Below are 124,740 nucleotides of genomic sequence, written 5' to 3'. Positions count from 1 at the left end.
AGCGCGGGAGGGTGAGAGAATTCACCAGAGCCAGAGCGGGGAGCAGAGCAGGCAGAAGGACCGAAGTACACTGCTGAGAGGACCGAAGTACACTGCTGAGGGCGGCAGGAGAGGTCTGCGCACCATGTGGGACCCTCCTCCAGTGGCCGGGGAGCAGCCAGGGATCGAACCGGCACCGCAGAGGCTGCGGGCAGCTTTGCAACCCAGCACTCAACCGCTGTGCCACCGGGGAGGCCCGATATTGAAATTTTTATGGAATAGAAAGCTTAAATTTAACTTGATCACAAAAGGACGGCATGCACAAAGGCAGAGGGGAAGGTGAGGAACAATGGATGGAGAGGGGAGGGCGTGAGAGGGAGGGGACAGCATAGCAGGCTGCCTGCAGTGTGGATGTGTGTTCTGTGGGGATGACTTGACCATGAGGGTTGGAAAGAAGCATCTGTGGCTCCTGCAGTCCTTCACCTCTCCTTGCTGCCCATTGATTATCAACATTTCCCTTCTAGGCTGGGGGGGTTTAGGCATGTCTGTGAGTTCTTTGTCACTTCTCCAGCCAAAGATGGCATCTAAGCACTTGATCTGGAATGCGAGCAGACCTGGGGTCAGGAGCAGCAGGACTGGATATGTGTAACTCAAAGGCCAGGCCAGAAGGATTTCAGCCACAACTGAGGCCCCAGCTGACCACCAGCATTAACCACTTCTGAAGACTGTCAACTGTTTATTTTATTTTTTTTTTAGATAGCTGCCTGAACTCAATTTGCAAATTTTCTCTTTCCTGCAATGGTAAATAACTTGTCCAACTGTGTAGCTAATAGGTCACTAACTTTCCATGACTTAAGAGTGAAAAGTACCCCAGTTCTTGTATGCATAAATAAATAAATTTTTTTAAAAAAAGAGTGAAAATAAACTTGGATGGGGGAATACTTGCTCCTCTAAGTTTCATCTACATTTCAAAATTTTACCATAACAGCTGCTCCCTTAGCTCCCAGTTGGTTCCCTTTGATAGGAAGCCTGAACTTACAGTCTAGAATGTGATGATGGTATTTGCTATCACGTCTCTGTGCTCGCTCAGGCTCATCATACCTGACAGAGTCACAGAGTGAGTGCATCATCCAGCTGGAAGCACAGCTGTCCTCCACCTCCAGGGTAGTCTTTACCTGGATCCTCAGATAGATGGGGCAGCCCTAGGTTGCCAGAAAAAACATAGGTGGTCCAGTTAAATTTTACTATCAGATAAAACTTAATTTTTAGTGCAAATCGTTAGAGACATACTTATTGTATAAATATTGAAAACCAACCAAACAAGACCAGCAAAGCCATTGTATTCAGAACGTCTTCTAGCCAGGCAACAGCTACAGACACTTGCTTTTTACAGAGTCTGTCTCTAAATAGGCAGAGAAGTGGGGCAGCTTTATGGTAGAAAAGGGAGGGATCCAAGTGAGCCCTGATTGCAGGCTGTGGGCCTGGGGAGGCCGGAGGAGGCTGACCAGAAGCCAGGTAGAAGCAGGACACCCTCTGTGGTTAGCTGGGAGGAGATATATGGCTTTCTCTGGTTACTCCTAAGCTGGAAGCAGTGACAAAAATGAGGGAAACTCAGTTATTAATCAATAACTGAGTTATTTGGGCTGATTGTTACAGAGGTTGCTGTCTGGCGTCATCTGCATGTGACGAGCAGCAAGCTGCCTTCCCAGGCTGTGACTGCCGATGAGGGTGGGTTGTGGGATAGGCTGTTTCCATATGTGGTGTGGCCACTGTCCAGTTATATTTAGTCCCTCGTACCGTTTGGGACAGACACTAAGATATTATCTGTTGTTCATCTGAAATCCAAATTTAACTGGGTACCCTCTCTTTGCTAAATCTGGAAACCCTTTTAGTTAGAGTCAAACTAGAGCCTAACACAGGATCACATGGGCTGCTGTGTCTGACCAATTCCTCACAGAGAAAATATTCACTCCATACAATGGGTAAAGGACTGATTACAAAGATCTACAAAGAGCTCACATGACTCAGCAAAAACAAAGTAAACAATCCAGTCAAAAAATGGGCAGAAGAGCTAAGAAGACACCTGTCCAAAGAGGAAATGCAAATGGTCAAAGGTATATGAAAAAATGCTCAATATCACTTACAATCAGGGAAATGCAAATCAAAACCATAATGAGGTATCACCTCACTCTGGTGAGAATGGCCCATGGTGAAAAAAAAAACAAAACAACTGGCAACAACAAATGCTGGTGAGGATGTGGAGAAAAAGAACCTTCTTACACTGCTGGTGGGAGTACAAGCTGGTCCAGCCACTATGGAAAGCTGTGTGGAGCCTCCTCAGTCTACTAAAAATGGAGCTACCATGTTACCCAGCATTTCCACAACTAGGGATCTACCCAAAGGACACAGAATCATTAATTCAAAAGGGCACCTGCACCCCTATGTTTATAGCAGCACTATTTACAATAGGTAAGCTATGGAAACAACCCAAATGCCCCAAAACAGATGACTGGATCAAGAGGATGTGGTATATATGCACAATGGATTACTACTCAGCCATTAAAAAAGATAAACTCATGTCACTTGCAAAAACATGGATGGAGCTAGAAGGGATTATATTCAGTGAAATAAGTCAGAAAGAAAAAGAAAAATATCAGATGGTTTCATGTGAGTCTGCTAAACTTAAGCGGCCTGTTCTGCTGCTGTTATGGCTACCTGCAGTTCTGCATTCCTATCCAAGGTCAGAACTGCCCTTCAGAATCGGCCGATCAGCCATAGGAGCCAAACCTTACAAGGCGCCTTTCACAGCAATCAAGAGCAGAGAGCCTGATCACCCTGGGAAGGGTGTGCATCACAAGGTATGACCGGGAACACCCCAGGGGCTGAGGACCGATGTATGACAAGGGACCCCAGAAGCTGATCAGTGAAATGCCTTGTTGATAAGATTAAGACCATGGCCCGGGGTTTGGGGTCCAGTTTCTATGACAACACTTGGTCATCAAGCTGATAACATGGTCAGCAGACTCGTGTCCCCCAAGCCCTAGATGACTTTCCTGAGTGTCACCATCCTTTCTCCTTGTCCTCCTAATGCACGGAGCTGATGCTCTATGATTGTTCTATCAATAAAAACAGCCAGGATCTTGCCCTCAGCAGCATCCTGCCTTGTGCAGCCTGCTCCATGACACCTGTGTCTTCGTCAGTGTGGTGTTGCCCAATGCAACAGTTTCACTTATAGGAGGAATATAGGGGAACTGAACAAAAGGTCAGAGGGAAAAAAAGGACAAAACTAGCAGGCAAATTATAGGTCTGAGACATAGAGCTGGGAAGGGGGAGGGAGGGGGTCAAGCAGGACTGTGTTGATGGTTCACAGGTGAGGTGGTGAAAGGAGATTTATGGGGATGTTAATGGGTTTCTCACCTGAGGGGAGAAATCAAAATGTGCAAAATGTAAATTTTGTACAAAATGTACAAAAATGAACAATGATGTAATTTAAAAAAACAAAAACAAAAACCAAGAATTCTTCACAGAAACTGACAGACATGGGGTACACGTAGTAACTCTCCATGGGGCCTCTAATGCTCTGTGCCGTGTTCTGTGCCAGGAGCCCAGGGGTGTGGGGGGACTGTGCTGTAGGGCCCCTGCCTGTGGCCATGAGGCATCTCCACTCTCCTCTGTCACCTTCCCAGTAATCCCTCACACACAAACGCCCTCCCACCTCCTTCAGATCCCAACCAACATCCTCACACAGATACACTCGAAATCTTTGCTTCCTCTTGGGCCTACCTGGCCACTTGCGGATCGCGAGCCCCCCGTTTGGGCTGAAGTGCTCGTCCAACAGGCTGAGTGGTTAAGAGCTTCTAAATACCTGTACCTGGAGGCCCCACAGCCCACCCCACTTCCCTGGGTCATACTCAAGAGGCTCCAATATACCAGTTTTTTTTCTATTTCTTGAACAGGCATGTTCAAGGGCCTCTCATGCTCTGGAACTCACCTGAAGGAAGGTGGCGGCTCTCCGAGCACTGGGACATCAGCTCAAAGGTGGGGTGCAGAACCCAGAGGGGCCGTGGCCAGGCTGGGCTGGTTCTAGAGCCCTGCTGGTCTGTGGCCAGTGGAGCAGCCCCCCTGGTGCCCCACCGCATCCTGCATCAGCCCCTCACACCAATAGTTCCTCAGGCCCCGGAGTACTCTCTGATCTTTGGAGCTGGTTTTGCCCCACAGGCCAGAAGAGCTGAGGAAATAATGCCCCAGAGGCTGCCCCTCAGGTGCTGGATGGGAGGTCCCCTTGTGTGCTCCACACCGTTGCCCATGGAGGGAGCCCCAGCTGGCCGCTGAGGCTGCCTGCTCCTAGAGCACCCCCCATCCCAGTGCTTCCTGGAATTCCTCCCAAATACTTCCCGTGTACTTAAATCTTCGTCTCAGAGTTCATTTCTCAGGAATCCAAATTAATAAAACAGGTGGAGATGAGCTGACCCAAACTGGCCTCTCCAGGAGTCTTACATGTGGAATATACCAGAGAAGGCCGGGGCTGTGGGGTCGTCAAGGCATGAAGCAGCAGGTGGCGAAAATGATGCATTAAAGGGGGAGGGAGAAGAACCCCTGCTTCTGATAGGATCCCAGGACAGGGCTCCCCGGGGTCTCAACTAGGCCCTAGCCTCAGTTAGCTCTCTCAGCCCCCAGTGGTATACGTGGCCTCAACAGGTCTCAATAAACTTACCAGGCCTCAACTAGTGACCCCTGACCTCAACTAGTCTCTCAGCTGCAGCTGGAGCTCCTTGACTAAAATAGCTCCCCTAGCTTCAATCAGTCCTCCTGGCCTCAACTAGCCCATTTGGAGTGAACTAGTGCCCCCAGCCTCAACTAGCACCCCTGGCCTCAACCAGGCCAACTGGCCTTCACCGCTGCTCCTGGCCTCAACTGGTCCTCCTGTGCTGAACAGCTTCTGCCTTCAAGGATTTCCCAGGCTCACCGCCCCCTTGATTTCCTACCTTGTTTGTTTAGTCTTATTCTTGGCCACCCCTGGGAGGCCTTTCCCCACCTCCTTCTAGGACATTCCTCTAGCACCCAAGCACCAAGATCGGCTACCTCCCTCATTGCTGCGTGGGCCTTCTTCTCCCACCTGCTTCCTTGTGGAGCGTCTTCCGGGGCCTTCCCACGTGCTGTCTGCCAGGGAGGAGTTGGAGCCTCCTCCAGCATGCCAGCCTCTCAGCCTCTGCAGAGGAGAGCCCCCTGAATCCTCATGACTGTAAACAGAAGCACCTTCTGCCCAGGTCCTCGACAAGGAGGAAACTAAGGGGCACACAAGCTTATGGACCCCCATACAAGACCACATTTTTAGGCAATGAAAAGCAGGATATTTAAACTCCATTCGCCCTGACCACCAGCTCTCCCATCGTGGTCTCCCTAAAAAACTTGCTGACCCCAGGCCAAGGCCTCGCCCTCAGTGTGGCTGAGTGCTTGGTGGAGACCACCAGCCGGCCACATCTGACAGAAGTGAGTCACAGGCAAACCCCGTGGTCTAGTTGGCAGGGCCCTGGGGGAACCGACCAGCACGTGCCAGTAACCCCAACAGGATATGACGAGACAGCGGAAGGTCTGCGCCTGGCCACTACCTGCCCAGGCTGTTCCCTGAGCAGTGCAGGACTCTGGGAGGGATGGCACTCCTGGGCTGTGGGTGGGGGTGAGATCATGTATTTGCATTATAAAGGGCCTCTGTGCTGAAGGGAAGGCTGGAGCTGGGCTTACTGCCTTGCGGGAAGCTTCTAGGCCTTCAGAGAGAGACCTGATCTCCATGGAAATTAGTTTGTCAAGAGAAAGGAGCTATTTTAAGGACCCGAGGAGCCGAGAACCTGTAGGCTGGGGTTAGGGAAGGTAGCTGTGGGAGAGAGCTTTTCTGAATGACTCACTAATTTCCTTCCTATGGGGTGGAAGAACTGGCACGGAAAAAGACCAAAACCAGGAAGGAGGAGCAGCTGGGCAGGGCTGACCCCAGACCCAGTGGTCACCGCACTGGGGTGGCGATGCTGGGGTCTGGTCACTGTTGGAGAGCGCCCATCGTAACAACACCTTCTGTTGGCATAGAATCTGCAGGCTTCCGCCAGCTCTCACAGAATCATACAAAGAAGGAAATATTGGCTTAAAAAAAGAGTGACGGGAGCAGCTTTGCAAAGTCAGGGGGCAGTGGGCTTCATCCTAAGGGCTCAGGGACACTTGGGTGAGGAAAGCTTGTCAATGAATCTGTCTTCTCGGTCAGGAGCTTGGTGAACAGCTGGCGTGGAGCAGAGGTGAAGACTAGGTGATAAAGACGCAGGGATTTCTGGGCTCCCTCTCATCCTGCTGTAGGCGGGAGTAGCAGGTATTGGGGAGACCTCAGATCAGAGCAGAGCAGAAAGGAAAGCTATTTGGCTAAAGGGACCCCCAAGAGATGGGCCAACCACCAGAAGAAAGGTGGGCAGGGGCTCAGGGGTCTGGGCTGAGGCATCAGTTGAAGGGCCAGGATGAAAAATCTTGAATGTCGCGATGTCTCTGCTTTGGCCTGGAGGTGGTCCTGCTCCCGTCAATGGACAGCCAAGACCCAGTGGGTGCTCACACGGCCGGTGTGGGAGTTGGGAGAGGCACTCGGGGTCCCCTGCTTGTGCGGGTGACTAGAACTCAGAGCAAAGAGTGATGGGAAGTCTAAGGTTCACCCCCTGCTGCTGCTCTACTTGCTTCTCCTGGGTACCTTCAGAAATGGTGGGGAGGGGAGGCCTGGAGTCCACTCTGGGTGGGCATGGGAGCTCCCCTTTTTGCTCTCCCTGCATGTGAGCAGCTCCAGGCACCTTGCAGAGCATCAGCCCGCCCCTGAAACCGTGGGCTCCCAGGTGCCACGGCCATGCCTGTCCTGGTCCTGGGTGGTGGGTGATGGGTGTCGGGGCCATTGGCCTAAAGCTGGTGTCTCTATCTGTCCTGCCACCCTAGCCCTTGGCCATCAAGCCAGAAAGCTGGTGCTGGAGGACTGGGTTCAGGTTCCATGTGGGGACCAGACTGCGGGTCGGCAGTGTCAGGGGATTCCAGAGGGGGGTGAGCAGCCATCTATTGCAGTTGCCCTTCAAACCCGGCCTCGTCAGCCTGCACGGCTTGCCGACAGGCAGGGGTTTGCTCTGGGGCCTCCAGCTCTGCTGGGGTCCAGCCTGGCCAGCGGGTAGCACAAGTGGTGGAGAGCAGTGTAGGCTTAAGCACCCTGGAAACAGACCCCCGGGTTAGCAACTGCTCCCTGACCCCCGCAGTTCCGGGTCCCCTGCAGGTGGGCAGTTGGAGGCCCTTGACTTGGGCATTTTGGAGCGTGTTTAGTGACTCTGGGACTAGCAACAGACACTTAAAGCCAGGTGCAACTTGGGGCAGTGGTGGTGGATGATGCCGGCGGGTTGATGGGGTGATGCTGGTGACCACTGGGCCCCACAAGGAGTGGCGTTGATGGGCCACGCCCGACTCCAAACTAGTTCACTGAGTCCCCTCTGGCCAGAGCGATGACCTCTCCTCACCACTCCTCTCCCCAGTGGCTGCTCTGCGCCCCGACGGCCTAGAGACCTGTCTGGTTCTAGATGTCAGGAAAAGACACCAGGCAGCGCAGCTCAGTGGGAAAGACATGGTTTATTGGTCATGCAGACGGACAAGTGGGGAAGTAAGGTTCGTACCTATTCACCTGCACACACATATTTGGTTCAAATTCCTTTCTAAATTGCCATGTCAAAAAGCCACGTATGAATAAAGATATGACTAATCTACTCTCCTAGCAACCAAGGAAGCAGGGTGGGCGCCCTGGAGGCAGCACTGTCCTAGGGCCTTTTGGTAGTTCATCCTGCCTGGCGGCCAGTCTGGACCACAAAAGCAACAGCCAAGACTTGTGTTAGCATGAGGAGACCGTTGCTGGGGCTCGAGTGACACATGGCCTGAAGGTGGAGGTCCACCTTGAGAAAGGTGCAAGGGTGTGGCACAGGCCGGGGCTCTAGCTGGGTTGACGCAGATCTCTTCGCTGCTGGTAAGGAGTCTTCTCCATCCTACTGAACAATCTGGAGGAGCCAGAGGGGCCCCTGCTCTGTGTCAGTCCTGCTGGAACCTCCGGAGCATTGGCTAAAGCACTTGGCATCTCTGACATTCGACAGAGTCGGGTTGTTCTGTGAACCACTCACCTTCTGCTCCCGAGAGGCCCAGCCCATCTCACTCCGGGGCTGACCTTATTAATGCTTTGCCCAAACCGCTCAGGACATACAATTGAACTGGGGTCTGGGGACGTGGTTTTGGTTGACTGAAGAAGATTCAAGCCTCCATTGTTCCTTTGAGCACTCAGCACGGTGGCTAGCACGTGATCAGGGCGCCACACATGTAGCCATTATTATTATTAATAGTATTATTATTTATGTTGCTCCACCCCCAATCGGTGCTTTAGTTGCCTTCTTCAAAACGCAACCAGAACAGGCTCTTGGGTCCCGAGTACCAAGATCAAGCTGGGGCTCAGGTATGTGGCTTCTCTGTGGACCATCTGGTCCCTGTGCCTTCCAGCCTCAGCACTGGGTTCTGAGCTCCCGAGCCACCGAAGCCGGGTGCTCTACTGGAAAACATGAAGCTCTGCACAGGCAGCTGGGGAGGAGGAGGCCACCGGGGGCCCGGGAGAGGGTCTGTGCATCCAGCTGCTCCTCTGGGCTCCCGTCTCTCTGGCAGCTCACCAGGGCTTCACTGTGGGAGAACAGGAGATGGTCAGGGCTGGGCTGCATTCTCCCCGGGACTGACTTAACTAAAGGTCCCTGTGTCCTGGCACCTGCAGGTGAGGTGAGATTTCCTTTAACACGCCCCTGAAAAGAGCCATCACCCGGCCGTTACTTTATTACACATGTTCCATCACACATGCATGTTATATGTGTACGTTATAAGGTCTCTGACTATGGAATATAATGCATACTGTAAGTATGTCATTTATATGCATACATTATAACCTAAGAAATAATAAAACTGAATCTTCCTTGTAAGCCTGAGCGGCAGGTAGTCTCTATAGTCCCCTTTTCCAGATGAGTAAACTGAGGCTCAAGGCACAGAACCAGGTAGTAGGAGACCTGGGGTTCAAACCCAGGCAAGCCCGGCTCCAGGTCTGTTCTTAACCACTGTTCCTCTTTACCAAAAAATAAAACATTCCATTGTATAGGCCGGACGGGGCCATTAGTTGGAAGGCTCTAACACGCAGGGGCTCTTTGAAGGGCCAAAAGGAACGACAATGAGCTGCAGGGGAGCTGGTGTTTCCGGAGCCTTCGCCCCTGGTCTGGCACGGGGGTCCTGCGCCTCCTTTCAACCTTTCATGGCAGGAGAGGTTTGGGGTCCCACCCGCCTGCGTGCAAATCCTGCCTCCTCCGCCTTCCTCCTGGGGTGGCTCGGGCCCGCGTTCCCAGAACCCACGCGCGGGGGGCGCGTCCACCCGGGCGCGCGGCCCTGTGCGCGCCTGGCCAGGCCGGCCGGACCCCGGGGCACGGCGGTGCAGAGGCCGCGCTGCCCGAGCCCCCCGCCCGCGCCCCCCGCGCCCCCCGCGCCCCCCGCGCGCACCTGCGTGGCGGCCCTGCCGAGCGGCGCGTCGTCCGGCCGGTGCTTGCCGTGGTGCGGGAGCTCGCTGTGGTCGCGGTAGTCGCGGCCCTTGGCGTGCTGCAGGTGCAGCACCGCGGGGCTCTTCACCGGCAGCGGCGGCCGCAGCAGCGCGGGGGCGGCCGGGCCCGGCTGGCTCAGTTCGGACCGGGAGGGCTTGACGGGCCGCTTGGTGGGCACCGGCACCGGGCCCGGCGCGCCGGGCGGGGCCTTGGGCTTCCCCGCGCCCTTGTCGCCGCCCGCGGGGCCCGCGGCGGGGCCGGCGGCCGAGGACGAGCAGGTGAAGGAGCGCAGCCGCGGCGCGGGGCTCAGGAAGGCGGCCCCCGGCTTGGCGCCCGCCTTGCCGCCCTCGGCCTCGGGGGGCTTGGGCAGCAGGACGCTGGGGGACAAGGCTCCCGGGTCCGGGCAGGGCAGGGGCTCCTTCCGCGGCATTTTGGGGGACTCCTGTTCCTTCCGGGGAGCCAGCTTGGGGAAAGAACTCACGGACCCATACAGAGGGTTCTCGAACATCTCGGGCTTGGTCAGGTCCGGGTCCGCGGGCGGCGAGGCCTCGGCGGGGTTCTTCCCCGCGTCCCCGGGCCTGGAGCTGGAAGGGGCCGCAGGGAAGAGACACGTGAGGGCCCCCCTCCGCGGGATGGGGCTTTTTAATTCTTTTTAAAGATGTGTCTTGAAGATTTTATTTTTGCATAGAAGAGCTGGGGTGCAGGCCAGAGGTGTGGGGGTGAGAGGAGTCACCAGAGACAGAGTGGGGAGCAGAACAGGCAGACTGACTGAAGTACACTGCTGAGGGGAACAGCGGGCAGACAGGAGAGGCCTGCTGCGCCATGTGGGTAGCTCCCTGGCAGGATGGAGCTCAGGCCATTGCAGCCATAGCCTGAGACTTACCCCCGAGGCCCCAGGGAGGCCCCAGGATGGGGTTTTCTTTTGCAGTGATAAAAATGTCTTGGAACCAGCCAGGATGGCGACTGCACCCCACAGTGATCACCACCCGGTGGCTCCTTGTCAATGGCTGGTCCAGGCCGTGTGACCCTCACCTCGTGAAATATAAAATAGAGCAGAGAGTGCGCGCTGCGCATGTGTCACCTCCCAGGCAACCTCCATTCTTGCCTGGAACTTCTCCCGCCATTAACTGTACACACCCGCGCACTGGCGTATGCTGGTCAGCGTGTGCTGGAGGGAAGCGAGGGCCTCCGGGGCCCAGAATCAAGCCCCTCTGTCCTCATCAGAGCTGCCCTCCAGGGCTCCTCCCCATCACTGCTGCTTCTGGGCTTCCTCCCCAAGTCCCGCAGGCTCCCTGCCCTCTCTAGCAAATTCTGCTCTGCCCTCTGGGAGCGGAAGCTTTGTAGGCAGTGACCTCCCGAGGGCCCACGGGTGCTTCCTCGAGGGCTCCAGCTCCAGGAACCCCCATTAAATAGGCACGTGGGAGCCCCCTGTGTGACACCACTTCAGGCACAGGAGGTGGCCATGAACCAAATTCTGTGCTCAGGGACCCATGTTCCTGATTTATGTGCTTCCTGAGCACATAAAGTCCTCTCCCTGGGGGTCTCCTGTGAGCACAGGGGGGTAAGGCAGGAGCGAGAAAACAGGGCGGCTGGACTGTCGGGCAGAGGAGCTCGTGCCTAGCCCCAGGTGGGCCGCGCTGCTGCTGCTGCCTTTTGTGACTCGTCACAGCCCACTGAGGTGGTTTCCTGCTGAGCAAATTATGAGAACCAGGAACAGGAACACATTTTATTTTCTGTCCAACAGCTTCATCTCCCAGGGGAGTGTTCTAGTTTTTTGCTTTCTGCAAAAAAGGGAAGCTGTGGGGCAGAAAGAGGGGTCCTGGGGCCCACTGGGCTCTCACTGATGGTGTGTGTGCGCCAAGACGCTGCTCCCAAGATGCCCATGGGCAGGCTCAGGGCCGAGTGGGCATCACCCAGATGGGCTCCGGGGGTGTGGGGTGGGCTGGCCTCAGGGACATGCCAAGAGGCTTGACTGTACACTTGGGATTTTTTTGCTCATGACTTTTTGGAGAGACTGGAAATAGTTGCATAACCAGAGATGTGGGTGATGGCAACACCCCCTTTTTCCCGTCTTTGCCCAGGCTGAGCCGCGGTTGGGAGCAGCAGAGGGCTGTAGGCAGTTATGGGGGCAGCTGGTTTCTTGCCTCTAGTCACCTTCTGGGTGAGAAGTGAGCGCAGAAGCCCCCCAGGTTGCCTTCTTGGGGAAGCAGAGGGAAGCATTGCTCCCTGGTTCCAGCCTGTCTTCAAGGCCTCCCGCGCAAGACACCTTCACTCTGAGAACCTAAAAGCATTCCACTTAAAGGAGTAGCTAATCTCCTTGTTTTCTGGGGTGATCTCCAGTCCCTTTCCCCGGGGTCCATCTGCCACTCCTGTGATTTGGGCCAACGGGCGCCTCAGCACCCACTGCACAGCAGCTGCTGTCCTCATTTTGCCAGGGGGGGAGGGGAGATGGTTTCTCCTTCCCCTGTTTCTGACAAATGACCACAGCCAAGAAATTTTATCAATAAATTGTGAAAACTGGAGGCAGGCAGGCTGAGGGCAGCTGGGGCAGTTTATTTACCTCTGTCCTGCCCATCCCAGCCTCCCTTCCTCTCCTCTAGTTGTTTTTTAAAAGAGAAAGAGTTTAAGGGAGAAAAGTATGAACTGGCCCTCAACCCCCAGGAAACCCCAGCCAGCCAGGTGTGGAAGTCGAGGCATGGTGGGAGGTGAGAGAGGTGGTTGCTGGGGCTCCCTGCCCTGGCTCCTAATAAACGTGCGTCAGAAAACACCAGGCAGGCTTGAAAGGCCCATGGCAGGCCCCCAAAGCCCTTGCAAATAGCCACAAGGGAAGCGACACTAACGGTGCTTTGTAGATCTTCACTGTTACCTGGAACCTGCACTTTTCATTTCTGCCTGTCACCCTGGGGTCCAGGAGCTCGTAGGGCCCCTCCCCTGCATTCCCACGAGGTGCCCGCAGATGGGATTGCTTGGTGCCAACACAGGAGAGACGAGGCAGTGCCCTGGCTGCCCACTGTGTCCTGACACGTGCTACCTGGACCAGCTCGAGACACAGCTCTGCTTTTTCCAACCCTTCCAGAAGTTTCCTGGCCAACTCCTTCCTCTGCAGGCTAGTTCTCTCCCTTTAGTTGACTCCCTGCCCCAGCCACTGCCTTTCCTGACCACCCTCAATAGTTCCCCATGGGAACAAGAACCTTCTTCATGGTAAGAAGAGGGAGCTGGCGGGTGGGAGGCCTTTGCGGAACTCCACCCCTGCTCCTTGGGCCCTCCGGGGAATGGGGGACCGCCAGATGGTTCAGTGGTTATAGAAATGCATTTTTCAAGAACTGCAGATTTTATAAGAAGATTTTTGTGTTTGTTTTCTGCAGTATCTTCAAAATTTTGTATTCTGTGTAAAAAAATCTTTCAAGTGTGTACCAATAGGGTCAGAACTAGAGTTCCACAAGCAGTCCTTAAGTGCCTACTGTGCTCCCAGCCCAGAGGGTGGGCCCCAGAGCCCAGCAGCGGATACACCCCTACCCTGCGGCAGCTTCCATACTAGGGCCAGATTCTGGAGGTGAAAACCCAGGGCAGGGACTGCTCACCTTGATTCCTGCGTCCTGGGGCCGGGGCCCCGGGATGAGGACGACAGCTTCTTCGGTGAGACGGGCGCTTGGGAGGGAGGGGTTGGAGGGGTCTCTCCCCTTCCTGGGCCTAGGGAGTTGTCTTTGGGTGGCTGGTCGTAGCTCCAGGCTGTGGGCTGAAGGTCAGGGGACAGGACCTGCTTCAGGTGCCCGAGGGGCCCCATCCCCATGTAGTTGGGGTTGATGATTTCAGTGAGGGCGGAGCCACCACACCTGCGGGGAGACACACAGTCAGACCTCAGGGCTCCATTCCCTTCTCCAGGTCAGCAGAGGCCTCAGGACAGTGTCCTCTGATGTCCCTCAGGTCCTGGTTGCTTTTGGGACATCCATCCATCCCTCCCTCCCTCCCTTTAACAGTTACTGAGTGTCTAGTTAGCAGCAGATGCTGGGGCAGGAGGAGGGAACATGGCTGTGAACGAGAACAAGGTGTGCCCCATGAACCCTAGCTGAGGAGAGATACAGAACAAAACAAGCCCAGTGGTTGGGAGACAGTGTTTACGCCATGCTGGGACTAAGAGTAACAAAAGAGGCAGAGAAAGTGAGCCCAGGCTGGGATCAAGTGGGCAGACAAGGGGGGAGACCGCGTTAAGAGTAAGTGCAAAGGCCCTGAGGTCAGAGGAGCTTGACCTGTTCTGAAGGCCGGTAGGCCAGAAGGGAGAGGGGCTGAGTGCGAGTTCTATCTGGGACAAGGCAGCTGGCATGGTTGTGAGGCATAGGAATGGGGACACTTGTAAAGATGAGTGTGGGGGTCACAGAGGCCAAGGGGAGAGGCAAGGCCCCCATGTTTACAGATGCCAACTTAGCAGAGACTTGGGGAGGCAGGACTTCCACCTTGACCTACCACTGTCCAGGTTTGTGATCTTAAAGTCCTCTGTGCCTCAGTTTCCCTGTCTACCACATGAGGATAATACTTGCCTCTCTAGGCTGCTGTGAGAGATTCTGGAACCAGGCAGACACTGGAGAGTGAGAAGCATTCGTTGATGGGATGGCATTGGATGAAAGAGACTGCCCAGGGTTGGGCCTTCGGAAGTTGGAAGTGGACCAGGGGATGGAGTTGGGGTGGGGGTGGGGAGAGGCTGGAGGACAGGCAGCGTGGGCCGATCCTGTCCTCCTGAAGGGGGTGCACGGGGCTTTGGCAAATTGGCGTGGCTTTGCCCCTCCATAAGCTGGCAGGGAGGCCGCGCCAACCCTGGCTGGCTTGATTCTGGAACTTGGGACCACACCAGTAGGCAGAGCTGCCCCCGTTGCTCCCTAGCCTTAGAGACGTCTATGTCCAGATCATTCCCATGCGGCCTCTGCCAAGAACAGCCCGCCTGCTTTTCCCCCTTAGTAATGGAATGGGGTCGTCAACCCCCAGCCTCGATTGCTGATGTCCCCAGACGCACAGGAGACATGACAACAGTCCCATCTCTGCAGCTGCGCCCTCCTCTGGGCATGTTCTCCCCGGCTGGGGGTGCCCAAGTCAGGGACTGCACCCCATCAGGTTCTCCAACCCGACAAGCCATAGTAGGCAAACAAGCTCACAGACTGGAGCCAAACCCCACAGCAGAGGAGGCTCCGCTCATCACAGCCACGCTGGCCTCCATGTTTGGGCAGAGCCTGGGGGCAGAAGCAGGCCTTGCCTCCCCTGGGTCTGCCAGGCCAGCCTGTGGGCCCCCCGACTCCCCTTACCTGTTGGCAGGTTCCCAATGCTTCATGGGGTCATGGCCGGTGAAGCTCTTCAGAGACTTGGGTCCACTGGACTCGTCCCGCTCGGTCTTCACAAAGTCTGGTAGAAAAGGGCCAGGAAAGAGCCAGTGAGGCCCCAGCACCCAGGTAGACAGGCCAGGATGGCAGGGGCTTCCACGTGCTCCCCGAGGCTGGATGGTGAGTACCGCCGCCTGCGGTATGGTGAAGCAGGATTCTGAGGCTTCACACGGGGCCCATGGTTGACTGGTTATGTCTGCCCTGGCCCCAGAGGAAGGAGACCTGGGTATGGGGCCCAACTGGTGTGTCATGGGACACTCCCAACCATGGAGTTGCCACAAGGACAAATCAGGCGATTATTTCTTGACAATTAGAATAAAATCTAACAAGGGGCTATGCAGGAGTGTGCAGTACCCAAAGTAAACCCATTCGTGGGCTAAATGGGGAACCCCATTTCTGCTCCTGGCTAGTGGTGGCAGAGGAGCTGAATACCCTTTACCCCAACCCACTGTCCTGCTAGAGAAAGGAGCCCCCGCAGGCCAGAAGGGGGAGCCTTGAGCGTGGGGGGGCAGCAGCCTTGGAGGCCCAGAGCCTGCCCTGGAATGGGGTGCCAGACACCCATATAAAGCGAGTCCCACTATCTCTCTCTCCTCATGTGAGAGGCAGGGCCCCCATGTTTACAGAGTCCTACTTAGCAGAGACTTGGGGAGGTGGGACTTCTGCCTTGAACTATCCACTTTCCAGGTTTTTGACCTTAAGTCCTCTGTGCCTCAGTTTCCCTGTCTACCGCACAAGGATAATACCTGCCTCACCAGGCTGCTGTGAGTGAGAAATGAGGTAACAGTTATAAGATGATCATTTCATACAACATCAAGCAGAAAGTTAAAGGCAACTCAAGCCAATTTTGGGCTTTGTTATTTGAGTGCTTTTGAATGGGAATGGAAGAGAAGAGGGGAAAAAATTCACCTGTTGCTATATGAAAGGGAGAAACACCTGATTAACAAATTCTGAAGTTTTGTGCCTCTCAAGCTTTTTCATATTCAAGCAGAGGGATTGTTAACATGATGGATACGATTAAGAAATCTACATGCTAATTTCTAAGTTTCTGAATGACGAATGATGGGTGGAATTCAGAGAAAAGAACACATTTGAGTGTAGACACACCCGCGTGCCCCCTTTGATGTTAGGGCCTCTGGGCTGCACTTCAGTCTCCCATGATGGAGGAGTGACAGGTTGCATCTAGCCGAGGAGGCTCTGCAAGTGGGGAGTGGCAGGGGCTGGCTCCCCAGGGGGAAGGCCCCGGAGTCACTTCCACGTGGACTCCTCCCAGTCAAAGTAAGCAAGAGGCTTTCACGGGACCGGGACTGGGAGATTTGAGTTCATGTTCATGGAGGTGCTGGGACTCTGCTGGGAAGAGAATCCACTCTGCTATTTTGGGGGTGTGGGGGTTGGGGCTAGAGTAGGGAAAGCCCAAGAACTGTGCCTGGGGCAGGACAGCCCTTGGGTGTTCACACATGAGAGCTATTTGGCAGGTGCAGAGGGGGGTGGGCACCACGAGGCAGGACGAGGGTGGGCTTGAAGAAAACAGCCATCACAGGCCTCAGTCTCCTCTCCCCGCTGCCTGGGGGCCACTTAGCATTGGCAGGATTATTGGGGAACTCAATTCGGGTGGAGGTGGCAACAGGGAGGCATAGGCCTAAGGGGCTGGTATCAGGTGAGAGAAGAGGACCTGGAAAATGTGCAAACTTTTATCTTTAAAGATGAGGGGTGTCTGGGGTCAGGAAGGGGTTGGCGGTTCTTACGCCAGAGTGTCTCTCGGATCTCGTCGGCAGAGAGCATATTCGACGGCTTTGTTGGGAGCAACCTTGGTCCTGTGCCTAGGCAGGGCCGAGGAAGGCGCCGGGGCACATGCCACTTACCATAGAGCTTCTCTCTCATCTTGCCTTCGGAGGTCTGCAGCTTGATCTCCCCACGGAAGTGGCCGGTCATCTCGCCATGGTGGGTGAGAGGTGTGTAGATGGGGAGCTGAGTTTCCGTGGCTTCTAACCGCAGAGCGATGCAGCCCTCGCCTGGGGAAGGGGGCGAGGTCACATGATGACCCCACCGTCATGTCCCAGGAGAAACCTCACACACCCAGCCCAGAGCTCCAGACCCAAAGTTGCTCAAAGATGATCCCCGAGACGGCGATCGAGGCGGGTATTATGGAGAAAGCCTGTCGAGTGATGGTACCGCCATTTGGGGGGAACACTTCCAACTTTACAGCAAAATGCAAAAAAAAATCATAGAAAATCCAGCAGAAAACTAGAAGTCAATACTCATCTGACTACCAGAGGGAACAGTCATTTCCCGAGGTTTGAAGCAACGAAAGAAATGACAAAACAAGACTGATAGAGTCTGCAGAAGTTTAAAACTTCTGCACATGGCGAGAAAACAAAAGTGAAAATGAAAAGGGGCGGTCGGGCGGGGGATGAGCAGCCAGCTTCACAGAGGAGCTTTCATCTGCACTCCTCAGGAACTCCTCAAAATCGCATCCCCAGCAGATAAATGGGTAGCAACCCCAGTACACTAGCGGAACTGTGGCTGGTTCATTTCAATAAAGACAAACTGGTTCAGTTTCCCGAGTCATCAAAAACGCCAACGAAGGGAACACGAAGGCACTTTTTCACAGACAGGAAATTAGCACAAAATCAAGGGAGGGAAAAGAAGACCCAGCCCCAGCCTGGCTAGTCTTCAGGGCTGGCCGTCTGATAACAAGTGCTGGCATCACGAATATCCACTCAGCCAACACGTGGCTTATCCTAGCTGATCCAGAAGGAAAATGTCGCTGAAGAAGAATAAAAGGTGCCCCCCGAGAGACCCATCTCAGATTGTTGATAACATAGTCAAAATACCTGGCTGAGCCTCAAACTAAGAACATGGAGTACTGTAAATGACAGGTCATTTGTGGAATATTATGAAGCCATTAAAAAGCAACAGCTGTGAAGGGCAGCCAAGGAGGAGGATCATGAAAAATGTGTATGATTTAAAGGCACGACGCCCAGTGGTAGCTCTGTGATGATAATCTGGAATCTGGGTGTGCCCAGGCATGAGATGCAAGCGTGAAGCCAGACAGCGAGTGCTGTAGCCGAGACAGGCTACTTTTTCTGTTATTGCCATGATGTGTAATAATAACATGGTATCTGCAGTCTGTGGGTGTGAATCTCCAGAGGAGACACAGGAGTAGAGTTCTGGAACAAGACAACAGCACCCACAGGCCTGTGCTCGCATTCCTTCCACCAAACCTAGGAACTCCCAGCCCTTTCTCTTAGGAGACTCTGACCCTGAGCCGGCAGACCCTCGGGCTCTGCCCAGCCTGCCCTGGCTCGGGGACCGTGGATTCTGGAGCCCGGCTGCCTGGGTGCAAGTCGAGTGGTAAGTAGCTTGTCAAGGACACTCAGTGGCTTTTTGACTTTGGACAAGTCACACTAGTGCTCCCTCTGCAGTGAGGTGGCGACAGAGCTGACAGCCCGCGGCAGCGCCTGCGCACGGCAACCCAGACATGGTGTCACCCTCGGTGTCTATAGCCTCTTTCTGTGTCCTGGCTTCCGGGGATCAGCCCCAAAGCATGTTCCAATCCCTTCGGCTGCAGTCTCCCTGCCTGCCTCCAGGGCCATCTGACTCCCTCGTGTTCCCACAACCAATGTCGATACCTCTCAATTTTCTCCTCTCTGTTTCACGCCGTTCCCCTCCATTCTGGCTCCCTGGCCCTCGTCTTGGGCACTGCCACCACACCTTGCTAAGAGGCAAATCTGCACAGGTACCGTCTTGCCTGACTTTTCAGTGGCTCCTGCTGCTCATTTGCCTCGGCCTGGTTTGTACGGAGCTGCTGGGTCTCGCTCTGGCCTCCAGTTTCCCTCTGGCTCCTGCCCCTCTCACCCTATGCTCCAGCCACACCGAAAGTGCCAGGGGCACACCAGCCTTGGGCTCAAGCCAGGGACAGGCTGGGCACTGAGCAAAGCAGGGCAGGCCTAGGTTCAAATCAGGACTCAGCCAGTTAGTGCCTGTGTGTCCTGGGCGTCACTTCACCTCTGAGCACCCCACTTAGTACGTGGGAGGACAGTCCCTCCTCCACCAGGCCTTATCAGAGTAAATCAAACACCTGTGAGCACATGGAGGGGACCACAGAGGAAAAAGCTCAGGAAATGGAGGTGCGGTATCTGGTGGTGGGCTCCCAGGAGGGGTGAGCTACCCCTTCCTGGGGCGTGGGGTAGGGAGTAGTCATTGGGTTTCTCCAGGAGAGGCCGCCCCCTCCCTCACATTGGAGCCCTCCAGCCAGCAGCACAGGGGTGCCCGCAGACCTTGTCCCGGGCCCTTACCGTAGGACTCATCGCTGTCAGAGGACTTAATGCTAATCAGGATGTGCTGGTCCAGCAGGTACTCAGGGTCAGAGATGATGGGCTTCAGCTGCAGAGGAACAGGCTGGGTGAGGCTGTTGGGGGCAGTGGGTGGGCGTTGCCAGCCCAGAGGTGGAAGCACTCGGGACAACAGTAGCTGTTCTTACTGAACAAATTCCGCTTTCCATGCCCAAGTAAGCAGGAAGGGACCCGTATGAACATCCTATTCGCCCAAAGGGGTGTTGGCTTCCTTTCCTGCCCCCCTCCGCACTGCAGCCGGGCCCAGGGAGAGAGCCTGACTCTTAATGCGTCCATCTCCATTGCTTCTTTCCTACTTTGCAAACCCCAGTGTCGTAGGGAGAGGGGCCAGGCGGACAGGCAGGTGGCTATGGGACTGGGACCCAGGTCTGAGGCACCCACTTGTGCCAGGCTCCCCAGATGGGGCCTTTCTCCTTGGCCGCCTCCCAGGGCCAGCAGCAGACAGTGGCACCTGTGGCCCCTGGGTGGGAGGCGGCCAGTGTCCATTTGGGTAGGAGGCAGCCTGGGGGCCACTAGTGGTACAGCTTAGGGAATGACCCCACAGACCCTGCATTGGGCCATCTGACTCCTGTGGGCGTGCTGATGGCAGGTGAGTGAATCCAGCCTCCTGGGGTAGGGCTGTGTCGGTGCAAGCACAGGAGAGGCTGCGTGTCCTGGTGCCCACACAGCATAGGGGGCATATGTGGCACCTGCTGTCCCTCCCCACTCCACCTCCGCCCTGCCACAGACACCGAGACCCCTTGTGCCAGCCTCTGGGTGCAGTTGGGGGCTCCAGTCACCTTTGGAAGGGTTTCTCCAAACTTCACCAACAACTCTCCTTCGGCTCCTTCTTCGTTTTCTCCTTCCTGACTCTTGACAAAACCTGTCGGGGGGCAAGAGGGCTGAGTTCTAGAAAACAGAGCAAGAAACCAGACAGACTGTCAGGGACACCCCCACCCACCCCCACAGGGAAGGTAGTCTCCCCGTTCTGTCTACAGGGGCCTCAGCATTGTTTAGGGGTGTGGGGGATTCTGTTTTGGTGCAGGGATGGTCATTTGCCAACATGGTCTAATTATTTCTATGAAAATCCGAGCATGTCCCCTTCTTTTTGGCTCCTCTTTGCCACAAACCAGGCAACAAAGAAATCATCACATCACATCGCAGGTGAAGAGATCAGGAGAGATGACAGGCGTCCCACGCCACTCAAGATAGCAGCCTTTTGAAATGCTAATTTAAGCTTCCTAATATGCTGTTTCCATAGAAATGTATGCAAATGTCTCCATAGTTTATTAAAAACACCCGCACAAAATCCTCTTCCCTTTTGGAAGGGCTTTGCCCCTGCCGCAGGGCTGGGATGCAGAGACGTGGGGGAGAAGGTCAGTGGTCACCAGGTCCCAGCCCGTGGAGGTGGGGGGGCGCTGCAGGAGGGGGGCACTCACTGTCTCCCCAGTTTCTGGAAGCATCTCCCCTGTCATAAGATGGGCGGAGCTGATCCCACCCCCTCACCACTCTCCAGACCGGCTCAGCGGAGCCAGCTGGAGCCACACAGATCTCGCGGCCAGGCAGCAGCTTTAGACAATATGCCCAGAATGTCGCCAGAAAGGGTGTTTCCTAAACACGGGAGTGCTAACTGCTGCTGCGGGCCGGCGCCAGCGTGCTCAGAAACGCTCCAGACCACCTGAGAGATGCCCGCGTGAGGTGGTTGGGGGGCAGAGGACCCCAAGAAATGCTAGGGGGTTACCAGCAGCTGCTTGGGCCCTGGTGCCAGCCTGGGGGAGTCATCAACTGGCGACCCTCGCTGTGGGCCAAGGGCCAATGTCCCGGGGCTGAAATAACAGCACCGCAGGCCCTGAGGGCCCCCCTCACACATTATCTGGGTGTCCCCTGGTACCCTTCACTTGTGACCCCACTTCTCTGACCCCTGTTGTCACTCATCCATGAGTCCGTCCCGGGGAGGAGAAATGAAGCAAAGCAACCCCAGCGAAAAGGCACTGGCGAGAAAGAGGGGGGCCTGCCCACCCTCCTCGCGCCCTGCAGGGCCCACGCACTCTCCAAGCAGCTCGAGTGGAATTCCAGGTAGAATTTGGTCTGGGACTTGGTCTTGAGCGTGGCGTAGCACTGGAGAAACTCGATCTGCCCTTGACTGTCGGCAGCCCCGGGCCCTGGAACAGAGAACAGAGACTCGTGTCTGCCACGCGCAGGAGGCAGAGCTGAGCCCTCTGGGGGCCGGGACGGGGGGCCAGGAGGAAGGAGAGGTTTGCGGAACGCCCCACCGGAGCGCCCCTGAGATCTTCCCAAGTCCCAGCCTGGGAAGGTGAGCAGAGCAGGAAGAGAAGAGTTCGGGGTCCAGAGACACCCCCTCAGCGTGCCTGCCCCCGCTGCCGCGGTCTCCCCACGGGCTCTGCGACCGTGATGCCGGGCACGACGGGACGGCTCGGCCACTGGACACGCAGATCCACTCTGTGCGAGTCGGGTGGGGCGGGTGCCGGCGCTCACCTGGGGAGCACCCGTGGCCTCAGCGGGCCGGCTGCTATCGTCAGTGACTCACGCTGGCTCTGAACTGCGTCTGTCTGTCCTTCCGTGGAAATTCTGTGCCACCGAGCTCTGCCCCCCAGCCTGCCTTTCTCTTTCTTTTCCCCGCTTTATTGAAGAATAATTGACAAGTGTAATGGTCTATATTTAAAATGCACAACACGCCAACTTGCTATGTATAGACCTTGTGAAATGATTGCCAGGATCAAGGTGATTCCCACGCCCGGCACCTCACAGGTAGCTCTTCGTGTGGCGAGGGGCTGAGGTCTGCTCTCAGCGATTTCGAGGACACAGCACTGCACTGCGCCTCGCACTCCCTTGCCGTGTGTGGGTCCTCAGAGCTTACTCATCATGTCATTGTGGTTTGTGCCCTTGACCTTATCTCCCCACCTCCCCGTTCTTCTGTTTCTATGAAGTCAGCTTTTTTTTTTTTTTTTTTTAAATTCCACATATAAGTGACACCGTAAGGAGGTGTCTGTCTCCTAAGTATGTGTCTAGCTCTGGCTCATTTCGCTCAGTTTTTCATTCCTTTTTTAAGGCCCACAGCACCCGGGCCTGGTCTGCTTGGGTAAAGGCCCAACCGACACTGAATCCAGGTGCTGGGTATTTGGGAAGGTCCACGGCGGGCTGAGTTCCACTGGGGACAAGCCATGCCTGCGACTCGAGGCCTGCAGCGGGTGCAACAGCCCCCCCACCAGTGCAGAGGGACCCCAGAGAAAGGGAGGAGGGCGGGACTCAGATGGAAGGTCCTGAAAGGCAAAGCGAGTAAGAACGGGAGGGTGAGATGAGGCTTAGGTGGAGGAAGGAGGTCGCGCTGCTGGGCTGTGGACATTGGACCCCCGTATGGAGAAAAGCGGCTCTGGAAGGCAGCCGTCCAGTCTCCCTGGTCCCTCGGGGTAAGGAGGACACGGACATTCCAGCCCCTATCTGGAGCCCCCCACTCAGCCTCCCGTAAATGAGTGTGACACAGAAGAGGTGGACAGAGGGGATAACACTGCTCCGGGGCCCCCAGGCTGAGAACTAGACATGAGACTGAGGACATCAGCCCCTGCGGGAACAAGGGCCTCCTGGGGGCCAGGGCTGAGCGGGATGCTTTGAAAATTACCTGCAAATCTAAGTATCACTTACTCCAGCGTTTCCCCAAGCTCGGTGATCCTCCTCCTACCTTCACAATTTTTATCATCTCTGCCTACCAAGCAGCTGTGCTAATATTAACTCATGTTTTCTTTAAATCCACTCTTTTTAAGCTAAAATAAATATTTAAGTAAGAAGGTATATCACAACACTAATCGGAACCCAGTGTTGCCTGCCTACACGGAAGAGACGAAATTAAAATATACTGAAATAAATGCATCAGTATCAAAAGTTCGCCCATATCCCCCTCAGAATTGTCTTTGGTGACAGATGCGTAACTCCTAAGAAAACACTTATTGACCCAATTTTCACCCCGTATTAAAACCAAAGCTTAAAATGCTGACATATTTGCCAAAAAGAGCAAGAAAATGCTCTGAACAGAAGTCGCAATGTGATGTGGACACGAAGAGACCCATCCAGAGGCCACGGGCTTCCCGGGAAGGATGAACCTTCATGGAAGGCAGACAACTGATTGCTGCAATCAGAAGATGAACGCCCCACACCGGCTGGCGTGGACAATGGAGGGGTGGACATTGTCCCTGACTTACCGTTCTTGGAGACAAACTGGGAGGTGACCCCTGCCTCAAACGTGGCAAAGACAGGGCTGTGGTCACTGGTCATGATGTCACTGGTGCTGCCTGCAGGGGAGGGAAGGCATTTCTGAGCAGGAAGAAGAGACCCTTTGGTCAAGCCAAGGATGGCAAACCCATGGCAGAAATCAACTTACACCTAGGGATATTTCCAGAAGTTTCACACCTGTCATCCCATTGACCTACAGCCTGCTTAAAAAGCTCAGTGAGGTCTGATGCTGTCTCTTCGTCGCTAAAGCATGCCCATACTAGTGTCTCCTAAAGACTTTTGTGTTTTGAAGTAGACGGTGGCTTGTGCACTGTGGAGAGTTTTCTGGTCTAAGCCCTTACTTAATGACCAGGAGCCCATAGCCCAGAGTGGGATTAAGGTCCCTGAGCATCAGAGGAGGAGAGGCACCACCCCGACCCCCAATGCCTCGAAGGGACAGCAGAGGGGGAAGGTGAGGAAGTGTAGACAACTGAGTATAGACAACCCCTTGAAGAGTGTGGGGCTTGGGTGAGAAGGGACGGCAGCAGAGCTGTTAGGAAGAGGGAAGAGAGAAGCTCTAGAGCTTCTGAGGTCCAAGTACCTTTGATAATGCTCAGTGGAGCACACGGGCCCGGAAATCAGTGGACATGGAGTCAAGAGGTTTGGGGGAAGCTGAGTTATGAGGCTCCAGAGGGAAGGCTGAGAAGAGGCAGGGGTGAAACTCCAGGACACACCAAGCATTCATGGGGGTAGGAGAAGCCAACAGCACAGGGGACCAAGAAGGCAATAAAAGATCTGCTACCCTTTTCTGCAGAGATGCCAGCAAGAGAGAGAGAGACATCCCAGCTCTCAATCAACCAAAGGACATGGGCAATTCACACACACAAAAACAGAGATGGTTGAGAACGTGGGAAAAACGCTCACGTGCTCACAACCATCACAAAACATGACGGATGGCTGAGAGAAAACGGGACGATGAGGTGGATGGAGAATGTCGAGAGAAGGACGTGGGCATGAGACTGGTCAGGGAGCAGGAGGAGGGGATGCAGCAAATCAGATAAAAAAGGAAGCCGGGGAAGAAGGAGGGGACCCCTTCTCTGAGGGAGGCGGTAGGAGGGGCATCAGCACATGTGGACCTGCAGAAAGAAGTGGGTGAGGGTCCCGGGCTGCGGTGGCTGATGCAGGCGAGGAGGGAAAGAAGACTGGAGTGGCTGCGGTGAGAAATGACAGGGTTGACAAGCTGGTTCCCTTTTTATTATTTTCAAAAATAATTTAAACCTATTTATTAACTTTGGGGGCAGGATATGCATGTATGTATGTTTATTGAGGTAAGCGTGGCTTAAAGCACTCAGTTTTAGGGGTACAGGTTCACACATCTACAAATACATGTTATCACACCTTGCCCCTCCACCCAAGTCCTCATAGTCTCCCAACACTGTGCATAGGGACTCCTCCCTGCTTTGATCTCTCTCTGCCCTCCCCCATGTGAATTTCTAATAGTTGATCACTTTTGACTACAAGAATATCTTTCTTATGGTTCCACTTTAAGAGGCTCTTTTCAAAAGAAATAAAACTGGATTTCTTTGGAAATGGCCCCTTAATTCAAACGTTCCCCAAAGCAGGGCTGTGGCTCTTCAGGTCACCTGCTCGGGCTAAGGGAGCGCTCACCATGGGCCGAAGGGCCACTCACTCACCGTAGGACTGGCACAGGAGCGCTCACCATGGGCCGAAGGGCCACTCACTCACCGTAGGACTGGCACACCACGTGCACCAGGGGGTAGGACTTCCACAGGACTCGGTCACACCAGGAGGGCAAGTTGTACTTCATCTGCAAATCAAAGTCACAAACTTTGCAAAATGTCTGCTTTTTTTTCTTGTTTGTCTTTTAAAATATTAGTAAAAGATTAACTCATGGCCTCTCCAATCCTTGAATTTACCTGCTTTTGGCTGTTTATAGAATTTCCTGATAGTCTCCGCAGGTGGCTTCAAACCCTTTTCATTTGCCCCAAGTCCTGACTCCACCCCTCTAGGCCTTCCAGAGACCCCCAGTACAGAGCACCTCTGCAGCCCTCAGGCCCCGCCATGGGGTTTGCCTCCTGGGACTGGGCTCTGGAAGGTGCCAGAACTTTACACTTAGCATCTGTGCCAACGTCTTTCAACCTGAAATGGATTAGTGCTCCTCAGCCCTTGTCATATCTACTTAAGGAAACCTAAGCCATCCTTCAAATGCCCCTGCTGTGAGGAGCCTGTCCAGGTCCTTCCTGCCCTGAATGCCCATCCCCTGCCTGGCTGCTCCGTGGGGCACTTGGCACCATCATATCCTACCCCTGGGTACAGTCAGCTGTGCCTTTGCCTGGCCTTGTCTTTCCTACTATAAATTTTTGGGGGCAGATGGCTTAGTCTTCTTTGGCCTCCCATCACCTAGGAGAGTGCCAGGCCCACAATAGCTCACCAGTAAATATTTTTTGAAGAACAACGAATAAAAGCTTTACTGCAGTTTTCTCCAGACACTGTTCCTTGGAACATAAGCATTTGCAGAAGATATAAGTTGGTACTCCAGGACTGGGTGAGGCTGGCACACGATGTTCCACCACGCTCATTAACACATAAAAGGCTCTGATAAGTCCTGCAGCAGCAAGCTGCTTAATGGTGATTCGCTTGGCAAAGCAGCAAATACATTTGATCAGAGGTTTTTTGTTTTTTTTTTTTTTTTTTTTTAATTTAAGCATGAGCTTCAGAATCCAAATAAGGAAAGCATGCTTTAAATTCTCTCAGAATCTCAGTCTATCTGGACAGAAGGCGGATAATAAGGAGCATGCACTCTTGGCTAGCAGGGTGCAGCCTCTCTGCAGGGAAGGGTTTTTTTGCTCTGTGTATAAATCAACACATGATTTCTAACTTGTGGGCCAGTGGACAAGGATGCTCTTCACTTCCTGTTTGCCTCTATGGGCACAGACACGGGAGGGGTGAGCCGGCCCCGGTGGGGGCGGGGCGGGGTGTGTGCCAGGGACTCACCCCGGTGGCCTTCTGCTTCGTGTAGGCGTACTTGTCCCGGGTCAGTCTTTCAAAGCGGTAGGTGGGTGCAAACGTGATTTCTTCCTCCTCTGCGACCAAACGAAACCCTGGTTTCAGTTTCCATTCCCGTACATCTCTGGCTGAGGTTCCCCCTTCCATACTCCTTCCCCAGGGAGGTACGGGGTGCGGGGGGATGGGGAGATGGTAGCTGGAGAAGGGAAGAGGCCACGGGTCTTACCAAAGTGCAGGAAGACCTTCTGCTCCTTCCTCTCCATGAGCAGCTGGTCGTGGGCCAGGAGGTCGCTGTACTGCTGCTGCTTGATCTTCTGGATGATGGTTTCTGCCTCCTGCAGGACACCAGCCACCGGTGAGATGCCACCTCGTACCATGACGACCAGGAGCACCCGCACCCACCTGCTGGCTGCTCCAGGCCTGGAGACCCCGGGGCGGCCCAGACCCTGGTACCAGCAGTCAGTTCTCCCCCAGGGCCAGGCCCCAGCCTGCCCTTCAGGGGCACCAGAAGCAACCCGTCTGGTGCTAGTGACTGTGACTGCCCACAGCCCTTCCCAAAGAGGCCTTCACCTCCTGAGTGACAAAGCCCAGTTGTGCCCTGGGGCCACTCTGACCACCACTCACTGGACGGTGCTGGACACCTGACTTAACGAATGTCTTCCTCAGGCCGGCCAGTCACTGGCAATTTGGGGAGAAAATTGAGCTGGTTGCCTCAGCCTCTCCCGCAGGTCTGGGCCCAGCCAGTCGGGACACTGAAGCAGCAATGATGGTGAGGAGGGGCGGCCAGTACAGGGAGTGGGGTGAGGGGTGAGCAGAGGCTGAATGTCTGCAGCGGGAACTGCCTGGAGTCCAAAGGGGATAGTGGCCTTGACCCAGCTCGGTCTGTGTCTCCATGACTCTGCCCCAGCCCCAGGGTCTCCTCACCCAGGTGGGCAGCCCCAGCCCCAGGGTCTCCTCACCCAGGTGGGCAGCCCCAGCCCCAGGGTCTCCTCACCCAGGTGGGCAGCTCTACACGGTAGTTGAGGTCGCCGAGCCAGAAAAGGTGGGTGAACCGGTGAGTGATGTTAAAAGGACTCAGCTTCTTATCTCCCAGAGCCAGAAACCGGAGAATGTTCATATAGTTTTGGTTTCGCCTAATTCAGGGAAAAGCAGAGATCTTAGCTCAGGTTGCTGGCTCCCGATGCATCTCGGGAGGCCGTCAAAGGGGATTGGGGGAACCTGAGACTTCAATCTTCAGCGCCTGCCGTGCAGGTGGGTCCAGGTGGGAAGCAAGGGGCCTTTCAGGCAGAACCAGGAACAAGGACACCGGCTCAGTGGGGAATTGGAATAGTGAATTTTCGAGATGCCCAGGCCCACTAATCAGGAAAATGGGCTTTGATTTGTAGGGTGCCCCCAAAAGGGGATTCCCCCTTAGAAGTGGGGGGCGTTTGGGTCTATTAGGCCAACGACATGGGAAATGTCTGTTCTGTCCTTCAGACCAGCTTCATCCACACCAGTGGCCACTGCTGAGCTCTGGGTGCCTCTAAGGGGACAGCCCTGAAGGCCGACAGGGCAGGCCCAGCCCAGGGCCAAGAAGGTAGTTGCCGTGTTTAGGGGCGCGAGGTCCGCCTGGCAGAAACCCCAACACAGGCCCTTTGGGGAAAGAACTCCATTACCTGAGTTTCTTTTCGCTTCCCGAAGTTAAATGGCTGTTCACAAACCCCAAGGAGGTGCCATTGAACATGAAGGACACCCCCACAGCTCCCTTGTTTCCTGTCGGGGGAGAAAGAAATCAGAACAGCAAACAGGTGGGAGAGGGAGGTGAAAGGATGTTATTATTAAAGAACCAGGAGGACAAAGGAGAAAGCAGCGGGGGCTTCCTGGCGGGAGGTGGAGGGGCAGGGGTATGGGGGGGCGGGCTGGGTGAGGGGCGGGCGGGGCCGGGTCTCCACCAAGACCACGCGAAAGCAGGCAGAGGGCCAGAGCGTGGGCTCTCCACCGGCTGTGGGAGATGAGGGTGGAACCCACCCCTGCCTCTCCCGGTAAGGGGGGTATCTGTGAGTTACCATCTCCCTCTAAGGGGAGTCCCAGTCACCCCACATGCCAAATAAGAGAAGAGTCAGGAGGAGGAGCCCAGGGCTGGGGAGCTGACTCCCCCGCAGCTGACTCCAGGATCCTGGGGAGACCCAAAACCTGTGCTGAGTCCACCTCTTTTTGGTCAAGAGCGTTCAGCTATTCTAGACCGTGGCTCTCAAAGGGCGCTCCTGGACCAGCACCGCAGCCTGACCTGGGAACTTGCTGAAAATGCACATGTTCATGTGCAAGTGCCTCCCGCCCCCGGCCCCCGCCCCTTGGAAACCTCGGGGCGCAGGGAAGAAAGGGGTGAAGGTGTGGTGTCTGTGTTGAACCAGCCAGGGGCAGACAGACACGGGCCCACCGCCAGCCCCAAATGGTCTTTATATTTTTTAATAGTTGGGAAACATTTAAAAAGATTATTATCCATGAAACCGGTAAGACACTCCAATTTCAGAGGCCGCACCTGCCTCTGGCGTGACACAGCCACGCCCCCAGACAGAACAGAGACTGCAGAGCCTGGATGTTTCCTGCCCAAACTGAGAAAAAGTCTGCGGACCCCGCTCCGGGTTGCCCTGACACGTGTGGCTCTGAGCACCTGTGGCTGAGCAGTGGCCACGGCGGGCTCGGCCCTCGCGCCTGGGCTGCGGGTGAGAGGAAGAGGAGGAGGGGTCACGCGCTGTGGGTGGGGTGTAGACGGGGCCAGCCCCCCCCAAGACAGCACGGAGGTTTCTCAGAATATTAAAAACCGGTCTACCATGTGGTCCAACAATCCCCTGCTAGGTATCTCCCCAGATAACACAAAAACACCAACTGAAAGGCACACGCGCATCGCCCCGTCCACTGCGGCGCCACGGACGGCCCCAAGCTGTGGAGACAAGCTCAGCGCCACGAGAGAGGGGTGATGTTGAACACTCCAGCGGGTGCTCCTCAGTCACTAGAGATGGCACCTTGCCATTTGGGGCAACGTGGAGGGACCTGGGGGGTGATGCTGAGTGAAATAAACCAGAAGGAGAAAGACAAACAGCAGATGATTTCACTCGCAGTGGAATATGGAGAACCAAAGCAAAGGAACGAACCAGAACAAACTCTAGAAATCTGCTGCAGAACCGAGGCTCCCACAGGGGAGGGGAGCAGGCCCAGGGGAGGGTGGTGAGCTACAGGGCCTGTGCTGGGCACGCTGTGGCCACCACACCTGGGAGGTGAATCTACACCTGGAATAATAGCGGAGCGCGAGCTGCAGCTGGTCCCCACGGAGGGGCCTGTGCGGGTCTCCCTTTGTCAGCCTCCCGAGAAAAACGGAATGTAAATTATCTAATCATTTTTTAGCTCAAATACCTATGGAAAGGGTAATATTTGGGATGTATGAGGTTTGAGAAAATTGACCTCACCTGTTTCTTTCTACTTTCTTTGGAAAATTTTAAGTGACCTACAGAGGATTGTCTTCTGTCCGGGCTCAACAGCGCTGGGATGGCAGGAGCCAAAGGCCCTTGGGGATCATTGGCTTTGCCTCCCTGGCCGTGGCCGTAGCCGGTCAGCGCCCCGCCTGTGCTGGGATAGAGGTGGCAGAGCCAGGATGGGCCTCCTGCCCTCGGGTCCTGGCTTTCCCCTGGCTCGCCCCAGCCCTGATCGGGGTGGCCCAGTTTTCAGCTTCCTCCCCCTCCTGCAGTGTGAACTGGGTTTAAATCCCTGCCCACTCCTTCTCTTCAGTGGACTGCATCCCTGCGGCCTCCAGGGAGGAGAGGGAGGGGCTCACCCAGAGCATTTGGATTGAGATAAAACTCCCACAGCGTTCAACACAGGCAACACCCTCAACACGCCAGCTCTTCTGAAGACCCACGTCCTCTCGGTCCACCCACGTCCACGGGGCTCCCGCCTGCGCTGGCCACAGCTGAGAGCACTTTGGGGGAGTTGGGGAATGAGGGAGGGGCTGGGGTCTCCTTCCTTCAAACTCCCCTCACGACTCTACAGCCCAGGCCTTTTCCTGCCTCCCCAGCCTCGCCCCGTGATCCACCAGGGCCTCAGCTTTGCTGTTCCCGCCATGTGGCGCCTTCCGACCCTCCTTACCCCTTGGACCTGAGTCCCCTCTCAGAGGGCCCCCTTGAGCCCCATCTTCAGTAGCACCTAGAGCCTGTCAACCTCACAGCACACACCCCTGGCCAGCACACGGTCACTCAGGGGCCATCTTCCTGCCTGTCCATCCGGCAGGCTCCTGCTGGCCTCGGTGATGGGCATCGTGCTGGGAGGTGGGTGGGCAGGCAAGCGGGACGGAGGCGGGCACAGGCAGAGGTGGGGCAGGGTCTAGGAGGAGGTTCCTGGGCAGCAGAAAGGCGTGGGCTTCGGGGCGATGGCCACATTAGCCGCCGATTCCCCTCGACAGGAAGGAAGGAGGGACGTGTGGGCGTGGACACGGGCAGTTTGCGGTTTGTCGGCAGAAAAGCTGAGAGAGCTGTTCATGTTCGGTTGCTGCAATTCTCCTGTTTCCTGTTATTGCCGGGCCATGTTCTGTCCCTCACTCCAGCTGCCAGACCACTGGCCTTGCCCTCAGCTCCACTCTCGTCCCTGTGTGGGGCACCTGCCTGCAGGCACACACACCTGTCCACACGCACACTCACCTGCCCACGTGCCCTCACACATCCCCACTTACACTCAGACTCACACACACAGGTTTGAGCACGCATACACACACACGCCTATCCCCCGCAGAGGCTGGACATACAGCTAACACGCATTAACACCCACGGCCTGACACGCTCACCAACACCCACTCACACAGATGCACACTTACAAACATGCACTGTGGAAACACTCACACATCTGTCTACACACACACGCTGGAACACTCATCACAGACATGTATTTACATTTACATACACTCACACACATGCACTCAGGCTCACACTCGCTTACAGACATGCCTTCATCCCCCTCACACCCACACACCCACACACGCAGTTCTCTGCATTTATTAAAATTCTTGGAGCCCAGGGGCTCCAAGCTGACACCAGTGTTTCCAGATCTAGACCGCGGTGGGTAACCTACGGCTCATGGGTCGGGTCCAGCACGCGGCCTGTGCTTATCAGTCACATTTCCAGAACAGTCTCACTCCTCGTTTCCACGCTGTGCATGCCACGAAGCCTAGACAGTCGACACTGCTAAACGCGTCACCATGACCAGCTGCGTGACAACGGTGGTCCCGGCGTGCCCCCAGGGCAGGCACTAGGCCGACCGTCTAGGGTTGTGCAATTTCAGGGTGTGATGTTCAGACAACAACAAACTTGCCTAACGACACACTTCTCAGACTGCCCTGCTATGCAGCACACAACTGCAATATTTACTCTGGCCCTTTACAGCAAACATCACCGTCGGCCCCTGTTCTAGGTGCTTGTACTCAAGGTCGGGGCTGTGAGCCAGTAGCACCGACACCAGGCGCCTGATGAAACACTGGCAGGGACCCTGGCAGTGATTCTAGGGGACCCACCACCCCAGTCTGCCCAGCCTGGGGGGCTCCGAGGACTGAGATCCCAGACCTTAACCCTAGGAGTCCCCGCTGGCCCTGAAGAGTGGATTCATGCATGTGGACCCGGGATGCCAGGGAGGGGGCTCTGCCCTGCTCACCCAGAGTGTTGGCGATGCCCGTCTTCACGTTGTCCGTGCAGATGTGGCTGATCCGGTTCTCGTGCTCCGGCTTGGCCAGCACCACGATTCGGATGTTCCACAGGGTGTGGATGGCGATCTGGCAAAGGGGCAGTGCTGAGCCCTCGGCCAGGAGCAGGCGTGCCCACCACGTCCCCACGGCATGCCCACCACGTCTGTAATCCCTTACATGTCGGGGGACTGAGCACACCCCCCAGATGAGACAAAGGATCTTAAAGAAGAGAGCCGGGACTGAGATGCCGAGCGTGGACGGGAACAGGGACGACCTTGGGGATCTTCAGCAACACCCATGGGCCCCATCAAGTACACCTGGGTACAGGTGTTCCTCTCTGATCCTGGAAGGTGGAGGGCGCTGGGACCTGGGAGCTGCCCTAGCTGCTGGCCTACCAAGGCCCACCCAGAGTCCCCCCAGCACCCGCCAGTGCTCACTGTTTTAAAAGTCATGCTGGTGATTTCTTGCAGGGAGTTTCGGAGGGTCTCCAGCCATTCCTTCTCTCCCAGGGGGTCCTCCTGGGTGCCGATCACATAGATGTCGTGGGGGATGTAATCAGCAGAGTCATCCCTCGTCTTCCCCTGCCCCTTGGAGAGAAACCAGGACGTGATCTTCTTGGGAGGGGTGGCGTTACCTTCAACAGCAAAACCCAACACAAGTGAGTCAAAGGCACATGAGCAAAATTCAAAACAGGGGTGGGGGGCTCGCACGTCACTGAAAGCGCATCTAACCACCCAGCAAAATCCCGAAGATGGAGAACGAGGGTCCAGCCCAGAAGCCGGGCCCGCTGACGGTTCAGTTACGTTTCTTTCTTCTTCTATTTTAAAAATGATTTATTTATTTATATATTTTTACATCATTGTTCTTTTTTTTTAATTTTGTTTGTTTTTTTAATAGAGACATGATTTATTTATTTATTAATTTATTAGTTTGTTTGTTTATGCATGCACTGGGTATAGTCAGAAGCGTGGGAGGGTGAGAGAATTCACCAGAGCCAGAGCGGGGAGCAGAGCAGGCAGAAGGACAGAAGTACACTGCAGAGGGGAGCAGCGGGCGGCAGGAGAGGTCTGTGCACCATGCGGGACCCTCCTCCGGTGGCCGGGGAGCAGCCGGGGATTGAACCGGCGCCGCAGAGGCCGCGGGCAGTTCACAACCCAGCGCTCAACCGCTGCGCCACCGGGGAGGCCCTCTTTTTTTTTTTTTTTAACAATGTTTACTTCCTTTTCTCACCTGTGCTTTTCCCACCTTCGTTTTGATCCCACTTCCTCCTCCTCCCCTGCAAAATGTGTCTGCTATATAGCTGCCTATTAATTTTGGTTTTTATTGTTATTATAGTTTCCCCCGATCCCTGATTTGGTTCCCCTATATTCCTCCCGTAAGTGAACCATCCAATATTTTTCTTTTTCCTTCTGACTTGTTTTACTGCGCGTTATCCCTTCTAGCTCCATCCATGTTGCTGCGAATGGCATCAGTTTATCTCAGTTATGTTTCTTTTTAAAGAGAACTTTATGTTTCAAAAGTTAGAAACACCTGAAGATTCCAGAAGGCGAGGAAACAGCCGCACAAGAGGCCGGATGTGGAGGTTAGTGTGACGCAGGTAACTGAGTCACGGTCCTTGAGCACCTACACCCCACTGGCCAGTTGGCAGACAGCCTTTGTCGGGAGACAACAGTGACTTCCTTGCAGCAGACAGATCTTAGCCCAGACTGAGACGTGGGGGTGTCAGCCAGAGAATGGGGAGGGCAGGAAGACCACTCCATGCGACCATTTGAAAAAATGAGTGGGAGCAGTTCCATAAAGAAATGATGCAAGAGGGCCTCCCTGGTGGCACAAGGGGTTAAGCACCGCACTATGAAGCAATCCGAGGCCTCTGCGGCACAAGTTCGATTCCCAGCCGGCCAGGGAGCAACCCACATGGCGCAGCAGACCTCTCCTGTCTCCCCGCTGCTCCCCTCAGCAGTGTTTTCCATCAGTTTGCCTGTTCTGTTCCCCACCCTGTCTCTGGTGAACCCTCTCATATCTGGCCTGTGCCCCAGGTCTTGTATGCATAAATAAATAAACCTTAAAAAAAAAAAAAAAAAGAAATGATGCAAGAGCTGTTTCTCTTGCACTGCCCTCGAAGGTTGAGTAAACTTTCCAAAGTTGATCATCTCCACCCACAAGTGCCAAGCAGCCAAGAACTACAGAAACTTGACCTCTGCCGAGTGTGGCTCCCACTGACTCCGAAGTGTTAGCGCCCCCCTCAGCTTGTCCCGGTATAGCAGGTGCCCTAGGGCCCCACGCCCCAACTTCCAAGGTCTCCTGTGTCAAGGCCGCCCCTGCAGCTGTGCAGCAAGGTAGCCCTCCCCACACCCAGCCTGATCTAAACCCTCGAACCCGGAGGAAAATCACAAAGGGGCCGTGTGCCCAGGGCATGAAGCCCAAGAGGGAGAGCTACTGAAATGGGAGGCCAGTAGGAAACACTGGCCAGAACATCAGGGGCAGGACCCCTGGCGCCAGCCTGGATTCTACATAGGTGCCGCCATAGGATACCTGGGGTCTCCACTCCCCGCCGGAAGCCCCAGCCCATTCACTGGGCAGACAGGCCTGAAGGCACAACTGCAGCTTCATCTCCAGATTGCACTCACCCCTTCCAGGGGTTCAACCTTCCCCTTTCCAGCGCTGCTGCTGCTGGGGGGACTCTACAGGGTCAGGAGCCCAGACCAAGCAGGGAGACCAACGCCCATTAAATTGAAATTTTAGAGAAACAACAGATAATTTTATAAATTGGGGCGATATCTCTTTATCTGAAATTCACATTTAATAGGATACCCGGCATCTACCTATTTTTTAAATTTATGACTGAATGCTTACAATAAACAATTATTTAGCATAGCTTATATCTAGTATATTTTGCATGTACATATACAGTACATCTATTAAGTAAAATGTGCACATTTATTATTTCAAGCATTTGATACATATTTATCAGTTATTTCCAGCTAAACAGACTAAATGTTTCGCACAACTCACATTCAGGAAACATATGATTAGTATATAATATACATTAGTATGTAAATACATAGCACAATATAGATTTAAAATGCATGTATTTATTTATTTAAAAATATTGTTTGCTATTTGTGTACAATTCAAGTTTAACTGGGCATTTTCTCTGTCTCTCCCCCCAGTCAGGCTGGTCTTTCTTCCAGACTTGGGGGCCCCGGCAAGTTCCCTAAGTTTGGCAGGTGCCCCAGTGTTCCTTTATCTAGGTATTTCCCCTCTTCACCCCCAATTTTCCAATTCAGCCATGCAAAGCAACCTGTTTCAACTGCTCTTGGGCATGAGAACCCAGCGCTCCTCTCTCCTGCCCACCCCCTCGGGAAAAGGACAGGGTCTCTGGGAAGGCGGCGTGCAGAGGGCTGGGGGCACGCGAGGGTCCCGGCCGCAGGGACCTACCCATGTTCCAGGTGCCGATGAAGATGGTGATCATGTCAGGCTCCGGCTGCTCCGAGTGCTTGTTCTTCATCTGCTGCAGGAGCTGGCAGAAGCCCTCTCGCTTCTAGGGGTTAAAGAGCAGACAGACTAGCAAGGCCTCTGCCTCCCCACAGTATGCTTTCAAAGCACACGGTCAGCCCAAGGGAACCGAAAGATCTGGAAATGCACGCCCAAAGCCTTAAGACAGCGTGACCTCCCTTTGACCCAGCCTTCCCTAAGCAAGACATGACTCAGAGGAAATAAAAAGGAAAGTGTGGAGAAGCTGCCACATCTGGGCACCGCAGGCCACGCTTCAGTGCAGAAAGCAGAACACGTAAGTGTCCAGCCTCAGAAGGTGAGGTAGGAGCTGTACTGTGGGCCAGTGGGGGTGTCCCCATGGGCCTGCCCTGAGAGCTGTTGTCCCTCAGTCTGCCCACGGTGCCCATCACACAGGGAGCCAGCACCTGCCCAGGAGGGAGCCGTGTGTGTTGTGGCCCATGGTCACTGCCCCCAATGCTAGAGGATGGACAAGACAGCCACACAGAGGGGTTCCAGCTCCTCGATGGTACTGACCAATGCTAACACTTAAGTGGGAACCTCTCTCCTTGGTCTCAAATAAGGGGTGCATGTCAAGAGCCAGGATACAGCTGGTCTGGTGCTAAGAAGGGGCTGGGCCCATGGAAAACGCTCTTTGTGAAAAAGCAGCATTGTGGAAAACTGCTGCCTCCAGGCAAGTCAGTAACTTCAAAGAACATCAATGAGTGACCTGCTAGAAATGAGCGACCTGCTAGAACTCCAGGCTCCAGAAGATTCTAAGTAGACGGGTAAAATCTAACAGCCCTGTTGGTTTCCCTCAATGCACAGATGTCAGATGGGTTCATTAACCAGACTCTCCATGACACAGTTCCCCGCAAACTGTCAAATCCTCACCGAGAGGCTCAGAATTCAAGCAGCTTCTGTCCAGCGGGGGCCACCCCCTCTCACCCAGGAGCCGGTCCCAGCAGGGGATCTCCTTGCAGACCAGGGGAGGCAGGAGGCAGAGGGGAAGGGGCAGCCCCTGCTCAGGCCCAGGCTCCTGCCCGCCTGGGCTGGGCTTTCCCGGGTGGGAAGGGGCCCTGGGAACTGAGTGCCCCAACGGTGCCAACTTGCAGGACGCAGCAAACCTCAGAAGCATCCCTCACTCCACTCTTGTCTTTGAAGCCTGTTGCCACTGACCTTGGAATCAGCAAAAACGTATTCCTTCCGCAGGGTCTTTTCCTTCTCAGTTTCTACCAAAATCACCAGCTTGTTCAGAAACTTCTGAGACTTGATGAGCTGCAGGACTTAAGTGAAAAAAAGGCCCATTTATTCCTGTACCCCCTTATCTTCCTGTACCTTCCCATACTTTAGGGAGGAGCCATCAACTCTATCCCCCTGCTGAGCAACAGATGTGTACCAAGCCCACACTCCCCGCACCCCACGGTGCTCCTGGCTGCTCTTCCGGGGAGGGGCTCGTACTCTCGGGGAAGGTGGAATGGGGAACTATCTAGAAGGTGCTCTGGCCAGAACAGACACAGGGTGACTATTGTCATCTCATCTCCCCCCACCCCTGCTCTTTCTCTTTCTTCCTCCTCCTTCCTACCTCATCCCTCCCCCCTGCCTTCTTTTGCTTTATTTTTTAAAAAGATTTATTTATTTATGCATACAAGAACTGGGGTACAGGCCAGCGGTGTGGGGGGTGAGAGGATTCACCAGAGACAGAGTGGGGAACAGAACAGGCAGACTGACTGAAATACACTGCTGAGGGGAGCAGCGGGGAGACAGGAGAGGTCTGCTGTGCCATGTGGGTAGCTCCCTGGCTGGGGATCGAACTCGTGCTGCAGTGGCCGCAGATTGCCTCATAGGTTGCATCTTAACCCCTTGCACCACCAAGGAGGCCCCCTTCTTTTGCTTTATAAATACTTATATTAACGTTAAAATTTTACCTAAATTAATTAAAAATTTTAAATTATATACATCTAAATTTTAAAAAATGTTTACTGCTATCAATGATTAAAAGACCCAACTTCTTCCATAAGACTATTATAAACAATGGTCTCCCAACACCATCCCCTCCAAGGTCCGGCTCCTTAGAGGCGGCCACTTGCAACTCTCTTGACAGATTCTTTTGGAATTTTTCTCTGTGCTCTAAATAACATGTTAATGTAGCTACTACCTGTTGTTTCCGTTTTATTTATTTATTTTAATAAACTTTTATAAAAGATTTATTTTATTTATTTATGCATAGAAGAGCTGGGGTATAGGCCAGAGGTGCGGGGGTGAGAGGATTCACCAGAGACAGAGTGGGGAGCAGAGCAGGCAAACTGACGAAATACACTGCTGAGGGGAGCAGAGGGGAGACAGGAGAGGTCTGCTGTGCCTTGTGGGTAGCTCCCTGGCAGGGGATCGAACTCAGGCCATCATGGTGAGAGCGCTGAAACTTAACCCCCAGGCCACCAGGGAGGCCCCCGGTATTTCAGTTTTAAATATCTGTCTACATAGAGATTCCCCACTATGAAAGATGAAGGCTTAGTTCCCTTTCACACAAACCTGTTCCCCCCATCATGCCCTTCTCCCAAAGCATAACTTCAGTCCCTCCACCATCCTGACAATCATTATATCAGTGCCTACACTAGGCACCCAGGGTGACCCCTGCCTCCTAGGGGGTGCCTGGGGTGGATGCACCAAGGGAGAGGCAGCCTATGTCCCTGGAGACCCCAAGGGAAGAGGCAGAACGTCCAGGGAAGGCCTTGTGCAGCAGAGGGCACGACAGGTGGCCTCTGGAGCTGGGCCGGAGTCCCCCAGGCAGGGAAAGGGACTGGGGGGCACTCTAGGCTGGGGGGTGCGCCCCAGGCCCTCCTTGCGGGCACCAGCACAAAGAGGGCATTGCAGGTCTTACTTTTCTTGTGGTTGTAGAATTTGTCTTCAGAACCATCCTTGGACTTCTTAACGATCAGTTTTCCAGATTCAACGTCCACTTTGAGCTGCAGTTTCTGGGGAATTCCTAGCGACTCCGACTTCACCTTCGAAGAAAAGGAGCGGGAGGAGAAGGGTGTGGGAGAGTGTCAGTCACCCTTCTCGGGCCTGGCTCTCGCAGGCTCAACTGCGGGCCCTTGTCTGAATGACTGGGCAGCCCTTGGCCATCCAGCCCTGGGGCCCCTTAAGCCTAGCACCCCTTTCTCTTTCCTCTCCCCAGAGCCACAGTCTGTTTCCACGGCCGCTACACGATGCCGGGGCGCTGATGGCCGGGTGCGCCCCAGCGGTCCTGCCAGCAGGCGTGGTGGGAACGGATGAGCTCCTGGAAATGGTTCATCCACAGCTCAATTTGAAAAAATTCATTAATGTGCCATCGTCCACTTCCAGAAAGTATTTTAGTAACAGAGTGAAGCTCCTGGGCCTAATTATCGTTACGACCAATAATTGAACATTTACTGACAATAATTAGAGGGGCCGAGATAGGCGCTGAAGACGGGGATATAGCTTAATGCAGAATCATCTAGGGCTGGAAAGGATTTTGGGGTGAGTGTGGGGCATCCCGCCCTGTGTTTCTCAGGTGGGACCAGTGCTAGACAGGGCATCTGAATCTCTGGGGGTTACTAAGAAAAACACATTTCTGGGCCCTGAGTCGCTCTCAGGAAAATCAGAGGGACCCTCTTTGTCTTCCTTGTCTGAGGGGGCCCTTGTGAGTCCTCGGGCAAGTTAGGCAGCCTCAAGGACAGTGCAGGGGCTTCAGGAGAGTTAAGGAAGGCTCCAGAGATAAGGACCACCAAGTCCAAAGGGGACTCATCACACACCCCAGGACTTAGGACATCAGGGACTTACTTCATGATCTCAGGGTCAACAGGACATTCCAACACAGGGCAGTTAAGATTAAAAAGGGCTGGGACACAGAGACTTAGCTCTGGGCACGGAGGCATTGGGCAGTGATGAGCCTACCGAGAACTAGCCAAGCACAGGAGCCTGGTGGGGCTTTAGGATAACCAGGGAGAGAAGGTCTATGCTCCCGAGACACGGCTCCACGCGGCTTCCTCGCCCCTCCCTGGCCTGGTTCCATGGCCCGGGAGTCCCACTTTATTTCTGTTCCTTTTCTCCTCAATAAACTTTTTCTTTCTCTAAGCAAATCTGCTCTTCTCGCTTGCTTGCCTGAGGGTCTGCGAAGCTCCTGCTGCGGCTTCATGAGACACCAACCCGTGGTGGTCTAGGGCTGGGGCTCGGGGCTGCCCCTGGGCTCAGCGCTGCCCCTGCAGCCTGGGAGCTGTTCCTGGCTGGGAGACTAGGCCTGAAAACCTGTAATTCCAGGATCACTTGCCCTCGTGAAGCTGAGCCCAAGCCCTTCTTCCACAGGGACCAGAACCTTCCCCAGGCCCCAGCCACTTACCTCGAAGGTGACCGGAGGGATGAGGGAACGCCTGTGGGTGGACTCAGGACCCTCGTGCAGCAAGGACTTGACCTACGGACATAAATGCAAGGTCAAGGGAATTCAGGTGCGAGGTCAAGGGAAAGCGGCCTCCCTTGGGACAGTCAAGGGGCGCGCAGAGCCTGCACACCTGGGCAGTCTCTGGGTAAAGCGGGGATGCAAAGAGAGGTCAGCAGAAGCTGCAGGGTGCTGGTACCTTGTCTTCCAACGAGGACAGCAGGCTTGTCAGTTGGCTGAGCTTGGCCACCATGTTGATGGGATTGGCTTCCCCAGGCACCTGGGTGACGAGGAAAAGGGCACATTAGAGCCGCCACCGGAGTGGGGGCCACGGAGAGATGCTGAGCTGGGCTTCAGCTCATACAACCCCCAACGGCCCCCGCAGTACCATCATCACTCCTGCAAGTAGAAAAGGAAATTGGGGCTATCTGCAATCACCTCAAAATCACCAAGGCCAAAAAATAAGTCTCCATTTCTCCTTCCCTCTAAACCTGCTTCTCCCCAGCTCGCCCACTCAGTTGCTTAAGCAGAGCTCGGGGATTGCCTTCCCTCCTTCCCACATCTACAGCAGGGATGTTCCTGCTCTGCCTGCAAAACACAGCTGCCCTCCAGGCAGGAGCCCTGGCAGTTGCTCCCCAGCCCTGGGAGAGAATCACCCCAACTGAGCGCTCCGCCTTCCCCCAGGCACTCTTATCCTCACTCCCCGCACCCCCACCCCAGCCTTGAGCTCTGCTTCCCCGGGATCCCTGCAGACTTGGATTCTCCTGGGGAGGCCACCTCCACATCAATCAGGCCTCAGGCAGACAGAGACCTGGAGACCCTCCAGCTAAAACAGTCACGAGCCACCCTGGCGTGTTTCCTGTTAATCGCCACCACGCTTTGCCCCTTGTAATTTCCCCCAGTCAACTGTCAGCTCCTAGGGAATCGTGGCGCCGTGTTCAGTGCCGCCAGCCTGGTGCAGCCCCAGTCGGCTGCCCCCGCCAGACACGAGGCCCAGGGAGCCGCGGCTGCTCAGTCGCAGAACTAGTGAACAGCAGAACCAGGCTGGAAGGTTTGCCTGCTGCCATCAAGTTTACGGTCTTGAACGTTTATTTACAGAACAAACATTTCTGAAGCATCTGGACTAGACACGCGGCCGGGTGCTGGGGGTGTAGCCTCAGTAAGACGCCCTCATGCCTGCCAGCCAGAAGTCAGGGGAAAATCAGGCACGCGCAGGACTAAACGGAATGTCAGGTGGACCGGAATGCGGCTTATCACCACCAGACGGACGCCCCCACAACCAAGCCCCGCTCAAGTCAGCCAGGCCCTGCTGCTTCGGGCCCAGCCCAGGCTCCGCCCGGCGCCTTCAGGGCCACTGCCTCCGCCACATCCAGCACCCCCAGCCCCACCGCTGTTAGGGGGAAAAGGCTGTCCCTAAAGCTAATTCCATGCAGGCTTTGTGGACTCCACCCCCACCCCAGGCCAAAGCCACAGACACTGGGAACTCCACATCCCATCCCCACCCAAGGGAAGGGGGCTGGGACCTGAGGGTGGGGTGAAGCAGCCAGGTGGGGATAAAGCCAGACACGTGGGCTTTGGGGGGTCCCCCATTTCGGCTCCCCGCCAGCTCGCAGCGTCCGGCCAGCTTGGAGAGTGCCTTTGGGTTTCCAGGTCAGCGGATCGGGTAGGACGCATGAAAGACTTTATTTCCCTATTTTCTCCCTGAGTTGTACATTTTCCTTCTTTCCTTTTCCCTTGTAAATAAACCTTTTATGAAGCTTCTGTGTGAGCCTGCAGTGGAGTATTCATAAGTCCCTTGTAAGCGCGCGGGTGAGGACCCACAGCCAGGTCACCCGTTCAATATCAGGGCTGCCCTATAACAAGAAGAGGGGACAGTTCCAGGTCCTCTCGTGTTCAGGCTGCTTTTCTCCCCAGGAGCTGCAAAGACGACACCGCCTCCTTTCCCCTCGGACTCGGGATTTCCCGCCGGCGGCCCGGGGGGCCACCCTGCGCTTTCAGGAGGGCGCCTTCCTGTCCTCCCACTCGCTGAGTCGGCTCTTGCTGTTGCTTGTCCTCCCGTAAGCACCCTTTTTTATACCCTTCCTCACTTTAAAATTGGTAAAATAATTTTCACTTAATTATTTGCAGGTGATTGAAAAGTAAAACTTTCTCAAGCCTCATCCCTTCTATCTGGTGCAAGGGTTTCCTCTCTTGCTGTTTTTTGAGCTGTTGACCCCTTTCCTCAGGTAGATGGGCAAGCTGGCCAAGGTCCTGGTCGCGCTGTGTGGGGTGGGGTGGGGGGGTGGGGGGAGGCAACTCCACCTGGCCTGAATTCAGGTACCTCCTTTTTCTGTTGTCTTCCAGGGAACGACGGGAGGCCCTGGCTTGCCCCCTGAATGGGCACTGAGTAGGCGGCTTTGTGTCCTAGTGTGCCAGGGCGCACACTAGGCATCTTTATTCCCCCAATCTAAATCTGGCAGAAAAAAGCCTTAGCAGGTGTGGGATGCCAGTGCTGAGGCCTTTCACCCCAATGCATAATCACGCTGTCCTACAGCGCTGGGGAGGAGGGGTGCGCCTTTCCAAGGCCCTGGCACACGGGTTGCTATGTCCCTCTCCCCCAGACCCTGGTTTATCAACCCCACTTTTCCCAAAGCCTTTACCTGAGGTCGAGGACGGAGGCCCGGGGAGAGCTGCTGGTCGAACAGCCTCTGCAGGGATTCCAGGGCCGGGAGGGTCCGTACCGCTTCCCTGGGGGCAGGCACAGGTGAAGGTCAAGGATTAGTGAGGGCCCAGCAAGGCTCTGCCACAACTGACCTGGCAAAGGCAGGGAATCCTCCCAGAAGGACAAGCCCAGGCAAAGATTCAGGCTGCCAGAGCTGCCCCCCAGCCCCTCCCCCACTTTCCACCCCCCACTCCAATGGAGTCCTGAGGCGGAGACCTGATTTACTCCTGTTTAGCATACCAGACTGTGTAACCTGTAGGAAAATGTGAATCTAAAATCACAGAACTTCATTGCAATCACTTAGTAATTCACGGTTCCAACCTTTAAGGTTTATAGGAATTACACACACACACACACACACACACACGTGTTTAAAATGTTAAAATGCAAATTTATGGGCCCCACCCAGATCAGGTCTGGAATCTGCATTTTAAATACGCGCCCCAGGGGTTTCCTGTCCTGGTGAGAGGTTCCTTGCCTAATCCAGCCACAGTTCCTCCATCTGGGCTTGCTTGATTCTTGTTCCCTTCTCATTTCTTGTCTTGTTGCTTTCATATGTGCTAAGAGGGGTGGGCAGACAATTTTGAGTTGTATTTCCCACTATTTTTTCCACCAAAAACTGCTCCTGTTTTTACATATTGAATATCTTAATGATTTCTAAATAGTCTATTGAATAAATGTGCCAAAATCAATTGCTAGATATTTGGGTTATTTTGAGATCTTGGCAGCTATAAGTAAAGCCTGATCTGCTCATGTTGCTTTTCTCTTCTGACGTTCAATGGTAGTTTTAGGGTGACCAGATACTCCGGCTCCTGATCAATACCGTAAGCCTTCGAGGGATGGTATCAATTCAAGCCCATTATCTGGTGTGTTGTCCTAAATTTTATTTTCTTTTTCTCTCTCTTTTTAGCAGGTATAACACGGTATTTCAATATGGATGGATCAACGTGCATATTTAATTTCTGATGTCACTAAATGTTTTTCTATGAGGTTGTATTTCTCTGTGTGAACTGTGTCCTCTGTCAGTTTTCTGTTGGAAATGTTATCAGTATTTTTATACATTGGTATCAGCTCTATTTACTTAATCTAGGTGATGTAAGTATTTCTTTCCTTTCGTTATTTTCATCCTAAGTGTTTTTTCATTTTGGTTGTCCTATTTTTCATCTTTTCCTTAGTAGTTTTTGGCTTAGCTTAGTGAAAAATTTATCTTCGGTATTTAAGGAGCAATTGTTTACTCATTTAAAATTTTCACTGTTCTTTTTTAAAAGTTAGGTATGGTTTTAGTTCTATATGGTAGAACTGTTAGGGGAAAAGGCTGTCCTAAAGCTAATTCTATACAAGCTTTGTGGACTCCACCCCCACCCCAGACCAAAGCCAAAGACACTGGGAACTCCAAATCTCATCACCACCAAAGGGAAGGTGGCTGGGACCTGAGGGTGGGGTTAAGCATCCAGGTGGGTATAAAGCCAGACATGTGGGCTTTGAATGGGTCCCCCATTTTGACTCTCCGCCAGCTCGCAGCGTCCGGCCAGCTCAGAGAGTGCTTTTTGGGTTTCCAAGTCGGCGGATCGGGTAGGACGCATTAAAGACTTTATTTCCCTATTTTCTCCCTGAGTTGTACATTTTCCTTCTTTCCTTTTCCCTTGTAAATAAACCTTTTATGAACCTTTTGTGTGTGCCTGTAGTGGAGTATTCATAAGTCCCTTTTAAGTGCGTGGGTGAGGACCCACAGCCAGGAACCCGTTCAATATCGGGGCTGCCCTATAACAGAACTAAGTTCATCTTTCTCTGAATTGCTAGTCAGTGCCACTCAATAGCACCTGCCCTTTTCCCCACAGTTCTCTGTGCTCGCCCCCTGGGGGAGCTCTTCCTGAAAATGGCAGGATTTGTTTTCAGTCTCCATGTCACTCATTCGACTGGAAATCTAGAGCCTTCCATGTGGACGAGGAATGCCTTTGTGACAATTACTACACAGAAACTCAATTTCAATGAGATCAGAGGGGAGAAGAGCTTCCTCCGGCCCAGTCAGCAAACAACAGGACTCAAGTGCATGTACCCCCAGGGAAGGAAGGAGGGGGCATCTTTACCCAGCAGCTTTGCCACACACGCAAAGGCTTTGCTCTAAGGAAGTGCACGTGTGGATGCCATGAAATGACACCCTCCAGATTGCCTTTTTGTTGCTGTTTCAAAATAAACCCATGTTGTTGGTAGCGAAATAACTCATTATTTTTTGTTTGCAGTCAACACCATGTTAGGGACCAAGAGTGGATGGAGAGGTGCCAGGCGGGAGAGAGAGGGAAGCCAGGGCAGACCTGGTTTCAATCTCCATCCAGCTCGTCCACCTCGCCCCCCACTTCCAGGGCTGCTCTGGTCATCCTTACATGCTGGTATTCTCTTTAAACTGCCATTTCATAAAATAATTTGCAGCTAAAACAAAATTCTAAAGCACTTATTCAGAATATTTTTTAACATCGCATGGATCTCTCCCATTGATTTCCTTTTTCAAAATGGTGTCTGAAAGGTCCATGCAGAAAGCCAGAATGCAGGAGCCAACCAGGAAGCCCACCTGGGGGGCAGGAATGCGGATACCTGCCTGGAGGACTCAGACAATGAGCCTCCCCCCTCCCACTACGAGTCTCATCTCAGACAAAGAACCTATACCTGCCCTACAAACTTTTCCCGCAGTAGGAGCCCAACTACCCACCTGACCTCTCCCCGCCCTATAAAACCCTGCTTCCCCCTAACAACGTGCGCGCCTCCACTGACCCCCGCCTTGGGTCTGTGAGGTCTGCCCGGGGCGCAATAAACTTTCCCTCCCTTTGAGAAATGTAGCCTGGCTCTCCTTTTCTTTACCGCGCCGAACCTTTCAGTGTCCTAAAAACATAAATACTCATAGATAAGCTGAATCTTTAGGGTTTGCAAAAAATCCTCTAGCCTTTGCAAAAATTTGAGAAATGTGACTGGCTCCCAAACCTGCCTGGAAGTGTTGGTTAGGGCCCGAGTGACCAATGATCTATAGGACTTCAGCTGAAGACTTGAGATCTGGCCTTTTCACATAGACAGGATTTGTCTAGGTCCATCTTGTTCAGCTTCAGGTCACCAGCTGGAGGGAAGCGGGGGAGCAAGGACAGAGAGGGCGGCAGGCCCACAATGGGTCAGATCCCTGGGACAGCTCAGAGGGGGCTCAGGACCTTGCTGCAGCACCCCCAAAGGCAGAATTGCCTCCTACCTTATTCTGGCAAGTTGGTTAATTTCCCCAAGTTATTTTTGCTTCCTCCATTCTTTGTTTCATTTGCTCATCTTGCTTTAGCAAAAAAAAAAAAAAAAAAATCCTCGGTGAAGGACATCTCTTTTTCTTTTGTTAAAGTGTTTAATGGAAAATTTTAATGCTTCCTTGTCAAGTGTAATTTAATTGGTTTGACATTGGCACATAACGCATTATTAAGGATACCTTTTATTCCTTTATTTAAAAATAAAAACTGACTTACATTTGATCACATGTCTGTTAGGACATCTGTGCAAATGATTCCTTTGTCTCTTAAACTACTGCTAAAGTACAGTGTTTTCTTTATGCTGACTTCTCTTTGAAGTGATTTCTTAGATAAATCCTCTATTTTTCTTATCATTAAATTATATTGATGTTTGCTAGAATGGTATTAAAATATTATACATTTGTATTAATTAATGAATCTGGGTATAGTTTATTTATCTTAATTAGGTTTGGGATTTGGATCATTTTTCTTGAACATTGAATTAGATGATCTTTGTCACTCAGTAATTTATAGATTATGCTAATTCGTTCTTTGAAAGTTCGAAAGAGGGCACACATGGTAGTATTTATATTTCTAAAAAATATTTATGGCATTTAATTATAATTTGAAGATTCATTGTGCACTATTTGTACTACTGATTTGTAAATCCTTAATGCAGACAATCAAATCCACATTTCTAATTTAAAATGTTCTTAGTTAACTCTTTCCTAATTTATTTATTTTTATTTTCTACCATATCCCCCCTGCTCTCTGTTTCCAGCAGTTAGTTGTTCATTTGTCAGAGAGATTTTATTTTAGCTATAATTTACAGATAGCCTTGCAAGTTTAAAATATGCGATGTATTAATTTAAAACATTTGTATCTTGCAATAACAGAGGCTTCTTAGAGACTGTTTTTTTCATTACTGTATCTGCAGGCCCTGGAAGAGAGCCCAGCTCATGGTGGCACACTTTCCATCTTTGTTCATGTATGTTGAATAAATTAATGTTTCAGCTACCTGTTGGATGCCGGAAATATCAAAGTGACCAGGACAGAATTCATGATGCCTTCAAGAGACTCACAGTCTGGATTAAGTTTGTGTGACTGACTCATTATTCTACTCCCCTTTGAAAACTATGATTTTTCCTCCACGTGGTGTTTTGGCTGATCACACAGAGTTCTGATATACAGTGGATTGATTATTCTGTGCCCCCACACCTACCCTACTGCATCTGTTCCTTCCTTACTTCATCTATGATATAGGAAATGATTTAAAAATGTCCAGATGATTGGGTGGTTGTAGCTAGTTTTATTATTTATTTCTATTTGCATCATATTGTGTTCTGGAAGTTGAGAATGAGCCCTTTTGCTTTGGATATATTCATATCCAGATGCTCAGTAAGCTGTTGGGTTCTTATTTTTAGGATCACCAGTGCTAAGAATTTCTGGGGAAAAATCTTAGGTTCTTTTTGAAGTAGATGCATGTGATCACATTTTCAAGAATTTTTTAAATCTGCAAAAGACTCTTTTAGCTAAACATCTAGGTTGCATTCAGGTCCATAGTCTCCTCTGTGGAGATAAGATTTTTTTTTTCTTGTCTCCTCAAGGAGTATGAATAATGTTAAATATTGAAAAAGTTTAAAGTAAGGGTGCTGTTCCTTATTATTTACTTGCTAAATTCATCTTTCCTGGTGGTTTAGAAACATTCTCAGAAGAGATTTCGGTGTTGCTCTTTGGTTATTCTATTAATTGGATCTTTATGAGGTTTCTTGATAGCTGGATTCGGCTCTTTTATAAACATGGAAAAAAAATTTTCTTTTGTACACTTAGTCATCAGCCATGCATCATTTTTTCTCTGCTTCTTGGGGAGTTCCTACTACCAGCTATAAGCTGAATCTCTGCCTTCTTTCCAAAGACTATCAATTTTTTATCACACATTCTCTGCATATGCTTATTTTGTCCAGTTCTATATATACTTCCCTCATACTCTGCTCTACTTTGTGATTTGATTTTCAAATCTGATTTGAAAACAATGGGTTTGATTTTACACCCCTCCAATGAAACAATTATAATGATGTGTTTGCTTGGTGCTTGTTTATTGATGTCCTTACCCTGCTCTCACCTCATAGATAAAACACCCTCTCCCACACTGTGATATTTTATTCTCAAATTCCTCTTGCAATCCTTTCCATTTCTCCAGTTGGGGGTCGTCAAGTATTTCCACACTTTGATGACTTCTCTGGAGAAGTTTCTGTCTGGTTCTAAACCACCTGACCTGGGTTTACGATCTTTCCCGAGCCTGGGTGCTATCACTGTTCTTCGGGCCAGCTGCAGGGACTGACAGTGAATGACAGCTCGCCAGCAGGGCTCTCCTCCTGCTGCGCTGTTGCCTCAGTTCTCAGAGTCCTTCCCATTCACACCTGGGGTCTTATTTATGTGCACTGGTCCAGGTGATCTGAGTAGATGGACCTGGTCACCTTTAGAGACACTCTCAGCTCTTCCACCTCCTCTTCCTCCCCCCGACTTTCTCTTCCATCACACTCTCCAGTGTGGTGATCTTACCCCGCTGCATGCTGACTAGTCCCAAATAGATCCCCCACCCTCTGACTTCCAGCACTAACCCCACGGTCGGCTCTGTGCAAGCGATGCTTAATAGCACCTGCAGCCACCCGAGCTCAAAGATCTCCCCTTTACTTCTTTGATTTTCACCTTTTCAGGAACTGTCATCACCATCCACTTAGGTGCTGACACCAAAAACCCAGGGGTCACCCTCCATTCGTCCTCACCTTACCCCACATCCATCAGAGAGCAAGACTGCTTCCTGCCCCATTGCACAAATACCAGGTCACACCAGCTCTCAGGGTCTGCATGGCCCCAAGCTCTGGGCCACTGGACTAATATCTCTGGAGGTTTCCCTGTGTACCAGGCACTGTCAAAACCCCGGGACTCAGCAGAAGAAAAGCAGACACAGACCCCACCGCACCCTCCACTTCCCCTTGCAGTGTCATGTCACAGCTGCCGCAGCTCTGGACAGGTCACCTGCTTGGGGGTTTTTGCCTCCCGGGACCTTTTTCTACAAGCCCAACACAGATCATGTCACGATGCTTCAGAGTGCCTGCAGGGAGGGCTTCCGCACTGTGGTTCCTGCCTAGTGGTGCATTGAAGATACACCATGGATAGTCTGTTAGTAAAAGTATATCTCAATATACTTATGCTAAAAAATTATTTATGGTTTACCTAAAATTCAGACTGAACTGGGCATTTATGTTTTTACTTGCTTAATCTGACCATCCTATGCCAACCTCTCCCCAGCCTCTGCCCTAACATGTTCCTGCACATCGGTTGAATGAATGAATGAATCTAAGACTTGTTTCAATTAAAGCAGTTTGAAGTCTATGCACTTTTCAGAACAGAATCTATAGGAATGGAGGAGGATGGGAAATGTAATTTTGTTCCCATCTAAGATTTTCTAAAATTCCATCCCAGTATCCAGCCAGGGTCTCACTTTCCCTATGAAGGTGGAGGCCAATCCCAGCATCCCTGGTTCTAAACAGAAGTTAAGGGTTCAGTAGATCAAACACCTGCAACATTTCCACTCTGGCACAATGCACTCAGAAACAGGTATGTGGGGGAATCTCCTGCCCCCTAAGGCTAAGGTGGCCCGATCTCAGTGAAGTCCAGGTTGCAAGGTTGGGAAAATCTGCCCACGGCAGAGCGACTGGGGGCAGCTGCCTAGAGGACAGAGTCAAGGTATGTTCCTCCTGGACAAAGAAGCCACAAAGAAGTGAGTCATAAAGGAGAAAGAAAATAGCAGATGGTTTCACTCATAGGTGGACAAAGAAACAAAGCAAAGGGACAGACAAAACTAAACCTGAACACACCCTGAATTCTGACTTCAGAACTGAGGCTCCCAGAGGGCGCGGGGAGGGTGTGAGCATAGGGGGAGTGGCCCAGTGGACACTGAGGATTATGGGGCTTTGGTGGGGGCATGGTGTGGTCACATACAACTGAAGAGGGGTGAAACTGTACCCCTAAATCATATGCAGTACTGTACACCAACGTTATCTCAATATAAATCATGCAATTTAAAAAAAAAATCACAAAGAACAGGCTTTTCATTAGAAATGAAAACTTGGGACTGATCATATGAAATTGTGTTTCTTAAAAATGAAGTGTCACAGATGTGTTTTCCCTAGTGACATATGATTTATAACAACATCATCAAACGGGGGAAAAATCCCTCCATGGAAACATTAAAAATGATGGCTCTGGGTCTGGCTGGAATTGCATTAGTTGAGAGGAAACCTTGACATTGACATTAAACCTGATTGGTCCATTTGAAGAGGGTTCAATTTGTCCAAGAAATTATTTGCTACCTTGCCAATTGCACTGATGGGACTCTTACAAGCCCACAGGAGGAAAGTTCAATTTGATTACCGACAAGGAAAGTCATTTTTACATATTAACTGCACTAAGATGGCACCAGCAAACTTGACAAGGGAATTCTGGAAATGCCGTATGTGTGATAAAATATACAGCAGGAGAGGCCGATGGCAGCGAGATTTGCCACCGTCAAATGGTGTGTTTTTCAAGTGCTGACCTTTCACTCATGATGGGGCTTCTCAGGCTCTTTCAGATGTTTTTGAATATTATTTTCTATTTTTTCAAGCTTTTGCAAAAGCATTTAAAATATTCTTCAGCTGGCACATCAGCCATCTGAAGGTTGCTTTTCTAATCTTTTTTTTCCCCCTTGTGCCAGTTTTATTTAAAACTTTCTGTAGTGGCAAGGGTTCCAATAGAGCTGGACAGGAATCTTTGACTAATGAGCACTCCTAATTATTAAAATGTAACGAAACTCGACATCCGTTTTCATGTTAATGAAATCATTTCTTTAAACGATTGTGATCATTTGTAATTATCTTTTTTTCCTGATGAACTTCAAATGTAGTCTACAGTTCATAAAACATTCCAAATCATTTCTGTGTAGACGGATGTTAATGAAATGAAAACAAAAAGATCTAAAGATTTGAAAAGAAATCAGAATTTTGGTCAAATGATGGAAACTGGCAATTTTAGTGAATTGCCTCCACCACCTCCGGCGCCCTTGGCCATGACCACCCATGCAGAAGGCAGGCCGACTCTAGGGTATTTCCTCTTGGTGCCCTTGTGTTAGGGTCGACTGTTGGGGCGGCTGCAAAAAGGAAGAATGGCAGCAGAAGTCTCGGACGCTGGGCCTGAGTAATCCCGGGAAGGCTGGCAGGGGCCTCCCTCCCACCCCTGCTCATAGCCCCTGGCCTCAATGACCTTTAGTTAAAAAAAAAAAAAAGACAAGATACAGCTCAACTACCATGGAAGCAAACACGAAGATTCCGACGTCCTGCCAACTGAGTACCATGCAGAGGATGGCCAGCCAGGGGGCGCATAGGGGTCCCCCTACTATGCTGATTCTCTGACCCAGCCCTGTCCCGCTCCGTCCACGCCCCTCCCCGCCCCGCCCCAGGGAGTGGTACCCATAGAGATCTTTGCACAGAAGCGCGGTGAGCTTCCTCAGATGCGGGAGACTGCTGGAGCCTGTCTTCACAAAGTCAGAATCCAGAGCAAGCTGCGTGCTCAGGTAATCTTGGATGGCTTTAAGATGTTCTTCCGCAAGCCTGAAAAACAAAAAAGAAATGAAAACATGCTTAGCCTTTTCATTAAGCCATGGACACTAACAGTAGAGGAGAAATCTGAGTTGTCCGGCTCCAGCTGAGACCCCGTGCGTGCTCTGGGACAGCACCCGCTGCGTTTCCCTGCATTGCTGGAAGGGCAGAGGAGCGCCTGACCTTGACTGTGCAGACTCTCCCCCTCGCTGGTAACTGTCACCATGTCATGAACGTGCTGGAGCCTCTCCCTGGTCTAGCAGGCGCGAGTGCAAAGCCATCTGCATGGCTGACGTCAGAGCCGGCTCGGCCCAGCAGGAGTCTGCCGCCTGTGGGTGGGAAGCCAGCCTTTCAAGGCCCTCTAAGGCCCCAGGAGATAAAGTGGGTTAAACCGCTACCAGCCTTGGCATGGCCATGGTGCATTCTTTAGCAATCGGGGAAGTGATTAAACCCTGGCACCTGCTCTCCTGTGCACAGACCACGTGGGCATTTCTTTAGGGCCAGATAACCGAGGAAACCCCGAGGTCCCATCTAAGTCTGGGCCAGGCCTGGGGAGTGAGGGTGAAGGCAGGACTGTCCCTGCCATGGCTCAGGCTTCGCCCCAGTGTGGTGAGGTGGTGTGGTCCTTGCTCTACATTCTGTCTCTTTTTGTTCTGGATAACTTTTTGTTTGGAGGGGGGAGGCCATGGGCAATATTATGACTTCGTCCCTGAAACTCATTTTCCTCTTCTATAAAATGGGGTTAATAATAGCACCTGTTTCATAATCCTGGCGATGAACCACATTCATGAGAAGCACTTTCATAAGTGCTGGGCACATGCTAAGCACTCAGAGCGCTGGCTGTTAGCACTTAGGTCCAATGTCCACACACAGGGACGGGAGACTTAGCACAGAAACAGCGGCTGCGAGCCACCCACCAGCTTCCTTTCCCCAAAACAAGCCCAGCCCTGTCCTCCCCAGTTTGTCCGAGCACATCAGCATATTCTCCTCTCGGGAGTTTGATTTGACAACCGTCAGATGCTTTCATTCACAAACCCAGAACGACAGCAATCCCTGTCGTTTGGGGGCACAAATCGGTGGGCACGAAAGCTTCAAGCCTTTGTCCTGGGGTGGTGGAGGCTGCCCGGTGTCCTCCCAGCTCAGGGCACCCCAATGCCCAGCTGCAGGCTCAGCTGCAGGCGTGAGCATGGCCCTGCTGGGGCAGGTGGGGCCTTCCCATCATGTTGGTGGGGCCAGCGGCTGAGGGAAAGGACAAATCTTTGAATTTCAGATTATTTTCCTCGTTTTCAAGCCCAGCAGCATCCCACTGGCCAAACGGGGCTCCTGGCTGCTCCCTGGTTGCAGACGCTTCCGCTTTGCTTGGCTCAGGTCCGCCCTGCAAGGCCCATGGCCTCGCCTGGCCTGTGCGCTGGTCCAGGCCGCCCGTCTTTTCCAGCACCACCTCCCAGTCTGGCTCAGGCGCCTCCTCTGAGGCGCCGGCTTGCTTCCGCATCTTCTCCTTCAGGCTGGCCCCTCCACACCAGCAGCTCAGCTTTCCCTTGCGCGTCATTTTCCCCTTCCCCGGGCCTGGGGACGGCTCCCGCTGGGAAGCATTCTGGAGCCCGGCTGTGACTGACTTCTCCTGACCACTCCCGCAGAGGATCCTCCCTGCTGGTGGGCTGTCTTCTCCTTCTTCCTCTTGGCACTGTCTTCCCTGGCCTCCCCCACTTCTTGTTTCTGCGGGGAGGGAGGCACGGCCAGCCCCTGCGTCCTTCCCCGCGAGCAAGCCCGCAGAACATCCCGGCCTCGGCCTCGTGGAACCTGGAGTCCTTGACTCATCAGCTCACGGCCTCTGGCCCTTTTCTTCTTGCGGCGTTGAGTTTCCTGCTAACTCTGGTCACCTCCTCGCCCCGTCTGAGGTCTGGGGAGGTCTTTGTCCTCCAGTCAGGGGGACTTGGCCAGAGAACCAAGGACTTCCTCTTCTTTCTCTTCTCCTCACTGAGGAACTGGCGGGGGCCAAGAGCTGCTTCCTGGGCTGGGTGACTGTCGCAGACACATAACATGGTCTCCAGCTCGGGAGCTCTTTGAAGAGGGTGCAGGGACACTTCTATTTCTCCTTTTTCTTCGCGGAGACCTCTCAGGTGCTGCCCTTGGACACACTCTCAGAGGGGCGGTGACTCTTGCAGAAAGGGCTCAGTGAATGATTGGTCGCTGTCTAAAATTCAGTATCGAGCCTCTGGTCCTTCGTGGGGGTCTCGGTGACCATCCCATAGCCCAGACGTTTCCACCTCCACGTGACAGCCCTCTCGGCCGTGACCCGGAAGTCAATGCCCTGCCTAAGTTTTGAATCTTTGTTCTCCTACTAATGAAAATCATACTCACAGTCACTCTGCTCAGCATTTTATGCCCATTTTTCCCTCTCGTTCACACGTCAGCATTATGAGGTAGATGCTATTCCTACTTCATTTTAGACTAGCGTTCTTACTCTTCAACCCAGCAATGTTTCATTTGTTATTCCTATGTGACAAACAAGGAGACTGAGGCTCAAGGATGCTGATTTACTTGCATGAAAAATGACTACAAGCTTCAAATAGCTTTGTTCAGCCCCTGGGCATGGACCCAGGGGGATACTGGAGGTCCCAGGGTGCCTCTGTAGGATCCCGGGGAGAAGGGAAAGCTGTTGCTCTTAGGATTAGAAAGGGGGGGCCTCCAGGGTGGTGCAAGGGTTAAGATGCAACCTATGAAGCAATCTGCAGCCACAGCAGCATGAGTTCGATCCCTGGCCAGGGAGCAACCCACATGGCGCAGCAGACCTCTCCTGACTCGCCCGCTGCTCCCCTCAGCAGTGTATTTCAGTTAATCTGCCTGTTCTGTTCCCCACTCTGTCTCTGGTGGATCCTCTCATCCCCTACGCCTCTGGCCTGTACCCCAGCTCTTGTATGCATAAATAAATAAATCTTTCAATAAAAAAAAAAAGATTAGAAAGGAAAGGGTTCACATCTTGATTTTTTTCCCCTGGGCAGCTCAGTCAGAGGCCATCTACACATGAGTTGTCAGAACATTTATGTTTAATCTGTACTGACTCTGAGTCCTGACATCATGAATATCCAGTTTCTGCTAAAGTCTGTTTTTCAAAAAAGGACAAAACCTCTGCGATAATATTATGCTACGTGTGATAACCCTTCCAAGGGCTCTTGACTTGTAACATGAAGGAAGCCATAATTATTAAAATGTTTGCTGAGAAAGCTGATTTTGCTCAGCTGTCTTGTAATAACCTGAGAACCACAACCTGATTAGATCATATTGCCCCAAAGACAGCAGGTTACCTCTGAATGAAGAGTCACCTAAAGGTGCCCTCTATGTGAAAAGTTATTTTGTAAATGGAACAGATGAACTTTAAAACACAAGGCAGAATCTTGGTTTTTCAAGACCCAGAATGGGAGGCAGGGTGGGCCTTGTGCCCCCTCTTTTGTGGGTCCCTCCACCATTTCCATTTACTTTTGTTCCCATCTCCAAGCAGAAGTTTCAGGAAGGTTCCATGGCCAGAGACAGCTAGTTGAGGAGCAAAACCAGCACACCCCTGCCCACGGCCTTCCCCACTGCTCCACCCCTCCCCGGAGGCTGTGGGGGCTCAGCTGCGTCCCTTGTCATGCTGCATGGTTTGGACCCTGGGGAACACCTGAACCCAGAGAGGAGGGACTGATGCACACCGAGGGGAGCAGGAGTCAGAAGCCTGGGGGGTGGAAGGGGCCACCATATGGTGGCACAGCTGGGCAGCCTTCCTGCCTCCACAAGCAAGTCTCTGCACTCAGCAGCCCATCCTAGAGACAAAGAGAAACTAAACAGCAGGCTCCCCATGGACCATTTCAATAAACATTTGTTATTTAGACACATACATTGGGAAAAACCATGATAATGTATCAACATATTCCAAATCTTGCAGAGTTAGCTTTGGACAAATAGCAGAAGTCACTCAGAGGAGCAGAAATAGAGCCAGAGGGTGCAGAGAAGAGTCTGCTAATTCGAGCTGGAACAGGAGCACCTCAGGGACCTTAGCAGCAGGTCCTGATGCACACCCCTGGGAATTCTCTTGGTATTTTGCCAAGTCAGGAGGCAGGAGAGCAGCCCTGATCATCTCCAAATGACTTCTGAAGTTGGAGATGCCACATGCACCCCGCCATCAGGATTGTCTTTGTGGTCTTTTTTTGATTAAGAGTGTTTTTAGATTATTAGCCCGTGAAGTTGCTGTGGACGGATACGCCCGGTCGGCCAGCATACTCGTGAATGCCCACTTAGTGCCAGGCGTGGGGGCAAGGTGCAAGACAGAGCCCGCAGGGCTTCCTCCGGTGAGTGCGTCCCCCACGCCTGTCTTGAAGTCGGTGCCTCTGATTTGCAAAAACAACCAGCGCTCCTCTCCCCCAGCCCTCCCAGCAGGCCCCCCTCTTCCAGCATCCGGGGAAACGCTGGGCTTGCTAGAGAGAAATGGGACCATCTGGGGCCTCCCTGGTGGCGCAGTGTTTGAGCGCTGGGTTGCGAAGCTGCCCGCAGCCTCTGCAGCGCGGGTTCGATCCCCGGCTGCTCCCCGGCCACCGGAGGAGGGTCCCGCATGGCGCGCAGACCTCTCCTGCCGCCCGCTGCTCCCCTCAGCAGTGTACTTCGGTCCTTCTGCCTGCTCTGCTCCCCGCTCTGGCTCTGGTGGGTTCTCTCACCCTCCCGCGCTTCTGACTGTACCCAGTGCTTGTGTAAATAAATAAATAAATAAACGGATAAATAAATAAATAAATCTTAAAAAAAAAAAGAAATGGGACCATCTGGCAAGAAACTGCAGCCCTCGCCAGCAGGACCAGCAGGGGACTCAGAGGGACCCAGGTCCTGAGCACACAGGGCAGAGTGAGCAAAGACGAAAGTGCCAGACAGTCTGCCCGCACACCCTTTCCATATACACCGTGGAAATACTGCTCTAACCCGTCTAGGGGTAGCAAGGAAAGCAAGGGCTGGGTAGGGGTCCCGGCTGCAGTGCCTGGTGGGGGTCCTGGCTGCAGGGCCAGCCACTCCTCCTCCTGGGCCTCAACTCAGTAGCCTCCACGGCAGCAGAGGCACTTGTGACAGGGGAAGTCAGCTTTTGCGTTTATGGCAAACCCAGTAAGCGAAGAGCACAGACTCCCAAAGTCGGGGGCAGGCCCACGCCACGTGCCGGACGGCTGGATGGAGTTCCGGAGCCTGCCCTTCCCCGCGGCAGGGCCAGGGAGAGCCTCCAGTCAGGCCACCAGGAGGCCACGTGAGCGGGCTCCCTCACACCCACACCTGGGGCCGGAGGCTCCAAGGCAGACTGTCCTGGGGTGGAAGGGCTGACACACAGTGAGCACCCAGGGGCCTCCAGGCGGGACTCACCCGCTGGTGTCCATGCTCTGCAGTCGCTGAAACAGGGTCTCGGAGAGGCTGGGCCGGCTAACCTCAGTGGCTCTCGGGTTCTCCGTGGAAACAGGGCTCTCCTTGGCCTCACTGGGCCCCGTGGATAAAGGGATGTTTCTGGGTGGCAGCTCGGGTGGAGACAGGACAGCTTCTGCCCAAGAGAAGAGCGGGGGTGCTGCAGGGAGGGCTGGTGCAGGCCCGCCACACCCCTACGCGAGGTCCCGTCTGCTGCACGGCCCCTGGCCCTCCTGTCCACCGCCGCCCCGCCCCCCACCCCCAGCCTCGCCAGGAAGCCTGCTGAGGGCAGGGACCTGGTCTTACAGGCCTTTGACCCGGGACCCGATACAGTGTTTGTCCACCGAGGTGCCCAGCAAACACCTGTTCTGGTCAGAGGGCCTTGGACAGACCCATGGCCCCAGGCGGCAGGGCGAGGACGGCTTTTGGACTAGGAGAGAGGCCCAGACTGGGCAGAGCCCAGACCCCAGAATAGGCCTGGCCACACTGCTCCCCTCTCTCCCACCTGGGGCCCCTGTCCTCTGTAGCTTCTCTCCAGCCTCTGTCCTTCCTTCTCTCTCCTGCCTGACCCTCAGAGACACACAGAAGAAAGTGAGAGCTCCCTTCACTCAGTGAACTGGAACATGAAGCAAGTGGCTGGAACTTGGCCTGGGAGGTGGGATTTCTGCCCTCACGGAGCTCTCCATGCTGCACGTGCCACATGTGGGTGAGGCCCTGAGTCCCCGGCCAGGCCCTCCGTCTGCCCCAGACTCTTTCCACACAGTTGGCGGCCTGGCCCCAGCCACAGAGCAGCCCCAGGAGACTAAGGACAAGGCCTGCACATCCTGGACGGCCTGGTTCCTTCCATGGCAACGGGTCTGTGAGCCCTTTGGGGACAGGCAGCACCCTGGGGACCTGAGGCAAGTCAGACACCTTCCACGGGGGTGGTGGTGGGTGAGCGTCATGTGCTCAACTTCAAGCCACAGTTGGGTCTCTTTTGGGGAAGCGAAACCCATAGTTTCTCTTTCTAGCCCTTATGGAACGTGTCAGGGTCTTGCCCCAGACAGTGGTCCCCAGAGGTGTAGAAAGGCGGGGCGGGGTGGGTGGAGCAAGGAAAACAAGGGTGCTAGTTGGGGGGGCATCTTTGCAGAACACTGCTAGGTCAGGGCCAAGGCCTGGGGGCAGGAGGCAGCAGGGGGACAGCAGGGGGACAGCAGGGGGTAGGGACAGCAGGGGGACCCCAGGGGGTAGGGACAGCTGGGGGACAGCACAGGTGGCTGGTGCGTGGCTCTGGACTCATGTGTGGACCTGTCTGCTCTGGCCATTTCACAGCTTGGCCAGGGGTGGTGACAAGAGACATGCCCTGCGGGTCCCTCTCTGCCTCCAGGGAGCTGCCTTCCTTTTGAAACACTCAGCCACCCTCACCTGTCCCCTGAGCTGCCATGGCCCTTCCTCAGATCTCACCCTCAGCTGTCAAGATGGGTCTCCAGGAAGGTGGGCAGGTGGCCGCCAGCCAGCGATGGGGGAGAGATAAAGAGGGGCCCCGGGATAGGCCAGGAGCCAGGCCCGAGCTCTCTGGGAGCCTCTGCCTCTCTTGGGGGCGACCCTGGCTGCTTCCAGGCCTTGGGATTTCTGGCTTCACTCCGGATCTCAGGTTTACTTTCAGGAAGTGAACTTTCGAGGGGAAAGAAGGGCCCCAGCGAGCGCCCCCACTGCACTGCCCCCTACACTCTCTCCTCGCTCAGCCTGTGACCCTCCTGGTTACAGGGCTGGCCTGGCTCCAGCATATTGGGGGTGCAGTTTTCTTTTTATAAGGAATTAAAGCACAGCCTCATCCTTCCGGTCAGGTGTAAGGATTTCCTCCTTCCTTTTCTTGAAGTGAAATCCAAATTCTTTGATGATGGTCGTTGCACTCATGCAACCCTCACTATGGGTCAGGCCCGGGGCCCCACATTCATTGACTCACCCATTGACACCCTGGCAGGGAGCTATTACCTGTTACTGTCTCTTTAAGAGACGGCTGTGGCTCAGAGAGGCCAAGAAACCTCCCTAAGTCACACAGCTCAGCAGCGGGGGGAGCAGGAAGTCAGACCCTGTGTTCCTAACTTGTCCTCTGACAGCGGGACCCAGCTCATCTGTGAGCACTTGTGTGGGGAGAAACACCCCAGGATTCCCTGCGCCCGAGCTTGGAGGGCAGGTCCCGAGGGCTTCCTCCTACCTGTCTCCTCCTCCGGCTCGTCCCCAGCATCGTCCTCCTCCAGCGGCACCGGGTACTGCAGGTGGGTGACCAGGCCCATGTTCTCCTTCCTGTAGAACTCGATGAGCTGGTCCAGCTTGGTGAAATACTTCATGGGGACACCTTCGGATGCCTGAGGACAGAATCCCAACAGAGGTGCGCTGGAACTGGGTGGGACGTGGCCACCACAAAGGCCACCTGCAGTGGCGACTTGCGTGGCCAGACAGTGACCACAGTCCAGAAAAAGCCCTGGCCTCCCACGCAGTGTCTGCCCGCCACGCCCACGCTGCACACCCGGCAGCCCGCAGCCCCGAGGCGTCTGCGAAAGGCACCAACGGGCCGTCTGAAAGATCCTTTTCCTCCCAGTGAAAAACTTTTTTAAAAAAATTAAGCATTGCATTCTGTAAGATTTACGTTTTCATCATGGCAAAAACAGAAAATGCAGAAATTTTGAAAAAGAAATTACTTATTGTCCACAACACTGAAAGAACTACTTTCAGTCACTTGGAAGATGCTTTTCTAGACTTTTCTGTGTGTGTGTTTTTGTTACTGTAATCACTTACCAGCCCTCCCCCCATACAAAGATCATTTATTTTTAAACATAGGAAAATCTATTCTAACCCTTGTTTTGCTTTTATTTAAAATTTTTCCATTTGCTATAATTTTGTCTTTAACCAAAACTCAGATATGATCGAGGCAGCACAGAAACTTCCCCGATCAGTATCTCTGTTGTGAATGACAGAAGAGCCTGCAGGTAACTTTGCTGGGCAGTTCATAGGCCCTGGGGCCAGGGCTCCAACCTCCTGTCCTGAGGTTGTAGCAGGAAATCCCAGGTGGCCCTGGACAGCCGTGCTCCCCACGAGGCCCCGCCCCGCCCACTGCCCTGTTGGTTCCTGTCCACGCCGGTACCCGCCCGAGGCAGGGCAGGACGGGAGGGCTGCAAGCAGGAGACTCGAGTCCTCATCAATGCGACACCCGACAGCTCATAATCAGACTTGTCCCAACTTCCTGCCCATCCTCCCCTCTCCCCTCTGCCTTGCCTCTCCTGGCATCCTCATTCCCCCCCTGGTCTAGCCAGAAACCCAGAGGCATCCTGGACGCCCCCCTCCTGGCTCAGGGCCAAGGTGGACAGGGTGAGGCAGGTGCCCAATCCAGCCAGGGCGATGCTGCTGTGAGGGGCGCACCCTGAGGGGAGGGGGAAGAGCTAGCCGGGCCCTGGGGGAGCCGAGGGCCTTGCCACTGCCCAAGGACAAGGGGCCAGGCTGCTGGTGGCACTAAGAGGCCACTCCTCCTGGCCTCAAAGACGCCTCACGCCCCTAGTCCTAACACTAAGTGCCTGTGATTCACCCCGTTATCATCACAGCCATCGTGTCAATGCCAGTCATGTCATTTTGAAATGAGTTGAGAAAGCCATCTGGGGGTGGAGGTCAGGGGTCCGGCTGCTCTCCCAAGGCCGCCAGCTGCGCTCTTGCTGGAGGGAATGGGACCACCGCACACGGGAGAGGCCAGGAGACACGTGGGTGGGGTCAGAAGGCCCACCCAGTTGGTTAGCAAGTGGGGTCTCCACCCGCCTTCAAGTCAGGGGCCTTTTGCTCCAGGTGGCTGGGGACTAAGGTGGAAGGTCTTCAGGGCTGCAGGTAAGTGGGGTCAGGAGAGCAGAGAAGGCAGGTGACCGAGACTGGGCAGACATCCAGTGTAGACCGAGACTCAGACCTGATTAACCCTGAGTGGCGGGAGGACCATGGGCTCCCACCAGCCTCCGCCTCTGTCCTTCACCTGGACACAGCTCTGGTGTGGCCTCTCTCCGTCCCTCCTGGCCTCTGTCTCTCTGGGGGTGTATTTGTGGGTGCATATGCTCGGCACGTACATATAAATCTGCACACGGGTGTGCGTGTATTTGAGTGTGTGGTCTCAGCTATTTAGTAAACGTACAGAGAGTTTAACAGAAGCGTTTGTGACCCATGCTGTCACAAAGCCCCCCTCAAGCATTACCCAACCAGAGATCCCCGAGTAGCACAGCCAGGCCTTCTAAAAGTCCCTGAATAGGTTCAAAACCAAAGTGCACAGAATAACAAAAATAATTTGACACGCTGCCAGATGGGTGAACTCGATTCAGCTCGAGCAGTCGTGACGAGTGTCATCCTGTCAAAGAATTTGCAGCTAATGGGTGACAAGCCATCAGGTGGAAGGGAAGAGGAGAGGGAAATATGAGAGACAGTCAAGTGAAATGACTTGCACGCGCACCGGGAAGGGGCTGTCAGCTGGCGGGGGCCTGGGGAGCGTGTGTGCACCGGGGCGTGAGACAGGGGCTGTAATGCACAAGGATGCTAGGACACATGCGACTTTATGTCCTGCTAAAGCTGAAGCAAAGATCCCCAATCACTGCCTGTGGACACATTGGATTCCAGAGATGTTCGCTGTGCAAGAACATCCCCGAGGGAGGCCGGAGGAGGCGGGAGGTCAGCAGGAGGACCCGAACCTGGCGGTGGGTGCTGAGCGCTGTCGCAGGCCGACCTCGTGGGTGGAGCCGGGGCCTGGCAAACCAAGGCTGAGGCTGCCCAGGAGCTCAGGGTCCCAGGAGGGGACGGATGAGGGTTGAGTCTAAACCTTAAGGACAGTAGAGCTGCTGGTCTGGAGGGACCGCAGGTGGGCAAGCCAGCGAGTGCCCACAAAGGAACTGCTGGGTGGGCAGGATAGGATGCCTACCTGCACCCCCATGAGAGGGAGGCACCCCGGGAAAGCAAGGGGCTCTTCAGGGAGCAGGTCTCTAGGTGCAGAACCCCCTAAGCAAAGACTCGCTGGGCACAGGTGGGTCAGCGGGAGCAGCCTGTGCTAATGGGCAGCATGTGGACTCACAGACACACGGACTCACAGACTCACAGACACACAGATGCACAGATAGAGGGAATGGTGACGGCGGAGGGGCAGCGAGGCCAGTGAAGTTCTCCTTGGGGAGCTGTTCGCACAGAGGGGTCCTCCCCGGTCTTTGCTCTCGGCACTAAGACTTAAAGCAGTTCACAGACACTCTTTCTAGAACAGGACCAGGAGGAGGAAAAGGTCAGGGTGCCCAGGATGTAGACAGGCCTGAGTGAGCCCAGGCTGGGGTGAGGCACCGTGGTGGGAGGTGCCACACGCCCAGCCTGAGAGAAGCAGCCTCCCCACGTGCTCCCATCACCCTGCTCCCCACTACCCTGCCCTGGTGCCCACCCCCATGGAGTCAGGACACCCCCAGCCCCTCCTGCTCTCAGAGAGTGTGATCAGGGCAGTAGCCCCCCACACCCCCTGTGTGCTCCCCAATAGCTGTTCCTCACTCGAAATCAAAATCTGTGTGGGATGAATTGGTAGAAGCCAGACAAAGACCCTCCAGCAGCTCAGGGCACTGAACATGGACCAGTGGGACCGTGGGGGTCCCTTTAGGACAGGGGCTCTGCTCCCAGGGGCAGCGGCTGGTCTGACAACTGTACCCCCACCGAGGGTGCGAGGGGCTTGGCAATTGGAGGGGCTTGGCAATTGGTGGCTGGGGGACGTGCCGTGGGGGGGCACTGGAGCTGGGAGAGACGGCGAGGGAGGACCTGGCCTGAGCCTGGGCTGGGGATGCAGAGAAGCTTCCACGAGGAGCTCCCTCTCCCGCCGCTTTAACTGCAGCACCCAGAGGTGGTGCCTGTCACATACATGTGACAGATCCTCTGAGGTGACAGGAAGCTGAAGTCACGTTCAGCTGTGTGGGGGGTGGCGGACACAGTGCAGGGCTGTCCGTGGAGGGGTGCAGCACTCGAGAGCTAACAGCGGGGAGCACTTAGCTCAGTTACCACCTCCGGATGGCCACGTGTGAGGGGAGCCCGCAGGAGCAGGAACCCAAAGGTGGTGACCTCAAGGGGAGGGAGTGGGCCAGGGTCTCCCCTCCTTGGCTGCTGGCTGAGTGTCCCAGGGGCTGACCTGACCAGAAGCCAGGGGCTGGGAGCGAACAGGTGTCAGCACATCAGGTCCAAAGGGACCAGATGCCGTGGAACCGTGGGCAGGGAGGCCCCGTGCTCTGCTGGCGAGGCCGGTGGCCTTGGGCCAGGCGGGGAACTGGCCACACTTCCGCCAGGGGAGGGGGCTGCCCTCCATCCCCAACGGTCGGCTGGGCGAGGCCTCCAGACTTTGTTCCTCATCGGGCAGCCACTGCCTCTCTGATGAGATTTATCAAGTCATTTTGAAACAGAGAAGAAGGAAAAGCTGCAAACGTGAGCTGCACGATGACCCCGCTCCCAGGGCCAGGCTGGGTGTCTGGATTCCTGCTCTGCAGCCTCTCCCTGACCCGCACCCACCTGACCCCTCCTCTCCTTCGTGGACACCCACAGCACCTAGCAGGCAGGTTGATGCTGACAAAGCCCAGAGCAGCTCACCCTGCTCAAAGTTTGCCTCTGATGCAGGACACGTGGGGGCAGAGCAGGCGTCCCTTCGAGGGGCCCGGGACTGACAGCGTGGAGCGGAACGCATGTCCACAGCCAAAATCCCCTCAGAAAACATGTGGAAGGTTTGCTTAGCTCGTGAAACAAAACACCCAACTCTACTGCCTCCCGTCAAAATCTCCAGGTCTGTGGAAAGTTCAGGCACTTTCTGGCAAGATCATCACACCAAGGCCCTGCTGACAGCTCCCTGCCAGGCGCGCTGTGCCTGCCGCCCCACAGACTTGTGATTCCTGGAAGCCAAGGGGCGCGCAGGGCTTGGCCTGCTATGGCCCTGCTTGCCGGCTGAAGATGCACCTCAAGGGTGGAAGTGGGGGGGGGGGGATAAAGAAGCGAGGCCTGGCAGGGAGAGGCCCTGTTCCCCTCCGGCTTGCCATCTCCAGCACCCCGCACCAGGTTCCTGGGGAGGGTTCCGGGAGGACGAGGGCAGAGGGTGCTGCCTGCCCCAGCCTTCAGGAAGCAACTGCCAGAAGAGTCCTTAAAACAAAGGACACTGTGTCCGGGCCCTGGAGGCCCAAGGCTGTGAGCTCAGCGTGTGTGCTTCTGTCACAATCCCGGGGGGAGGGGGCGCGGGACAGGAAGGCCGGAGCACGGGCTGAACTTTCCCAGGGGGTAACTCTGACTTCAGCCCTGTCTGCCATCTCTAAATGGGGAACCGAAAGAGGGCTCTGCACCCAGGAGGAAGCTGGCACGGGGAGCCAGGAAAGACGGGCTTCAGGGCACCCCCAAGGTTCTGCCAGCCTGCATTTTAAATGCAAAAGCAAAAGCAATGTATGGGCGTCTGAGTCCCTTCGAGTCAGCTCTCTGAGGACGAGAGGCGCCTCAGCTCCCACCCATGTTGCTCAAGGTCAGCTGCAAGTTGTTGGATGGCGAGGAGGGAGCAGACGCCGGTTAGACCACCGGGACGCAGGAACGCGGGGAGCAAATGTGAAAGCATGTGCGGTCCTTGCGGCCCCTTATGAGGGGTGGAAAGTATTAAGAAGCAGGGGGGAGGGAGGGACCCTCCTCCGGACCCCATCGCAGCAGAGCATCTCTTTCAAGTTAGTCCCTGGACGGGCCTGAAGCAGGTGGCCACTTGGCTGTGAAGAGAAGGACGGCGAGAGGCAGTGCGAGCACCGGACTCCCCGGCCTGTGCCCCCTCACCCTCGTCTATACAGGCAGCTGCTCCGACGGGGCAGAATGAGCGGTGGAAGCTGCTCCGGGCCCGGTCTGTGTTCTGGAACCTCGCCGCCTGCTGCCACCTTGTCCGAAGCTACTGAGACCCGACAGTGTCCTCTCCACTGAGGCAGCAGCTGGCAGGAGGACGCCCGGGTGGCCTACCCTCCCCGGGCCCTGCAGGGACTCACCTCCCGCGACCCACCTCCTCCTGCCCCGCCTCTGCCCTCCCCATCTCTGGCAGCTCCTGAAGTGCAGCCTCGGTTTACCTTCTGCCCTCAGGGCTGTTCTCAGTCCTTAACCACTTCCTGCCCCAAGCCCCTTCCTAGGAATCACAGGCCCCGAGGGGGTGACGCAGACTGCTCCGCCTGGCCAGGAAGGAGCAACAGCCTGTTGGCCACGCAGGTGAGGAATCCAGGTGTGCTGGGTGGTGCGGGGTGGGCAGGACTGGGCTCCCCTGGACCAGCAGGGCAGGTTTTGCTTCAGAGATAAATTTTAAATAACTTGCCTTAATGGTTTGCTACAGAGACAGGAGCCTGGGGGAGGCAGGGCTGGGGAGAGGGGCTGAGACAGAAGAGGCTTCTGTTCTCCCCAGGACCTGTGACTTCGCTTCTGGGAAGCCTGAGAGCTGGGTGGACTGGACGCGTGGGCTCTGGGGGGAGCTGAAGCTGGCAGAATGGCAGACCGGGCTCTGGGGCCTGGGCAGAGCACCAGGTAGGGACGGGGACCCTGTGTTCTCCAGGTGCCGGGGGGCTTGAGAAGCTTCATCAAGTGTCTTTGGCTGCCACAGCCCCACACAAGCAGGAGCTGAGAAAGGAGAAAGCGAGCACATGGAGGATGTCGCAGAACCATTGGCGGGACTTTTGAGGGGCTGCTTTCTGGCTGTCAGGCTGAGGGGCAAGAGCTGCCGGGTCTCATAATGGCCTGGTATTGGGGTTTGTGGGGCTGGAAGGCTGTGAGCTGCCAATGCACTTGGAGGGGAGCGGGGCGGGGTGGGCTCAAGGCAGCTGGGTTCTCCAGGCCCAGGGGAGCAGGGTCTCCTGCACCTGCCCTCGGGTCTTTCTATGACAATGAACGTTCCCAGGATGGGCCCCTTGGGACAGGCCCACAGTGTCAAGTTCCCGACAGAAGGGTTCCCAGAGGGGCCTCCTAGAGCCTTTCTGGATCTTCCCAGGTGAGGGCCCCACTCCCCAAACGGGAGGACGTGGAGCAGGCCGGGTGCGGGGCACGTTACCTGATCACAGCGCACCCAGCGTCCCTGGGGGGAACCTCAGCTCCGTCCTATGGACGAGCACACCGCATCTCGAGAGAGGCCTGGTAAACTTGCCTGGTGGTTAGAGGCATCAGGAGACCAGTGTGCAGGGGGCACTTCTACCTGAGGAGGAGGATGGGTCTGGTGGTGGGACACATGGGCTTTCCAGCTGGACAGGTGGACACTAGGCACGGGGCCCTGGCACCTGGGCTGGAATCAGGTGGTTGAGATTCCCCAGGAGATGCGAGCCTCTGGTGCTGACCACCTGGAGGGGGAGACCTGGCACCCCAGTGGCAGTGGGCCTGCCCTCCTGAGTGCTGGGGGGCGGGGAGGCTGGCTTTGCTATCTGTGGGCAGGGACTTGTCTCTGCTGGCCTGCCCACTGGCCGGATTCACAAAGCCACATGTCTGGGGACCTGCCAAGGGCAAAGGCCATGACCAGGCGGCTTCAGAGTCACCTGTGTGGGGAGCCTGGGAGGAGGCATGGAGCACCACGCAGGAGACAAACCCATGCCTGCCACCAGCAGTCGCCTCCAGACACCCCTGCCTCTTGCTCACACCAGGCTCAACCTGGCTGCCCGGGCGGCCTTTTCTGCCCAGGTCTGGTGAGCCTGGCACTGGTCGGGGAGGGCTCTGTCTGGGGCCCCGCCTGCAGGCCAGCGTCCCCCATCTCCCTTGTTCCCACCAGCCCCCACTTCCTATGGCTGGGCTCTCAGCATTTTTTGGCTTTGTTTGGGGCAGACTTCCTGGATGGCTTGGCACGGGATCTGGGATCTGCTCGCCTGCCAGGCTGTGCTCCTTCCTAAGTCGCCGTCCCTGCCGATTCACAGAACCACCCCGTCCCCTCCCCAGGCCAGCCCCCTTCCCTGGGCTTGTAATCCCCACCTCTCCATTCTCAGTCCCTGCTTCCTGGGGCCACTCTCCGGCCTCTCCTTCCCAGGCTGGGTGCCCACCCCACCCAACAGAGCCTGTGGCCGGGCAGCCCTGCCCCTGGGTCTCCTGCCGGGGAGCCGATGCCCAGTTAGCTCCGGGCTGTGACCTCGCGGACTTTGCTCAGCCCAACAGAGGCTGAGAGGATGAGGCCCCAAATCTCTGCCTTTCACTCTGATATCTGCACACTAGCTTGTGCCCTGTGCACCGCGCATACTTGCTAAGGGCTTTGAAGCTCTCGCATCAAAGGACCTGAGGCTGAAGGGCCGGGAAGTCACACCTCTGGCTGGTACTGAAATGACAGGTCAGAGCTCTACCATCTGAGGTCGCTCTTGATGTCACCGCCGCTGGAGCAAGGGGCCCGGGATGACAGTGCTCCGCCTGCCCTGGCAGTTTGCATCTCGGAGCTCAGGCCCACAGTGAAGACCCCAGGAGAGGACACGTCCTCTGTCAGCAGAGTCGCCGCCGACAGCTAACGATGACCCAGTGTCAGGTCCCTACACCTTCCCCAGGCACCACGAGAACAGGAGTCTGGGCACCGGGGACGCAGGCAGATGCCCTGACCTCTGTAGAGCTTTGCACCCACACACTTGTCATGGCACCTTGCAAACCCTGGCACCAGCTCTTGATAAATTTACACTGCCCGCTGATGTTGTGTTTGGCTGGGCAACTTGCTGTGACCCATGTGACATGGGCAGAAGTGCCCGCTCTAAGTCCAGGGATAGCTGGCGCAGCGGGTCTCTGTTTACCTCTCCTGGATCCTTACTCTGGCCCAGAAACCATCTGGCCATTCAGTTTGGAGCAAAATGAAGACGTGAGGAGCAGCTGGGGCCTGACTGGAAACCAGGACTCCCACCTGGTCCAGCTGAGCCCAGGAGAGCACCGTCGGATCAACCGACCATGGCTGACCTGCTGAGCCCACCGAGAAGCATCTGTTGTGAGCTGTGAGGTTTTGAGTGTTTGTTACACAGCAAACACTGACGAACATAAACTCAAAGGGTGGAATGAACTTTTCCTGAGTCCCCTCTCAGTGAAACTTCATGGCGTGATTATCTCCAGTTACCCACAGGGCAGCTGAAGTGCCAGGAGATTAGGTAACGTGTCCAATGTCGCACAACCTCTTTTGTCACTGGGACCCGCACAACCTCTTTTGTCACCGGGACCTGCCACAAGGGACGCATTCAAGCCCCACACCTTCATTCCCACCATGTTTCTCTCCAGACCCCAGAAGCCCCCTCCTTTCAGCTCGTCCTCTGTGTGGCCTCCAGGACACACTGGGCCCCTTTCCAACATGCCCGACTCTCACGGAGGCCACAGCACTCCTGTGCCCAGGTGCCCGCCACTGCGCCAGCTCCTGCCCGCCCCACCTGTGGGGGCCACTCTCCAGGACCAGCTCCCCAGTCCACCGGGGGCACCTGAGCTGAGCACAGGACACCAGAACCAACAGTCCCGGTGGCAGGCAGCAGCCCGCACACATGCCCCCACCCAGGGCTCAGCCTCCATCTCCACACAGACTGAAGCCCAGGGTGCAGCAAAGAAGTGAGGCACAGCCTGACGGAGCATTGAGGAAACAATGACAAGGCGCAGGGGCTGTTGGGGGGAGACAGTGCCGGGGGTGGGTGAGGACCCTACAGCAAGGGTTTGGCCAGCTGGGCCAGCGAGACACACAAGCAGCGGGCCAGCGGAGTCACAAGGATGGTAAGCGCTGGCCGGGCCGAGAGGTGACGTGGCAGGCAGAGGGCAATGTCAGAGTCGGTGTGGTGTCCAGTCACTGCTCGGTCCTTGCGTGCAGTGCTGTTGGGGTCCTACCCAGTCCTCCCAGGATCCTTTGGCCGTTGTGTGCTTCCATCTCCCCTCTTCTGGAGGGTGGCCCAGGGAGGGGCTCTGTGCTTTGTGCTAAAGGCGTCAGCCTGCACCCGCAGGTGACCCCCTCCATCCACGGCGTGCCCTCAGAAGATCCCGGAGCCCCTGGATGAAGATCCAGGAGAATGGGAGAAACTGGGGGAGAGGGGTTCCATGTTTCCCAGGCCCACGCAGGGCGGCCCACACGCACAAAAGCCCACTTCTCTGCCTTGGTGGTGGCAGCCCGGAGGTGCAACTCACACTCGAGTCAAGTGCAGAATCAGGCTGGGGCTGGTCTTCATCTAAATTGTACTTTTGCTTGGCTCTCCCCTTCTCTCGCCAGGGAATCCCACCCCCTTTCTGAGTTCTTCTGAGAACCTTTCTTTAGTGAACCATGGCACCCAAGTTTGGGGTTGGCTATGGACAAATTGAGCTGCGATGGTCCTGTGCCCAGATCAGTCTTTTTAGGTGTCCGTCCTGAGCCTTCTCTCAACAGCTGATGCCAGGTGTGGCCCTGGAACTCTCCACCCCTCCCCTCACCAACAGCAAGGGCCTCAGCCCCCTACCCCTTGGCTCAGACGTGGAGGGTCCACACCCCTCCCCCTTGCTCCTCCCTGCACCCCTACCCTGGGCTCAGCAGCCAATCTTACCCTCTGCACACGCCCGTCCCAACCCACGTATTTAGTGACCCCAGTGCTGAAATGAACAAAGGAACGACTGATTGAATGAATGACTATTTTTTGAGTTACTTAGTTTCTGCTGCCCTCCCATTCCACAGGTGAAGAAGCAGAAGGCTGGCGCCTAAGTGGCGGTGCCCTGATGGCACTGGCCTCCGGTCCCCTCCTCTGAGCCAGGAGCTCCCCTCTGAGGACTGTCTGCTGTCCCTGAATGCTCTGCCTGTGTGTTCTGGGGGTCCTGGTGGCGCGAGCCTGTTCCGAATTCCATCTCAACGACGGATGTTCCTTTGAAGAGTCCCTTCACCCTCTCCTCCTCCTTCAAGGTCTGTTCTGCATAAGAACCCCAGGTGTGGAGACCAGTGTGGCCATCGGAGGACAACTAGGCACAACTGAGACATTAAAAATGTGTTTGTCCATGACCCGGCAATTTCACCCCTGGGAACGTGACCCAAGGCTGACCTTGGGGTGGGTGGTCGTCCCAGGTTTGTCTGCGGCGGCAGACTTTTGGAGGGGAACTCAGTGTCCATCCTTGGGATGATGGACAGTAGAGTGGGTCTGGGCATAGGTGTGGCTTACGCAGCAGCCAGAAGCAAATACTCGAAGTGTTGACAGCAACTGGAAAGAACAAGATTTCTTGTGAAGAAAGTAGAAAACAAAACGAGAACCCTGATATCACCTCGGCAAACTTAAAATGTATGCACAGGAAACAAGACACATTTTGTAGGAACATATTCAAATAAAAGACACCCACTCAAGTGTTTGCCTGTTAATGGGAGGGCTATGCAAGCACCAGGTGGGGATCGAAGGGGTTAAGAAGGTATGTGGAGACATTGCTTTACAGGGAGAGTACACTGCAGTTTTAATCAGGGAGCCTGATTTTAAAAAAGGACTCGACTCCTTCATTCTGTTGTGATCTTTCTGATTTGACCTGAATTCATCACCAAAGTATTCTATTCTATCTCAGTTTTTATCTTGGTCAAGTGGGCATGAAGTAGTGGGCAAGAGGAGCTAACACGGCCTGTAAGTTTTCACACTCTGAAGTCTGATGTGAATGAAGTAGGTGAGATGTGAGACACTAGGGAGAGGTGAGGACTGTAGCACATTGAATAAATGCTTCTTTAAATGAATCAGTTTCCACTCACCTCCAGTTATATTGCTATAGGGTAACATAGGCCAAGAGCTTCCAGAATTTCAAAATATTCAAGAAAGGCAAAAATGCAGATTCTTAGATGAACTCTCAGATTTTCTAATGCTTGCAACTAAGTTTTAAAAATACCACATCAAAACAACTATGAGCCAGAGACACACTGTGGGGGGTAGGGGTGGGGAAAGGAGGGATTGGGGTCAAAATAAGGGGGTTGCAATTGTATGGGGAACATAAATAAATATATATTATAAATATATATTATATATATAAATACCACATCACCACAAACTCACATCTTAGCTCCATTACTAAATAGTTGCATGACCTGGATTAGGGAATTTAATTCTAAGGCTAAGCTGATTTCCTTGTTTATGAATGAAGAGTGTAAGTCCTACTCAGCCAGGTGTTTAAATGAGCTAGTATAAGTCCAGGGCATGAGTCTTGGATACTAAGAATTGCCGCGGACCAGCACAGCAGTAGACGATGAGGCCACCTCAGGGTTGAGAGAAGCGTGCAGGGTGGTCAGGGCGTCGGCGAAAGAAATGACACACAGACACACTTCAAGAGTGAAAATCTGAGTGTAATTTTCTTTGAGTTTGTGACCAGTATATATATGTTTTCCAAAAGCACAGGAATGAATATCAAAGAAATCAGCTTGCTCATGGGCTCAGCCTATCACCATCAGGGAGGTGATCTACATAACAAGCAATGACCATTATAGAAGAAAGAAGGAAGTTTAGAAAGACAAATAAGGGATTAAAGTTTGTAGTTCTAGAAAGACGGGATAAGATTTTTAGCATTCTTGTAGTGGTTCTTGGTGGTCGTTATCTTTTGATAAGCTTCTGCCTTTTCAGGGAACTTCCGCTGCACTTGCTCTGCTTCAGGCTGTTCTCCCGCCGAGCGCTGGTTGCCCAGCGGGGTCTAGGGACAGTGGCGAAAGCCATTCCTAAAGATCACTGCGGGGGGGAGGTGCAGCAGGTAGGGTTTTGCTGTTCTTCCCCTGCGCGCTGGTTGCCCAGCCGGACCTAGGGCCGGCTAACCCTAAAGGTCACTGCAGGGGGAGGTGCAGCAAAGAATCACTGTCATATCACCTGCTATGTGTTGAAGATGCTGGCATGGTACAAGAGTCAGGTAGAAAAAAATACCTGGCTGACTGTGATAAAAAGGAATGGGGAAAACAGAATTCAGGTAATGTGTAGATAAAGGGCTGTAAATAAAGCAGGAGTGATTATCCATCAGCCTGATCCCTAACGAGCTACCACGTCTCGTGTATAGCCGCAGAGGTGGGCAGACTCGCTGGGTGTCAGCTGGTGTGTGGTTATAATATCAGGGATGTGCTGCTGCTGCTGGCTCATGCCAGGTTGCACCAACCTGCACTGGCTTGAAATCCTGTTTTTCAGGAACCCCAAGAGCTGGGTGTTAAATGCGGCCACTCTGGTGACCGTGGCAAGCATGTTTCTATCAGAGAAATTGGCAGGTGCTGCTCAGCAGGGCCTTGTTTCCTGGAGTCCTGGGAGAACTGTGTCAACTGTTGCAGTGGCCATCACTCCTTTGGAGTAGTCATTCCTTGAATCTTCAAGGTGTGGCCTCAAGTGCACCTGGCTGTCCCTCCCTATGGCCCCATATTTCTCGAAGCAACATGGATCAGGTAAACATATTGTTGACCTATGCTAGTGAGTGATTCTTTGGAGGGAATGCAAAGGGGATTCCCATTCAGTGAGGACAAAGACTTTTTCACTTGAAGATGCCCAAGACCCAGATCAGAGCAGGAAGCTCCCCCTTTGGGAGCGGTTGGGCTTGTCTGAAACGGGGAGAAGCTGAACAGAGGGCAGCAAAGTGTTCTGGTTGGAGAGATGTCATGACTAACATGAGTCCTCCAGTCACTCAGCAGGCCCAGGCTAGAGAGGGCAGGAGGAGGCTCCATTAGGTAGATAGGAGGAGATGGGCAGTCCAGGGTAAGTGTCATGCCCTGCGGCAGAACCAGAGCAGCTGTTTGCAGGCTGAGGAACTGATAAAGGCATTCCTAGACGTGGGGCCAAAGTCCTAGACTGCAAAGAGGAATGTGACTCTACTGAATTGTATCAGAGAACTCTGGGTGAGAGCTTAGCTATGCGGCACCACAAGTCGGGGGAAGAGGCAAGAAGAGAGTCTGTGGGTGGGCCAGGCGAGCTGTGATTTTCACAGTGGCTCAGATGGGGTCTTCTGTTGTTTACAGTTCAGTGAGCTTTATTTCCATTCCGAGCAAGACTATAGATGGGATAAATAAAAGTGTGGTCTGTGAGGTGTGCCGAAGGAAGCAGCCATCCTAGGGACCAACGGGAGTTTACAAGAACAGATCAAGTCAGGTGAACCTGTTTTTCCTATTTTATTTACATAGACGAGGGCCAGGGTAGCTCTGCTAGCCTAGCAAATCAGATCTTTCGTTACATCTGGTAGAGATTGCAGCTCAGCTGCCTACAGAGGTAAGGCAGGTGATGCAAATCAGTGAAATAAGCAGGGAGTGAGGCAGTAGGGAGAGGTGGAGACTGTTGACATGTCAGAGAAAAGTGCCTTGCGAAAAGGGGAAGCTCTACTCAGCTCCGGTTACATGACCGTGGGGTGATACAGGTCTAAATTTATCAGATCTACATTTTCAAGGGGAGCTGAAAAATACAGGCTATATAAAACATATATATATATATATATATATATGATCTCTGAATTTTTTTTAATGCTCTTAACTGATTATAATTTTACCTTTTTTTTTTTTTTGTGGGACCCTTGTCGGCTGCCAGGAAATGAACTGGCGCTGCAGAGGCTGCGGGCAGCCTCACAGCCCAGCGCTCAACCGCTGTGCCACCAGGGGAGGCCCTGATTATAATTTTAAAAGAATATGTCAGGAAAATAGAATACTAAAGCCAACACAGTGCTCACTAGTTTGTGACCCCTGGTGCCATATGTAGATATATAGGTGCTCTATATATATATATATATATATATATATATATATATATGGCATCTTTGACATTATTCATCTGTGATTCTTTTTTGTCTACAACCACATGGAAAACAGGGGAGAGGGTGAGAGGCAGTAACACCAGCCTGGACATGGGTTTCTGGTGTCAATGGGTTCTACCTTTTTTCCAGTGGCCCTGCAATGAAGGGCACGGACCAGCTTATATCAGCTCCCCATCCATGCTGCCCTCCTGTCTGTGCACTCTTGGGGGATGCCCTCCTCGCTTTACTCCTTGTCTTTGGCTTGCAGCCCCCTCCAGAGCAGAACTGCCCTTAGAAATCAGCAGTGAGGCAACCATGAGCACCATGGCCGGCGATGGGCACTGTACTGGTGTGGTCCCAAGGCAAAAAACAGCCCTCCCCCAAATAGATCATATTGGAAAAAAGAGACAAGTCTATCATTCTTTGCAGGTAACAAGATCATGCATCTACAGAAGCAAAAGAATGAATTTCAAAAATGAGCATGAGATGATTTAGACATCAGGTAAGAGCACTCTTCAAGAACGTAACTTGCCTAGACACCAACAAATGTCAGAAAAGACAGATCCTGTTCGCCAAAGAAAAACCACATCATACCTTGTAAGGAGGACTTTGGAACAATAAGGAAAAAGCATACAATACAGCAAAAAAGATAAAACAGAAGAGTTCAATGCAATTACCTAAAAATTCCAGCTGGACTTTTTAGGGACCCTTATAAGCTGATTATAAAATTCACCTAGAAAAGAAAATGTGTGGAAACCCCCAAGGATCAAGAGTACAGTAAGTGGGCCCTTAGACTACAGAATAGGAGACATACAGCAAAGCCACAGTAATTAGAACGTTCTGGAACCAGGGCAAGAGCAGACTTCTCCCAGGAAGATTAAGGCTACGTGGGGATTTGGCAGCAGAGGGGATGGCTTAGTGGGGGATGGGCCATTTAAAGCATGGTGTGGCTATCCCTTTGGAACATGGGGCTGTAGTCCCATGTAAAAATAAATAGAGCTAAACCTAAAAGCCCATGACGAAAGAGCTAGGGAAAATATAGTTCATGAGATGAGTGATTCACAAAACCCAGAATCCATAAATGGAACCATTTGACTACATAAAACGTTGTCAACTTCTACATGACAAATGAACCCTACGCAAAGATTAAAAAAAAAAAAATGACAGTCTGGGAGAAAATATTTACAGCACAAATAAGCAGAAATTAATGTACAAAACATAGAAAAAAGCTTTTTTTAATCAGGAAGATTTTTAAAGAGGAAAGAAAACGACAAAGACTAGAAATAGACCACTGCAGGGGGAGAGGCAGAGCAGGCTGCTGTGAGCGAGCGGGTCCTCCTGTCTCCTGGGGAAACGAAGGTGCAGTGTCCAGATGGCAGCTTCCCCCAGCTCCACCACAACTAGGGACCCTGGTCACCCATGTCCAGTAGCAGGACATGATGGGCTCCCTCCTGGGCAGGAGGATCCCTAGAAGAGGCCTCGGCTGGGTGGGCAGGCGGCTCCATGCAAGCTCAGCCTCGCGTGCTCGTCTTGAAGAAACGTGCACACGTGCCCAGGGGCACGTCCACGCGGGCCTCATCGCCGCCTGCGTTTTCGGTCATAATAACAAACAGAAAAGGAAATAGCTCAATGTCCATCTGGACGAGCTGCACTGAAGGGCAGTCAGAAAGCACAGGCTTGGTAAACAGCCCTGGCTTGGATGGTGCAGGCAGACTGCTGGGGAGACATCTAGCCACGCAGGCCCACACGTGCACAGCACGCTGGGACCCCTCGAAGTGCAGTGCCCCAAAGTCGCCGCAGCGCCCCGAGGAGGAGAGGGGTGTGGGCTGCGAGGCCAGCTTTTCCCTCGCCGCTCTCTGTGCTTCTGTTTTGTGCGAAAGCTTTAAAAAAGCGTATTCATCTTTCATGTGGTTGAAAAAGAAAGCAGGAGAAAAAGAGGGAAATGAGAGAAAGGGAAAGAGACAGCAGGAGCTGTAGCTTGTGAGCACCCCTTGGTCCCCACGGGGTCCTGGTGCCCTGGGGGGGTCTCAGCCCTGCACCCAGAAAAGCTCCTGCCTGAGGATGAGCATTCCCCACCAGGGGGCCTGCCTGGGGGGCCCTGCTGTGAGGAGCCGGTCCTCCTGTCTCCTGGGGAAACGAAGGTGCAGTGTCCAGATGGCGGCTTCCCCCAGCTCCACCACAACTAGGGACCCTGGTGACCCATGTCCAGTAGCGGGACATGATGGGCTCCCTCCTGGGCGGGAGGATCCCTAGAAGAGGCCCTGCCCCACTCACAAGGGTGGCTGTGCTATCAAGGCTTTAAATAACTACAGATTTTTAAAAATAGAAAAGCAGAAATTCACCCATCCCCCAGTTTTTGGTGGGGTGGCAGGTGGTTCAACTCAACACATGCTTTTTCCAGACGGGTGCAGGGGATAAAGGTGATTTTTAAAATTAAGCTTAATGGACATAGTGATCTATCATTGTGTATCCACGGGACTATGATGATGGGTCATGGGCATGTGGTGGTGGGAGGTTTGTGGGGATTTCACCTGAGGGGAGAAATCAAATACTGTCCAGAAATGAACAACGATGTAAGAAAATAAATAAAATTAAAAAAAATCATGGTGTATCCCAACTGGATACACTTACTACTGTTTCACCATTGCTGGGTAGTGACAGACCCCAGGGTTATGCATTTTTTAAAGGGTTTTGATCATGTGTAGTCTCAGCAGTGAAAGATAACTTTTAAAAAGCTAATTTAAAATTATTATACTGGCATGGGGGTTATTTTGGAGTAATGAAAATGTTCTTTGGGATGATGGAAAGATAGAGGTGTCGGTTGCAAAACATGGCGAGTGGACTAAATGTCACAGGGTGCCTGGCGCTGGGCGGTCCACTCCCCGTTCTGTGGGTGCCACCTCAATTAGAAACAAGCAAACAGGGCCTCCTGGCCCGCTGCTGTCTGCAAAGCAAGAGCCCAGCTCCCTTCCGGCCTTCAAGCCCCTTTCCAAAATGGTCTCAACATCTTGCCCCCACTGTCTCTGCCGAGGGTCCCCAAACCATGGCAGACCTGAGCCCTGGGTTTTCCAAGACAATCATTTTCTGTAATAATAACCTTTAAAGACAGGAAATGAGATGTAAGAAAGCAAAAATATTATTACGAAAGTTGTATTTTGGCCATGGCTGAAAAACGAAACTGCCAAAGGAAAGTAGAAGCCCCCCTTTTTATTAGTAGCCCCAAAGGCCTGCAAATCCCCCTTTTCATTGCATGAACAGTCCCCTGGGTATCCTTCCTGTCATGGTGGTGGGTGTGCAATCCTGTGCGGGATGTGATCCCTCTTGACAGGCAGCACCCAAAGCTCTCCTGCTGCATCGCTCTGCAAGTCCCCTGCTCGCCTCTTTCTCCCTCCCTTCTCCTTCGCATCCTCTTCTGGAGGCATTTCCAGCTGTCTCCTCTCAGCTCTGCCTGATGGTTTTGAACAACAGTGTGGCCCCCAATGGCCTGCCCCACTTGCTGGCTCATGTTCCCTGCCTCCCATGTTCATGCTGTTTGCTGGTAAAGGACCGAGCTCAGAGGTGCCCCTGCGGGAAGGCGCTTCTGTCTTCCTTTCTCGGGCCTCCTAGGAGGTGTTTGGTGTAGCTAAATCTGCTTTTTCCACCAGTCTCGTCATGGGGTCCAAACGTTTCTGCCTGCAGAAAGCTGCCCTTTTAGAGACAAAGAACGGGGTACAGCTGCAGAGGGGCAGAGGGCTGGGTGCTGGGTGGGGATGAGGGGAGAGGGGTGCTTGCTGGGAACTTCTAAATCCTCCTCCACCTCCAATAGTCGACATTTGTCTTTAAAGTAGCCACTTCCCTCTGCCGCAGGGCAGGCGGGGGAGCGCATCATCTTCACTATTTCCATTTCCCTGTTTCTCTTTCGCCTGAGTGTTAAGACGCTGCATGGTGGAAAATCCTCCCCTGCAGGAATTCAAGCTCACATCTTTGGGCCCTGCTGGCGTGTGGTTAGTATTTATAATTGCACAAGCCCATCGATAGGAAGAAGCTGGAGTCCTCGCCCGGGGCAGAGCCATGCCCTGCCACCAGGAGCCCAGGAGGGCTATTTTTATCCCTGATTACCTATCCCCAGATGAGCTTCTTTGTGGCTTGCTTCTCTTTTTTTTTTTTTTTGGTACAACTCTCCAGTTGTCTCCGGGGGAGACAGAAATGACAGCTGGTAGACAAGCTCCTTCTCCTCGGTTCTGGGAGTCAGCCTCAGGGGAGCTGAGGCCTGGGAAGGCACCCTGATTAACAAGGCGACTCTCCCCCAAGCTCCCCTGCTGCCCTCCTTCATGAGAGCCCCAGTCTGGCTGCAGCTGCCTCCTGCCCAGCAGCAGATTATGTAACAGCCCTGGGCACCCTCCTCTGCCTTCCTTGGTGAGCTTGTCAGAGGAGCAAGGCATTCGGGTGCCCCTTCCGGTCTCCAACTTTTAGAGATAAAGAAAGAGAAGCCTTTTCTCCCTAGCCTGTAATATAAAATTCCCCCTTTATTCAATCATTTGCCAAATATTTATTGAGCAGCTTCTCAGTGCCAGGCATCTTCCCTGGAGCAAGAAAGCTCTCAGCTGCCTGGTCTTCCACACTCACCACACTCACGGTGGAAGCCTCACAAAGGAGTGAGTCAATAAATAACACAGAGAGTAGCTATGGGAGACAGGATAACAACGCCTCAAGCTTCCTGACCCCTGGAATCTGAGGTGTTATTTGGCACAGTGTTGGGGGGTGGCGGTGTTAAGCTGCAGAAGGCAGCTAAGTACTGACCTAGAGGAAGGGAGAATGTCCTGAAGTAACCAGGTGGGCTCCATCTAATCCCAAGGGCCCTCATAAAGGGGACGGAGGCAGAAGAACTAGCTGCAGAGAGTTGGCCTGGTGAGAAAGCTTGGACAGATCTGTGGGCCCTGAGGATGGAGGAGCAGCCACTAGCCAGGGTGTGCAGGCCGCCTCTATACACGGGAGAAGGCAGGGAGACAGAATCCCCCCTAGAGTGATGAGAAAGGGTTGTGTCCCTGCCAAGACCGGGAGTTTAGTCTGTGAGACCCATTTCTGACTTCTGACCCCCAGGACATTTTGAACCCCATACCTGTGGTCATATGTGACAGCAGCAGCAGGAAACTAACACTGTTGCAGACAGTGATCAGGGCCATGAAGAAAAATGAGACAGGACTGTAATGGAGACTGACCCCAGCAGGGCTGGACTTTACATGGGGAGGCTTGGGAGGACAGCTGTGCGGTGCTCTGGGGGTGGAGGCCTGCGCAGAGCTCATTCTTTGGGTCATTGCGCGGCTAGCTGTAGGGTAAGTGAGAAAGTGTCAGGCTTTTCTGCCCTCCCGCCATTAGGATGGATGATGGATCCCTGCAGTCCTGAATGCATGCCTGACGGTGGACACCTGGAGTGGGGTGTGGGCATGCGCAAGTGGGTGCACCTGGGCTGCGAGACTGAGCTTGTAAGGGTGGTGTCACAGGGACACCAGAAGAACCACGAGAGAAGCAGAGAGAACGCGAGAGAATGCTGGAGAGCCCAGAAAGAGTGAAGACTTGCTGGGGGCTGGGAGGCTTGGCAGCCCCCGGCTCCCCAGCACCCCTGCCTGCTATGTGCCTGGTAAATCCCAATAAAAGCCTGCCAAAGCCACCGAGGGCTCCAGGACTCTCTCCTCCTTTGCCCGTCTGCTCGGGTCATAGAGATCCTGCTCTGTGCCCTCCTGCCGCTGCACTGGCATTACACAAACCATTTCTCACCGCCTTGAGAAGAGGAGGCCTTACATGAGAGGCACTGCCTGTGCCGCGATACTTCAGACAAGGAAGCAGACAAGGACAGAGGGGCCTCTGTGGGGACACCACACGGGAACTAGTACAGCATCTGGGGCTCACCTGCCTTCCCCACAGGAGGTGAAAAGCCAGGCCTTCATGACCAGGGGGCAAACAGATGCAGGCCGTGTACAGAGGGAATCAGCCAGAGAGGCAGGCTCGCAGCCTTGGAGGCCTCCCTGGTGGCACAAGGGGTTAAGCAGAGCACTGGGAAGTTGTCCACAGCCTCTGCAGCACGGGTTTGATCCCCGGTCAGCCAGGGAGCAACCCACATGGCGCAGCAGACCTCTCCTGTCTACCCGCTGCTCCCCTCAACAGTGGATTTCAGTTAATACAATCTGCCTGTTCTGCCCCCCACTCTATCTCTGGTGAATCCTTTCACCACCCAGCTCTGGCCTGTACCCCATTTCTTGTATGCATAAATAAATAAATCTTTTTTAAAAAATTCAGCAGAGAAGAGACATCTGGAGGGAGTTACAAGGAACGTGGCGGGGGGGGGGGGGTCTGTGGGCCAGACAACCTGCTCCAGAATGCAGAGAAAACCAACCGAAGCAGGAGAGAAGGCAAAGTTTGCAGATCCAGCAGGTCCCAGGGGCTGACCCGAGGAGGGAGCAGGAGTCAGGAGTCCTGCTTGTCAGCAGAGCTCTTTCTCTGTCCCTCAGGGTGGCAGCTGATTAATTCACTCACTAAATATTTATTGCATTTCCACTATATGTCAAGAGCAGTGCCAGGACAGACAATAGGTAAATCAAGTAACAAGCATATAAAGTCACCAACAGGAAAAGGCTGGCGTGATGGTGGGGGTGGGTAGCTTTTTTATGGAGTAATTAGGGAAGGTATTTTCTTAGGGGAAAGAATTGTTTCTATTTGGCAACTTTAAGTGGCCTTGTGCAGAGACAAAGTTTAGACCAAGAAGCTGATCTTTTTTTAATTATATTTTTTATATCGTTCTTCATTTTTGTACAATGTATGCTTTCTCATCTCGGTTATAGTCCCCATGAAATTCCCTTGAAGGGCAAAGTTCAGATAAGTTAAGTCATTCTGCTATACGCAAAGAATTGCTCATGTATTTACTATTTTTTGTGCCTTTTCTGACTTAAGTTGGAGAAAAGGATATTGAATCCCAGGATCTTTTGCAAGGAGACCGGGCACTGGGCGGGTCGAGGGTGGGCCCTGCACCGTGGTACAGATCACTATGAAGAAAGGGCAGAGTTGGAGACTGTGGGTGTCAGAACACAGTCCCTAGGCTTTTTGTGCAGTGAAATTTCATATTCACTTTAAATTATTCATTTTCTGTTTCAAAATTTGTTTTGAATAGTCCAGACCTTTGCCTGCTAGGATATCTCTACCTGCAGGTAACAAAAAGCCCAAATTCAACGACTTGAACAAAAATTAATTGTCTCGTAAAAGAGGAAGTTGAGAGGCAAGGCCGGTCACGGGCTGGCTAATTCCGTCTAGTTAATTCAGAGGCATCATCAAGGCCACAGATTCATGTTACCTTCTGCTCTACCTACTCTCCAGCCTCTGCCCCTCTTGTTTGCAAGACTGCAGCAGCTGCCCCAGGGATCACATCCTATGAACTTGCAAAGATAGAAAAGGGACTATTTCATCCTTACCACTCTTTCTAAGACAAATAACTCTCTACCGGAAGCCCTGCAGATCACTTCCCTTCACACCTCATTGGTCACAGTTGCAACCTATTCCTGTGTCTAAGCCCATCAACCAAGAGCCCCCACCCCACCTGCCCCACCCCACCTGCCCCGCCCCACCCGCCCCAGCTCTGCTTAGAAAATGGGCTGGGTCTTGGTGCGAGGTATACCAGAAAGCTTTGGAGCAGTAACTCAGTTACAAGACAGCAGAGGGGGTGGGGAGAAAGTCATTTGAAGGTAGAAATAAACAGAAACGGAAGAGCTGGCGTGAAAATGTACTCAAAGACCTAACAAGAGAAAAGTTTTCTGAGCCAAAGAAAGACCCAAGTTTGTAAAGTGAACAGGCGGAACACATTCTAGACTTTATTGAAAGGAAAATGATGTTCAGGAAAAGGCCCAAACTGGCTCCTGATCACAGAACTGGTGGGCACCAGTTTGGCCTTGGGTTTGAATTTGGAGAGATTTGTAATACTAAATTCCTGAAGATAGTGGAACCATACTTCCACACATTTTGAAGGAAAGACACAGGAAAATGTTTTGAGATATCCAGAAGTTTGGAAAAGAGATCTGTCTATGTTCTATGGCAGACAGAAAATTAAAAATGCAGATTTTTAGGTTGTGGCATCGGCACTGGAAGTCCACTTGGGCACTGTGGGCCCCGTCAGGCCCAAGGCCCTCGGAGGCCGGGAAACCCTGGCCCTGGGGGCCTCTGCCGCCCAGATCTTTGCTGTTCCCTCTCGTTGTGTAATGTCAGGAAGTGTGTGTTAGAGCCACATCCTTGGCCTGGCGGCTCAGACGGAATCTTTACTTCACTTGGTGGCCACTCAGAACAATAACAGCTGCCACCCTCTTCCTGAGCTTAATAACAATGGCTCAACCGTTCACCCTCCCGGACACTTGTGACGGAACAGCTTTGAGAAAGTTGTTTTGTTTTCTCTCTTCCCGGCCTGAGCAACGTGAAAGCCTCGTCAGCGACCAGGAACTGAGTCATGAGTCTTTCACCCTTGGTTCGAGCCTCTGGGCTTTTTTCTTCTAAATCAGGAAAGAATACTCAAAGTGTCTATGTGGCCCATCATTTCCAGCTCCCCCGTGTCTCAGCGTGCCTTAAAGCCCTTGTGTGTTCCTGTCTTGACTTAAGCAGCCAATATCCTGGCTACAATCTCAAATATGAGAAAGAGCGGAAGTTCAAAGCAAACTGTGTGTGTGTGTGAGTGTGTGTGTGTGAGTGTGTGTGTGTGTGTGAGAGACAGACAGACAGACAGAGACAAAAAGAGAGAGACACTAGGCACAGTTTTTATTTCTGCTTCATTCTTGCTTCACTCTTGAAAGGAGTCTGCCAGAAAACGAGCAGGGCCTGGAGGGTTGTAGGATTGGAGCAGAAGGACCCATTTTCTTCTGTGGGGTGGGGCTTGGGGCACACAAGTACATGCCAGGTCTGAAGACTGCTGAGGAGCCCCGTGGCCTCTCTAATGGCTCACGCTCAAGTGGCCCCATCAGGCCTGTCTGTTCTGCCCCAAACTCGTCCTCACTCCCCAGGAGGAGGGTCATTTCCGAGAAGTTCACTGCGGAGCCAGGGCTCTGCGGGGCCCTGTCACTTCCGTCCACGTCAGGAAAGGAGTTTGCATTTTACAAGCAGCCACTTTCCAGGGGTGGGAACCTCAGGCCTGACGGATGGACACGGACGGAGCCAGCAGCCTCCTCTGGCCTCAGTGCTCAGATGTGCCCACCCCGGAGATTCCCGTCCAGAAGGTCCTCAGGGTCTCAGAACAACCACTTAACAATCCCACGGTTGCTGCGGTCACCGAGACCTGAAAACCCACAGCCAGAGAGCAGAGCTGAGGGGGCTGTAAGGTCGGCCCCTCTCCCATCAGCCCTAGACACTGCCTAGAATCTTCTAGAGCACTGCCTGCCTCCTTCCCCCGCACCTCCTCTCTGCCTTCTCTTTGCCACACCCCCGCTTCCATGCAGGCTTCCGTCAGAACTGATCGCCCATGTCCTCTCCGTTCCCTGCAGCTTCTTTCTCCCTCGCGCCTTCCTTTCCCTCTCCCTCCGTTTCCCTCTCCAATTACTCTTCCCTCCCTCTCCCCATTCTCTCTCCCTTACCCTGTCATCTGTCCCATCGTCCTCCACCCTCCCCCACCTGAGCACAGGTGTCTCAGCAGACGCTCTGGCGTTGCCAGACGTCTGTTCCCTCCGGGGGTCGGACCCCCACGCCGACCACCACTGGGCTATGTATTTTACCTCCACCGCATCCCAGTCACCACCGTAGAGGCCCCTGTGTGTCCACTGTCCAGCACAGCCCAGCCCTCACGCCAGCCACACGCCTGTCAGAACTGGAACTTGAACAAGCTGGGAATGGAGGGGTTCTCGGTTTCAGTCACTCCTGATTTACCACAAGTGCTGCTTGTGCTGTGATGTTGTCCACACCATGGGGAGCAGAAGAGGTAGCTGTGGAGGGGCTGCTCGGCCGGGGCCCGGGGCAGAGTTCTTGCCTGTCCTTCCCGTGGCTCCAGCCAGGGGTGGACATACTGTCTGAGGTAGAGAGAAGTCTTTGCTTGGGCAGCTCAGAGGCCCAGGTGTGAGCTCCGGTGCCCACAGGTCTCCAGCTTTCATGCCAGGAGGTCCCCGTCATACCTTCCCTCCCAGCTCTAAGTCAGTGAAAGGTGGAGTGTGAGGCAAGTCTCAGGGTGGCAGGATCATACCCCTTCCTGGCCCAAAATGGGGCTGCTGTGGCCATGACACGGCCTACCCTACCAAAAATGAGGACGGCATGGCCCTTGGGCTCTGAACAAAAGCCAGACGCCCCAGTGGGGAGTAATTAAATTAAGAACGTGATGGAGCCTCTGGTGTTTGAGTGGCCAGTCTCAGTCACGTGCTTCGGGGGCCTCGTTTTCTGGTGGCACTAAATAGCCTCAGGTGTAAGGAATGAGTTATTCAGAAACTAGCTCAGCTCAGAAAAGATTGAGGTTTTGCCTCAACATAAAAAGAGGAACTTGAGTGAAAATAAGCAGGGATCAGAGTCACTGCTGCTGCTGGCCTGCCAGCATGGGGACTTGGTCTAATTGTGCACAAACTTTCCTTTGCTTCTCAGGAGACAAATCCTCTTATGATTGTAGTCAGGGGCTGCGTACAGGGGCTTTTTATAGGCAGGCGTGTCCCCGGGTGGGAATTTCCTCAGGCCAACGAGGCCCCACAGCTCCTGGGTTGGGCTGCTGAGGAAGCTGAGAGCACAACATGTGTCCAGCAGGACCACGGCTCTTTAGTGAGACCAGCCTGCCTATCACTGCACGAGTGTGGCCTTCGTAGCCATGTTCTGTCCTCACAACTCTGCCCCTCTCTCCCGGGGCTCAGGCCTGTTCCGAGGCAGCCCATCAGATAGCGGCCCTGCAGAGAACAGCCAGCTTCCCTCTTGGGACTAGGAATGGAGAAGGGAACCTGCTGGCAGGAGAAGACTGGACCACGGAGAAGACTCGGACCGTGGTGGTAGTGCTGGGAGTGGAGGGCCCCCAACCCCCAAGGGTCTTCTGGCTCTGGGCACCTCCACAAAGGTCGCCTATCCCTTCCTGAACCAGTGAAACTCTGTTCTTTGCAACCCCCCAAACCTGATGAGGCCCCTGATTCGGAAGCTGCTGCAAGATCTACAGCAGGGACACTCCATTCACAGGGACACGTCGCTCACAGAGACACACCGCTCACAGGGACACACTAGACCACAGCCACGGCTGCAGGCCACTGGCGGGAGCAGACACGGAGTCTGCACTGAGCCGTGGGCACAGATGCCATACCAGCTGCCACACTCATGTCTTTCCCAGCTCAAGGCCTAGTCATACTTGAAGTCTTCTTCACTTTGAAGGATAGAAGAAACCACAGGGGAAAAAAGATCAAAAGCATTGACCAACTTTTAACTTGAGAGTTCAGACGCCTTTCAGCAAACCACCTGTCAAGGAAGCCAAGGCAGCCAGGGAAGTTCTTGCCGTCCTTGACTTGGCAACCACTGTGAAGGCCAGGGAGGCCAACAGCTTGGCCCACACAGCCTTCCCTGGGGCGGCCACACCCCTGGCAGATGAGGGGCCCACGCGACAGACGGCCATTCTGGTGACACACACCACCAGGTATCTAACAGACAGTCTCACACCAGGTGTGCCAACATGCGCCCCTGGGGACCAGGCCGGGACACTCAGGCATCTCAGACTTGCTGAGAATACCCAACACGGATAGTGCGTAGATGCCAGAGCAGAGGCACACATGGAAAAGACAAATGAGGCAGAAGCACTGGCCAGCTGCACCTCTGTAAGGCTGGATAGGAGAGCAATTCTGCTTCAGCCCATACTGGCATCTCCCAGGGAAACCCTGCTGCCAACAGACTGGCCTCCTGAGAAAGCAGCCCGTGACCACCTGGGCAGCTTCATGCCTGCCTCTTGGGGGCTCACTCTGTCCCTCAGTGAAGCAACTGCTTGGACCCCATGAACAGTCTCCTGAAGGCTGGAGACCTAACACCTTGTGCCCCTGGAGCTCCAGTTCTGTCTCGTACCCCACAAAATGCTCAGCTCCCAGCGCATCTCAGAACCAGTGACCCTGCCCCTCCCTCCCTCCCCATCCGCTGCTGCTGTTTTCTTTTTAGCCACAGATCCAGCGTCTGCCCCTCTGCTGCCGGCGTCGCAGCCCCCATCCATCCGGCAGCTTTCACGGGTGCTCCTCTTACCCGGCCTGAAAACTGAGCCAGACCCTTCCAGCTCCCCTCACTGGGGCTCTGAGAGCACGGACTCCCCTCTGCCCCCACCCCCACCGTGTTCTCTAATGCAGCCAGATAAAAATAGCTGCCCGGCCTCCACACCTCCACAGTGCTGTGGTCACACGCCGCCCGTGGTGTTTGTCATGCAAGCTGTGCACGGAGTGGTCTTCCTAGACTTGGGCCCGGCTGATTTTCATTAAATTCAGCTGCAAGTTTAACACAGTTGGCCCTGACTTGGTGAAATGAGATGCACCAGCATCAGCCTTTGACGAACCAGGCCTAGGCCAAGGGAAAGGTCTCAGCTCGCGCTAATTCATCCGGCCGCGAGCTTCTGCCTGTTCTACAGGTTTCCCTCCCTGACATTCCCGGCCGCTTGGTCTCGCTCATGTGAACGCCCTGAAGATGAGAACCGAGGGCCACGGTCACTTCACCGGTGTCTCGAGCTCCATCATCACCATTATGTCTCCTCACCCTCCTCCACCGTGTTCTGGAGCAGGGTCGTGCTGTGGGATCAAAGTTCACCCCCAAAGCCACCCCCACCCCACCCGTAGGCGTCTAGAAGGAGGCTCAGCGGGGCCTTTCCATCTAGGCTCCTCGGAGATGTGCTTTTTCTCCTCTTCCTCTTGTTCACTCTGGCAGTGGAGGCTCAAGGCAGGCAGCAATTTCTAGGTTTATAAAGGACTTACCTGAACCGTGAATTGATCGTCGTCATTGGGCAGAATCCTGTAAGTGTAAACGCAGTTCCGATACCTGGAACAGACCAAGACCTCATTAGCACCCACGCAGGAGAATCTCTTTCTGGTGTAACTACAAAGACAAACACCCCCGCCAGGGCCCCCGGCCATCGGGTGTGAAGTCTGAGCTGTGGGGGCCACGTTTCTGAGCGGGAGATCAGCCTGAAATCGAGAGTCCTGGATGGTGGCAGCTTGCCGCCTCCCCCACTGGCTCGCACACAGGGAGTCTCGGGAAAAGGCGTGTGGGTCTCTGGGCACGACTGACGTGGCGCTTGCCTGTTAGGGCTGCCCTAGCAAGGCCGCCCTCTGGAAGGGCTCCCTCAGCCTCTGAACCATCACCCTGGCCTCCAGAACAGAGCAAATGTCTCCAGTGGGACCAAGCAAGGTACAGACTTGAGGATGGGGGTAAGGCTCAGCTGGAGAGAGGCCAGTTTTGGGGATCCCCTCTCTTCTGCTGAGCACCCACCCCCATGCCCACCCACCCACGACCTCCCCGCTGGCATCCTCCCCTGGAGACTTGGCCCTGTGAGCTAATTCTCCCCAAGGTGAGACACCTGTGAGGGACCTGGCTTTCCTGGTGCGTGACCTTTAGTCTTGTTTCAAAGGAGGAAGTGCTGGGGGTCCCAAATTCTCTTCTCCTTCTAGAAGTTCTACCTTCTGGCTCAGGATCCACAGTGTGAGAAGGAGGAAGCGAAATGTTCTTAGCCACGGAGGATGTTTGAGATTATGGGGCACTGTCAAGGCTGAGCACTTCGGGAGAGGGGCACCCGGTGGGTGACCCAGCATGGGACCGGCCAGCTGGGAGCCTGATGCCTCAGGTCACAGGCCGTGAAAGCCCATTGGCTCCGGTGCTGAGCCCAGAGGCATAAGGCCTTTGGGGGAAACTTAGCTGGGCTTTTAGGCTATTAGTTGAAACTGTTGGTCTGTTCTCTCACCCTCCATAATCTCTCCCCAGCTCCACCTGGATTCTCATCAACTTTGAAAACTTGCTCACCTCGCTGTCTCCCCTCAAGGAGGGTGTCTTACCCTGGCCCCACAGATATTCCCTGTTGTTTCTGCAACCAAGATGATGCTTCCTTACAAAAGTGTCACTTCTCTAGCCCCTCCTGTGTGCCCAGTAGGTCACGACACATTTGTATATGTTTGTTGCTTAAATAGGTTTTTTTTTTTTTTTAAGATTTATTTATTTATTTATACAAGCACTGGGTACAGTCAGAAGCGCAGGAGGGTGAGAGAATTCACCAGAGCCAGAGTGGGGAGCAGAGCAGGCAGAAGGACCGAAGGACACTGCTGAGGGGAGCAGCGGGCGGCAGGAGAGGTCTGCGCGCCATGCGGGACCCTCCTCCGGTGGCCGGGGATCAAACCAGCGCTCAACCTCTGTGCCCCCAGGGGAGGCCCTTAAATAGCTTTTTTTAAATGATATACTAGCTTTAAAAAATGTGAGACCATACAGAAAGATCAGAAATGAAAAACGTCTCCTTCTGGACGCCTGTGAGTCCTGTAGATTTACTGCTACATTTTGTAAATCTCTCCAGCACTTCTAAACATACACGCGAATTTCTATATGAACATCGTTTTAAATACAAGTAATATCATGCTATATGCATATATACTATATACATAATATCATCCCATATACAATGTCATACTATATACTGAAATTTACTTTTTTCCACCCAAAACAATACTCAACATTTTCCCAAATGAAGTGACCACAGGTTCCACCTTGTCAGCCCTGGGTTGGACTGGACAGTGGTGATGGGCACCTCACTACTTCTCGGGGGGCTGTTATAAACCACGCTGACGTCTACGGCTCTGTGTCTCCATCAGGTGTGCTTAGCTGGGTTCAGAGTTTCGGTTTCCCTTCAGTAAAGTGGGCATGAAGATAATAACAGGGACCGGATTAGCATGAGAAACACCCGGCACTGCACGTGCCGCACGTTTACTAGTGAATGGAGGCAAATCACTAGAAGGGGAACAGCTGGCCCCGGGATGGAATTTTATATTTTGATAGACTACCGATTGCCTTGCGATGAGGTCCTGCTGCTTTTCTGTCCTGCTAACCGGATATGAGAGTGTCTATTTCCCCACACCCTGCCAACTGGCTGTTATCAGAGACGTCAATCTTTGCAAATCAGAGAGGTGGAAGAAGAAAGAAACACACACGGTGGCTTGCCTTTAATTTGCCTTTCTTTATGAGAAAGGTTGAACGTGTTCTCAAATGTTTAGTGATTTGCATTTCTTTTTCTGTGAATTTCTTTTCATATCTTTGCTCCCTTCTTTGGATCATCTTCTGCTTATTTGTTTGCAGACTTTGATATATGCTACAGTATAGCTTGGCGTTACTTATTTTTAGCAATGTTTATGATTCTTTGTAATTGCATACAAAGTTTTATAATTTTCTGTGGATAATTTTATAATCTTCTGTGACTTGTGACTCAGAGGACGTTTACAGAAAATTTCGGGAAATGTTTTAGTGACGTTTAGCGGCAGCTATAGACTGAAAAGGGTGACTTCGCTTCCACTTGTCTGTCTCTTCATTTCTCATAGCAAAGTTTCTTTTCCTCTTATTCTCATCCCATCCATTCCCATCTTTGTGCCCCCTGTCCTGTCTCCAGAGCCTGAGCTGACCACAGCTGACTCTATCAGAGAGAGCAAGGGTGACTCTCTCGTCCAGTGCCACCGCACCTCCCCAGGTGACCTGGGTGACAGAGAGCCACCCTGACACCTGGCCTCATTCCCCATCCCCTGCAGCCTCAGCCCCCTTTGCGGAGTCTGTCGCCCAGCCCAGGAGCACCCAGCCCAGGAGCACCGAGCCCTGCTACCTCTACTTTCACTTCCTGCTGTAGCTGTGCAAATGACGCCAGGACGAGAACAATCTCTTATTTGGCTGAGGGCAGCTGGTTTGTGGAGGCCCTTGAGTGGCCCCCAATACCAGCTAGAGACAGAAAGGAAGAACACGGAGTCACAAGGAGCAGGCAGGACAGAGGGCCGCGAGGAACAGGAAGGCACTTTAGTGAGCAAGTGTGGCCTACTAGCCCGGATGGCTTTTTCAAAGATGTTCGAGGAACACTGAAACAGAGAAACAGCTCCAAATGACTCAAACGGGGTTCACAAACTAATACCACAGGGAGAGGCAGTGCCCCGTAGGCAGTGACATCCTGGTATCCCCAATGCACAGGTGCACACGTGGGCCTGGAGCTAAGTGAGTTCAGATCTTCAAGGGAGGATGTGGAGCACTGAACCCCCACTACAGGTACACACACCAAGGGGAGCGGTTTTTCCAAACTGCATGCTGAGGGGTGGGGAGGGAGGGGGCCTCTGCGGGGAGTGGAGGTGGGTACCCCTCCGTCTCCTCCCTCACCAGCAGCTGACTTCACTCTGGTCCTATAAGCATGATATGCACACACACACAGAGGATGTGCACTCCTAAACACACATGTGTGCATGGAGACACATAACACACACATGCACACACTCACATATGTCTTGCACACAAAATGTCTAACGTGAAAATCCTGCAACTCACTCGTCTGTCAGCTAATGCTCAAGAACTCAGTCCAGGCCACGTCACATTGCTGCCCGGGACAGGGGCCTCCATCCCTTTCCCAGCTCCTTGTGGCCCTTTAGAAACCACTTTAGAGGGTGCTAACGCGGTGCTGAGCTGCTCCTCCTTCTGGGGCCAGTGATTTCAGGGCTGCCCTGGCAGGAAGAGACCCAGGCAGGATGGTGCGGGGCGTGGTGAGGGGTGACAGTGCAATCTTCTGTTGCCAGTGACATGGCCCCGTTCTCAGACAAAGGGGGCTGAGGGCATGTCTCCCTGCGACTCCAGGCAGTGAGGACAGGTCTCCCCCAGCACTAAGCGGGAAGACGCTTCCCTGGGGAGGGCATTTCTGGGATCAACCCTTACATGGTTTGGGAAGTTTTACCAGGACAAGGACTAGCAGATGCAAATAGGAAGAAACATCATGGTATTTTATTTATCCTCTCAGAAAAATACTACTATTTTGGTATGCCAGTCCTAGCCAAATAAGCACGGACAAGCACACCCAGAAACAGCCTTCCTCTGGTGAGCCCCAGAGAGAGAGAGAGAAATCAGACTCTACAACCCAGGAGCCTGGTGAGTGTCTGTCTTGCTCTGTGCTGGGCTTAGAGGTCGCCTGTGGCTGCTCTGGAACCCTGTGTAGCTGCTCACAGGTCACGCCTAACTTCCAACACTGTTTGTACATGTTTTCTTTCTTCTTTTTCTTACTCAAGTGTTACAGACTTTTCAAAAAGATCAGGTGGAAGAGCAGGGGCTGTAAGCTCTGCATTTCCAAAACCACTGGGAGTGACGCAGAAATGAGAGAAAGCCTATAAGGAACCAAGGGCGCTCACATTCACTGCCAACCCTCTAAAACGAGCCCCAGCCCACGACAGTAGAGATGGATGGATGAAGAGAGGCTGCCAGACAGCAGCCTGCCCTCCTGGGTGCCCCACCCACCATCCCCTCATCACTCGCCCCCATCAGCAGGGTCTTGGGTCCTGGGGCCACCCCCATCCCTGCCAGGCCTTTTATGTTTGAGAAGGGGAATTGAGCAGATCTTAAAAAATCGGAGCCATTTTTCCCGACAGTGCTTTGTCAGAAGAGAAAGATCCAGACTGTGAAAACCTATCACCACTCGAGAGCAGGGGCTCCAGTTCCTAAGGACTGAGAGCTGTTCTCGCCAGCCACCGGGAGCCCCTGCAAGAAGAAGAAAGGAAAAGAAGGCCCCCAGGGTGGGGGGAGTTTGGTTCGTGAGCTCACTGAAAGAGCCCCTCCCTCTCTGCCCCTGGAAAAGTCAGTTGTGAAAACTGAGCAGAGACAAGGAAAGCTGGTCCCAAGGGATAAGCCTGCAGTTCTGGGGTCAGAATTAACGGGCACGGGGCAGCGAGCAGCTTGGGTGCTGGACACAGCAGAGCAGGGGCATGAGCGCAAGAGTCGGAAGGAAAAGACATATTTTTATTTATTTATTTATTTATTTATTTATTCATTTATTCATTTATTTATTTTTAAAGATTTTTTTTTTATATACAAGAGCTGGGGCACAGGCCAGAGGCGCAGGAGGGTGAGAGGATTCACCAAAGACAGAGTGGGGAACAGAACAGGCAGACTGACTGAAATACACTGCTGAGGGGAGCAGCAGGCGAGACAGGAGAGGTCTGCTGCACCATGTGGGTATTTCCCTGGCCGGCCGGAAATAGAACCCGCGTTACAGAGGCTGTGGACAGCCTCACAGCGCTGTGCTTAACCCTCTGTGCCACCAGGGAGGCCCAAAGGCAGATTTTATTTATTTATTTATTTATTTTTATAGAGGCATGTTTTATTTATTTGTTTGTTTGTTTTGTTTATACAAGCACTGGGTACAGTCAGAAGCACAGGAGGGTGAGAGAATTCACCAGAGCCAGAGCGGGGAGCAGAGCAGGCAGAAGGACCGAAGTACACTGCTGAGGGGAGCAGCGGGCGGCAGGAGAGGTCTGCGCGCCATGTGGGACCCTCCTCCAGTGGCCGGGGAGCAGCCGGGGATCGAACCGGCGCCGCAGAGGCCGCGGGCAGCTTCGCAACCCAGCGCTCAACCGCTGCGCCACCGGGGAGGCCCATCAAAGACAGATTTTTAAATGAAAGGGAAGATGAGAAATATGAAGACAGCTCTTTGTTCTTAAACACTCGTGCAACAGAGTCCCTGAAAGCACTGATCATTTTTAAAATAGAAAATAAATTTGTAAATAAGTATACAGCTAAAAAATAAAGGTAAGTAAAAGCAGCTAAATACACCTGAGAGTGCATGCCTTGAAAAACAGAAAATTAAATGGGCAACTCTCTGGCAAATATAATCAAGGAAAGAAAAAAATGTGAGTTGGACACTCTCTGGCCTCCTCCCTCTTCCTACAACCGACCAGATCCACGTTCTTCCCCGAGGCTGACCTGCACGGGCTGCCCAGCTGGGCCAGTGGGAGGCACAAGAATGAGAGGAGGAGGGGGCGGGGGTCTTTGTCCCCTGACCCCACCCCGCTTGCAGCAGCTCAGCCCACTGAGTTCCTCCACCACAGGGGCCACAGCGAAAGTCACTTGGCCTGGGGGTACGGCTCCATCCCAGCCTCTTCAGGTCCCCAGGAGGGAGTGACTTCAAAGGTGGCAGCCCCATGCTGCTCAGCCACCCATGTCCATCACCCCTTTGGAATTGCTGTCTACTCCCTGCTGGGATCCTGGCCAACACAGCAAGTAAACAACATTAGAGATGAGAAAGGAAGACAGATAACAACAGCAACAGAAGAAAAACTGTTAATTATAGGAAAGGATGCATAATTGTATGCTAGAAAAATTGAAAATCTTAACAAATGGACTGTTTTCAGAAAAATATTCATAACATCAAAAGGGACATGATAGGAGATAGGAAACAAGAATAAATCAATACCAAATAAGAAATTAAAGTAGATGTTAAAGAATTATCTCTATAAATGGCTCTGGGGAGAAGTTGCCTTGCCAATTTTTTTAATATTTCAAAAAATCAGATAATGATAATGCTACATAAATATCTCCAGGATATCTTATGAAACTTATATGACTCAAACTATTGCATAACCAAAATCCTATAAATCAGTATTGCCATAAATGTATGAAAAAATCCTAATTGTAATTCAGAATACAATAATAATTGATCATAATCAAAAATAGTTCCTTTCAATCACAACATGGATAATGCTAGAAAATCTATAAAATCGGGTTATTATAACAGTGAATGAAATAAGGGAGCCAGTATAAACTTCTCCACAGATAATACAAAAAGACATTTGATAAAATTCAGTAAACAGCCTTTTAAATCTCTTCATAAAACTAGAAGACAGTTCTTCCCCTGACATGACAAATAACAACTAACTTTGATTAAGTGTTAACTACAATCCAGATTCTGAATTAAGATCTTCCAGGCAGTATCACATTTGATTCCCACAGAATTTCTACATTAAGTAGAGTTTTCCTCTTCCCAATACCCTCCACTGTGGTATTTTAGAAATACCAGCCAATGCAATAAGCTATGAAATCTGATTAAGAGGTTTAAGTAAATGGAAAGTAGACCTCAAAGTCATCAGAATTGATAGAACATATGATTCTTCTTTGCTTCCAAGAGAAGCAAATAAAGATCATTTGAAATAATGAAGAATGAGTAAAGTGACAGAATAAAAGGTAAATTTATAAAATCTATTACTTCCTGAATTTATCGGTGACCACGTGGATAATTGCGGGGGGTAAATGTATCACTCACAGCAATAACAAAACCATAAACTAATCAGAAATAATCATAACCAGAAACATGCAGGACCTATATGGTAAAAATTACAAAATTAAAAATAATTGTGGAGACTGAATATTACTAAAATGTCCATTTTCACAAGTTATAGATTTCATGTGATTTCAACCAAGGTCCCAATAGCATTCTTTCCAACTTGATAAAACTGTTATCTGTTTCCCAGGGAAGAACACTTGAAAATAATAAATATGAAAATCCTAAAATATAGTTTATAACATTGTAGTATTGCATTTAGTATGATAATCATGTCAGAAAAGCAGACATACATGGAACAGGACAAACAGGTAAGAAAGATATACATGGCTTAATAAATGGTAAAGAGGAATCACAAATGGAAAAGGAATAAGTTATTCAGCAAAGTTTTGGGAAAGATAGTAACTTGAGAAAAATACACAGAAATATTTATCTTACCTGATTCATTAGATTGGTTTTAGAAAGATTAAAGCATTCAATGTGAAAAAAGAAACCTACAATCTCAGCATCTGCTTTTGCCAAATACTGCGCTGAGCGTCCGATAACATGCTTTCCATTCAACCCATCCCGAACACTTCTCATATTTTCAGGCCTGGTTTCTACACGAGGAAACCAAGGCCCCAGGGCCTCGGAAACTTGCTGTCGGTGGGACAGGTGAAGTCATCCCTTAGCCCCTGCCTGTTAGCCCCACAGGCCCTCTCCCAACCCTTCTGCCTCCTACAGCAAGAAGCAGAATCAAATTTCTGTGTACCATGAAAATCTACATTGGAAATCAAAGGGAAGAATCACAAATGAAAAAAATGGATACTTTATGAAAAATTACAATTTCTGAATGTCAAAAAAATCACAGTGAAGGTATTTACGATAAATGTGATAGCAGGAATTCATGCAAGTAGATGGAAATAGGTAATAGGAAAACTATAGCTTCAAAAACAAAAGAGGCAGAGAGAATAGGATAGACCATTCAGAAAAGAAGACTGATGACGTCGATGCTGCTCTCAGACTAGTTCACCTGACTCCTGTCAAGACACGCCAACGACCAGAAATGCAGCAGCTGCACTTGCCACTGAATTTGGTTTCTTAAAGTGAAAATACTCACTAAAAAAATGTAAAAAATGATAAATGTTAAAATAAAAAAATAAATAAATAAAAGAAATGGCTGAAAAGAAAAAGTGATAATATTCAGTAATGGGGGACAGGGCAATCTCTTCTACTGCTTACTGGAGCATAAGGTGGGACAAAATTTCTGGAGAGCCATTTGTCATTCTGCATCAAGAACCTTAAAAACTTCCCTTTGATCCAATAATTCCACCCCAGGAATGTGCAATCAGAAATGTCACATTTCAGCACAAAGACCTTCATCACTGTCATGTTTATAACAACAAAATCCTGTTGGTAACTTAAATGTCTGACAACAGAAGAATCATTTCATAAATAATGGCATATCATGTAATAGAATTTGCGCATCCATTAAATATGGTATTTTGGAAGAAATTTAAACTAAATGCTAAAAATACCAACGCTGCCAGAAATCACAGATTAAAAATTACATGGTTGTGTATTACGGTCTTGCATCTGCTATAGATGGAGAGGGAGTGGAACCACTAGCAGCATTTACGTCAATCTCAGTGTTTGGGTGACTGGTTTCCTACTTCAACTTTGTACCCTTGATATGTTCTACTTAACGCTATTTACATTTACTGGAAAGAACACCACACTGTTTATCAGCAGATCTACCCCACGCTGGTTGCCGCTGCCGCCTGTGATGGCATGGAGGAGCCTCTGCTAGCTCTAGAGGACAGGCTCCTGCTTGGCAAGTGAGGGGCCGGACCTACTGATTCAAAGTGGGGAAGGGTAGGCAGGACTCCCTGGCGTTGTTTATAGTAAGCGATCGAACCCAACACTTTGGGTCCTGGTAATTATTACTCAGTGGTTTTCTAAACAGCAGTGACAAAGGGAGTGTGCAATGAGCTGAGGAAGGACCTGGCCCACAGTGTGGGCGTGTCCTCCCGCCCCCGCCAGCCCGTGAGCCTGCGGCCCTGTGAGTGTCTGTTCCTCTGTGCTCTGGCCCCCCACTCCCTGCCCCCTGACCTCCTGTACTAGAACTGACTAATCGCTCTTAAGATGGCCTCCATTTTTTCCTTGACTTGATCTTCATTCCACCTGGTTTCACTGGGTGGTTTCCTGGCATCACGCCCAGGCTCCCAGGCCCTCCGCTCCGCTTGGGCCTCGCAGCCCGGCCATTCGTGCGTCATTCAACTCCTCTTCCTGCCTCATCTCTTCAAGCACTTCCTCCGAGGAGGCCCCACATGACAGCCAGTGTCTCCTGGAGGCTCCTGCAGGCCGCAGGAAGCCCAGAGCGATACTGCTGACACTCTGATCTCTCTCTGCAGCAGAATTTTCTCCATGGCTGGGCCGTGGAGGCCCCTGCTTCTGAGATGCCACCACTTACTCTTCGGCACTCAGCAAGAGCTCACCCAGGCCAGCTCCAGGCCAGACCCGCCCACCTCCTAGTGGTGACAACATGGGGAGACAGGACCCAAACATTTTAAATGGGAGAAACAGCTATTTTTCCAAAGATGAAACACAAATGGGCCACAAGCGTGAGAAGATGCTCAACATAACTCATCACTAGCTAACGCACCTCAAAGCCAGGAGGTGTCCCGCGCTCTCAGGAGCGTGGCTGTCATCACAAAGGTAATGCCAAGGCCGGAGGAGGATGTGGGGAAATGCATTGCTGGGGGGACGGAGACATGGCACAGCTGCCGTGGAAGAGTCTGACAGTTCCACTTAAAGTCAAACACGGAAGCACCACGTAACCCAGCAATTCCACCCAAGACCATCGAAAACGTAGGTTCACACCAAACCTGCACATGAATGTTCATAGCAGCGTGTTCCTAATGCCGGGAAGTGGGAATAACCTAAATGTCCACCAACCAAGGATGGACAAATAAAATGGCGTCCGCCCACACACTATGTCACTTTGCCATCAAAACAGGGGATCCATACAACAGGGGAGACCTTCAAAAGCGTGATTCTAAGTGAGGACACCAGACACAAAAGGCCACGTGTTGCAGCATCCCATTTCTAGGAATTACCTAGAAAAGCAAATGTCTGGGGATACAATGCAGACCGTGCCTGCCAGAGCTGGGTCAGGGGCACAGGGAGTGACTCATGGGCGGAGGGCTTCTTCTGGGAGATGGAAACATTCTAGAATCACACAGTGACGACAGTCAACACTGTGGGTATACGAAAGGCCACAGAATTGTAGACTGTGAAAAGGGGATTTTATGGGATGGGAGTTTTACGTCCATAAAAAAAGTTAACCAGTGAGGACGCTGGGTGAGTGCAGGAAACAGATCTAGCTGATCACCAAGGGCTTCCCCGGGGCGGTCATGTGGCCTGAATTCAGGAGCGAGGAGCAGACCTCCTGCCTGTCCGGAGCTGGGCTGGAGGAGGCCTGGTCGGACACACCACGCCATACCCCAACCCCACACTTGGGCCCAGGCTCCAGGTGAAAGGACCATTAAAAGAGAAGCATTAGTGTCTACGTACAGGAGAGTTGAACCTGTCAGGTAGGCAAACTTGCAGAATAAACCACGGCCAGAGCCTCCCCTGGGTCTGGAGGGAGAGCTCTGTGGTGCTGGATGTGGGCACAGGAAACCTGGAGACACCCGACTTTACTGCGGTTGTTCTGAGTCACTTCACACAGAAGATACCAGTAACCCCTTAATACTCGGGCCTGGGAGGGCGCCTGGCCCTCCCGGTCTTGCACACAGAGGGAGACGCCAAAGTCCTCTCCCCGCACCAAGCCCACTTGTAAAGTGGACTTTCAGAGCTGGGGTCTGGCTAACTCACTGTGCCAGCATCACCCCCGCTTTCTGTCAGTACCAGATTATGAAAAAAGGCAGTTTTCATTGCGTTTGCACAAAATGTTCACACACCACTTGGAAAGGGGGAGGGTTATATCACACCTGATCACACCGAGGTTACCGGCTGTACCTCTCCTGGATATTTCTCCCTCCCACATCCCTTCTCTGCAGCTGGATCAGCCAGCCTCCCGTCTCCAGGCCGCTCCCGGACCACACGTGCCACGGGCATGTTGGCTCCTTCCTCTTCCTCCCGCCCAGAAATTACACGAGTTCAAGTCCTGGCCCTGCCATTTATTAGTTCTGCAAACAGGGCAAACACAGTGTCTCTGGCCCTTGGTTTCCTCATCTATAAAGTGGGATGAGAATACTTTCTCCCAAGACCACGTGCACGGTGAGTGGGTGGATCTACCATCCCTGGAAGGCTTCTGCCCCGACGCTGCGGGTGTGCCTGGCAGGTCGGGGAAGCCTGTGCATGGAGGGAAACAGAGATGCTTCCTCGCTATAGCTGGCTGGACCACGCATTGGCTTCTGGAGCCACAGCCAGCGTGTGCCTGACTCCCCCTCGCTCTAGCGGTTTGGTGGAAATGCCACTCAACCAGGCAGCTCCATGTTGGGTCATGGCTGACGGGCCCAGTCAGAGGCAGGCTGTCACTGTGGGGCCAGGCCACTCTTAAGAGCGGACAGGTGGTATCCCCAGCAAGGCCCAGCCTTGCTCTAGTTCTGTCCTAGGCAGGCTCTAGGGTCCAGGGCCCCTGGCATGGATGGACCCCACCCCCAAAGGTTTCTTGTCTCTGCAGTATAAAGTACCTAACAAGTGTGCAGGACCTACATGGTGAAGAGGGTACCAGCGTGAGCACTTCTTTGCCAACTCCAAGATGGGCCAGACGGCCCCTCCCAGGCGCTCCTGCAGATTCCCCAGGGTAGGGTCCATTCGTGGGCAGGTTTGAGAGGGGACCAGGGAAAGATGATTTGGGCCTTTCCAGAAGAATGCACTGTCCCTCCCGCTGCGAGATGGGAGAGCTGCCAGGGTCTACCTCTCCAGCTCAGAGCCAGAGAGGGGCCCCAAGCCCCCCAGAGCAGGGCTTTCGGGGCTGCTGAACGGGACCTGAGCTTTCCTGCCCCATGCCAGGTGTGAGGGCTGACCTCTGGAGAGGAAATGTGGGTCTGCCAGGCCCAGGACGACCGTGACTCCTGTAGCGTGGGTGGCCTAAATCAAAGCCTTGTCCTTAGCGTCTCACCCGCCCCCTCCCTAGTGCCATATAAATAGTCAAATCTGGTCTCCTTCTGGGCATGGAGGCCACTCCCTCGAATCCGCACTCAGTTCCTGGAGCTCCAAGCACACCGGCCTTAACCAGCAGGAGGACTCCCCATGGCCCCTCCCTCTCTGGGGGCCAGGGAGAGGCTCCAGGATGAGGTTTGGGCAACCTGGGCCGGGAGGTCTTCTATACAGAACGTTCTAGAGAAGAGGGTACATCTTTGTGGCTTCCTTCTGTCGCCCTGATTCACTTTGAAAGCAGGGCTCTTTGAAGGTCCTGAGACCACGGCGGCACCAAGGGGGTCCCCACTGACTTCCAGGGGCACAGTGAGGGCCACGGGGTTCGTTGGCCTGCCCTTTGCTCCATCGGGGCTCCCAGCACCGGTCACGACGGCCTGCTCAGGAAGAGGCTTTCCCCCACCCAGGGAGCAGAGAAGACTCAGAACAGTTGCGCTGGTTAGTCAAGAAGTTAAATGTATTTGATTTGATTTTAAATGTATACCCGATAATTTTTTTAAGTGTATGTTCCTCCTGCCCTGTGTGTTAGGGTGTTTCTTCCAGGAAATGAGCTGGGAGAGGACAGTTAGCTGTCATTCATTCACTTTTTTGTTTTAAGATCTCCTTAATTGGCAAAATTAAAGGTGACAGAGAGACGAAGCTCCCTGGCGTCCGGGGGGCTCGATGGCCCCTGCAGTCCCACAGCCTCCTGACCCTGCAGAGCGGGGTTTAGGGGAAGCCCTGGGCCCCAGGGGGCAGGATCCCAGACAAGGGGCGGGGCTCCCACCCTGGTGTCTGGAGTAAGCGGGGCCTTGGCAAGTCCAGATGGTGGACATCTGTGGGCACCAGGGCACCCTCAGAGCAGGGTAGGGGCAGCAATATTAGAAAGCAGGCGCAGACTCCAGGTCACCAGTAACCAGCAGAGCAGCACACGCGAAGGCCTCTGCCAAGTCGGAGGTGGAGGGGCGGTAGCTCCCGAGGCTCTCTTGGCCCGGCCCCAGCCTGCCTTGAAGCTGCCAGTCGGCCCATGTCTGCAAGCTGAACACAACCACAGTGCCCTGGTCTAGGGAAGAGGCCCCTGGAGGCCCTGGGCTTGTGGCTTCATACACAGCGAATGGCTAAGGGCATCAGCCTCCACAAGGCCCCGCGGGGGCAGGAGGGAAATCCATGTGGGCGAGAGCTGTCAGGTGGGGACCTCCCCTCTGTTTCCAGGCCCCGTTGATGGGTGCCCCCCCCTCCCAGGGGGCCATGCCTGCAAGGAGGTCTGGGCCAGCGTCCCCTCCCCTGAGCTGAGCTGGGGCCACAGGAAGCCGGGCTGGGGAGGTCGGGCCTCTGTCAGCGGAGCGGAGCCTGCTGGCAGCTATGAGCTGGGTTAGTTTCAAAATCCCCCCAGCTGGGCCTGTAAACACTCTGCCCCACTCGCTGTCACCTGGGCCCTGCGCTCGCACCAGGCGTCCCAGGCAAGGGTCTGGGTGTCTGAGGGCGGCCGGGGGGGGGGGGCGGCGGGGGAGATACATGGCCTTGGCTTTGAGTGTGGGCGCTCGCTTCACCTGCCTGAGCCTCTGCGTCCTCCCCTGCAGGACAGGCGACCACAGACCTGCGCTGAGAGCTGTCCCAAGGGGGAGGGGAACCGGCTGGCAAGGGCCAGACTCACTTCCAGGAGAGGTCTGTGTTCAGCGACCCACGTCCCCTCCCGCGGGAGAGGGGCAGGGCTGCCCGCAAGCCCAGGACACCAGCTGAGAGGCGCAGGTGGGCTCCCCGGGTGCCCCCGCACGGTCTGAGGCCCCGGGGCGGCCCGAGCACAGGGCCACAGCGGCGAGAGCCTCCAGCCATGGGTCCAGAGGGTGTCTCAGAACCAGAGCTCCAGCAAGCGGCTGCTTCCCGGTGCTCAGAGCCACTGGCACGTTCAACAGCCTCCAGAGGGGGGAAGGGGCGCCGAGTGGGGAGTGGCCAGGCGGCCTGGAGAGCGACCCAGGGAGAGGAGGCTGGCTGGGTGGGGGTGACTTCCTCTGCTGTCAGGGCCCCTAATGCAACTTTTGGGTGAACCGAAAGTCCTTTTTTGGGGGAACCCACCCCATCTTCATGGCTCCCCAGACAGCGACTTCCTCCAAGCCCCAAACCCGGGAACAGGCAGGGTCGCCTTCAGCTGCATCTGCTCTTCCACAAGGGTTTCCAAACGGTGCATCTTTGCCAGACACCTGAGCTGCCTTCTGAGCCACCCACCACCCTGGTGCCCTGAGCTTCCGCCTGCCTCGGAGAGCCCGGGCCCTCTTCCCCTTGCCCCAGAGCCCCGAGGAAGCTGCTGGCGCGGCGCCTCTCAGGCAGCTGGGTGTGTACCAGGCCCAGGGCAGCCCTGGAGAGCTCCAGCGTGGCAAAACCTGAACCCCTGAACTCCAAGGCAGGCAAGTCCACGCTGGGCCTCGGCTGGACGCCCCCGCCAGCCTGGGCAGTGTGCAGCCAGGTCACCCCATTCCCTGACATCAGAACACCCTGCTAGGTACCAGGTGCCGGGCTGAGCCCCCGCTGGCATCGCTCTCCCAAGGTGCACTTCCATTGCCTCTGCAGGCAGGGGAGCCCAGGCGGCGGGGGCGCGGGGCAGGACGCCCTTACTTACAGCACGCAGAGCGCGTACGCCCGGGAGATGGACTCGCTGGCACGCACGAGGAAGCTGCCATCCTTGCCCGTCCTGGAGAGCAGCTCCTCCGCCTTGGAGCGGGTGATGTTGCCGTGGTTCCAGCAGGGCACCATGGCGGGCGCAGGTCTCCTGGGGCTGGGCTGGCAGCCACCTCCCGACCCACACAGCAGCCAGGGGAGCGAGGCCCCTGCACTGCCCGGCTGTGTGTCCCCACTGAGCTGCTACTGCCACCAGCTCGCCGGCTGAACTTCCTGTTTCGGGCGCTCAGCGAGGGAAAGGAAGCGAGCTGCAGAGACGCTTCCTCATTGTGGGGACAGCCAGAGCAGGCCTCCGGCCCCCACCTTCCCACCCCGCCCGTCCACTGTCCACCCCCCCCCCCTCGCCTTGTCCCGCCCTTTCTCTTTCCTTTTGTGGGTCTCAGTCTCCAGGGGGCAATCCGAGTCCTCGTGGGGGAACCCCCGGCCCCCTCGGCTGGGGTACACTTCTGCAGGAGTGCGCCTTGCAGGTGCGACGGCCACGTTATGGCTGAGCCAAGGCCTATGCAGGGCCCGCCTGGCATGGCTGTGCCCCAGACAGATGCCTCCTCCCCTGCCCCTCCGCCATGCCCAAGGATCAGAGGCTCATAGGGCAGAACTTCCCGGCTGGCACCCAGGACCCCCAGAAGGGAGCAAACGTGAGGGCAGAAGTGCTGTGAGCGCCCTCCAGGCATCCCACTGGGAGCCGGTGCAGAGGGCCTCGTGTCTGTGGCCTCTTGAGCTCAGTCCAGGGCCCATGGGCATGAAGGGGAGGGGCTGAGACGTCTCCCTGGCAGAGCCAAACCTGGGTCTTTCTGGCACGCTTGGGAAGCCCACACAGGCCAGCTGGCCGCCTGAGCGAGGGCGCCGTTCCCTCCTGGTGCTGCATGTGAGCGCAGTCGGGTGTCAGCGGGGCTCCTGCTTGGAGGTGGAGTCTGCCTGCCTCAGCCCAGGGTTCAGAAGGCACCCCCTGGTCACCACCACCTGGGCATGAAGGTGGACACTCACCCCTTGGATCGCAGACAGGGGGCCTCGGCCCTCAGGCCTGCCCACCGTGGGGAAGGGCCAAGTGTGACCTTGTGCACAAGAGGGGCCCCTTTACCCCACAACCAGCCCTCTCCCCTTAGCACATGCCCTCTGGACCTCTGGACCGAGCCAGGCCAGCTTGTGGGGTCTGCTCCTCTGAACCCGCAATGCAGGAGCTGGTAGGGCTGCTTTTCTCACTCAGCCTTGGTTTCCCTGCCGCACCTGGAGGAAAGTAGCAGCCACAGGCTCTCCAGGGGCAGGGGAGCCAAGCTCATTCAGGGGCCTGAAGCCTGGAGGGGCCTCACTCGCTAGTCCCAAGGGGTGGGAGGCGGGGGGGGGGTAGTGGGGGAGGGGTAGAGTCAGGGAGGGGAATAAGGGAGACGAGAGGTGCTTCTCTTAGGCTTGAGGCTCAGAAATTGTGCCCAATAAGGGGGGCCTGGGGTGGACTATTGCCACTGGAGGGTCATCTTGGGGCTCCCCAGCCGGCACGGGGACAGGCACTGTCGGACTGCACCCCAGTCTGAGACCAGAGAGGCCCGGCATGTTTCAGGCTCCCTCTGGGCTCCAGGTGAGGCTCCTCCTGGAAACTGCAGCCCAGAGAGGCCTTCCCCTCCCCGCGGCTCCTCCGCAGACTGCCCTGAATGTCTGCTCCCTGGCCACTGCCTCTGTCCTCGACATCTCCCACTGAACCCAAAGATTAGACCCTCACCTTCAGCAAACCTGTATTACGGGTCCTTTGACCAAGCCCTGAGCTGGGCATGGGGACAAGTGGGGAGAAGAGCTGCCTCCATGCTCCGGACCCCTAAAACCAGCTCAGTCTGGGGGTCCCAACACCCAGAGCCCCAGCGTGAAGTCTCTCCTCCCTAACCCCCAGTGTCCACTCCCAGCTCACACCACGGCAAGGCCTAAGCACCCTTCTCCTTGCTTCCCAGCTGGCCTCCACCGGCCTCCTCTCTGCCCTCTGCCTCTCAGCCCCTGGTCACTCCAGGGCCACTAGGAGGATCCCTCCGAAATCCTGCCTCTTAGCTCCTTGACCTGCTCAGCCCTAGAGACCCTCCCCCACTGTCCAGACTGCCCCACCAATGGCCATCTCCCCCAACCTCCAGCCTCCCACCGCCCTGGTCTCACACTGCTCTTCCCACGGTCCCCGCCCTTGGCCCCCGGTGATACTGCCTTTTGGCATCTGGCACCCCTGACACACCCCTGACACCCCTGAACACGCACCAGGCACATGCGTGGCACGTAAGTGACGCACACATTCCCTCATTTTTCAGGCCCATCCCATCTTTACTTCCTTCTCCATCCAGCTGCCCACATCACCCACCATGGTCAGCTTCCTCGCCCTCCCGCCCTTCTGCGGCGCCATGTTCAGAAATCCCCAGAGGCTAGATCAGGGCGGCCTTTATAGTGGCAAGGCCTGAGTGGATATTTGCTGCGGGTCCCTGTCCGCATTCACAGTGCACTGACAACTTGTGTTACAAAACGCGTGGGCCCCCGTGAGAGACAGAGATCTGCCATAGAGATTACTTAGGAGGACAGAGAAGAGGAGGGAACGCACGTACGTCCAGTGTCCCGCCGGGCACACGCGGCGTCTGTGGGCGCCAGGTTCCCCCTTCCTGTGCAGGTCCCGCTTTGTATCGTCAGCTGCGCCTTCGGGGCTGGTTTTGAGTCTCCCGCGGCAAGCACCACCTTGCAATGGCAGCGCCCGGCCTCTCCAGAGCCGCTCACTTGGAAAGGGGCAGGCCTTCTCGCCTGCGGCTCCTGTTCCCCTCCGTCTCTTGCTGGTGGCACCACGGCTCGTAATGCGGCTTCATCTCCTGTGACGACAGCGCCCAGTGGCTCCTCCGAGCCAACTCTTGGCTTCGCTGATAAGCACAAGCGCCTATCTCCCCAGGGCAAGAAACGTTAGTGATAACTCACTTTCTGGTCATGTTAACGCTACTATTCTGAATTTTATAGCATCGAGAACAGCACGTCCAACCATGTTCTCTTGAGCTCTTTAGGCATCATCGCATCTTCCTCTACTGTGACCCCTCTCTGTGGTGACTACACCCTGCCTTCCACACGCTGGATCGCCCCATGCTCCAGAAGGCAGCTGTGCACACCGCACCCCACCAGGCACAGTCCTGTTGTCTGGGGATGTTGCCCCACACCTGGCAGGAGTCAAACAGCCCAGAGCATCTGCTGGTTGGGAGACACCCTGGAGAAGACACTGCCTGACCCCAGGACAGGCGCCTCCAGAGAGGATGGGTGGCAGCCCGGGTGCCATGGGCGGAGGGGCAGGGGCGGGGGCAGGGGAGGCTGCCACCATCCCTGCGGCCCTCAGTGCTGTCAAATGGAGGTAGTACAGTCAGCAGGCCTTGAACCAAAGACATGGTTCGAGGTTAAGGACGGGCCGTGGACCATGGCCACAGACCACCATGGGTCATAGCCCAGAACCCTGAACTCATCTGGTGCCTGATATGAGTCAGCCCAAGGCAGCCACTCAGCATCATTCTAGCGACCCAATCTTGTGGCATTCCACAGAGAAAGGAGTGGTCCACTCCTGCCCCAGCCACACCCAGCCAGGGGTTCCAGAAAGACCCTTGTGTCACAGAGCCCCCCTGGGCCATCTGGTCAACCCCATATGTGAGGCAGAGCATTGGAAAGCAGCTGAGGTGGAAAAGTGGGCTCAAGGCCTCTGTGGGCCCAGGTCCTGGCTGGAACACCCCACCAGCTGCACTGTCAGCCCTTCAGTGGGCTGGAAAAGCCCCTAGGAGGGGCACTGGAACTTCCAGGATGTCAGGGAGTGAGCAGCATTGGTGTGGGCTGGCGAGCCGGGGGTCACGGGCACTTAGCCACCTCCAGAAGCCCTGGAAGAGCTGATGAAAATGTCAGTGTTGATGTTTCGGGCCCTGTGGCATCAAGGCAAAGGTGGGCCTGTGCTTCTGAGGGCTCAAGTCACACCAGGTCCCAGGGGCAGGCCGGAGCTGTTGCTCTGAGCCCCAGACAGCATCGGCGTGAGCTAGGAGACAGGTTCCATGGGGTTCCTATCAGGCTACGTGTGCAGTCGTCCTCATAGCCTGGACGAGGAACAGCGTGGGTGTGGGGGCTGAGCTGGCAGAGGGACCATGAGGTCCCAGCTCTAGGGATGGGGAGAGGGGGAGCTTGAGGGAGAGGGAAGACACAGGCAGCCCCACAGAGGAGCAGACACTGTTCTTAACATTCACCCTCATGCTTCCTTTCTCCTCCCGCATCCATCAAAGTCTTTTACTGCACCCCAGGGCCCCCCGCTCCCCACCAGCCTGGCCAGCCCAATAGGAGTCCTCCACAGATTCCTATGGGAAGGGAAGTGAAAGTATTATCAGCACGGTTTCTCGGAGAACCCCGGCTAATACGGAAGGAAATACTTGACTCTGAAGTTCAAAGCTGCGCACCGGCTGGTGTAATCAGGAGTGAACTTCCCTCGCCCCCAGACCTGATCAAAAGGCGTCCTGGGCTGGAGAAGCGGCTCGAGTGGCTGCCCACGGGGCAGGCTGGCACCATGGCTCCAGGGCCAGCGGTCAGCCCCCTCCAAGCCCGTCAGGAAAGAGACACCCTCCTTGGGTCTGAGAACTCACCCTGCCCATCGACCCCTCCCAAACCAAAGGCCAAGTGTGCTTATTATTGAGGTGTGGGGAGACCCCACTCTCTCGGCCCCCACCCGTCAGGGTGCTTGGCTCCACCTGCCACCTTCTCCTCACAGTGAGTCTGGTCCCTCTTCAGAGTCCGCCTTTCTGGACCCACTCCTGCACCCCCACAGGAAACCGGGCTCACAGTTCTCTGAAAGCTTGCCCGAGCTTCTCATGGGCCCTGGAGGGTAAGGCTTCCTTCCCGGGGTGCAGAGCACCCTGAAGGGTGGGGGGGGTGAAGCCTCAGGCACAGCACCCCACATACACACAATTTCCCCCCATCTCTTTAGAACTCTCAGAGCTGGAAATCAGACCCTGCATCACACACACAGGAGCAGGGTGGGGTCTGAATGCCCCCTTCTCGGCCTGAAGAGTGTGAAGGCAAGCAGCGTACCTGGGCCAGGCAGGTGCGCCACCTGCGGTGTGGGGAGGCCCCACTGTATTTCAGTCTGCCTGTTCTGCTCCCCACTCTGTCTCTGGTGAATCCTCTCACCCCCCATACCTCATACCTGAACCCCAGTGCTTGTATGCATAAATAGATAAATCTTGAAGGGAAAAAAGGCTCTTTACCTGGTACAATCACCCACCTGGTCAGATCCCAAGCCTTGTGGTGCCCGCCACCAGGGGGCGTCGTGAGCACCCCACCATCCCTCCTGACTGCATGGGGGTGTCACTTTCTAGGAACCCGACTCTCTCCTTCGCATGGTAAATGGCTACTGGCGCGCAGGCGACTTCCCCAGGGTGGCGAGGGGCCCCGATTGTGCTCAGGACGTCCTGTGAACACCAAAGGCCTGACTGGGAGCTCCTCTTCCTTCCCTGAAGGTGCTGGAAAGTCAGCTGGGCTTGAGGGCCAGGAGGAGAATTGCCCGACTTTGGGAAGAATTGAGTAAGGAAGAGTCACATCCAAAAAGTGTCTCCTGGCAAGGTCGCTAAGGACGTGGGGAAAATATTCACACTACAAGAGTAGGAAAAAAACAGCAAAACAAAAAACCACCAGGAAGCCCGGGGGAGGGGGGGGGGTGCAGCCTGACTCCAGCTGTGTGACTCCATCTGTGGAAAAGTTTGGTCCTCGGGCAGCCCGGCAGGAGAGAGTCGCAGGGCTTAGCCACAAGCGCTTGCCTGTCACTCCAGGCTTCCCTTACTGACCACCTATGACTCTAACAACAATCGACTCTCAGTACACACCCCGGTTCCAGGAGTGTGTAGAATCCTGCGGGAGAGCCTGACAGTGTGGACGGCTGGCGGGTGCCCAGAGACACCCCTTGGTCTGTACCCCAGGATTCATCAGAGTTACCTGAACATGATAAAATTCCCACCAGAATGAAGAGTACGTTTTCCTGCAGGACCTGATCCCCGGACCTCTTTCCAAGGGCCAGAATTTGTGTATTCTTGGAAAACTCTCTGCATAATTTCTTTTTTTTGGGGGGGGGGGGTGAGGGGAATCTTTTCTTTTTATCCTGTTGCCCATCTTGCTTTTCTCTTACCATTGAGTGGGTTCAGTTTTGGGGGGCATTTTGGACATCTACCACATCTACTTTTTTGCATACTAACTATCCCACACTCCAGCGTAGAGCATCGTCCCGATCTCCTGCTGAAGGGCTCCTGGTGTTTGAAATACACCTGGCAGTCAGGGGGTCTGCCGGTAACCCCCTAGGACAGCCCCTTGGAGCCACGGGTATTGTGGATTTCAGTTTGGGTTAGGGAGGCCATGTTGCCTTCTAAAATGGCTGCTCCAATTCACAGGCCCACCGAGTGGAGCACAGGCCCGTGTTCCCCTCGGCCCAGAGGGGCGATTCTGGAGCATCCCCCATAAGAGAGTGACGTGGAGGGACAGCCTACAATTGAAACCGATTTAAAAATAAATCTTATGTGTCAAAAGGATTCTTGACTTTCACATTATTTATTTTAAAATGAGCTGCCCCCTTGCAGTTACCATACATGATTTGAATTTCAAAAAATTTACACTTTCATTTTCCAAGAAGTTGCCAGGAAAGTGAACACAAAAACGTGATGGGCCCTTACAGCTCCGCGACTACTGGACACCAACCCTCCCACCCCCACCCCAACCTGGTGTGCAAAACCCAGGAGGTTGGCGAGGAGCAGGTCACCACAGCAACCCCCCTCCTAGTTTGCTGCTCCCTGGGTCAGATTCCCGGAGCTCTGGGGACAGTGACCTCAGCCTACAGCCAGGTCAGCGGCCCAAGCTGCTCGGCCTGCCCTGGCCACCTGACTGCCCCCGCCCAGCCTTACCCTCAGTTCCCACTCTGGGCACCCCCAAGCCTGAGCCGTGACACCCTCCCTCGGCAGTGCCTGCTACTGTTGCGCCTCCTAAAGGCACTTTCTGCCAAGGGCCACTCACCTCCCCTGGCAATTCCACATTCCATACTCTGTCTTAGTCTTTTCTGCTTTGGCAGCCACAGGCCTCTTAACAGACGTGCCCAAAACGACCTCCTTGAGCCCTCCAGCCTATCAGTTCCAGCTTCGTTCCCATGATGTCTTCAGCCCATTGCCACCTGTGCCCTCCCCCACGTGGCTGCCCCAGCCCTGGAAGCCCTGACATCCCAGTGGCCCTGGGGGCTGTGGGACTCTGCTGCTCTTCAGACGGACCATCCCCCCATCACCCCTCCCAAGGTTTCCAAAGTGCCCTCACTTCCTCACCAGGCTGACACCCCCCGCCTGGGTGACATCTAGACACCCACGCCACTGGGCCCACACGGCCAGGTGTGGTCGAGATATCGCGGTTGGCTTGACTGTGGGACAAATAACACAGACACGGCTCGCAGCTCTGGAGCCTGGAGGCCCAAGGTCAAGGTGCCGGCCTGATCGGGTTCTAGGGGGAGCTCGTCCCTGGCTTGTCTCAAGCCACCTTGTCACCGTGTTCTCACGAGGCCTTCCTGTCCGTGGAAAGACAGAGTGCTCTTGCAGTCTTCTTACAGGCCCCCAAGTCTATGGACCGGCACCCCAACCCTAGGGCCTCATCTAGACCTATTTACCTGCTCAAAGCGCTATCTTCACACCCAGTTCCACTGAGGGTGCGGGGTTAGGGTTTTTTTTTGTTTGTTTGTTTGTTTTTTATTTTAAGATTTATTTATTTATACAATCACTGGGTATAGTCAGAAGCACGGGAGGGTGAGAGAATTCACCGGAGCCAGAGCGGGGAGCAGAACAGGCAGACTGACTAAATACACTGCTGAGGGGAGCAGCAGGTGCAGCAGGAGAGGTCTGTGTGCCATGTGGGACTCTCGCTGGCGGCCAGGGATCGAACCGGCACTGCAGAGGCTGCAGGCAGCTTTGCAACCCAGCACTCAACCACTGCGCCACCAGGGGTTAGGGTTTTGACATAAGAATTTGGAGGTCCAGGGCTTCCCGGGGGGCACAGGGGTTAAAGTCTCAGGGCTATCAAGCTATTGCCAGTCACTGCGGCCTGAGTTCGATCCCCAGCCAGGGAGATGACCCACATGGCACAGCAGACCTCTCCTGTCTCCCTGCTGCTCCCCTCAGCAGTGTACTTCAATCAATCTGCCTGTTCTGTTTCCCACTCTGTCTCTGGTGAATCCTCTCACCCCCCCACCCCCCTCATCTCTGACCTGTACCCCAGCTCTTGTATGCATGAATAAATGGATCTTTAAAAAGAAAAAAGAATTTGGAGGTCCAAAGCGGTGCCCACTATTTGCTGAATCACCACAACAGGGAGTATCTGTCTGTCAGCAACGAGGTGCGAGACACTGCTAAGCTCCAGGCAAGAACTGCCTGCTCAGTCCTTATGGCGTCCTGTCAGGGAGGTCTGATTGTTTTCTGCATTTTATTGGTAGGGAAATTGAGAAACAAGTGTGTTTAATTCATCTGCAAGCTGGTGGCAGAGTGCATCCGCCTGGTCTCACACTTTGAATTAGATGAGCCTGAAGTCCCATGCTGGATTTGGAAATTCCTAGACTATTCACCTAAGCCCTTCCTGGCATCCTCTCCCATCTTGGGCTCCTTTGTCCCAGTACCCAGACCATGGTTGGGAGCAGTGAGCCTAGGACTGCTTCCCGGCCTGCAGTTTCAGATGACCATTTGGAGGTGAGCATGGACGGAGCATCAAAAGAAGCTCTGGTGGAGCAGAGGCGCGCTCCTCGCCCTCTCCTCTGGTTTTTGATTGTGAACTCAGCTGTGGCTTGACAGCCCCTGGGGGGTGTGGAAAGGGGCCAGGGCCATGGCTGGCAGTTGAACCTAGTTCTCCCTGGAGCTGTGGCCCAGCTGACCCCCCAGATCTACAGTCCCAAGCTCTGCTGTGTAATCCAGGCAGCAAAGAACCTCTAGATTCATCTTCCTAAAACCTGGGTTTGCTCTCATCTCTCCCCTCCTGAAAACTGATGACTCCTCAGCATCCATAAGACAAAGTCCAAAATCCTTCACTTGCAAAGACTCTCCAATCCAGCCACCACCTACCTCTCGTCCTACTTCCCACCCACTCCTGGGGGTCTGGTGGGACCCTTTCTCTGCCCACTGTAGTGCAGCGCTCAGAACAGGTGCCACCTGAACTTGCTCTCTGGCCTGAGCTCTAGCGCTCAGACCACCTTGTGTCTCTCACAAGCCCCAGTGAGACCCGCCCTGACCCTGCCTCCTCTCCCCTCCTCCACACTCAGCCTCCACCACACACACCTCTCCCCACTACCCTGATCCATCTTCCCAGCACCCCTCCCTCTAACTGCCTGTCAGACTCCTCCCTGCTGATGGGGCTGCTGACGACCTCCCCAGAGGACCCCTATACCCGGCAGCATGGCCCCAGGACAAGCCCATGGCGTCTACCAGCATGGCTGCCAGAGGCTTCCAGAAGTTTCCTCCACCTTCTCCCTGGAGGCTGCACCCAGGTCTGTGTTTTTCTGCTTGAGCTCAGTTCCCTGCACACCTCCCGTGCTCCTCGGAGCTGCTCATTTCCAGACACCATCAAAAAGCAAATCCCTCGGGCCTCCCCGGTGGCGCAGCGGTTGAGCGCTGGGTTGCGAAGCTGCCCGCGGCCTCTGCGGCGCCGGTTCGATCCCCGGCTGCTCCCCGGCCACTGGAGGAGGGTCCCGCATGGCGCGCAGACCTCTCCTGCCGCCCGCTGCTCCCCTCAGTAGTGTACTTCGATCCTTCTGCCTGCTCTGCTCCCCTCTCTGGCTCTGGTGAATTCTCTCACCCTCCCGCGCTTCTGACTGTACCCAGGGCTTGTATAAACAAAAACAAACAAACAAACCAGCAAACAAATAAATAAAGCATGCCTCTATAAAAAAAAAAAAAAAAGTGTACATGCCAAAAATTTAAAAAAAAAAAAAAAAAAGCAAATCCCTCACTTTGCCCACAAAGGGCACCTTCAAATGCCCCCGCGCTAGTTCTAGTCCTGCTGCTCCCCTACTTCTCCTGGGGCCCTCATCACCCTCTGGGACAGCCCCCAAAGCCACCCTGGCCCTCCTGGATTTTCTCCTTCTAGACTCCACTCTTCCCCTCTCCTCATGGAGAAGCAAGTTTACAATGTTTCCATTTTGAGAGGTGGCCCCCCCGCCCTCCCTGGCCATGCTGCCCAGCCCTGGCTGTGCAGCTCAAAGACCCCACCCCAGGCCGACTGGGCCAAGGGACGCTCCCGCCATTACATTCTCACTGCTGTGTCCTCCCTCCTGTCCCCCCCCCCGATCCCTCCCTGCAGCCTGGCACCCCCCCCACCCCGGCCCTGGGACATCGTCTAGTCAAATCAGGATCCCCACCGACTTCCTTCTCCCAGGTTCCCGCAGCCTGCCCACAGGCCTCCCCACCTCCCTGGAATTCTGAGTGCTCCCCAGTTCCCCATCCTCCTGCCGCCCATCCTATCTGACCCCTACTGCTGACCTCCAAGGACAAGTGATCAGTTGCCTCACCTACAAAATGGGTTTATGCAGAAATAACAGTAAAAATGCAGTTTGTTTAGAGCAGTCCCACGGCGAATCTCGTGGACACTCCCAGGGCACAAGCCAGCACCCCTATGTAGCCTTCCTAGGGGCTGCTGGGTAGTGATGCCTCCCCCTCCTCCCGCCGGGGCAGGGAGCATCCCTTCCCGTGGGAGGAGCAGGGCATGCTGGACCCTGCGTGTTGCAGATGTGCGCGCGTGGGCACACTCGCCGGCCTCCCGAGCTTACTGAACAGCGTTTCTGTGAACAGCGTTTCTGTGCATCATCTTCACGCCGCGCTCGGACACACTGTGCTTCATGCCTTTGGCTCCTGGCTGCTCGGCTGTCTGTCTCATGTCCTGCCCCGGCAGCTTCCTCACTAGGCCTCCAAATTTGCACATCCAGCCCTGTCCTCGTTCTGAGCTCCCAGCCACACTTGCTGTTGCCGACAGGGCTAGGCCACGGACACGGACGCCTGCCTCATCCCAAGCCTCGGTCTCCACACAGAAGCCTGTTCTTCCACATGCACAGCCTATTGGTGCGTCACCAAACCACCAGCCTCCGGGGCAGAACACGTGCCATCTTCATCCCGCCCCCTCTCCACTCCCACACCCTATGGGTCATCCAGCTGCAGAACCCTCTGGAATCCACTTCCTTTGATGCCGCCCACGGCCCTGGCTCCAGCTTGCTCTTGCACTGTTTGTCACCCGACTCCAGAGGCCCCTCCTTCAGGGGCCTGCCTGCCCGGCCCCTACCCCTTGCCCTGTCTCCACATTTCTACCAGGGCTTGCTTGCTTTCTTAAAAAATCATTTATTTATTTATATATACTTCACATCATTGTTCATTTTCGTACAATGCGGGCTTTCTTTTCTCAGGTGTAGTCCCCGTAGAATTCCCACCACCCATTCACCCGTTACCATCACCACAGTCCCTTGTGCTCTTCCCGCCCTCGTTTTGATCCCTCTCCCTCCCCTCCCCTGCAGGATGTCTCTGATTTACAGTTGCCTGTTTTTTTTGTTTTTTATTGTTATTACTTTTTTCCCTGGTCCCTTATTTTGTTCCCCTACATTCCTCCTATAAGTGAGACCATCCAATATTTTCTTTTTCTTTCTGACTTATTTCGCTGAGCATGATCCCTTCCAGCTCCATCCATGTCACTGCGAATGGCATGAGTTTATCTTTTTTGAATGCTGAGTAATATTCCATGGTGTATACAAACCACATCTTCTTGATCCAGCATCTATTTGTGGGCATTTGGGTTGTTTCCAAGTCTTGCCTACTATAAATAGTGCTGCAATAAACATAGGGGTGCAGGTGTGTCCTTCTGAATTAATGATTCTGTGTACTTTGGGTAGATCCCTAGGAGTGGAATTGCTGGATCATATGGAAGCTCCATCTTTAGCAGGTTGAGGAATCTCCCCACAGCTCTCCAGAGTGGTTGGACCAGTTTGCACTCCCACCAACAGTGCAGGAGAGTTCCTTTCTCTCCACATCCTCGCCAACATTTGTTGTTGCTAGTTTTTTTAATATGTGCCGTTCTCACTCTGCCAGGGCTCTCTTTCTAAAATGCAGAGCTGAGTCTGCCTCTCCTCCAGGAGGGATCCCAAATCCTTCCTGTGTTGTAGGGCGAGAGCAGCCCCTGCAGGTCACACCAACCCCCTCAAGGGCCGCTGCTTCTAATGGTCTCCTCCCCTCCTCACGCTCACATTGGGCTCCGCCACAGCCAGATGGGCCCATGCGCGTGTCCATTCCCTCACTGGGTCATCAGATATCTTGAGTCACCTGTGTGTTCAGGCGCTGTCCCCAGGACGCAGCCGGGTGGGGAGCCCCTGGCCTCCAGGAGCTCACCTCAGCAGGGGACCCACAGTCCAGTCTGGCTCGCTTTTCTTCCTCACCTATGGCCAAGCAGAAGGGCAGGCCCAGAGACTGACCTCCCGGCTTCTCACTTGTCAGCTCATAAAATCGTGGCCAATCTTGAGCTTCATCCTCTCTGCCTCAGTTTCTTCTCCTCTAAATAGGGGTGACGGCCACCTGAATCATAGGCTTGTGAAGAGCGAATCAGTGAGCACCTGTGCAGGGCTTGGACAGATGTCGGTGCACAGCAAGGCCTCAGCAGACACTCACTTTTGTTTCACACCCTCTGCTCAGTGCCTGTCAGGCAATGAGTGTTCCACAGAGATTTTCCGGTTGGGATAAAGAAGAACAAAGTCGATATTTAACACAGTGGAAGTTAGGTTTTCACTGAACTCCAAGTGGCCGTGGTGTTATAAAACCAACTCTGGATGTCGTTGAAAGATCGAGAAGGAAGGAGAATGCTCTGCATGGGGAAGTGACGTGGGTCAGCCAACAGTGGCCAGTGAGGACCCCGTGACCCAGGCCTCGCTGGGCAGAAGGCCCTGAGGCGCCACAAAACCCGTCTAGGCGAGAAGGAAAAGGAGAGAGGGTGGCGGCAGTGAGAAACCACCTGCTTGTGCTGGGCCTTTGAGCTTCTGGTCCACAGGCAGGGTGGTGGTGGTGGTGGGGGGGGCTGGGGTGGCAGATCCTGGTACAGCCAGGTCTGCTTTGTGACTTGGAGAAGGTCACCTGCCTCCTGACTTTGTTCAACCCTCCTCGGATGAGCAAAGTTAGCTCAGATAGTATCCAGGGCCCTTTTGAGCTCCAAGGTTCTGGAAGTTTCTGTCTGATCCCAGAAATTTTTGTATGCGAGTCTACTTCTGGTCTTTTACCTACATTATAAACCACATCAAGCAGAAACCAGGAACCATGATTTAGGAATTGAAGAACAAATATTTAACTTGATCAGTTTTTCTGGGGGCTCAGGTATTTAAAAGCACAAAAGAAGAAGGCCATTTGGGAGCCTTTAACACATAAAGGGGAGTTGTGCTTTACACTGGCAAAGAACACATTTTAGAGATTTCAAATGTTCAAGGACGCTTGAGTCAGTCTTTCCTTTCAGAGGTTTCAAACAATAGAAATAAGTACAGGTGAGGACGAAATTTACTCAACCAGATGCTCATCTCAGTGTATTTATAACCTAAAAAAAAACAGAAGTATCTTCAATCTTTAATATTAAAGGAATGGTTAAGTACTTCATGTCTCTTTAACTTATTATCTTTTGCAAGAAAATACCACGGAGGAAATGTGCGTGAACCATGCCCACAGGCCAGCCCGGCCTCTGTCATGTGGCAGCGTGCTCACGGGTAAGGAGCCGGGAGAAAATGTGCCTTTGGTTAGTAGGATTTGAGGTGATGTTTTCCTGCTTCTTCATGCTTCCAAATGTCTGACTTCTATTACTTTGAAACCCTTTCCGAAAAACAGCACAAAAATGGAATCTGAAAAAGCAGGCCTTGCCAGGAGTACAGTCAGCTTCCTCCCTCCGCCGGCGGTGTGACTGAAGCAGCACATTTCGGTCCAAGGTCCCTTCCTTCCTCCTTCTCACGGCTGGGCTGAGATGCGGGGGCGGCGCTGGAGCCTCACCGTGCAGAGCAGGCCCTCCGGGGCTCTCCACTCCCCGCCTCTGCTGGCGTCACAGGCTTCTCAGGCCCCAGCGAGCGGGATGGAGCCTCCACCCACACAGGCACCTTTTAGCCCAGGGACCTGGGGAGGGTGGGGCCCTCCATAGACCACCACTCTGGTGGGGCTGTGGAGGGCCGTGGCTCTGTGCCCGGAGCCCAGGGCACAGGCTCCAGGGACATGCCAAGCAGAATCCTGCGCCCCGGAAGCTGGAAGCCTGGACTCGGGCCTACCGCCTGCGTGTTCAGACAGAGCAAAAGCGGCAACCCCGACAGACGCTGGACCGCAGCTCGGGCTAGGGAGCCCCGTCACTCTCCTGGCCCGCCTCTCACTGGCCGAGTGGTCTGAGCAAGCCACTGGGCCTTGCAGGACCAGCTTCTACCCTCCTGTCCACTGAGTAGGCTGGACTTCAGCTTCAAGGCCACTTCCACGGCTAAAGGGCGAACATGCTGTGTCTCCCTGCTGTGTGTGGTCTTGCCTCTAAGAAGGGACAAGGTCAGTTAGTCTTGGTGGTCACATGTTGCCCCTGTTACCCTGGTCATGGGCAAGGGGAGGCAAAGAGGATGAGGAGAGGAGGAGGAGGGAGGACGAAGAGAAATTTCTCTTCTAATCACTTGACCAAGTTAGAAGGGAGTGACCAGCAGAACATTCTCGGGCTCCGAGCGCTTGCACCACAGGTAGAGAGCAAGCCCGCGCTGAGGAGCCTGCTAGCCTCTCCTGCCCAGCCCAGCCCACCAACGCCCTCCTCTGGGGTCCCCAGAGGGTCCAGGCCCCACGCCTGCGCAAAGCCTCAGCCACACGTGAGGTTGTGGGCGAGGCCACAGCACTGGTCTCAGGCGCCACCATCAATGCTCGTGAGCCATCCAGCCTCTGGTGATGGAAGCAAACCCCTTATCCTGGGGCTCCTCAGGGTGATCAGACTCTGTTTTCTCAGCAGAGGCTGATTTCTGAGCTCTGGTCTCTGGGCAGCAGGGTCTGGCTCCCTCTGACCCCTTGGGGAAGTCCTGGTCTCGGGGCGCCCACCGCTGTGGAGAGGCCCAGCCCCTGCAGTAGTGCTCCCTGAAGCCTCTGGTCTGGCCTCTGGTCTGACCTTGAATAGAAGGACCCGGTGTGGCCAAGGGATCTTAGGATACTGATGAGCCTGGTCCTGCCTCAAGATACCAGGGAGGGCCTGGGCACTACACTGCTGCCCAAGGAGTAAATCTTGGGAGACCGCCCAGGTCCCTGTGGGCTGCTGGCAGGAATGGGAGGTTGCCATGGCAACATGTCTCTCTACTCTCTGGGGGGGGGGGCTGGAGGGTGAGGCCTTAGAGAATGGAAGACCTGGATTCGCTGGGAGGGAGGGGGACTCTGAATCTCAGGAACGGCAGTGACAGCTGGGGTGACAGACATCAGCCCTCCGTCCCTTCCTCGAGCCGTCAGCTGTCGGGATTGATCAGAGAGAGGGATCCAAGGACAAACACGATCCTGTTCCCTCCTTCCCTCTCTCTCTCTCCCCAACCTTGAGGTGTCCTGGGGTGCACTGCAGGCCTAACCACCCCCTTCTTCCCTTACCTCCCCAGCATCCCTCTCAGTTGCTGAAGCAAGAATAATGGGGTCATGTTCATTTCCTGTAGCTGCTATTAAAAAAAATCCACATGGTGGCTGGAAAGAGCACCCCTTTACTGGCCCAGTCCTCAAGGCAGAAGTCAAGCACTCTGGGGAACAGTCTCCCTGCCTCTCGAGTTTCTGGAGTTCTGGAGTTCTGGAGTTTCCCTCCGCTCCTAGGCCTGCATCTCCTTCTTCTACCTCGGAGGCTGGCGAGTGGCTGTTGTTCATCTTCCCCTTCAGTCAAGTCCACCCCGAATCCCTCTGACAAGGACGTGGGATCACCTTTCTTCCCTCTGGGTAATCTGGAATGATCCTCCACCCATCTCAGAGATCCTTGACTTCTTCCCCCCTGCCAAGTCCCTTTTGTCCTGCCAGCTCAACCTGCTTGTCAGCCACTGTGCGGAGGAGGCAGGCAGGTCTGCTTCCCCAGCCTCCAGGTTGGCCCTGCACATGTGTGTACACACATGCACACACATGCATGTACACAAGTGCACTCATGAGCATGCACACACCGCAACCATATACACGTGCACACATAAATACGCACACAGGAGCACACCACGTATGTGAGTGCACGCAGGAGTACACACACAAGCACATGTGCCACCCACTTGGACATGTACAAGTACATGCGCATCTGAGTGTGTACACATGCCCAAGCAAGGCACCGTGCAATGCATACACACACACACATGCATTCCCCATAACGGTCCCCAGATATCCTAGGCAGTGGTACTGGGCACAAAACTGGCCAAGCCCTTCCCCCCAATGTGGCACAGCTTGGACCCAGGGCCCCCGTGTAACTGATTGGGGGCCTGAACCGTCAAAGGCTGACCGTCTACTGATATTTTCATTTGAGCTGTCCAGGCCAGAGCACACAATCCTTGCATTTGCTTATTTATTGATTCATTAGACAAGTGCTTTTTAGGGGAAGGTGGGCAGAGGGGAGGCGCCAGCTGGAGCTGTGCACCAGACTGCGTGTGTGGTGTCTCTAAGGACAGAAATTACAGTAAAATTTCAGTAGCGCTAAATGTATCCTGGATGAGCTCCTAGAACAGAAAAAGGACATTAGTGGAGAAGCTGGTAAAACGCGAATAAAGTCCTAGTGATGTAGCCATGTTCATCTCTCAGTTTTGACAAATGTGCCACAGTTATGTAAGATGTTAACATTAGGGGAAACTGGGTGTGGGGTCCACGGGAACACTCCGTACTATCTTCGCGATTTTCCTGTGAATCTAAAATTATTCCTCCTAAACAAATTATTAAAAACAATTCAGTCCTAGTTTTAAAACTCAGTATAAAATATTGCGTTGGAAGCTTACCTGGCAAATCCGCTGTGCAGTTCAACTTTTTTTTTTTTTTTTTGAGGTGTACCCAACACACAGCAGGCTACACAAATATTATGTGTCCATCTCATTGAACTTTTATACATGCAATTAGCCACGTAAGCAGCACCAGCTCAACCTATTGAATGCTTCTGGTGCCCCCAAATCTCCTTCTTACCCCTGTACAATGAACCCCACTCCTCCGCCAGAAGCAGACACTGTCCTGACTTACATGCCATAGGTTAGATTTGCCGTGAACATCATGTGACAAGAATCATAAAGTAGGGACCCTTGTGTGTGTGACTTCTTTCATTCAACATATATGTGGAAACCGTCTGTGCTATTGTGTAGCAATAGTTTATTCTTTGATTTTGTGCAGCATCCCATAGTGTGAATATTCCTAAATTTAGTTACATATTCTCATTTTCATTGACATTTAGGTTGTTATCATTCTGAAACTCTTCGGAATAAAGCTGCTTTATACATAGGTGCATCTTTGGCAACGTTCCTTTCGGAAGGGATTTGTTGGGTCATAGAGCATTTACATGTTTAGTTTTAGTAGGTATTAGTAAATGGTTTTCTAAAGTGGTTGTACTAGCTACACTTCCTCCAGAAATGTGTGAGGGTTCTGGTTGCTTCACATCCTTGCCAAAATTTGCTGTTGTCAATCTTTTCAATTTTATCATTCTAGTGGGTAAGTATCATGCAGTTTTCATTTACGTTTCCCTGTTGACCACATACGTAACAGCCTTCAATTTATTCTTTTTAGTGAAGTGCCTGTTCAAGTGCCTGTTGGCCACTTTTATTGGCTTGCCTTTTTCTTATTGATTTGTAGACACTCTTTATATATTCTGAATACAAGCCTTTTGGCAGATATATACACTACAAGTATCTTCTCCCCATCTATGATCTTTCTTTTCACTCCCTTAGTGGTGTCTTTTGATGAGTTAAGCTTTAACCAGATCAATTTTTGCTTTCCTTTTTTTTTTTTTAAATTTTCATTCAAATTGTTACTGTATTCACTGTCCAACAGGCAAGGACTAGATTATGGCACCAGGGTTTTTGAGAAATAGGGTTTATTGTGAATCAATTGACAAAGGGATTGGTAGGAGATAAATTCAAATCTGGTTACAAAAGGAAATGAGGTCATATGGGTTTTGGGGACCAATATATTTTTTTAAAGATTTATTTATTTATTTATACAAGCACTGGGTACAGTCAGAAGCGCGGGAGGGTGAGAGAATTCACCAGAGCCAGAACAGGGAGAAGAACAGGCAGACCGACGAAGTACACTGCTGAGGGGAGCAGTGGGTGCAGGAGAGGTCTGCGCGCCATGTGGGACCCTGGCCCAGCGGCCGGGGATCAAACTGGCACTGCAGCGGCTGTGGGCAGCTTCACAGCCCAGCGCTCAACCACTGCGCCACCAGGGGAGGCCCTTGGGGATCAATATAGAGAACACAGGAGTAGTGGCTGAAGAGCTGGCTAAGGGTAAAGAAATGTGGACTTGGCTGAAGTTCACTGACTAGTTACGGGGCAGTTCATGAAGTATGAAGAGGCTTTTCTTCAGATAACCGGAGCTTTGAATTTTTGTTGCTGGGCTCCTCACCTCTGGGTAGCACCCCCCTGACCCCCCACCCCACATTTGTGTCTCCCAGCTCTAACCGGCCCTGGAGCTCAGGTCGTGGTCAGTCAACAAGCCTCCAGACTCTGCTGTGTCTGTGAAAGCAAGACTCAGAGAAGAGTTTAGATAAATTTTTCTCCCTCTTTTGTGCTTAAAGTAATTTAACCATTTAGCTTGGTTGCAAAATCAGGAGACTTGCGTACATTTAGAACTAAAAAGAACTTCAGAGACCATCTGTCTATGCCAGCGGGTCTCGATCCTTGTGGTCACCTGAATAATTTGGAGAACTGGGCCCCGGCACCAGGGGTTCTGGGAGTCAGTAGAGCAGCTGGAGCATCGGCAAGATTTGAGCTCCTCAAGGAGACCCTTGACCTCTGTGGACAGAGCCTCTGAGAGCGACGTTCTGCTTGGAGAGGCCAGAAGCCCCTCCTTTCCTGCATCATCTCCAGAGCCTCAACTCTTCCATGACAGCAAGTGTCGACAAGCCCCAGCACAGTCCTCGGGGGCTTTTTCTCTTGAGTCTCTGGGTTTGCCTGGGACGTGTGAGGCCACGACCACTGACTTGGTGTCTTATTCATGGCCTCCTCCTTCTGCTCTGAAGGGGTCTGATTTGGTCTGATAGGGCTGCCCTATCTCTCACCGAGGGTGCACTGCCCTGCCTGCCCTTTCCTCCCGCTCTTGCCTCAGCCTCAGCTCCCACCCCACACATGTCTCCCACCCCCCAGAGGGCCTCTCTTTCCCTCCTAGCAGCGACCAGGGCCGAATGCCTGTCTTTCCCTCTGGATTTCTTAAAACCCCACAGGGAGAAGTAGCATCAGCGCTGGAGATGCATCCAGAGCCAAAGCCACACCACCAGCTCCGCACCCTGTGAAAAGCCCATTCAGTCACTGCCAGCCACGCCAGGCTCAACCACATGCACAAAGTAGCTGTCGCCACTGAGCCCCCCTCATCAGACGGTCCTCTCAACCCCATTGGTAGGAGAGCCGACGGCAGGGACACTGATGGGGCCGGCAGGTTCACTGAGGCAAAAACTCTGCCGGGAAGGCTTGCTTCAGGGTGAACATGAGGAAGACGACCTCCTCGTAGTTATCCGATTCGTACAGACACCCAAACTGGGGCGACCCGTCGGGCCCGGGCCCCATGCCCTGCAGGTCCGAGTACGCGCAGCTGCCTGTGGCCAGCAGGGTGGGCTCCGACCAGGCCTCGGGGGCTGGGGGCCGCTTGTTGAGGTAGACGCCCAGGTTGGTTCTGTGCTGCGGGTCGGTGGGGTGAGTGTAGAGCAGCCATTTGTCCGAGGCGCGTGGGCCCGAGTGGGGGCTGGGAAAGCTGATGACGCTGCCATGGCAGCCGCTGGGGGGCGGCTCCACGAGCTTCTGCACCGGCTGCGGCTTCTGGAAGGTCTGCCCGTCGTTGGTGCTCTGGGCCTGGACCCTGGCCCTGTGGGAGCTTCGCGCGTTGAGATACACCACCCTCTGTGGCCCGTGCCCGACCTCTGCCACCTGGCACTCCAGGGTGTCGGGGGCCACGAAGTCCCCTCTCCCCCACGTGTGCCCATGGTCGTGGCTGACAAAGCAGAAAGCAAAAGGGGAAGGGCTGTGGAGTGGGCCCAGTATCCGGTAAGCGTAGGCGGGCACCAGCAGGCTCTGCATCTTGTTGTGCAGCTGCAGACAGTGCCCAGGGCCCACCGCAAAGGTGGCCCATTCCCGGTAGGCGCTGCCAATGGTGGGGTCAGTGAGGTCTCTGGCGGGGCTCCAGGACCTCCCATAGTCAGTGCTGGTGACCAGGCACAGGCGCGTGACATTGACCTTGGTGCGGAGCTGGTGGTGCTCGGAGACCTGCCCTGGGACAGCGATGAAGAAGAGGAACAGGATCCCCGTGACCTCGTCATACAGGGGGCTGGGGTTCATGGAGCGGTGGCCTTCCAGCTGGGCTGCGCCCACCACCTCCTGCGCGTGCCACTGCATGTGAGGAAGAAGAAAGGGAAGACGGTCTTGAAGTGGACAGTGCCGGCGCCAGCTGCACCCTGGGGGGAGGGGGCAGCATGTGACTCGTGGGGTCAGGATTGGAGGTCAGAGAGGAGAGCTCTTCGTCCATCACTCACTCACCCATCAGCTTCATGCTTCCCCAGAGCAGGGTGGGGGAGGAGCAGCGCCCCGCCGCACGTGCTCCAAGGCAACCCCCTCTTCATTTGAATGCCTATTGCTTCCATTCCCACCGCCACACATTTCTGGGTGCCCACGGTACACTAGACCCCAGACACAGATGATTCTGGCAAGAGCTATTCCCAGCTTCATCCTGGTGCCTTCAACTTACCAACCCAGCTCAGCTTCCTGTTCTTGAAAAGTCAAGCCCTAGTAGCAAGTACAACCAGTGAGGGAGAGCCTGTGACAATCACCTCCCCTCTTCTATAAAACATACTCTATTAATGCAGCCCAGGAGGGGCAGGACCATCACATGAAGGACTTCCATGGAGCTTATGCCATCGCTAAGTCTATGGCACATAGGGTGCTGCTCTGGCACTGATCCCCCAGTAAGCTTTCTGAGGTGTCCTGTGCCAAGAGCCTGACGTCACCCCCGTCCCATTCAACCCGGACTCGGAACTGCAGGGGACTAGTGTTGTGAGTTCCATCTCACATCTGGGGAATGAGAGGCGTGGTGGGGGAGACGAGCTGTCTGAGACTGTGGCTCTCGTAAGCATGGACCCAGGTCCACCTGTGCTCTGAACGGTCAACCACGCAGTGGTGACCACGAGGTAGAAGAATAATCGCGTCAATGCTGAAAGGTCGGTGCAGGGGACAGGAATGCAAAAGCCCCCCAGGAAGCCCTCTGGGGGCAGGAATGCAGAAGCCCGCCTAGAAAAATCAGACAATGAACCTCTCCCCACCCTACAAATCTTTTTGTGCCTTATAACTTTTTTCCCACTGTACAAACCCAGTTTCCCAGCTGGCCTCTCCTCACCCTGTGAAACCTGCCGCCCCCCGGCAACGTGCGCGACTTCACCGACCCCCACCTTGGGTCCATGAATCCCGCCCGGATTAAATTTTCCCTGCCTTTGAGAACTTCAGCCGAACCTTTCCACCCCCTTCACCTGTGACAAGCCAGCTTCGGGGGGCTTGGTCCCAATCAGCTACTTGGCCTACACGTTGGCGCCCCAGGTCACAAGCAGTAGCCCAAGCCCCTCGACCCCCAGGTTAATTGTTCTCAAGGACACCCCTCGCCCTGTTCTGTGGGGCTGAACTCAGGTCCTCAGGGGCACAAGGAAGCCTGTCTGAACATCAGTCACCCAGCAAAGCAGACGCAGCCGAGTGACGCCCTGGGACCCTCGGGGTGGCGAGGGCACCATCGCCGCCTCTGCTTGGCAACTCCTGGCATTCCTCTTGGGTGTCTACGTGTGGATTCCTCCTGGCCCCAGGCCGCAGCCATCAGTTGGAGGGCACCGTGGAGGGCTGAGGAAATACAGCCACGTCCTGCCTTACCTGGACCTGCTGGGCCGACACGTCGTGGTCCCCTCTGCGGAGGACAATCACCTCCGCGTGCTCATCCTTCTTGCTCATCCGCTTCTCGGCAAAGGCCAGCAGGGCCCTCTGCCCTGGCAGGTAGAGCAGAGCGGGGATCCTGTAGGTGTGCGCTCCCGACTGGAACACGGGCTCCCTCTGCAGGACGGGGCAGGGCGCCATGGCTGGGGGGAGAGAGAAACTGAGTCCCCGCGCTCACACCCTGCAAGCCCCAGGGCCATCCTCGCCCACGGCCAGCCAAGCCATGTCGGGGCTTGCCTCCCTCCCACGTGAGGGTCACCCTTCCCACAGGGATTCTGACCCCAACACCCCACTTTCTGATTCTGCCCAAGCCGCCTGTGCTGGGGGGCAGCAGGGAAGGGGGTGTGGAAAAGCCTATTTTGTGCGGTATTTTTGTAAGTGAACACACTTCCTGCAGGCAGCTGTGTGAGAACTTGAGCTGCTTTTGCCAAGCGACACATCATTCAAATGCTGAGTTCGGTGGGCCGGGCCGCCTGCCTAGGGCATTCTGCAGCTTCCCGAGCCAGAAGATGACACATGGGGGCTTTTTATAACTCCACAGCCCTAGAAAGTTGCCTCAGGAGAGAAGGAAAAGTGGATGAAGTTTGGCTCTCTAAGCTCTGTCCCCAGGCTGGGGGGCAAAGGCCCAGCGACCCCTGCGTGGGCTCCACCCCTGAGGCAAGGAGCGAGCTTAGGGGGCCAGAGAGGCCCCTGGCACAACCTTTAGAGGAATAAGAAAATAAAAATTAAGAATAAGTGCTTGATCAAAAAGGGCAGGGTGCCAAAGACAACATGGAGGCTGTGGGTGACAGCCGCCCCTGGTAGTGGGGCGTCCTAATTGCCCAGCCC

The 124,740-nt window shown here is 53.9% G+C and overlaps 2 protein-coding genes across 2 annotated transcripts; both read right to left on the bottom strand.

Annotated features, from left to right (window-relative positions):
* Window positions 1–9,291: 9,291 nt before the first annotated feature.
* Window positions 9,292–101,867, bottom strand: INPP5D (inositol polyphosphate-5-phosphatase D; the record flags this gene model as incomplete). Its single annotated transcript, XM_084228027.1, has 26 exons — window positions 9,292–10,159; window positions 13,163–13,414; window positions 14,873–14,969; window positions 16,807–16,956; window positions 19,243–19,330; window positions 20,079–20,161; window positions 21,327–21,440; window positions 23,493–23,578; window positions 25,245–25,330; window positions 26,518–26,606; window positions 26,756–26,864; window positions 27,524–27,662; window positions 28,185–28,281; window positions 32,200–32,317; window positions 32,668–32,864; window positions 35,669–35,771; window positions 36,902–37,008; window positions 38,604–38,727; window positions 40,083–40,154; window positions 40,318–40,398; window positions 42,758–42,845; window positions 51,581–51,721; window positions 57,080–57,251; window positions 59,313–59,463; window positions 86,650–86,713; window positions 101,734–101,867. 26 exons carry the CDS (start codon window positions 101,865–101,867, stop codon window positions 9,292–9,294), a joined length of 3,810 nt encoding a protein of 1,269 aa, XP_084084153.1.
* Window positions 101,868–121,392: 19,525 nt separating this feature from the next.
* On the bottom strand, window positions 121,393–124,053 carry NEU2 (neuraminidase 2; the record flags this gene model as incomplete). Its single annotated transcript, XM_084232313.1, has 2 exons — window positions 121,393–122,334; window positions 123,853–124,053. The coding sequence occupies 2 exons, from the start codon at window positions 124,051–124,053 to the stop codon at window positions 121,393–121,395; spliced, it is 1,143 nt and encodes a 380-aa protein (XP_084088439.1).
* Between the last annotated feature and the right edge of the window lie 687 nt (window positions 124,054–124,740).

Source organism: Talpa europaea (assembly GCF_964194135.1).
Source record: "Talpa europaea genome assembly, chromosome: 1".
In the NCBI taxonomy this organism is placed as follows: Eukaryota; Metazoa; Chordata; class Mammalia; order Eulipotyphla; family Talpidae; genus Talpa; species Talpa europaea.
Note: the sequence above shows the minus strand (reverse complement) of the source record. Positions and strands in the feature narration are given on the sequence as shown.